At 41.1% G+C, this 144,179-nt stretch overlaps 2 protein-coding genes across 18 annotated transcripts; one reads left to right on the top strand and one right to left on the bottom strand.

The window, feature by feature from the left end:
• The first annotated feature begins 6,117 nt into the window (after positions 1 to 6,117).
• Positions 6,118 to 15,393, top strand: SHH (sonic hedgehog signaling molecule). Its single transcript, XM_035570205.1, has 3 exons — positions 6,118 to 6,426; positions 11,069 to 11,330; positions 14,687 to 15,393. Exons 1-3 carry the CDS (start codon positions 6,118 to 6,120, stop codon positions 15,391 to 15,393), a joined length of 1,278 nt encoding a protein of 425 aa, XP_035426098.1.
• Positions 15,394 to 38,965: 23,572 nt separating this feature from the next.
• Positions 38,966 to 141,582, bottom strand: RBM33 (RNA binding motif protein 33). 17 transcript variants are annotated; one of them, XM_035570187.2, is made up of 19 exons: positions 141,248 to 141,516; positions 131,692 to 131,770; positions 126,713 to 126,761; positions 124,596 to 124,672; positions 122,228 to 122,528; positions 121,008 to 121,115; positions 114,493 to 114,664; positions 107,563 to 107,771; positions 105,385 to 105,700; positions 100,115 to 100,173; positions 84,265 to 84,424; positions 83,064 to 83,395; positions 81,940 to 82,188; positions 80,851 to 81,138; positions 72,890 to 73,528; positions 59,177 to 59,386; positions 57,597 to 57,785; positions 45,924 to 46,012; positions 38,966 to 39,280 (listed from the first exon to the last, which is right to left on the bottom strand). In XM_035570187.2, the coding sequence occupies exons 1-19, from the start codon at positions 141,273 to 141,275 to the stop codon at positions 39,034 to 39,036; spliced, it is 3,801 nt and encodes a 1,266-aa protein (XP_035426080.1). In that variant the 5' UTR covers positions 141,276 to 141,516; the 3' UTR covers positions 38,966 to 39,033. The 17 variants fall into 17 exon arrangements, with proteins under 17 accessions (XP_035426080.1, XP_035426081.1, XP_035426083.1 ...); XM_035570188.2 differs by having other exon boundaries at positions 105,385 to 105,541; XM_035570189.2 differs by lacking the exon at positions 38,966 to 39,280 and adding an exon at positions 42,455 to 45,737.
• Between the last annotated feature and the right edge of the window lie 2,597 nt (positions 141,583 to 144,179).

Below are 144,179 nucleotides of genomic sequence, written 5' to 3'. Positions count from 1 at the left end.
AGCAAGTTAAGTTTGAATTTATCTCATGCCTTCAGGTTTCTCTTAGCATCCCCTGTCTGGCTGTCATATCACACGAACCGGGAGATGTATTATCATTTGATATTCCAAAATATGACTCGGCACTTTTTCCCTAAATTGCAGTAGCAGTACAAGGCAGACAGCTAGCATTACTTGCATTTTGCAATGCTATTCATGTATCAGCCTTTTTTTTTCCCTAAACAGAAATCAATATCTTAAGATGTAGGTCTTACTAAAAAAGTATTTCTTCCATTAGCCATTTGTGAATAATAATTATATATATCAAGCATAGACTCTTTTTTATGTTAAACTTACACAATTTATTAGCTGATAGTATCCTCAGAAGAGAAAGCAAAGACAGCAAACCTGCTATATATAAAATAAGTAGCTTATTCAAACTCAGAGATACATTAGAGAATAGGTGGGACCCCAAGACAGCCAAGTAAGAACCTGCTAGTATTGATCTGCATGGAAAAAAATCTATTTTGGCTCTTCATACACCCACATCCTCTAATGATCATTGACTCAGTTGCCCAGATAAATTCCACAGATAAACAGCCAACACCCAAATTAACATACTAACCATTAATACTCCAGTTAACAATTTTTATAACAACAAATATATATAGAGAGATAATTTCTTTTGAAGGTTTATTCTTAGCAATATTTATACGATGCAAACATTGGATCTAAGTAACTTGCCAATGACCAAGAAAGCAAGTCAACATAACAAGTGGGACTAAAAATTAAATATTGTTGTATTCATGGAAGTTGTTTAAGAATCTATATTTCAATATCTCTTATTTATATGGGTCACCAGGAACTTAAGAAGTATGTTAACTTCATGATAACGTCTCACCTCAGTGCACTTCAGTATGTTCACACCCACACATATATGCACACACACCAATCCAAGGTATAGAGAGGGACAAGAAGAAAAAAGGCTTTCAAATACTTGGTTATAAAATTGTCTGCTATTAAAATAATAATAAATAATAATAATAATAATAATAATAATAATAAAGCTCCAAAACTTGTCCGTTTGCTTTGTTGCTTTTTTTTTTTTTTTTTTTTAACTTAACACCTGCTTTCCAGCTGCCTCTGCTGGGGACTGCAGAAAGCTGTGCAAGCCGTGAGGAAGATGCTCGGAGGTTGCTCCCAACGTCGAGCTCCCCTAGCGGCTGCTTCCCTCCCACCGGTACTGCATGGATTAAAATGCCCTGTTTGGGGTTTTCCCCCACTCATGACCAGAAGGAAGTGGCTGAAACGTGATGTGGATAACAAACCAGGAAGGGAAAAAGAAATGATAATAATTCCTACCTGGGGCTTTTGTATGGAAAAAAGGCTGAGTTATTTAACAAAAAAAGACCCGGAAGAGAAATCTAAGGATTTCACTGTAAATGTATAATTAGACACCACGTATTGCCCTGACAAGTGCATAAGAAATTCTGTGGGAAACTCTGCTTCAAGAATTAGGTTAACAGAAAATATACACAAAAAACATATAGAGCAATTCTTACGAATAATGCTGCCTATGCTCTTTTTGGAAGGCTTTATTGACCAAATTCAAGCCTATGATTAGCATTAATATACAAGCAGATGGATATAAAAACTGCAAAGTCAATGTCTGTAGATAGAGTTATTCTGAAAAGCAACTGGTTTTTGTCTCTCTGTACACATAATATTTTCTCCTGTGGCAGAAATGCCTACAGACTATTGCCAGACTAAGGGTGTATCGGAGTAGATACCAGGCTTCAGCTGTCTGACTCCCTGACTTTTGCTGACAAACAAAAATAGGTGGTAAAATATGAGCTTAATTTTTCTCTCCCTTTGGTGCCAGGGTTTTGGTTTTGTTGGGGTTTTGTTGTTGTTCTTGTTGGGTTTGGGTTTTGTGGATTTTTTTTTTTTGGAGGGAAATTCCTAGGAATAAGACCTGATCTACTTGTCACTATAAAGGAATAGTTGCCAGCTAGCCTGTAACTCTAAGGTGAAATTTTTAAGTTGATTTTAAAGAGAGATATTGCAATACCACCAGGATAGGCAAACAGAGATGAACTACTCCTTTAAATAAACTAGTTTAGCATCTTTATGAAGGAGGGTGGGGTATATAAAAGAAACAAACAAAGTTTAAGATGAAAAGCCTGCCTGATTCTCCTGCTACTTACACCAGTTTTACTCTATTGTAATCTCTGCTTTCACTGAAGTTATTCAGATTTTCTTCCCTGTAGATGGGCATTCAGGTCCCATATTTCTTGGGAAGCATCACAGGTGCAAAAAAGGCTACGAGAATGAAGCTTTAACACTCTAATAAGTGGTAATTGATTTCAAAAGTCATATATTAAAGGTGACCTCTAAAGATGGCTGTTAAGGGTGATAAATAATTGAGACCTATTTAAAATCTACAAAGATCTGCCTCTCCAGTTTTCTGAAGGGAACTTCCTGTACTTTGGAATTCATCAAGAAAAAGTACATAAGTGCAAGAAAACTCAGGGAGTCTGGCCAACGAGCAACATCACTTGTGAGGTCTGAACCCTTCCCTGTTTTCATGCAAAGTGAACAGCAGACAAGTCCAGATTTCAAAATAAATAACTAACTAAATAAATAATAACTGAGATTCTCAAATGGAGATATTGCTGGATGGCAGCAAGGGATAATGAAGTGAAGTGGGGCACTTGAGTAGACATATCCCCAGGCCAGCACAATCCCATGGCCCTGTGTATGGCCCCATGGGCAGAGGGAAACCTCGGAGATGTGGTGGGTTGGGCAGAGCCACTGCAAGAGTCCAGAAGGAAGTGAGGAAAGCTGGGCCATGTGGTTGTGGCACACAAGAGCAAGAAAAAGAGGACTCTGTGGGGTCAAGGCTGGATGTGCCCATGGCACCAGTGCCTGCTGTACTTAGGAGAACCAGGGGTCAAGATGACTCATGGGGCTCCCCACCACCCACCAGGGTTTTGGAGGCCCCACGGGGACCCCAGTGGCACCTCCAAGAGAGACCCAGCCAGGAGCATCCTCGACCTGGGCAGCCCCAGTGAGGCCCTGAGGGCCTCTTTGGGAGGGCTTTGGTGTGGGAGGGCATGGGAAAAGGTTGCGGAGCATCTGACTGCCCCCCTAAGGGCTTGGACAGGCCCCGACCTCCCTCCTCAGGGAGCAAAAAAGCGGCCTGCAGGTTTTGGGGACAACAGGACACAGCACTGATTTTTATAATACAAACTGAGAGATTAATCCCTCTAAAGAAGGCATAGGTGCCCGACTTGGTGGCTGGTTTTGTTGCCTGGTTTGGCGTTGCTTGCCAAAAGGTGCAGGCAGGGATGTGTGCGGCGATGCTCCCTACAGCATCCCCCTGCAGCAGGGGCAGGAGGCAGGTCGGAGGGTTATGTGCCCGCTGCCTGCACGCTGCTAGGAGACCCTTGACGATTGCGAAGCCCCCCACAACCCCCTCCAGAAGCGGGGGAGCTCGTCAAAGCCGGGAGAAGGAGCGGAGGAGAAGCGGGGCGCATCCCGGGGGCCCGGCCCCGCTCCTGCTCCCGGCCCCGGCAGCCGCAGCCTGCGCTGAAACTGAGCAGAGCCACCCCCAGCTCTGCTTTCTTTCACATCTAATTTGATAGGAGGGTGATTTCGAGCTTCCCCCAGTTCCAACTTTTCCCGATTTCTCCCTTTCCCCCCCTCCCCGTGCATTTATTGCTCGCATTTAATTAATTCCTTCTTTGCGTTTCCTTCCCTGTTAATCTTTGGGTGACTGCTTTGTACATATGGCAATCTGATAATGAGGGAGTTTATCCTTATTCTCGGTACTTCTTCGCTGCAAAGCCTCTCTTTCCAGCGGCCGGCATATCGATCATCTTTCCTTGGGGAGGGGGACAAGGTAAGAGGGGTGATAAAAGATTTGCAGGATCCCACACCATTAGGAGTAGCTTTTATTCCTTGGCACTGTTTAATCAACTGTTATATCAAGTCATGCTGTTTAAGCAACCACATCAAAAGAACATACCCTCTTTTGTATAAATTATATATTCCTTGTATCTGTCTTCTCACATGCACGCAGACGGGGAGATAAAACTTCAGTTTGTTTTTTAATAGCGTGAAGCAGGTATTTAGCTGTTATACAACTTGTTTCTGCAGCTCAGCTGGTTGATAAAAACCTAGAAGACAAGCTACTGGCTTTCTAACTTTTACCCATTCCCAAGTTAAAACGCCTAAGTTTAAAGTTGGGAATGATAAATCAATGATTCACTCAAGCTCTACAAAGAAGCATAAATAACAGAAGAAAAGAATACGCTGCACAAGGGGGAAGAGCACCAGTCAGAGTCTCTTTGAGACTTTCAGACCGCTTCTTTCGGCTTTTTCCTGAAGTTTACGTAAAAAGATCACTTTGTCCCTTGAAAGTCCGTGTTGTCCTGCTCGTTGCAGTTTGCGGATATACAACTTTTTTTTTTACTTCTTAAAAACTAATTTTAAAGTCCATTTGCACGTGGTTTAAGTTGATTACGACTCAGCTCTATATCACAGACCGGAAAACTCCCATATAATTGCTTGCCACAAAGAGCTGCATTTTTTTTTCCTTAAATAAAGTTTTTGTTTTGTTTTGTTTTGTTTTGTTTTGTTTTTCTGAGACTGGACTTTGAATTACTTCATCATGTCATCTTGGTAATTTTAAGAACTCTTTAAAAACTTGAAGTTTCTAGAAATTGTATGTCCTTTGGAGCAAAAGCAAATGAGCCCTTTACAGGAGCAGAAGTGTTTGTTCATATGGGAGTCTGCTTTTCTGTCTAACCTGCTCTATCATCCCCATCTCTGCAATTTTGCTCGTCTTTCAACACCTTTGTCTGATTAGTAGCTTTTGGAGATCGGGATAAAGACATCACTTGCCACGCTGCATGAGATAACAATTAATTTAACATTAAACTTATCCCCTTTCCATTCACTTTGCTTGGATCGATCTCTGTTAATTGTGTTTGCGGATGCTTTCAACACTACGCTTTTCTTAAAAACTTAATGACACCCCGCGAGGAGGTGTAGGAGTCTAAAACGCTCCTCTTCGACTTCGAGCAAAGAAACAAAGAATACAGCCCCAGCGTGCTCAGGAGACCATCTATTTTTAATCAGCTGACTTTTCCTGCACTTCCCAAGGTACTACCTTATTTTAAAGCGGGTGGTAGCTCTGGTCTTTGAAGAAAATGTTGCTTGGGTCCCTCCACTTTGCAGTTGTGGGATACAAAGTGAGACACGCCAACTTCACAAAGCTGCCGTCTCCTGTCAGACTTGCCTTTTTCTTCCCCCAAAGTAGCCATTTATCAGCTAAAAGGGGAGTGTGTTTTCAAAATGCGTGGTTTTATGAGGGAGAGCAGTATCTCTTTGCAGGGGGCAGAAACCTGTTACAAAGCCACTTAGGTGGGATCACCCCTAAATGACATTATGCCTCCCCTGGGCTTTATTAATTCCCCAATATGTTTCTATTTGCACTGTTCCCCGATAATTCGGCATTTTATTTCCCTGCAGCTGCCCTTAGAAACTTGCCTTGCACCGAGGCAGCTTGCTAATCTTATTTATTTATTTATTATTTTTTTATTTCACAGAGGCATCTGTTCCTCTTGCTGACAAATGTACCATTCTGCCAAGAAAGTTTTTTTTTTTTTTAAGAAAAAAAAAAAAAAAACAGCGTGTAATTGATGTTATCCCAAGAAAGCTCAATCTCCACCCCTTTCAGCTCCAAGCCCTTCAGGTAAAAGGAAAAAAAAAATCTTTCAAGAATTTGTTGCCTTTTTGAGGGTTAAAACATCAGAAGACAAGCTTGTCTCGCCTTGGCCAATCAGCTCTCGGCCCTGGCAGCTATAATATAGAACTAAAGGCAGACTCCTCTCACAAGCGTCTTGCTTTGCTACCATTAAAATCAGACCCTTTTTGTCTCTCGCTTGCTGTCTCCCGACCAAACTCCGATGTGTTCCGTTATCAGCGACCTAAAGCCTGCCATTCCAGCACCTGTCTTGCTAGGGATCGGTGGATAGTATACGATTCAGAAAGCAGACAAGGACATAGGAGGAGAGAGAGCTCTAGAGAGACAGCCAGGGATAGGCACAGAGAGCTTTGAAGTAATTGGATTCAATGGACGAAATGCTGCTGTTGACAAGAATTCTCTTGGTGGGCTTCATCTGCGCTCTTTTAGTCTCCTCTGGGCTGACTTGTGGACCAGGCAGGGGCATTGGAAAAAGGAGACACCCCAAAAAGCTGACCCCTTTAGCCTATAAGCAGTTTATTCCCAATGTGGCAGAGAAGACCCTAGGGGCCAGTGGAAGATATGAAGGGAAGATCACAAGAAACTCCGAGAGATTTAAAGAACTAACCCCAAATTACAACCCTGACATTATTTTTAAGGATGAAGAGAACACGGGAGCTGACAGACTGATGACTCAGGTAGAGCCACAGAGATACCTGTATTTGTGTTTGTTAACCTCTCTGAGCAATCCTAAAGGACGCATCTGTCTTAGTATTTTTGAAAGCCCCCCCTTTTCCTCTCCCCCTCCTCCCCCCGCCCCTCCAAACTCGGCTAGTTTCCCCCATTGAATGTAAACCCCATCTATCCAGGACAAGTTAGCAGGGGCTGGAGCTGGAGCTGGCTAGATATTTGGTGGGGGATCTGTGTGATACTTACAGTCATTACCGTGCCATGGCGTTCCCTGTAACTTGGTTTAGCGATTGCTGTTTGCATTTGTCCCCAAGGATGCACTTTGATCAAACGAATTGCATACAGCTCAGAGGACCCCAAGTGTATAGTGACCGCCAGGCCACTCACTCATTATTACAAGCGTAGTCCTCGGTTGGTGCGCCTGCTGACTTGATCTTTTTATTTGATTTCATTTCTTTTTTTTTCTTTCATTTCATTTTATCCTTCTTCTTCTTCTTTTTTTTTTCTCCTCGCGAGCATATTCTAAATTTAGTAGGCATGCAGTCGTGCACTCACAAAAGGCAGCTGAAGCCGGATCGACCATTCCTCTCCTGATTCCGTATTATATAGCTCGTATTGCAATACCATCATTTGCAATTGTGCCCATCAGAGCGTAAATATATTGATATTTCTTTAAGGATGCTCGCCGCCAATGCTCTGGTACTTCCATAGGGGAGGGACTTGCAACTTATCAGCATTGCATCACCTTCTGTTTTAAAAAATCTGATGGCACAAGGTTTACAACTGGGTAAATATTGGATCTCGGGTGGAATCGTATTGCGGAACCATTTTATGCAAAAAGAGAGAGAGAAAGAGAGAGAGAGAACCTCTCAAAGAGTCACCTCATAATTATTATTCATGCTCACCAGAGAGCTCGGTGAAGTCAATTGCTCTGCCAATCCCGGAGTTTCTGAAACTACATGCAATCTAGGCACTGGAAATGGGTTTCCTCCAAATATAGGTCAACAGCGCTTTTTTAATATTAATACATTTAAGCCCCACCTTCAGCGCTGGAACAGGACTCGCCTGGAAGGACTAGGCGGGGAGTGGACGGCGAGGGGGTGTGCGTGTGTGTGTGTGTGTGCCGGGGCGGGGGGGCGTGGGGGGGGAATTTCCCAAACTCTCCCCGCTCCTCGGGCCTGATTTTCCGCACGTTTGCCGGCTCTCCGGGGGGCGAGGGACCGGCGGCGTTGGGCACCATCTCGTGCCGACCACCTTAAATCGGCCGGTCCCCGGGAGCGCGGCGGCGCGCCTCGGCCACGGCGCCACCGCCCGCCCCGCTGCGCTGCGCGGCTGCGGAGGAGCGCGGAGCCGGGTGCGCGGTGCGCGGTGCTGGGAGCTGGGAGTGGGGGGAGAGCGGTGCTGAGGGCTCGGGGTGCGGTGCTGGGAGCTGGGAGCACGGATCTCGGTGCTCTCCGCTCGGATCTCGGTGCTCTCCGCTCGGATCTCGGTGCTCGCTGCGCGCATCGCGGTGCGCGGAGCATCCCCGCCCCGGCGCTGCGCGCCCCGCTGCGCGCTCCTCCGCCCCCCTGTGCGAGCCGTGCGGGCGCATCTCCCGCATTTTCAGCTCCACTGAACTCCTCTCGCCCATCGATCGCGCCGCCTCGGCTTTTCCCCCTTCCCTCCGCAGGGAGGCTCCGCGGGAGTCGGGCGCCCGCCGGGACACGGCGCATCCCTGCGCGGCCGCGCCGGTTCGTGTGCGGGGGGCGGCGGAGCCGGGTAGGGGGTGTAGGGCCGGAAAAGTGGGCTGTAAGGCCGGGAAAGTGGGCTGTAGGGCCGGGAAGGTGGGCTATAGGGCCGGGGGGGGGGGGGGGGGAGTTGGCAGCAGAGCTGACCCCGGCCCCGCGGCTCTCCCCGGCTCCGCGGCTGGCCGCTTTCGGCTGCATTAGCTGGCAGCGGCTGAACTCCTGACCTTCTGTCAACTTCCCTCAGACGAACGAAACGAAAACAAATACTTTTTTTTTTTTTTCCTTCAGTGCCCGTGCCTTAGACACAAAGGGGGAAGCGGGCTGGGGAGATGAGGCTGATGGGGGGGGGGGGGGGGGGGGGAGAAGGGATGGGGATACCCCGGAGGGGTCGGGGGCGCAGCCGGGCCCCGGCTCCCCAAGACGGTGCTGGCAGGGACTGGGGAGGGGTCTGGGGACAGCCCCCGAGGTGCCGTGTCCCTTTTCCTTCTCGTTAAACCCCAGCCCTGCACCGCCCGCTTGGCCAGCCCTTCAAGCATGGAGAGATCTTCCCCGAATAGAACGTTAAACTTGGAGAATAGCAGCCGAATGCATTAGCCGCTGGTTAATATTAACTCCGGAGGGCGAAAGAAAAAAAAAAGAAAAAAAAAAAAAAACGCAAACAGAGCTCGGGAAGTCAGGTTCTCAACTTTGCAGGTGACAACAGCAGTTTGCTGAAGGCTCCCCCTTCCTCCCCCCCACCCCAGCCATTGGCTGGATCCGGCCAAGAGATAAGGAGGCCGGGGCAGTATGATAAAGCTGGAATTTGTATGAAATAAACTCGCAATCTCGCGTAATGCAGGCACACAACCGGTGCGTGATGTGAGGAATTTAGAGATCAACTTGGCATTTAGGAAGCCCACCAGGTTGTTTACACTGACAGGTACCTGTTAAGTGTTTCCTTCAAGCAATTCATTTGTGAAGAGATTAGGAGCTGGCAGGAGAGGGCTTGTTGAACAACTTTGCCTCCACACAAAGCGTTAGTGGAGGCAGCCCTGCTGAGCTTCACGGTGGCTGAACAGAATTGGGCTTGATTTGTGGCACACGACCCAATGAATTAATAAATAGTCTGGGCTTCACGGCTTTTGACTCCGACAATCCAGCTCAGGCGGTATGAAAGGGGGGAAAAGTCCTTTAGGAGCTCCTTTCTGCCTCTTTATCCCTCCCGGAGCCGGGTCCTTCGCCCCTAAATAACTCATCGGAGGAGCCCAGCCATCCTCCAGGTGTGCGAGGGAGGGGGTAAAAAAAAAAATAGGGGGGTAAAAAAAGAAAGTCCAACTCAACTTCCTCGTCCTGCTGGGCTTTGCTGCCGGGAATTGGGTTGAAAATCCCCAAACGCCCGGCTCTTTGCGTCAAGAGCCAGGCCGGAGAGTCCAAAGTGAAGCCGCGATTGCGCTCGGTATCTCGGCGGGAGACGCGTATTGCTGGCATGGCTTTTTTTTTTTTTTTTTTTTTTTTTTTTTTATGGCCGTGATATATACACACGGCAACTTTCTTGTTGAGCAACCTTGTCACGTCCCTAAAAGCAGTGTCGCCGGAATAATGGCCGGGCCCGGCCTCCTTTGTGGTGCTCGGCGGGCCGGGGGGGCTGCGGGAGCCCGGGGGGAGCTGCTGAGGCCACGCCGGGGACACCCGTGGGTTGTTTTCCTCTCAAATAAAAAAGGGGAAGGAGTTGGGGGCAGTTGGCCACGCGTGATTTTTTTGCTGATGTTGTACCTGTAGCCGAGCGCTTTTCAGAGCTTTGGGTGCTGATTTCCCGTGTCTTGGGGCTGCCAGCCCCCTCCCCTGCAGAGAGCTGCCCTGTCCCCGCTCTTGGCCAAGACACGAATCCCCCTAACTTTTAGGGTCTCATTTAGAGCTCACCCCCTCCACCTCCGCATCACTTCCCTCCCTTTCCCCTCCTCATCTCCCCCCACCCCTTTGCACCCGCAAACCTCCCGGCCCCTCAGGACCCCCAGCGCACCGTGCAGCCCCAGGGGAGGCAGGGGCCTCAGGAGGGGCGAAGGAAAAACCCTGCGGTGCTTCCCAACGGGGCCCGAAACCTTTCCCTTCCACACAAAGGCTCTCGCAGCCCTCATAGCATCCCTGCCTCGCCTAACTTCTCTGCTTGGCCCTCCCTTGCTTTCCATCTTCCCTCTAAGAGCTGTAATCTTTCTGCCGTGGGTTTGTTCGTATTTCGAGGTGAGCTCAGATGTGTGTTGAAGAGGGGTGAAGGCTCCCAGCCCATACTGCTTTGAGGGCTCTAATGAGCGATGGGCAAAGGGAGAGAAAGAAAAAAAATAATAAAATATATATGTATATATATATATATATAAATAAAAACACCCCTCCCTCCAGCGCATGAAGGCAGTTAACATGTACTGAGACCCCTTTCAACACAGAATTAAGCCGAAAAAACCCGGGGAGACATTCCGGGGGGACTTTGAGATAGATGGCGAGTGGTTGCTCTCGGCAGAAACTTTGCTCTTGGGAAGGGGACAGGGCACTCGGCGGCAGGAATCTGCTCCCTGCGGGTGGCTCTGAATCCACGCACCCACGGCCCGGCGCCAGTCGTGGGGTGTGGGGAGCCCCCGGCAGGTGCCGGGGAGGGGGCGGCTCCATCCCGGCCCCCGCTCCTGGCTTTTCACCCCCTCTTCCTCCCGTGCCCCCAAGTCTCATCCTGCTTCCTCCTCTTCCTCACCTGCCTCCCTGGCAGCGGGGAAGGAGATGCTCAGCCCGCCCTGCAGTTCTTTTCTGGGGGGGCTACCGCCGATTTTGGCTAGGGAGGGAGGGCAGGATGCGACCTTGGGGGTGCAAAGAGTTTTTTTTCGGGGGGGGTGGAGGGGGATCAGGGCTTGGCTGCAGCAGTGTCCCCGCAACCTTTCCCTGTGTGCCCGTGTCCCCGCAGCGCTGCAAGGACAAGCTGAACGCCCTGGCGATCTCGGTGATGAACCAGTGGCCCGGGGTGAAGCTGCGGGTGACCGAGGGCTGGGACGAGGACGGCCACCACTCCGAGGAGTCGCTGCACTACGAGGGGAGAGCCGTGGACATCACCACGTCGGATCGGGACCGCAGCAAGTACGGCATGCTGGCCCGCCTCGCCGTCGAGGCCGGCTTCGACTGGGTGTACTACGAGTCCAAGGCGCACATCCACTGCTCCGTCAAAGCAGGTAAGACGAGGGGGACACCCCCGGGCCCTTCTCTGTGCCTCCAGGTCCCCCCTACCCCCGTCCCCATCAGCCCTGCCCGCCCCGCACCTGCCTCCTCCCGCCTCCGAGCAGAGGGGGTACAAAAGAAAGGGAAAAAAAAGAAAGAAAAAAAAAGCTCAGCCAGCTGCAGCACTTTTTGACAGCGTTTTCTTTCGCTTGTTTGTTTGGCCAGCCTTCCCACGAGCAGCCACACACCCTTCTCCTCCCACCGTGGGATTTTGTGCTTTCCCCATCCAAAGAGCGTGTTCGGCACAAACACCCGGTGGCCGTCTCCAGCTGCCCCGCTGGCTGCACGCCTTCCTCGCGATCGCTAATCTCGGAGCGAGAGCCGGCCAGGAAAATAAATACATAACGTGGTCCCCTGCCTTCGCCGGTAGCCGCTAGGAAATTCCCAGATGCAGATACAAACACATCTCGTTTTTTTTCCCTCCCCTCCCCTGTGCTTACAACGCCACACGCTGTCTCAACCCGGGAACAGCTCGCAGGAAATCCCCAGCTCTTAGAGTTGCATTTTCTCCGCGCAGTTTGGCACCTTTTTATTTATTTATTTATTTATTTATTTATATTTATTTATTTGAGCGAACCGGTTGGCGAGTGCCAGCCGCCGCCACCACCTCCTGCAGCTGGAGTGCGTTGTAACAACATCCTCCAGCCTGGCAGAGCGCTGCGAGTGTCAAGAAACACTTGGGCGCAAAAGAAAATAATGGGCTTTCTCTAAATATAGCCGTTTACTTCGAAACCTGCAGTCCCCATGTCAGGGAAACCTGGCTGGCCTCACCATACCTGTCTGTAAGTGGGGTTCATCCCCTCAGTGCAGCCTGAAGCTGCCCAAACCAAAGCAGGACCTCTCCAGGCCCATAAGGGCTTTGTCCCCACAGCCTGACACTGCTTCTGTTCATCTCCCCACTCCTTTCTAGCCCAAAGGGGTCTCCGCAAAGCCGTCAGGGTTGTTGTGGTATGAAACGTCCCTTTCAATAGCGAGGATGGGCTTTATAGCTCAAGGTGTCTGATTGTGGCGCACAAAAACCTTCTTGCAGGCGGCCACCCTAATCCACCTCCATGTATATTTCATAGGAGAGGAGCAACCCCGAGCTGCTCATTGAGATTCCGCACACACGGACTTTGGGGTAACATTTAGTGCGTGTCAGGCAGGGTCGTGTGACTGTACCACGCGGGTTGCGAGGGAGCAGGCTTGAATTCCACCCGCTTGGTCTGGTTTCACACTGTGGAAACCTCGTTTCATGACAGAGCATCTTATGAGAAGATTAAACCCCCATAATGGCAGGCAGGAAGATTCTTTATCTAGATCTCTGTTTGCAAAAAGTATGATCCCAGAGACTGGAATGCAAAGAAGAGTTCCCCCAAGGCCTGAATTATTGTCACCAGGACAGAGGAGGGATAGGCAGGGGTGGTAAAAGGGACATTGATAATGCACCACAGCGAGTATTCAGAGCAAGCTTCTACATTTAAAATTCAAATACACATCTTGAGTGCCTTGGAAAAGTGGCTCTGCTGTGCAAATAGTGCTTGGAAGGTCTTGGGTTTTTTGGAGAGTATGTGTGTGAATTGGCACATAGGGTTTCTGCACCTGAACAAATAGGGAGGGGGAGAAAGGGGGGGAAGAAGCTGGGAAAAAAATGGAAGTGTCCTCTCTTCCAAGAGTGTCTGCATTTATTACATGAATCAGAATGACAATGCTGATCCTTTATTGGATTTTAATTAGAGAACCCAAACAAGCGCTGCTCAAAGAGGCAGATTTTCACACCTCTGCCAATTCACTGGCATGTTTGTAGAGCTGCTACTCTACTAGATCTATTCATCAAGTCCCTGAATATGCAAACAAAGCTCAAGCCAGACCTTTGCTGCGGGCTTGTATGAAGGTGTAGTTTGCTAGTGGAGGACTCCACATAAAGCACATAGCTTGTTTGTTGCCATGTCGTCCCTGAAGAGGCCTTGGAGATCTTGCTGCTTCATTTCTGAAGGAGAAGTGATAAAGTCGTTAGCAAATCAATAACATTCTAATTTTCGCCCTTCCTGTCCTTCCTGAGAAAGTCATTAGGAGACACTCCAAGTGTTTATTTAAATCATAATAGCTCCAGCACCAGCCACAGAAGCAAAATATAAAATCCGACTGCCTTTAGGAGATAAATTACCAGGACTCTGAATTGGCATAGTGAGTAACTGGGAGAAACCAAGTGAAGGCAAGGGAAGGATCAGGAATGTTGATGACTGTAGCAAAGGCACTTGCTGCAGTGACATACCATGGGCTACAGCCCAATGAAGAAAAAATGAGACCCCGCAGTCCCTAGGCTAAGTTTGGAAAATGGAAATGGTCCTTTCCAACCATACCACGCAAGGCTAAACTTTCATAAGGGAATTAGCAGGAGACACTTTAAAACCATGTTGCTATTTCTGTTTTGTTTAAACCTACAGTTATTTTTCCTGCTAGCGCTCAAAAGCAGCATTGGTGGCTACAGCATTTAGGGTCAAACCTCTGAGTAGTTCCAGCAGCAAATGAGCACGTGAAGGAGGTGCTTGTATTGGGCGTAGGCATGGGGATGCCCTGGAACCACCGTTCCAGGACAGAACCTTGCTTTTGGTGGGGTGGGAAGGTGAGGGAGAGGCTTTTGTTTGGGCAGAGGAGTGAACAGAAGTCCTGGGGACTGCAGGGCAAGTGTGTTACCAGGGATGGGGTGCGAACCCCAAAAGATGCTGTGCTGAGTGGGAAGGCAGAGAGAGCTGGGGCAGTGTTGGTATAATGGCAGAACGGTGAGGTGTGCCAGCCATAGTAGGAGGGCTCGGCAAATCTGGAGGGTCTCTCCCTGCTGTTTTCCATGGGAATAAAGCACAAACCAGACAAAGACACCCTCCTTCCCCATGGTGTTCACTGCCTAGGAGATGGGCTCCTTTACTATGAGCTCCCCGAGGGCACTGAGCACGGGGAACAGCCCCCCAGAGGAGGAGCGACCTCCTTCCAGCAGAGCTGCTCTGCTTTGCAGGCCCATGAGTTACCTGGCAGCAGCTGTCAGGCACAGGGCAAACAGCACCCACGTGAAAAGCTCCTCCTGGAAAAATATTTATTCCGGAACAGCTTTTTCAGCCAAGGTGTTTTGGCCAGTTTGCCCAAGGAGGCGAACGCGACTGACAGGCTCCAAAGGGAGGCCCACCCGGATGGCCATGGCATTGTGTTGGTGGAAGGGGACTTTTGGGGCTGGCTGAGGTTCTGGAGATGTTTGGGGTGGGTGGGACCTATGGGTGGGACCCACGGGTGGGATCAGTGCCCACTCTAACCCTGCTGTGCCTCTCTCCTTGTGCAGAAAACTCGGTGGCGGCCAAATCCGGGGGCTGCTTCCCCGGCTCAGCCACAGTGCACCTGGAGCACGGCGGCACCAAGCTGGTGAAGGACCTGAGCCCCGGGGACCGCGTGCTGGCAGCCGACGCCGAGGGCCGGCTGCTCTACAGCGACTTCCTCGCCTTCCTCGACCGCGAGGACAGTTCCCGCAAGCTCTTCTACGTCATCGAGACGCGGCAGCCCCGGGCCCGGCTGCTGCTGACGGCGGCCCACCTGCTCTTCGTGGCCCCCCAGCACAACCAGTCGCAGGTTTTGGGGCCCGCCGGAGGCCGTGCCCTCTACGCCAGCCGCGTGAGGCCGGGCCAGCGCGTCTATGTGCTGGGCGAGGGCGGGCGGCAGCTGCTGCCGGCGGCCGTGCACCGCGTCACGCTGAGGGAGGAGGCGTCGGGGGCCTACGCCCCGCTTACCGCCCAGGGCACCATCCTCATCAACCGGGTGCTGGCCTCCTGCTACGCCGTCATCGAGGAGCACGGCTGGGCCCACTGGGCCTTCGCGCCTTTCCGCTTGCTCCAGGGGCTGCTGGCCGCCATCTGCCCTGGCGGGGACGCCCCCGTCACCGCCACCACCACCACCGGCGTGCACTGGTACTCGCGGCTCCTCTACCGCATCGGCAGCTGGGTGCTGGATGGCGACGCGCTGCACCCGCTGGGCATGGTGGCGCCGGCCAGCTGAGAGCGGCCGGAGAGGGACAGAGACGGAGCGGGAGGAAGAGAGAGAGAAAATGGGGCTGGGGTGTTTTGGGGGAGGGTGGGAGGGGAAGGAGGAAAAAAAAAGGAAGAAGAAGAAAAAAAAAAAGGAAATAACCCAAATGAAATGGAAAAGGAAAAAAAAAAAAGGAGAAAAAATTGCATATTTTTAAAAAAGAGCACGGATTAAGACTTAAAAATAATAATAATAAAATAATAATAATTAAGTAGAACAGTCCAAAGTAGACTTTAAGGGAAACAAAGACCCCGGGAAGTTCTGTTCCGTTTAGTTTATAAATATATATATATTTTTATTTGTGTTTTTTGTTGTTGTTTTTGTTTTGTTCATTGTTTTGTTGTTGTTGTTTTTTTTTCTTCCTCTCCTGGATATTTATTTCTTTGGTATGTTAAATAGATGTTTTAAATGATATGAACCGGACCTTCAAGAGCCTTAAATAGTTTCTTTGATAATTTATTATCATGTGAACTGTACTCACAGGGGAAAAAATTATTTTGTGAGGCCGAGCAAAACTGCGCAGAGTCTATTTTTCTACATGTCACGTGTGTCCTGACTTTCAGAAAGCAAAATTCTGTACTTTCCCATCTCTCCATTACATTGCTCCTTCATTTCAGTGAGTCTAGAGTAACAAGCAAGCAAACAAAAACAAAAAGAAAAAAAAAAGAAAAAAAAAGAGAAAAACTTCATGGGGGTCCGTAAATTATATTTTTATACACAGAATTGTAAATTAGATTTTTTTGAGAGATCAATACTTAACTGAATCACATTTCATTTTTTGAAATAGTGTAAAATATGAGAATATATTATTTTAATTTAAATAGTTTCAAATGTAACGTCATTTCCTGTATTGTTTTCCATGTCTCTTAAATATTTTGCTTTGTAAAAAAAAACACCATTTGGCCACGTTCATGGAAGTCAAGACTGTTACACAAACTTTTTATTTGCAAAAACCGTAAGAAACTTTGTTATTTTTAACTTCAAGAAAAGTTTATTAGAAAATAATATTTTTTAAAAAGCGCACATGGCGGCAATTCTGTGACGATGGAGACGGTAGTTTGTACAGAGGGGAGAAAAGGATGTTTTGCATTAATAAATTGAGAAATAACTGCTGTAAATTTACTAAAATGTATTTTTGAATATTTTGTAATAGTTTTAATAGTTTTATAGAAATAAAATGTGCCATGCACAGTCTGGTTAGTATATAATAACTAAGAGTTCCTGGTGCATCCCATTTTTTTCTTTTTTTTATTTTTTCTTTTCTTTTCTTTTCTTTTCTCTTTTTTTTGGCTTATTGGTTTAGGAAACACAATGCCTACAGGGGTGCCCATTATTTTATTTATATATGTTGCTTATAACTTTTAATTTTGGTACTTTGAATAAGGAAAGAGATTCATCACATCGGCTCATAACCTGGAACCTGTTGTACTAACAGTAGAACCTCACTCATTCGCACTAACAACTGGGCAGATTTTTCCCTTTTCCCTCACCAGCACCCAGTCTCCCCGTCCTTGCTCAGGCAACGTTTCCCCTCTTCCAATTTCAGCACCGGGTCCTCATCCTCCTCCCGGTCTGATCTGGATGCTGCGGGCAACTCTTGATGGATTCCCAAGGGCGCTAAACCCTTTGAAGCAAACTAACCTGAAGGCAGGCAGCTGCATTCACATTGCAGCACCTCCATGGGTTTGATTAGCTTTAATTTGCATCCCCTGAAGATGCCTACCTGGGGACCTGGCACTGGTTTTGATGGATTAACTGGGATTCATATTGCTGATGCTGAAAGAAGGATCTGGCCACCGGATTTCAGTGGCCACCTTGCCTGAGTAAAGATGTAGGGCTTGGGGCCACCAGGAGAAGAGCAAAATGCCCTTGGTCAAAAAAAAAAGGGAATAAAAATTGCTCATTTATACTGAGAGCCATGCCTTAGTTGTAATGCATCCCTGTCCACCCTCAGCCATGGATTAGCGAATGCATTGGAGACATATTTTAGGAGGAGGGCGAGGAGGCTACCCCCATGCCCTCCCACTGGAGCACAGCTCCAAGCCCCCCAGGAGCTCGGTTTGGGGGTGCTGATCAGTGAGGTTCTGCTGCGCTGTGTGTGACCCTCTCTCCTCCACGGAGGCTTTTCATGATCCCTTGAAAAATTTTGCAAAACATTTTGTGTGTGCGTCTGAGACAAGACCATGCTGGAAGGGAGCTTTCCTTGAATGTCTTCTCACCATTTCTTCAGTTTCCATTACTCGCTGGTTTAGGATGTTCACCCTTCGGGCAGCACTGTGCTCCAGAGATGTGGCCGTGTCCTCCACCGGGATGGAAGGCAGCTCCATGGTGTCCAGATGTCCTCCTGGGATGATGCATGGAGGAGTAGTGTGCTCTTCTGTGCTCAAAGCCTGGGAGTTTCTGGAGCAGTGATGGGAGGCGGTAGCCAAGCCTGGACATGCATACAGCCTCCAACAGATGGATGAAAAGAGGTGGTCTCTCTCGTTCCTGGCAGCCTATAGATGAGGTCCATGTCCTCCCGTGGAGCTTCTGGAATGGTTCTTGGTGGTGGCCAAGGTGGCCAGATGTCGGTGAGCCTGCCGGTGACGCTCACAGCACAGCAGTGCCCATGTGGACTGCCGGGATGAGAGCAGAGCCGTGGCCTCGGGCAGGGGACAGAAGCTTTGCACTGGAATGGGGCAGCCAGCTCCTGCTGAAGGTCAGAGGAACCTCTTCTCCAACCTTAGAGGGAACTGGATTTGTCCCTTGGGCAGGCATGCTTGCAAGCGAGAAGTGATTTGGGAGCCTGAAGACCCTCTGACCGCAGACTGCAGCTGCAATCAGCTACTCCATCTCAGTAAATGTCATCCTCTGCAGCACTCCAGCCATCCCTGGGGTCACCACCACAGTGGTGGCAGCGGTGTCACCTCTCAGTGGCATGGGGACTGTGCACTGCAGGTACCAGGGCTGGGACTCTGCCACTTCTGGGTCTTTAGGGGCTGCTGGTGCATTGAGGGCTGCAAGCACGGATGTGAAAATACAGACATGGAACAAATGAGTCTCTGCTTTTTTAAGGGTTCGTTCCTCCTATGGCAGTGTCAGGGCTTCTCGGCTCTCTGAACCCTGTCTCTGAACAGTGGCTGCCATTTTGTAAGGTCTTTGCTCTCAGAAAATGACAACGTGGAAGCCTACCTCCTCTAGGGGTTGTGCAGTGGAAGCATTCAGGGATGTCAGTGACAGAACGCAAGCCATTGGTGTGGGGGCTGCAGTCCAACCAAGATGAAAAAGACCTGCCAGAGCAGACCCCATGCTTTGACAGAGTAGGGTACGTGCCCCAGTAGAGACCATATCAGATCCCACCACCTTTAATCTCCACCAAAAGGCAGAGCTTTGCAGTGTGAGAGCAGCTCAGATGCCGCCGGGATCAACCCATTGCGCCGAGTAACGAAACGCAGTGCTGTGCTCCATCACACGTGTTTCTGGTGACTGTACGCCTCCCTCTCACCGTGTATTTATTACATCTCTTCCCAAAACCTTCGGCACATCACGTCTGGATCACCTCTCCGTGGCACGCGGTAGAAGTGCTTTGTTAGATGGACCAATGCAACCTCTAGCTACAGCTCTCGTATGAAGGATGTACTGTCGTAACCTTGTGCAAAACATCTAGGAGATGTCACCGTCCATTTTCAGGGTCCGAGTATGGCAATAGTTTGTATAAAATGTACACATAGTGGTGGCTACAGAATAGTTTATGACTAAATACATATCTATTACTGTTAAAAATAATGTATCAGAATGTACTTGAAGCTATTATCCTTGTGCTCTGTTGTCTGAATAATTAAAGAAATTACAGAGACTTCCTGAAAAGTCTGTTATGTGACATTCAGCTCTCCAGCTTTTCCCCTGGTGACACCGAGATGGGAGCTGGGGCATGGGGTGCCGGTCCCATGGGGCTGCAGGGCTTGGCATGGGAGGAGCTTCCACGACAGGAATTCTGCTAGGGCTGGTCTGTGTGATGGTCTGCTATTTACCTGCCAAATACCTGGTGGGTGTGCAAAGACAGCTCATTTGTCAGGGTTTTGGGGGGAGAAAGGGAATCCCCCATTGCTAGCCCTGAGAGGCTGCGTGAGCTTCCCAGCCTTCCCTGTGAAACCAGCATGAGATATGACCTTAAAGAGACTGGGGCTATTTTATGTTTATTTTAATGTGGTCAGTCTTTCATACAGTGCCACATGCTCATATGCCGGGTAAACCAACTGAGGGGACGCAGGGATGTGGCAGTAAAGGAGGATCATGGCAACACTGCAATTAAAATCCAAGCCATGCACAAAAGTGAGCCAGCTCTTGCATGGCCAGGTAGCTCTGTGTCATCACACACAAGAGTTTGCTTAGCTCTATCTATCTATCTATCTATCTATCTATCTATCTATGAACACACACACACACTCATATATATAACATTATTACGCACATATTAAGAGCTCAGCATATCCTACTGGGCTATAAATATGTTTACATTGGCCCTCCTGAGCATTTCACATCGAGCTGAAGTTGGACAGGCGATGTGAATCAGCTGAGTTTGGTGATAATTGGGCAGCAGCTTTGCAGCTCCAGTACAACATATATTTCAATTACAGGGGGAAGGAAATCAGAATGAGCATTTGGTTTTACTCATTACTGCGAGCCATCAGGGACCACTAGATTTCCTGAGCTTTTGAAATTCTCTCTTCAGCAGTTTCTGCTTTAAAACTAGTGCAAACTTCACCATAAAAAAAAAAAAAAGGTCAATTTTCCGTATACAGAACACTTCATAGCTTTCAGTAGAGCTGTGTTAATGTGATCCTTGGCCCATGCAGGTTGAAATGGAAAAAAATAAATAAAAAAAAAGAAATCATTTTTTAAAAGTGCCTCTTTACAGAAGACGGGATTTTCTCATATTTTGGTGGGAGCAGGCACTGTTTGAGCCAAGAAAATTTAATGCAATTTCTAATGCTTTGCTTTTGAGGTGTTTAGTCTTTCTTTGCATTTAAAAATTTTGGTTTTCAGGACTGTGAACAAACAGTCACAAAAAGTGAGCAAACGCAGGAAATGTGGTTTTAATAATACTGTCCCGGTCGCAGAAGAATCAAGCGTGGCGTTCAGAACAGGTCTGGGAGCACAGGGAGATGTGCTGTCACCTTAAAGCCCAGCACAGGGTACTGTGCAACTTTTTTGTTCCCATTTTTTGCAAGCCAACTCTCTGGCCGGATATTGCTGCAAACCAGGAGTGAAACCACAAGGTCAAGAAATCTGTTTGGGGCAAAAAAAAAAAACCATTTGTTTTGATGGACCGTGACCTAAATGTGAAATAAATATTAGATTTGCTCAGTTTGGTGTAAAGAAATGTCTGTTCGTATTACCGAGGAGAAGAGGTGACAAGGGATGCTCTGTCTGGCGTGACCGCGGAGGGTTCCCTGGCCGCCAAACTTGTGCCTGGCTTTCAGGCAAAATATCACTGCGCTGTTCCAAGTCTGGAGTCTTTTGATGGCATTCGCTGCAAGGGAGCGGATGATAAATCTGCATGCAATTACAGCAACATCCTTTCGGTATCATCCACACACAGGCACTATGTCACAGACCTGTCACAGGGTTTCGCTGCGTGCAGGAAGCTTATTTTACAAGCAGGGTACAGGTCAAGCTTTGGCCAGTTCAGAGCATTAAAATATTTCATGAGTTTTTTTGGAACTGTTTAGGCTGGAAGGGGCCTCTGGTGGTCCCATGTCCAAAACCATCCTGTATGGGGCCAGCTTAGAGCAGGGTGCTGGGGGCCATCTCCTGGTGGATCTCCAAGGATGGCGAGCCACCACCCCTCTGGGTAGCAGATGTTGTTCTCTATGATAACATTTTGCCTAAATACTGTGTACCATGTTCTATCTACCAAGAATATCCCTTTATATTCTCTTCTGGGGGTAAGAAACCCAAGAGTTAAAACAATATCATGTCTAAGAAATGCCAGGTTTAAAATCTGGGACATTCAGAGGTCTGCTGAGCTGTACTGCTCCCACAGCCTGAACCTAGCAGAGAGAGCAGAAGCATTTGCTGGGGAGAGCACGGCTTGCCCAGCCAGACTCCTCTCTGTAAGTCAGTCCTGCTTTCTACAGCAGTAAGCACTGCTTTTAATTATTAGGCTGTGATGAATGCAAATAAATATTAGTCTCGGGATTGCTAATGAACAGTTCTCTTGGAATAGTCACTGGTTTGGTGCAAGCTTTGTTAGCTCTGCCAAATGATGCCCTTTCTACTCTGTAAAGCTTCGAGAAACAGGAGCATAATAAATGTGCAGTATCAAACAAGTCTGTTCTGGCATAGTATTTGTATGAATAACTATTTTGTGCGAACACCGATGGAAGCTACGGGGTTCACAGGCATCAGAAAGTCCAACTGACATTCAAATATTTGCAAATAATGAATCATGTGATCCCACAAATAACAACAAACCAGCCTGCTTGCTTTCATTGAGGAAAATGATTATGAATCACTGTGTACCGTGGGACCAATCCAACAACCACCAGCGTCAAAAGGAGTCTTTCCACAACTTCAAACAGGCAGGGAGCTGAGCCGTGTTTGCTCAGCTTTGCTCAGTGGATCCCCTGCTTTCATATCGCACAATTAAATAATAGAATTTATCAGGCAAGTCGGAATTTCCTAGAGCAGCCAAGAGTGGGCAAATGTCATCTCCTGACTGCATATGTGCAGCTCCCACTGATGTCAGTAGGGTTATGTATAGGCAAAATGAGGTCAGGCTGTGTTGTCCTACTTTACGTGCCCTGTGGTATTACACTCAATTAAGTTTGTCTCCCAGGACGCAGCTTCCCTCCCACTTAAGTCACCAGGAACTTTGTCACTACACAGCAGCGCAGGAGAAGGCATGAAATACTGGTCTTTCATCCAGAGTGCAATGAGGTTTAACTTGTGGAGCTGGTCTTTGAAAAAGGGGGGTTACATTCTGTAGAAAAAAAAATAGAAAGATCCATGAAATCACAGCATGGGGCATTTTCTAGAGAACCTAGCAGCATTGCAAGGTCCCCCACAGTTTTGCAGAGTGTGGTGTCCTCAGCAAGACCTTCTTCCCAAGGCGTCTTCCCTGCCCAACAGCTGCCCAGAGTCCCTTGCAGAAAGAGCCTGAATATCGTGGCCAACACCTTCTAGGCAGTGCTGGAGAGTCAGCCACATCTTTTGTGTGGGTGACCACATGCTAGGCTACTTTGAGGATATTAACCACTGGTTATGAAGTGAAACTATAAATAGCCATAGGAACGTCAGCTGAAGGAGAAAGCAGGAAAAATCCCTTGGTGCAGAAAAACGTGTTGCCAAAATGATGTCGTGCTTGGAGGGAGCTGGGCTTAGTCCTTGCCTCCTTGGTGGGGTTCCTTCTGATTTTGATCAAGTGGGTTGTTCTCTCTCTGTCTTCAACAGAGATGTGCAGAAAAAAACACCTCCAAGGATAATTTTCTATGGTCTGTATGATGAGAAACACAGTCATTCAGGTATCATCTGGTGACTTTGTGTCATTCTGAGGGATGTCCATAGGTACTGTGAAACCCAAGATTTACTTCTGCCATACACAGACACATACATTTGTGTAGCAGCCTATTTGAAAGCCCTGCTATTTATATATTGGTTAGAAAATTGTGTTTGACTTTTAAATCTCTCACAACTGCTGTCTTTAAGTCCCTTCTAAATACTTTTGTAAAAAAAAAAAAAAAAAAAAAGGATAGCTGGCTTATTTAGAGATGTTCAACTTTGCACAGCACATGTAATCACGAGGAGGCTGCAGAAGGCAGCAGTCAGCTCAGGGCTAAGACACAATTTTGGCTTCCGGTTGTGTCAGTGGGGTCAAAGAGAACAATTCAGCTCCCCCCCAAAGCAGGTACCCTCTGGCTGGCAGGAAGGGTTTGGGTTGTCCGAGTCTCCAAGAACTTCAAAGGGATCCAAGACACCAAGAGCTCACCTGCAGTTATGTCAAAACACAGTTGTCCTAACTCGGAGCTGAACCCTGCCCCAGCTGCTCTCCCTTTTCCACGAAGGCTCTCCTGTGGGGTGCTGGATTGTGTTTAGGGCCTCCTCGGCTCACCCAGTGCTCCTGGCACAGGGCACGCACTGGATTTTCCATAGCTCCATGGGGTGGCCGGGCGTTGACAAAGCCACCCCTCCAGCTGCACCCACAGCCGGGGTAGGCCCAAACCTGAGCTTTCTCAGGGGCCAGCCCTGCGCTGTGGGATGGGCTCAGGACTTCAGAGCGGCCACAAACCTCAGCACCTCTCTTTCCAAGAGCGCGGCACGCTTGTTCAGCCTTGCCTGCGTTGGTATAAACACTGCGCACGTACTGTGTAGTTAATTAAAACTATTCCCACTCAGTTTTCCCTGGGGGGGGGAAGGAAGGGAGAGGAGATGGAACCACTTGGGAGAGGTGCTCGTCGCACTGCTTAATGCGATCTTCAGGGGGAGGCATGCAGCACCGCAGAGAAATAAAGCTGCTGAGGCCTGAGAGAGCACTGTGGAGCACGAGGAGGCCTGTCTGTGGGAAGGAATGTCCCTCAGGCCCTGTGCTGCCCAAGGGAAGAGGTGGTGTGAGCTTGGGAGAGAAAACAGAGACCATCCTCTCTGCAAGGCTGGGTAGCACGCATGGAGGCCTACCCTGACACCACCTAACTTCATGCTCAGGACCTTCTGGGATCTTGGGAGGCTCCCGTCCTCCAAAAACCCAGCTTTTGGGCAACTTGTGTAAATGGCAGAAGAAGTCACAGGCTGCTGGGCAGGTCCATGACATAACCGGCGCTTGGCCTGGGTGACTCACCCCCGTACCCAGAGCCTTCCCAGGCTTCAGACGGAGAACAAAGGCAGCCTGTAGCTCCCCGCGTGCCTGCAGAGCCGGGTTACTCACCCAGATACCAGGAAGTTGCTCGGGCTTTTGTTTTGTGGTGTGGATGTGCAAGGGCTCATTCGGGGAAAGCAGCCGCCCCGATCAGTGTTTCCAGAGCTGTGAATTGCTTTTTCCAACACTGAGCAACCTGGCACTAAGGCAGCAGTGCTGCCATGGGACAGACACAGCTGGTGCCACCCCACTGCTCCATCAGGTCCCCCGCGGCCCTCCAGCAGATGCTGAACAAGATCAGGTGCAGGAGAAAAGGTGAAGCCTCGTGGGCAAAGCAAAACACGCATAAACCAACTGCACCTAGCAGTGGGCAGGGTGCTGCTGCAGGTGATGATGTCTTGGGCTCTGCTGGGGACCGAGTGAGCATGGGATTCAGGTACTTCCACTGCATGCCCCAACAAGAGAGCTTGCAGGTTAGGGCCCAAAGCAGCCCAGATGTCCAACATGAAATAAATGTCACATTTCATGCTGTAGGTTCATCCATTTCCAACAAGGCAAGTTATTGCTTCACAAAATTAAAAGAAGTCAAGCCTGGGCTCCCATTGGACTTGATCACAGCAATAATGTATCACAGGGAAATGTTCTGCATGATCAGGAGAAGGTTTTTTTTTTTTTTTTTTTTTTCCTTTCACAAAGGAAATAACTGCACTTCAGTTATCAACTGTGTCTGAGAAAGAAACACAGAAATACTATCACACCTTTGAGTGCAACAGAATAGGCAGCAAAATTAGAATATTTTCTTGCAGATTTATACATCAGAGCTATTCTTTTCCTATTTATAGGGATCCTGACAGGACAGAACTATTTACTGAGAGTTAAATAATGACATCTGTTGTGATGAATATCAAATCCAGTGGAAGCTGTTTCATATTAAAAAAGAAACTCGGGGCCAATTTTCCTCTTGATGAATATAGGCACAGCTTTATAAACTTCTTTAAAGTTTCACCCTTTACACCAGAATAAAACTCAGCCCAAGTAGCTTATATAAACAAGCACCATACACATGTGCAAAGAGAGTTCCCTTTTAAGCAATGTCTCGCTGAAAAACAGAAGAAAGCAGAAACCAAGCCCCAAACCTTTTAGGATTCCCTCGTTTAGATGGAATCAAAGTGACCTCTAGTGATTCGCTGCTAACCGTGCAGCCGTGAAGCACCGAGCAGGAGTGGTGTGATGCTGTGGTGGCACTCCTGTGGTCTAAACGCCATCAAGACCTGATTAAAGATAAATTATAGCAGTTAGTGGCTGTTACAATGACCATCACGACTATTCAAGTATAAAGTGTTTTCCAAAACCCTACTGCTTCTTTTCATGCAACTCTCACACTGTTAAAAGAAGAGGATTGTTTTTATTAGGCCATTAAAAATAAGCAACACAATGAATTTATTAGTAACTTATCATCCATGTGTCTTCTGGCACTGCTGACGTGCTGTTCTTTGGGAATAGGCAGGATAGGAAGTGCACTAGATTTGTGATTTAACTCGTTTGTTCCTACTTTTTGGAACAGTCACAGGCTGATGGCAAAATTATTACCAGTTGTTGTGCAGCGAGTGTGGGGTGCAAGGCTGGGCAACAGAAGGCAGATTTTTACCTTGGCAAGGTCATCCTTCTTCTCCCAAACAATAATTTTTTATTATTTTTATTTTTATTAAATAAAATCGTAGAGAAAGGATGTTTCAGTTAATCAGCAGTGCGGGAACTATATCAGCCACATTGTGTTGGTTTACCGTGAAAATCAATATAAAAGGGGGTAGAAATGGGATATCGCTGGGGTCACTCCCCGGTAAGAATTCTTCCAGGGACAATGCAGGGAACTCAGCCAGTAGTGAGACAATGTTAGAGTGCTCTAATATCCCCCAGGGATGTGTCAGGGCTGGAGTGGGCAGCAGATGCAATCGATTCCTTTGGCATGGGAGGTAGGGATGGGCACGAAGGAGATGCTGAGCTGTGCTGTGACTCAGAATGCAGATTTTTGATAAAATATGTCTTTCACAGGTCGAATGCATCAATCTCAGCACCAGAAATGGGTAAAAACCAGGACACTGTTTTTTCTAGGAAATATTGCCTGACTGCTTTAGTTTCATATGTGATTGGAAGTTCATCTCCAGCCTCCATGTTATATTACCATCTACAGAATACATCGCTCTGCATCTGCAGGAAGATGCACAAGAACACTTCTTCCCCTGTTGGCAGCTCTCCGTGACGGTCATGCATGGAGCAAATTGCATTTTGACTCCTTTCCAGGGCTGCTCTAGCACTCCCTGTAATTTTTGTGGAGGATCCGCCGCAGCCATCATAATGAAACTCGTTCCCTTGTTGTGGTCAGCACTATTTTCATCACGCATTTGCAATAAAGCTCCTTCTTCTTCTTCCTTTTTTTTTTTTTTGGCCTGTATTTGTCAGCGCCTTCCTCTCCTACCAGCAAGTGTTAGTTAAGACATTCCTAGAATAGGCTTCAGAAGGACTTCTCATGGAAATGAGGCATTTCACAAGGGGTGCCGTTGGACCTGCCAATACCACTAGGGATGCTGAGGACCCTCCTGCCATTCTGGGGTGCCCACGGTGTAAAACTTTCCCTGTTTTGGATAAATGCTGCTGGGATAAATGGCCAGACCTAGATGTTAGGCTGCTATTAATGGTCAACCTACAACATCATTTGCTTAGGAACATCTTCTGAGTAAAGCCTCCTCCATCTGGGGACAAGAAGCAACTTGAATGAGTAAAATTACATGTGTGTTTGTCCAGGCCTTGGAAACTAGGCAGAGAGCAAGGATTTGTCATCAAATAATGAATCCAGCTACCAAAGAGACCCAGCCCAGGCTCTTCTCTGCCCCAGGAACCTCTCCTCAGAGCCATGGCTCAGGTGGCAAGTACCAGGTCTACTCACAGGTCTGTGTTAAATAAAATATGGCTTGACATGTGTTTGCTTTTAAGGTTCACAGATGGAAATATTATTATTGCTATTATCATTATTATTATTATTGTCAGGAGGAGCAAATCCAATAAAAACAGATAGGTAAGAAGAAGCAAGGTGCTCATTGCAGGATGATCTGGTACTAACTCTAGATTGTCTAGATGTCTTTACTGATGTTATAATCAAAACAACATCTTTCTGTATTTTGTTTCATTTCTTTCACAAAGAAAGACACTTGCACACTTTATTAAACTCCTTCTACATTTTATTTTCATTGTGTATAAAATGATATCATTTTAATGAAAGGCAATAGCTAGAAAACCACATTTTGTCTCGAAACAGCCCCTTTCTGGTAAAGAACCATTTCCTTATTTTTAGAGCCAGAACTGTGCTAATCTGAAGTACTTGCACAGCCTTTGAGTCCCAAACCTGAAAGCTGTAAAAATATAATTTATTTTATACATGCTGCGGTTTTATTTTTCCAGCTAAGGAATGAGAATACAGAAGCTGGTTTCACTTTTGTGGTCTAATAGGTCAGTGCAGATTTACCATTTTAAACATGTGCAGCCATAAATACACAACAAAACAAATTGCTGCTGTTGCTGTGATCCAAACCCCAAATTAAAAACAAATACAAATTAGAAATCCCCTTTAGAAATCTCATCTGTCTCAAGCTGCTGAAATATCATCTTGATGACAGAACTTCTCAGATAACAATGGCATAATATTTGGACTTTTCAGAGTATTTTAACTAAATCTCTTTGTTGTTTGTTTTGAATATCCAAATACTTCCAGGTATTTTTAAATTTCTGACTCTGTGAACCATGTGATTGCATGAGAATTTCAGATTATAATGTTATTTTTTTTCCCAGTTAGCTTCCAGCTTTCAGCATTTGCAGAAATAATATTAAGAAGAACCCGAAATCTAGAAGACCAGGAGGCAAAAATAAAAAAATCCTTGAGCTTAAAATGGTCCTGTATTTATTTCCTGGTAAAGTTTGCACAGTTGAAGTTGGCATCGGGAGACGAACAAGAAGTAGCACAGTGGAACATTTACATTCTGCGATGCTGGGAGCTACAGCGAAGTATGAAGCAGCCGCCTGGAAACCAGCCAGCCCAGTTTAGTCTATCTACGGGATGGTAGGTCACTCTGGTCCTCTTTTGAAGGAAGTAAAACCCAATGATATTTCACATTTTAAAAAATATTCACAGTTTTCTGAAGGAAAGTTTTCCTAAGGAAAGTAGGCTTGACGACCTGTTCCTTAAAAAAGGTCCCACCAGATTTATTGGGAATGAAAGCGACCGTGGAATACAGGAAAAGAAACAACTCAAAGAGCCTGGAGAAATGAGCAGAGAGCCATGTGCTCCCACTGACCTGGCTGAAACGTTATGCAGAGCTTAATTTTCCCTGCTCTGAGAGGAGATTTTGAAACATGGGAACAGGGAGGATGGGTGCCAGAGGAAGGGCTGGTAAAGGTCCTCCCCAGCTTGCCAGGCAGGGGATTCCACATGGATCAGGTCACAAACCGGTACCAGCACACAGCTCCCTGTCTCCAGCGGGGCCATGCAAGCTCCAAACAGATTTGGGGAGCCAAAACCAAAAAAAAATAAATAAATAAAAAGTCTGCAAACAACCCCCTGTACTCTTTGGAATGATGATGTCCTCATGTGTTGCCCAAACACATCTTGAAGCCCTGTGGAGGTGTTGAAACTGTGGGTTATACCTTCCCGAGCTGTGTCTGTGTTTTAGCCAATTTTGTGATATCAATCGAGTGTTGAAAATATGTTTGTAGCCTTCTTTAGGCACTCTTGCAAAAGGCAAAACAAGACACTAAGGTAAGCTGCAGATTGCACTCCCAGAAACAAAATGGCACGAACTGAGCAGCAGAAGACCCAGTCTTTATGGAGTTTGTGAAAATCTAAAGGAAAGTTGCCACAGATCAGGTTTTGTGGCTTTGCATAGGAAAAAAAGCTAAAGGTTCTTGAAACATCCTGATAAAGGTGAAGCTGTGCAAGAATAATTTCACTTGTTCTGCAGAGAGGAGGGGTATGGCTTCAAAGTAACTGCGGCATGGCTTAAAAAGTGCCTTGCCATGGTATTTAGTAGGATGCTGATTCTGAATGTGGGAGAACAAGAAAAACGGTTAATGATAATATGGGTATGGGCTGAAAATGACTGCATCCACTATGGAAATGAAGTCTGTTCTGTAAGGCAGTGAAAACATGAAGCATTTCTGTTCTCTATCCAAGAGCAGGAGGGAACCAGCAAGTGAGATGGCACGTCCAGGAAGGAGGAATTTAAACACGTCCATCAAATTGGCTGCATTGGCATCTGACTGGCCAACCGCAAAGGTAGAAGCTCTAATTTTCAATATGGAGAAAGGGACCTGAGCTATCACAGAGGTCTCGATCTCAGTATTGCACAAGAAAATAAAACAAGTTTTAGATAAAAGAATGATCAAAGATTAAGAGCCAAAGAGAAAATGAGATATATAGTACCCGATTGATTGGGTTGGGTTAATGCAGAATAGTTCTTTGATACTGTAAGCAATTTTATTTTATTTTTAGACAGAACAATTGATCTAAGAAGTATTTGCAATGATGTCTCATTAGTATATGCTACCTAAGCCAGAGAAGATGGAAACGAGTGCGAGAGCTGCAGGCTGCGTGATGGGGGCTCATGGTGAAAATGGGAGGAGGAGACAAATGGTTTTCCTCTAGCATTGATCCTTTCATGGGTCTATTTTAATACCCCTGAAAGAAATTGAGGTGTGCCCTGTGCTGGGTGACAAGATGAGAGTTGCCATCAGCAATAAAGATGACCAAAATGTTGATCAGGAGCAAAGAGGTGACCTTGACTGAAATAATAGAAATGGTATCAAAATGAATAGCAAGAAGTGTTCCTTGTGCACTTAATGAGTAAAAACAGTTATTCCTATAACTCACTGGAGGCAAAAGAGGAGAAAGGATCCTACTTGCCTGACCCACCCCCAGGTAACAGTCGGGAACATGACATGACCACGCAAATGCTAACACGATGCTGGTGGTATCAGGTGGGGTATTTCCAACAGGGTTTTAGGGAATGCTTTGGGCAGCAGCACATACACATGGGAAGGGAAGGTTTTGAATTTCTTGGTGCTCTTGCTCAGGATTAGGATGATGTGATGATGACAGGAGGTCGGAAGGGATGCTGGGTGTTGTGAGCTCTGAAAGATGAAGGCTTTCATACACGTTAGCAGGAGTCAGCCACACCAATGGTGCAAAAATAAGCACTCGACAATAAATTATGTCTCCCCAGGAAATCCACCAGGTGTACAGCTATCTCCATAGCTAATTACTTGTTTATTTAAAGCAGAGTTAACTTACACTCTTGTGTGTGAACAGATTGTCTGACAAGCCCACCCTATGGGCATAGAAGCAGAGGTATGAGACGGACAGACACCCATCCCCTGGTGTGGCAGTGCCCAGGCAGGTTCAAGCACTGCCAAAACAGGCACCCCAAAACCATTAAAATGCCATGGGGAGAGCTGGGGGGGCTCAGCTCTGTCTGCTGGGCCCTGCTACCACCCGCTCTGCCTGCAAAATCTGGGACCAGAGCCCCCAGAACTCAGCCCCAACCCATGCTCAGGTTATCAGGATGGGCTTCTTTCACGTTAGGAATCTGCTTTTCTTTAGTATGCATACAATTATTGAATCAAAAACTTCCCCTTTCAGCTTCACTCCAGGTAAAGAAAATGACAATTAACCTGATTCAGCTGTGAGTTAATTCATTTAATCTCCAGGTGCCCTTAGCCTTGAAATTAATACCCCCTAAAACACTGCTAAATAGCGCTCAAATCTCTTCCTTTAATTAAGTGCGTAATGAAGCTAATTTAAACAGCAGCCAGCCTACCGGAGCCCACGTTGCAGGCTCCGTGCCCCTTTCCACTGACACCAGAGAACTTTTTCCAGGTTAGGCCGGCACCGCGCTGGCTGCGGGGCCGCTCACCCGGCCCCCGAGCACCACCTGCCGACATATCGCCTGCAGACAGCCCAGCAGCAGGGCCCTGGAGTCTTCAGCTCTGACAAACAGGGGGAAAAAGTGGCCTCAAAGGGCTTGTTGGGGTCTGGGGTTTGTTTTCTGTGTCTGCTGCTTTGCTTCCCACCTGGAGGAGGGCTGGGAGACGGGTGATGGGTTTTCTCGCACCCCTGCACCTCCAGCAGGCTGGAGGTTTCTCCTCCCCTCAACCAGTGCCTCTCAGGGCTCATCCAGCCTGGCTGCACCTGTGCTGCTGCTGAAACCAGTTGGAGTCCTTCCTTTCCCTCTGCCGAAATGTCAGGGCTGATGCTTGACACTGATAAAAACTTGAGATGACGTAAAAACAGGAGGGGAGGCGGGCTTTGTTTATAACGGGACTGGGTTCACACTCCATCCGTATTCATAAAACAAGGATGAGGACAGAGAGGGTGACCTGGTGGCCACACATCAGGAAGGGGAGAGCCGGACCTCCCCATGAAGGGCCTGAGCTGCCCTGGTCCCCACTGGGGGCTTCACTTGGCTCTGCGGGGCCACCCCACTGCAGAGACCTGGCCGTACGGAGGTCTTTTCTTCAGCGCCATTTGCTTCCTTGCATGTTCCTTATGCTTCTGTCAAAAGGCTTTTCGTTGGGTTACCTATGCCAGGCTGAAAATAATAATAATAAATATATATATGTATCTATATACATATATATACACACACGCAACCCCCTTGTAATTGGTTCCTGTAATGGATTTCAAGCCTGGCTACACCTCTGGCTCAGGCAGCCCGACCTAAGGATTTTACTGTCCCCTTTCCAAAGTTGCATGTTAAAACCAGTTCCCAGAGAATATTCTGGGCTGCTTGATATAAACAGCAGCAGTCTAAAGCCACTGGCAGAGCCGTGCCCGGCCGGCAGCCCCTCTGTCCCCTGTCCTTGCCATGCTCCTGGTGTCTTTTGGTCTGGTGCGCAAAGGGGGCAGAAGGCTCAGCAAGGGGTGGGTCGGGGCTGTCCCCGGGGCAGAATTTCTCCCCGCGTCGGTGGGAATTGCATCATTAGTGGCTGGCCTGGGGATGAGCAGAGGTGTGGCTGAAGGACGTACACTAGGCTTAATTATTTAACTTTATGAGGTTCAGGAAGAAGAAAAGCCCTTGTACCATCATGCCCGGCATGAGTCCTTGCAACCAAGGCCAAAGAATCACCTTTCTGAGTAGCTTTCAGAGAGCTGGCAGCAGTCATGAGCTCTGCCTCTCACGCAGGCATGTCATCCTTTAAGATACACTCACCAACGCAATGTAGACTTCTGTGAAGTTTGCCTTTCATGTTTTTTTTTTTGTTTGTTTGTTTGTTTTTTTGTCATGGGTAACTTCGCGTCTTCGCTCAGGAAGCCAAACCAAAAATCTCCTAGTGAAATATCACCTTCATGGGGAGCCCACTGGGTCAGGTTGCTGTCCCTCCTGCTGGCAGATCCACCCTTCTGAAAACCAATGAGATCTGAATATTGGCATCTTGGGATTTTATTTTATTTTTTTCATTTGCGTTCAGATTTTTGATATTTTGAAATCCTCACTTCCAAGACTTTGGCCCCATGGACAGGAGACTGTGGAAAGCTGGGGCTCATGTCGGCTTCTGGAGGGGGGATTTAAGGATGCTCTGGTGCATGGAAAGAACTGGGACCTGTGATTCCCCCCCAGATGGGTCTTTTTGGTGCATCGTGGCTCAAACCCTGACCATGTGCTCACATGGCACTGGGGATGGATGGAAGGACAAAAGTCCTTCCTTCGTGGTTGGTTGTTTTCTTCTGTTTTATTTTATTTTATTTTATTTGTGAGGGGGAGGTGTTTTTTTTTTGTGTGTGTGTGTGAGTTATTTTTTGGGAGGGGGTGTTTGTATTTGTTCTTTTGGGGTATTTTTAGGGGTGTGCCCTTTGGATAAAAAAAGTATTTCTCTGCCCAAATTACCCCACTTTGCTGAAGCGGAGGACAGGTAAAAGTGAGCATGTGACAGCTCCCAGCTCTTCCTTAACTCTTCCTTTTCCCAGCAAATAAAAATGAGCAGATCCTTTCCTAGTGAAGCCCGGAACGTGTGGCTGCTCTGAGGATGTGACCGGGCTCTGTGTGGATGTGCCCTGTGCTGAAGCCCTGGAACCTGACACTTGCTGGCTGTTGGGTTGCACTTTGGAACAAGTAGCGTGCTGTTAGTATCATCCTATTTTGCTTTTCTGCTCTATTTTCTACTTCAGTTTCACTTCACTTTGGTATAGAGATGGGGTCGGAGAGCCTGGAGGCAGGAGCAGGAGGTCTCAGCTGCTCTTCTCCATGGGTAACAGAGGACAGGGGTGTTTGCAGCAGTTACCTGCTAGAGGTGTAACAGCATTCAAGCCCCCGTCCTGTTTATTTTTGTGTCACATTTCAGGCTTATCGTATGCTCAAAACATGTAGGGTTAGATTTTTTTTTAAATCTTTATTACTATTATTATTAAAGGTATCTGGTTTCTGAGTTGTCTGCAAGGATGCAAGTTTTGCATAGGAACACTGCAAGTCCTTTCCCCCCAGATCCAAGGCATGTTATCCACCATCTCCAGCCCACAAACAAACACACAAAACTGGTATTTGTTCCTCACAATTGATCAGAAAAGAAGATCTCAGATCCTAATGCACCTCTTTGCAGTAAGAAAGATGAGGGTTCCTGCTTTGAAATAAAAGGGGCTGAGAGACACTTGCCAGTTTTAATCAATAAAGCCAGAAACATGCTGGCTCTGAGCTCACCCCTACAAGACCAGGGTTTGAACTCCCTAGGACCAGGCTGGAGATGTGCTGAGTCACTGAAGGACATCACGAACAAGAAAAGCCTCAGCGCAAGATGCTTGTTAGGGCTTTAAGCATAAAAAAACCTGCTGGAAATGATCCTGCCTTCCCCCCGGACAGCCCCCTCATCAGCAGCATTCACAGTGTGAGAACCCATTTCACCTCTCAGAGAGGAGGTAATTATTTCTTGTCAGCTAGGCTCAATCACTGAACTCTAAACAGCTGGTGGTATATCACCATTTAGCCTCATTTACCACCATGATAGCCTTTTAGCTGTTCTACATTTCATGCGTTCTCTGCCATTTTGCTCATAAATTCTCCTTAAAAAAAATCATAAAAATTTATGAGGGGGGGGGGTGAAAAAAAGAAAAAGCATAAAATGGAGGTGGCTAAGAGAAAAGGTACTAAAATTTTCAAATGAAGATGAGGTTGCATACCCCCAGCTGTGTGAAGTGCAGTGATTGAGGGTCTGGCTGATGAGGGATGATTGCCTTCCTCCTGCTCCTCGCCCCCATTAAAGGAGAAGTGCACCCTCCCTCTGGGTGCGGCTGATTAACGGCAGCACAGGGAAGACCTGGGAACAACTGTGTCTTCTAAGTTTCAATGTGATCCGTGGATTTTCCTGACCCCAGTGGATGAAAACAAGCCCCTTCCAATAAACTAGCACCCTTAAACAGCCTGAAAGGTTTATAGCAATAGAAGCTGGGTGGCATCACTTTGCAGAGGGACCAGCTTGTGGCAGTGTTTAAGATGGGGAATATACCAACAAATTATCACCTTATTCAGTTAAATGGGATTTGTCTTCCACGACAGCTTTTGTGACACAAAGATCCAGGCTGAAATTGCATTTGGTGGTGGCAGTGAAATAGCAAAAACCTGTTTTTATGGTCCAAGGGTTCCTGGGCTCCACTGACGAAGTCCCTGCCACTTCACTGGAGCTAAGGTTTTGAATCCAGCCACTGTTTGCAGAAGGCCCATTTTCAATGTTAATAGTAATAATAAGGAAAAGCAAATGATAGGCAGTGACAAAGAATAGGCTGACTTAAGGGCCACCAAATACCTGCAAGGGAACATTAGACCCATCGTAGAGCAAATTCAAAGCAGACCCTCTGTTTTATTAAAGACCTACCTAAGCACACAGTGGTAAGAATCCGAATGGTGGTCACACAGAAGAAGTGTTATTTCTGATCTCATTTTCTATCAACTTTTCTTAAGAAATGAGATTTCAGAAAGATGTAAAAACAAACAAACAAAACAAACAAACAAAAAAAACAACCAAAAACAATTAGATAAGAAATAAGTAAACTTAATTTTGCCTGTGTGCAGAATACTTGATGCCAGCCACCGCTACTAATATATATTACCCAAATTGTATCATATGCTTATAAGTACCTGAGCTGGAACCACTTTTCTCTGCGCAGTGCTAAACAGACACTGCATACTTGAGAGTGCCCACGCTCCCTGTAATCTATCTTCCATTAGACAAATAAGCTACATAAAGCCCCCAGCCTCCTCTGGGATGACGGCTATCAGGGCAGAGAGGAATTCCAACCCCCTGAATACCTTTTGGCCACTATTAAAACACATGGAAGAACTTTCTTTTACATTTTTATTTTAAGCTCTTAGCTATTTCCACTGCCCTCAATCCCTGCAGGGTGGGATCCCCATTAACTGGGGATGTGCAAGGCACTGAGCGTGGTGTTGTGCACCTGATTCACCACATAGGTGCATGTAGGAGGGGAAAAAAAATGCAAAAATGCTCTCCTTCCTTTCTTGTTAACTTTTCTCCAAGTAAAGATTGTGCGATGTTGTAAGGGAATACCAAAGTTTCCCTTTTTGGAAGACAGCCTAATTTGTTTGCAACCCAAGGAAACAGGATTGGAAAAGGCTGATGGGCAACTCTCGCTCTGTTGTCATAAAATCCTTCTCATGGGAGTACAGTCCTTTTATCAGTAATTTCATGAAAACTGGTTGTTAATTAGCAACTAACAATTATTGGAATAGAGCACTAGAATAAGAAGAATTGGAAATGTTCACCTCGTGTGTCCTCTCCAGAGCCTCCACAATGCAGAGCACATCTCCATAGAATGACTTTCCCAGGCCATCACCTCTACTTTTTTTTGCCAGCTGAAGACATACCTTCCTCAGTGATCATTGCAAAACAGTGAACATGGGTGGGTGAAAATATGTAATAAACATCCCACAGTTACCAGGACTGATACTTGAAACCAAGGAGCAGTGGTGCTGTGTGACCAGTCAATTCTCATTGAAGCAATGTGAGGATGTTTTCTGTAGTTTAAGCCCTAGTATTTGAAAGGCAGAACATGTAGAGAAAAGCAGAGAAAATCTTTGACAGCTGAACCATTCAAAAAATAAATAAAATTAAAAAAAAAATCCCCTTAAAAGCAATATTCACAGGGGGGTTCTACTTGGGGCAGTGGGGAGGGAGTTGCTTTGTATTTTGAAGTCCAGCACTAATTCCTCATAATATACATACACATACTTCTACTTCAGTTCTGGAAGTGCCTGACACATTGATCCCGAAAAGGCTTTTTTTTTTTTTTTTTTTTTCCCCCCCCTCCATGGCTCACCACATCTGTAGATCAGCTATCTGCAATTAATTCACTGCTCTCCCTCTTCCTTTTTCTTGGCAACTCTCAGCTTACAGCTAAAACCCTTACTTATTAATACCAGAGTGCATGCTCTTGCACTTTGCAAGATTTAATTTAATCTCATCTTTATTATTCTAATTCTCTAGCTCATCCAATTCCTGTAAGATGCTCCAGTCCTCCTCCTCCTCCTCACTCAAGCCCTCCCTCACGCGTCTCCCAGCACGCTTGGTGAACGCGCTCCCAACTCTTCATGCCCGAATCATTACAAATTAATCAAGGTCAATCAAGACCAATTTTTGAAGCACTCCACTCAGCATCTCAAAATTTGATTTTAAAGGCTTACTTATTCCTCCCTTGGTCACTCCCTTTCCATCCCTTCAATAGCTAGTTTTTAGTCCCATTGATTTCCTCTATAACTTTGCATTTGCCAGCCTCCAGCTGAAGGTTTAGTCTTCCAATCCTCAAAACACACTACTGCATGAATACTGCTTACAGTTTCATAAAAAATAACAAGTTAATTGGTGGGAAATTTTAAATTTGTATTGGGTTTACGTGGCAAGGTTCTGGTAGTAGGGTGGCTGCAGGGGTGGCCTCTGTGAGCAGAGCCCAGCAGCTGCCCCATGTCAGATCAGAGCCAGCTCCGGCCAGCTCCAAAGGGACCTGCCACTGGCCAGAGCTGAGCCAGTGAGTGATGCTGGTTGGGCCTCTGGGAGAGCAGATTTAAGAAAGCAAGAAAAATGAAAGAGAGCAAGGAGTGAGAAGCAGCCCTGCAGCCCCCCAGGTGAGCGCAGCAGGAGGTGCTCCAGGCACACAGCACAAGTTCCCCTGCGGCCTGTGGAGAGGCCCCTGGTGGAGCAGGCTGTCCCCCTGCAGCCCATGGGTCCCACACGGAGCAGATCTCCACGCTGCAGCCCGTGGAGGAGCCCCCGGTGGAGCAGGTGGATGTGGCCTGGAGGAGGCTGCGGCCCATGGAGAGCCCCCGCAGGAGCAGGCCCCGGGCCGGAGCTGCAGCCCATGGAGAGGAGCCCACGCAGGAGCAGGGGGTCTGGGGGGAGCTGCCGCCCGTGGGGGACCCGTGCTGGAGCAGTTTGCTCCTGGGGGATGGACCCCGTGGTACGGAGCCGTGTGGGAGCAGTTCTTGAAGAGCTGCTGCCTGTGGGCAGCCCCCGCAGGCTCAGTTCGGGAAGGACGGCATCCCGTGGGAGGGAACCCCTGTGGAGCAGGGGCAGAGGGACGGTGAGGGAGCGGCGGGGACAAAGCCTCACGGACTGACCGCAGGCCCCAGTCCCCATTCCCCTGTGTCACTTGGGGAGAGGATGTAGAAGAGGGTAGATGGGGGAAGGTGTTTTTTGCTTTTAGTTTCTCATGGCTCTAGCTTGTTAATAGGCAATAAATTATACTGTTGGCTGCTTTGCCCATGACAGTAACTGTTGAGGGATCTCCCTGTCTTTATCTCAACCCTTGAGCCCTTTCTATTGTATTTTCTCCCCCTCCTCCTTTGAGGAGGGGAGTGAGAGAATGGCTGCGGTGGAGTTCAGCTGCCCAGCTGGGTGAAACCACCAGAAACTTCTAGAAATCACAAGGACTGCTATGGCTGATCCTAAGTATGTTATTAGAAAGGAAGATTATTTTTCAGGTCATGATGTTCCCTTGAGATCTACCCCCAGTAACAACGTGACATGCTATTCTTCAATTCTTCAGTGAAAATGTATATGCTGGATGACCAGTAGCCACTTAAGTGATACCAGGGTGATAGTGTGATTTACTACATTTTCCTCTGTGAATAATTTTAACAAATTATAAAACTATTACTAAGTGGAAAAAGGCAGATTCTGACCTCTTATCTGAATACACAGTATGCCGGTGGAATTAGCCTCTACTTATGTTGACAGAATTGTGTTCATAATATAACTGATGGTGACCATATTGAATTTGTTGAGAGCTCCTTTAACTAGCTTATAGTTATGACATAAAAGCAGAGGAGATCTTTTATTGGGTATGTCAGTACAGCTGAAAAAAACAGAAAGGCTTTTAAACTCACGTGTTTCTCCTATACTCATGTTATGAGGTACTTGTTAGCCTCAAGATCCTTTCAGCTATTCACGCAAGCACAAGCCCCATGTACAATCACCTGTCCTCAGTCATTTGTTTTTCTGTTCAGGACACCTTTGTACAGCTCTGAAAGAACCCTACACTACAGCACTGATGTAAAAGCAGGGGCCCAGGGATGCTACCACAGTAAAATATGGTATGTACAGCTTTTCATGGCAAGTTTGAAGTTCAAGTTGCACATCAAAAGACAACAAAGCAATCTTGAGGAAAATAAAGTTTTATTCACATATTTTAGGTACAATAAATATATTTGCATGTTGACATTGTAAACATGGAATTACACGTAAAAAAACTTGCATGAGATAATTTTTGTGTTGCCATTTTTACATTCACTTAAATAGGTATGACAAAGATCTCTTATGCAAGTGGAGGATTTGGTATAGTTCAGTGTTACATTCAAGAAATGAAGTAAACAGCTTGTGCAGATGATGCTGTAGAAAACATGAGGCAGATGAACCCCCAGTGGAGTCAGAATGATACAGTCGGCTGTTGAATTTATATTCTGAACTGCTAATAAACAAACTCTGTCATCCAGATTAGAGCAATACATTTTAAATGATTCTCAAAACACCTAAATATATACAGCATTTAAGACTTTATAGGTTAGGAAGGATCACATTCAGTAATAGTAATAGGAGGTAGAATTGTGTCGACAGTGCTTGTATTTCTAAGTGACAATAAAAAAAGTGCTATTACTATCACTGAATTCAAGTACAGAACTCCTGAAAAAGTAAAAAGGATAAAAGAGTTGTTAATCCTGTTTCCTCCTGGCTTGCCACAAACGCTAGAACATGTATAAAAATGCTGTAATTCTCCAACACAGGTAAAACTGCAAAGCAAAACTGTTAGGTGGTATTTCTCCAGTGCTCTGGTATGGGCTGCATCTCCTAAGGTGTGACACCTGTAAATGTAACTTCAGGTATACAAAGTCTGCAAAGAAAAATACAGTATGCTAATGCTTCCAGTGTGGAAGATTTAGTCTTCAGATATCAGAAGAGCGGTAAGTGAGAAGAGAACAGAAAATACAGCAAAAGATTGCATGCTATGCACTCAGATAGGATGAAGTCTGGAGGGATGAACGTAGAGTCAAAAGATCAAGAACATAACAAGGATACAAATATCCTTGTGGGAATGGAAAAATAGGGGCAAATGAGATGGAAATGAGGTAAAGCACAGGGTAGAAGAAAAGGGCACCACAAGAGAAAAGAAAGTTGACTTATTCTAAGGGCAATTTGTGTCAATAAAAATTATACACAGTGGCATAGAAGATCAGCTGTGAATAAATTAGAGTTAGCATCTCATCTTTGGTGTGTCTGTAAGTGAAAATGTGTATAAGTTAGAAATTAAACAGTTGAAGAGTTTCACTGCCTGAAAAAGAAATCCTGCAAAAGAAAATATTATTTAAATGGAAATAAAACTATTCAGAAGTCAGCCTGACAGACACTAGGAAAAAAAATACAGCGTATATTAAAAACCATTAGATGTACATAGAGAAAATTTCGAACATAGATTTTGAACGTAAAATTTTGAATGAATGCAACATTAACACAGCAGTGCTGTTTAAACTGTGATCTTCCAACTAACTACACACAACATCACAATACAGCTCCATTTAACCATACACCTTTACAAAAACATTCCTAATGATTAAAATTATTCAGATGGTAAAAAATGGCTTAACCTGAGCACTGTTACATGAAACAAGGAATGCAACGTGTTGAAAAGCTGTGTATATACAAGGCCCATTTCCAGTTAGTTAGAAAAACATGTATCCAACCAAGAAGTGAGAAAGCAACACAGGCACCTAAAAGACCCAGTGAGATTAACTTTCCCCTTGAGGTTTTGTCTAGTGCAATAGGGACCATACTTTCCACCAAAATAAGCATAGAAATAGAAAAAGAAAAATAAAAAATATAAAATATAAATTAAAAAAGAAAAAGCAAAAAACCAACCCTGCAAAAAGTAGTGTTATAAAGAACAAAATGATCCTTCCCAACCATATTGTACCAGAAGATGGTATACGTAAGGATCCAATATGAATCAGATTTTGTATACAAGGCCCTGTGCTCATGTAGACAATAAGTCATCTTCGTGATTAAAAATTAGGTTACAAAAAAACCTTACATAAAATCCTTAGGATTTAATACTAATTGAAGATAGAATACTTCCAGGATTATGTTTATGAATTAATGTTTAGGGCATGATTTAAGGTAACATTGAAACAAAACCCCTATGTTACCCTAAATGACCCATACATACCCTTTATAATATAGCTAACTTTCTGCAACCTGTTCAGTTTATTTCCTTCAAATTTATTTCTCATCCAACATGCTGCTAAAAATTAAAAAGCACAAAAAATAATTTAAAAAAGTTTCATGTCTCGACGAACAAAAATGCTTTTTTTTAACAGTGAGCACGTGAAACTAGATTTCTACCTTCGAGCATCACAACCCACGTAACAAACACGGCACCAGGCGAAGGACAGAACAACACAGTACTATGCCAGAGAACAAATCCAGGAAATCTCCCCAGTACGACAAACAGGCAAAAAAAACAGCAAATGAAAACCCACACCCTCCCTCCCGCCCTCTCACCCGAAGTATAAGGGCAGCACACCCACGCACACATACATACACACAGTTACTTTCTGTAACCATAGAAAATGCATACAGCAGTTTCTCAGGTAACTGCACAATATGAAGCTAAACAGAGGATACTATATCTAAAAAATATATTAAAAAAATCTGAAAAGTAAAAATTTTTTCTTATCCCAAGTAGCTAGATTATGTTGAGAAAAAAAAAACTACGAAGACCCTCAAGGCACATGTTCTCAAATAACCTAGTTTTATAAAAAATCTTGTCTAAACACTTGCAGTGGAAACCTAACATCAAAAAACTAAAATGCTCAGTCTACTTGGCATTTCAGTGGCCTTATTTTTATTTTTTTAAACAGAAATTTGGAAATCTGAAGTTAATTTTCAGAATTAAACTGGGGAATAAGCTACGTATCTTGAAGATACTTTACAGATGGGATGCCAATATTCTTCTTGAAGTCATACTGGTGATATATAGGTGGACCAAGAACAATCACCCTGTCTAAATTTACTCTTACCACTACTTAGAGGAAAAACATTTGCATGGCAGCTCCTTCAGCTGTGAAAATGCTACAGACCCATCTTCCTCCTACCTAGCAACAATTGTACTGAGCTTTTCAAACACTCCAAATTGTTTCATCGTACATTATGTGCCACGTCAATTGCTAACACTGTGATGAAAGCAAGTTTTACAAGACCAACTTGAATTATGTGTAAAACGAAAATAGCCCAAACTTTTGAGAACAGTATTACAAAGCAGACCTATCTGTACTTGTACAGCAGAACCGAACAGACCTAGAAACCCATGCCTTAGTCTGACAGTGTACTCTGTTTTCCCTTTAACGTTGAGCTTTTTAAAAACCTTTCCTTTTTTATGTAGAACATTTTACTTATATACCACAGATCATATGGCCAATCCAATCTTTCAGTCAAAGCAAAATATGATTAGTTATGAAGTGAATTCTCCAGTGCTACAGATGAAAACAAAATAATTCCAAAAAAAAAGATGGCTCAATATAATCACCTACTGGAGTTGCCTATTAAAATCATTATAAAATTATGCTGATAAAAATTGTGAACAAATAATACACAGATCAGGATGTATGTATTGACTTACTAGCATCTTTATAAAAATTTGAAGATATACACAAAAACACATCAACATTTATGGAACTGTATCCATTAAACTTAGATAAGACAACACAAAAAACTAACAAGTAGCTAAGATGTGTTTGACTGTAAGCACTTTGAGTAACATTTTAATTTTAAAAGTTCAATATTTACATACTACATTAAATGCTCCTTTTTTTTTTTTGCATTGTATTTTGAATGCATGATCAAGAAAGAACAAGATAATGGTTGCAACAGATCTTCCAAGAAAGTTAACTTAAGATGTTCAGATTTAACTACGTGCTGAAAGAGAACATGGATATAACACGTTCATCTAGCTTTACCTCTACTTCCTTTTTTTTTTTTTTTTTTTGGGGGGGGGGGGGGGGCGGGGAGGAGACAACAAATAGAACTAGAAGAGATGTATCACTCAAACTGATCATTGCCAACAGATCCAGTTTTAAGTTAGAATTTGAGAACTAACAAAACACAAGCATTTTCACAAGTGACTCACCTAATTGCTACTTTTGCTACTGAGTTTAAGGTATTAGAAAGATATGGTGACAATACAGGGTGTGCGTATGTATGTATGTGTATAATAAAATGCATATAGACATACATACATATAGTACACGTGGTTCTGATATCCAGCTACTGCAATAAGCAGCTAAAATAACCAGCAATGCGCTGTACATTGTCTATGCACAAGCAACAATCTACTGCAACCACCTTTAAAGAGGATCCATCTAGTCATTAAACAGGCATTGTTTACGTTGCCTCCTACATTTAAATAGATCTGAGGCAATTTCACTTCTTTGTTTCAAAGTCACCCATTTTTGTCATTTATTTTTTTTTTAAAAACCCCAACTGAATAAAAATTCTTAAAACTTGTTTAAGTTGACTGAACCTCAGCCTCTTTGGGATAGATTCAAAACCCAAAGCAGGAGCGTTTCTACAAACTTCTTTGACTTTTGAATCAAACCCATATTATCAGGCTCCAAGAAACCCTCCAACCCCAATAACACATGCTTATGACAGGACAGCTGATCAACTGCAGATGTTCCTACTGCTGAACTCAGCTGCTGGCCTGTCTGGCATTCACATCTAGCCCAGATTTCCAGACACACACTATTAGTGCTCCATTCCTAGATGTCTTCCCATCCTTCTCAGCACAGAGAAGCTGCTTCCTAACAGTGGGGTGGATAACTGTTTAATGACTCATTTTAAAGATAAGAATTTATTTTTAAAAATAAAAATGACATAACCTGAGGAGGTAGCACAGCAGTCCTAGTGCTCATGGAAGTGAGGAACTACACCGCCCTTGGCAGAGCCAGTCACCGCCATCACCTGGCATTGGTCTTCAGAGTCAGCTTCCACCGGGCACTTCCTACCTGAGACTCGTTCTTTGTCCTGGGCTTAGGCCTATCTGAAGCACTAACAGCACTGTATGTGCTGAATGTAATTAAGAAATATGCTTAAATGGGGAACTACACAGACAGGTATAAAACTCACTTCCACATTAATAGTCTCATGATGTTATTGCATCTTGTCACTATGTTTGTTGTAAATGGGCTCACAGCACTCTTTATAATTTTTTCCCAGTGCAATTATTTCCAAAGTACCACATTACTCTGTATTATTTCAGTGAACAAAAGCAGTTTTACCTAGAAGACTCAACAGTATTTATTAATCATTATTATTTTTTAAGCAACTTTTACTTAATTGAAAGCCTGGACCAATCTTTCTGTAAGAAAGCCAGATGGGTCTCTATGACTTAGTTACCATTAAACCTTTAAAAAAAATCTATGCTACTATAAACTTAAACTTGCTTAGTTCATCCTTCTGTTTTGGCCCCCATTCACAGCTGTTCCATTACATACCAATGGTGGTGTTCTGTGGTTGCTCAGGTAACAAATCTACAAACTTTAAGTCCCCCCATTCAATAGTAGGTGGAAGGCTTAATAGTATTCCTAAAATAAAGGATGAAGCAAAAGCTCACAGTCTAAAAACTAAGGAAATGTTCATAAAAACTTCAATCCAATATAAAGATGACATTTTAATAAGTTTATTCAGAAGTAACTGAAAAAAATTGTTCCTTTGGCAATACCATCTAAATGGTTCTAACCAAAAGGAAATATTATGAATTTTACTTTGAATAAAATATAAGCTCCTTAATGTTTGCACATAATTTTGGGGAACTGCCACGTTCACCAGCAGATTCACAACGTCCTTATAGTCCTGTATGTATTGGGAACAACACATCAAACTAAATCCTTTCAGTTATGGGTTTCTTATGGTTCAGCATTAGTCAAAGTAAATCTCAAAGGAAAAAAAAACTAATCAAAATAAAGCATAAGGCGATTATGAAACACTAGCCCAAAAGAACTATTAGGAATGCACCGCTCTTCCTGTGTAACTTTTTTTTAAGTGAGCCACTAAATACTTCTTTTTCCTTGTATCTGGTAACATCATTTAAAACAACTTAGTTACAACTTGGATTTAACTACCCCAGGATGCTACTGAAGGGCAAAGATCCTTGTTTTTAAAATCCAAGGGAAAATACAGCAATGTTATTCCTACACAGTGTTTTATGGAACAAGTGGAGTTGGAAGGAGAAGATGGAAGTCTGTGTTGGAATAGAAAATGCAAAGACAGACTTAACGTATTTACAAAGATAGAAACTACAGTTTTCCAGTGTCACCTCCGAAGCTTCTCAGCTTACTGCTGCTATTCAGTGAAGTAGACCACGTTTAAATCTATGCAAGAATACTTTCTATGCTCTCAGATATACAACGTAACTAACGTGTTTTGTTTAGAAAAGTCAGTTCTCATTCAAATACCTTGCACTGAAGATAAGAGCAACCATTATCAAATATTCTTTGCTATGAAGAAAGTTTTTAGATCTTTCGGTGTAAACGTTCTCTGTCAAGTCACTGTGGTCACACAGTAGTATCTTGAAGAACAGTGTCTGCATGCACTGTAAGCATTTTGAAAAAATCTGTAGTTCCATGTGGTTACAACAGAACATGAACAAACTGAACAGAAATTCCACCTTTGCAGATCCCTCTCAAGTTCAGCTCTTCTTGAGGACATCTCGCTGCTTTCTGTAGTTCAACATGGCAATTAAAGACTGTAAGCTGAAAGGTTTCAGAACCCGATGGTTGTGCCACCGTGTCTCGTGTCGCTCCACAATAGGCTTCTGTTAGTGTATGTATTTCTCAGCAGACATCACTCAACTATCAGTGCCACATTTATGTGGGACAGATCTATCATGTGCCTGTTAAAAGAAACGTAAAACTCGTACTCAAGCTTATTCTAGGGATAGAGATCAGACAAGAAGGTTCTATGAAGGTCACCAATAAACTGATGCTTGAATGGATTAAGAGAAACATTGATCAGAGGAGACTAATTTCATCTTTTGAAGGGAGGGAGTGAACCAAAGGTTGCAGCAGTGCGTGCTTACCTGTGGAATTTCTGTTGAAATGCTAAAGCATGTGCTGGCTCCTTAAATTTTGCTATGGCTTTCCGTTGTTGAGGAAGCATCTGTAAACTCTGTAGAGACAAAAAGTCAAAACATATTTTTATTACTCAACTAAAATTCCGCTTAAAAGAAATCTCATTTTGCATCAAACCTATCAAAATTTTGTTATATTTCTTTTCTCAGAAACACTTACTGGTGTTTATGGAATAGAAACAGACTTCTGAGATTGCAGTCAGGGACCTAGCTGAAAGCTGGTGCATTAAGCAACTGTGCCAAAGGGAAAACCTAGACTATCGCTGGTTAAGCAAAGACCACAATTCTTCAATCTGATCCATACAGATGAACCAAACCCTGCAGCCAGACTTCCACCAACTGACTGAGAAGCATTCAAATGGGCACAGTTTCACTTTGCACACAAGCACCTGGATTCGCTCACCTAACCTACATCAATGGATCACAGCATTTCAAGGGTCAAAAAAGAGCAGAAACGGGAAAAAAAAGCGGTTGCAAAAAGTTGTAAGTTTTGATCTCTAGAATGTATATCCTCATGTTATTTCAATACAAATGGCTAGCTTTTGACAGACACTAATAATCCTGTGACCTTGATAAAATTATTTAGGACACAAATTTAAATTTCCAAGTCCCAGTAATGGGAAACGATGCAACACATTCACCTGCAAAAGTCCATGAGACATACGCTTCTCTTACTGAGAAAGCAGTATTTCACAATGCTGTAACAATCAACAAAACGTATGTAGTATTGAGGCCTCCAGAACTAGAAAACGCCTCAGCCAGGGAGCTGGAAAACTCATGTCCCTGTTCCCTGTCGCAGCAGGAAATGCCAAGGTGGTCCTGTGGTCTTTGTAGTCATAGAATCAAAGAATATCCTGAGTTTGAAGGACCCACCAGGGTCATCGTATCCAACTCCTGGCTCCACAAAGAACCACCAAAAACCAGACCCTATGTCTGAGAGCGCTGTCCAAACGCTCCTTGAACTCCTGCAGCTCGGTGCCATGCCCACTGCCCTGGGCAGCCTGTCCCAGTGCCCGACCACCTCTGGGTGCAGAACCTTTCCCTAACCCCCAGCCTGACCCTCCCCTGTCCCAGCTCCATGCCGTTCCCTCGGGTCCTGTCGCTGTCCCCAGAGAGCAGAGCTCAGCGCCTGCCCCTCCGCTCCCCTCGTGAGGGAGCTGCAGGCCGCCATGAGGCCTCCCCTCAGACTCACAAACCAAGCGATGAGAAGTTACCAGCCTTACTAAGGTTAAAGTTGATGCTTTGGGTTAGAACAGCCTTTTTATTCTTTTTTTTTCCTCCCAAAAAGACACTTCAGAAATACAAGAAAACGAAGTTTTACAAATTAAATATGTGCACTCCCAACAATCAGTGAGAGCATGCAAGAGGTATTTTCATCATGACAGAACATTCAGCTGTTTGAACACAGGCCACAGGGATTTTACAGTAACTAGGTTAAAACACATCTTCTGAAAGTTTCAATCATAATTTTGAAGCTCAATGTCACAGTGATTCCAGTATCTCACGATAAGTTTCTGAAGTTTAATCGCCTATGCTGCAGAACATTGAAGGCAATTGTCCTCATTCAGCTTCTAGCTCCCCATCATTCTCATGGCTTTGCATACAAAGTTATATACCTAACATTCCTGCTTTCTATGCCTAAGTTTCTACATAAAGTCAATCCAATTTTGTACTGAGCTTAATTTATATTAAGTCACCTCAAAAGTTTTTATAGATTTCCTTATAATTTCCTGGTGGTCAAGTATAAATTTAATTTTCTGTTCCTGCGTATTGCCTGCACTTAGCAGCATCCCCACACTCTTCAGTGACTCTAGCCTTCTCTAGGTCAGTCTCCAAGATTTTAAATTTCACCTGCAAAAACTCCGTATCATCTATTGAAGAAATACCAAACATCTTTAGACAAGCAACTATTCCTTGGGAAACCACAAACAACCACACTCGATTCAGCGGCAGAATTTTTATCCAACTACTGTGTGTACTGCTCGCTCAATCTCATGCACCATTTTAAGCAAGATGTCAAATGTCAGGATGAAATTTGCTATTAAAATTGCCTACTTACATCTTTTTCGGAGCAGGTAAGACTCTAGTTGAGAACGCATTTATTTAACAAGAGCTGTGGTACCTGATAGTCGTATTTCTTCATTTTTAAGCCTGACAATTCAGCTTTAGGCTCTTTCTGTAGCTTATCCATCTGTGGATTTTGAAGTCATTAATTTTGGCACTGGCTACCTTGCACTACCTTGTAATTGACAGGAAACTCCCCTTTCACTATGAAAATCACAGAAGTTTAATATTTCCATTACTCTGACAATTTTAAAGTGAAAGCGGAGGAAAAGATGAGGAAATTATCAGCTTCGAATTTGAAATAACTGAGAAAAGGGTGAGCAAAGTAACCAGCAGAAAAGTTCCAGCTAGTTAATTTGCACTGTACAGTTTTTGGAAATCTTGCTATAAGGGAAAGATTTAGCTAAGTAACTACAATTTGTTCTTTTCTGAGCTAGTAGCAATAGGATTTATCTAAAAAAAAAAACACTAAACCAACAAACTAGGAGGATGTCTATTTTTTAATCAGAAAGATCTTTACAAGGTTAAGCACAGTTTACCAACATGAATACTATCTAGTTGCACAACGCACCAAAGAATGAACTTGGAAAAAAGCTCAGTTCTCCTGTATGTATATAAATCTGCTGGATTGGATGAGGGAGGTACTGAAGTTTGTGTTCTCCTTTACAGATAGCCCTTCATTATAACTTACAGAACTGTATTCTCTTGATACCACTTTTTCAGTCTACACTAAAGAATAAGTTTTAAAGACTAAAAACTAATTACAGCCATTAAGTAAAATGTTTAAAAAAAAGACACTTGTAAGAGTTAAGAAGAAGAAATGTGATTTAAAAAAAAAAATCAAGAGAAGTAAATCTGGTTCCTTTGTCACAACCCAAAGAACCTGAAACAATTAATGTAAGAAATATTAAATATTAATATTTCTTATAATATTGAATTATAAGAAATATAAGAAAAACCTATCTGAATCACTGAAAGGACAAATATTTCAGAGAGCAGTTGGACAACAGCAAGTACCCTGCAAGTCCTACTGTCACCTCTTTCTCTCCCCCCTTTCCTGAGCTGTCTTTAGTTCTCCTGCTAACAACTGATACTCACATTAGGTCTCTCCCAGCTATCACAGGATGTTTTATAAAAGAGAAACTGTGCATTGTTTTTCCCAATACTTGATGAATTATGACTTCAGTATGCTTGAGATGCAGAAAAGCAAAATTTGATTTTGCAGCTCATACACTTGTAGTGATAAATTTTTAAGAAGCTGCTCAGTAATTAGCATACAAGATTGACTAAAGACAGACATTCTGGCATAGTGGAGGCTTATTAGTGAAATTAAAAAGGCAAAGTATCTAAATCTTACTGTAGACAACATATTTGTGATTTCACATAAATTAATAAAGCTTACTGACTAGTTTGGATATATCACTGCCCGCTCATCTTTATGTCGTATTATTGTCATATTTTCCAAACCAAAAAAATGCAATCAGAACATTTCTGATATACATTTTATTTTTAATACTCAGTTGTTTTGGCAACAAAGCATCTATTCTTGGATAAGTCTATTGAAAAGCACCTTCATATTCAATTTCATTTATCAATATGGTGAAAAAAAGTAAAATGTTTTCGAATGATTTTCAAAGGAAGCAGCAACCATTTATACTCGGTCTGAACTTACTTGAAAACTCTCAGTTTATTCAGTTTCCCCAACAATATTTTATATTTCAAAGCCTCAACATCAATTCTAACAATCAAAATTTTCCCACAGTCATCTGGCTAATGCATCCAGATAGGAGCCACCGTAGCAGCATAGATCGGCATGCCACACTGGATCTCCACTGGCTGCAATAAGTCAATCCATCTGATCTTTTGCTGAACAGACTCCATGTAACTCACTCACAGAGCCCAGCAGTAGGACAATCACTTCTAGCATCAATCTCCTCAACTACTGCAGTTACATGCTCCCGTGATTTAGCAAGAGAGAATTAAGGACCGTACAACAAAAGGATAAAGTAACGCTACACAAATGATACTCCTCCAACTGAAAACTGTCCAAAAGTTCCAATTAAACAGCTTTAATACAATTTCTCAACCTTCACTACACTCAAACCAATGGTCATGAAAATGGTGCAGAATCATGCTTGCCTTGTTTAAATATAAAAAAAAATGTTTTTGGTCTTGTTTTAACAAGAGATAAGACAATTACTAAGCTAATTTACTTTAACTATATGAACACCATAGCCTGAAATGCCACCACAAATACCTTTGCTGACAAACACTTACAATATCACAACATGAGACATGATCTACATTGCGTTTTCAAACAAATCATTATTGATAACTTGTGAATATGAGCATTTAGCTTGCTATCAGAAGTCTCTTGAAAATGTCTACTGTTATTTTGAGACAATATACGTTTACCTGCACTACTATATAAACCCTGAACTTCATGCTTACACTGTTAAGAGAACAACAAGGCTGACTGTCAGGCACAGAACAAGTCAGTACATTTTTGCTGGAGTGTGTAGGTCCTGACCTGCTGCTATCCTGAGCCTGAACAGATGGGCTATCAGCTGGGAATACAAACAAGTGTTCCACTTCAGTGGAAACCTGAAATAAAATAACTGCATATTCATCCTACTGGATTATTTCTGTCTCCTTGAATTCCAGATGATATGTAGTTAAGAGTTGATCCTGCACTTAGGTGATGTTAACAGCAATATTCTGCAGAAACAGACTGGGCATGCAACCTGTGGAATTTTATCATTTCAACATTATTTTCAAGGCATTATCTTATGTACTTTACCAGTTTTTCCTACATGCTAGGAAACTACACACAAAATTAATTAATTCTGCATAACTTAATCACACTACCTTGTTATTTTAAGACCCCTATTTTTGTCACCTTTTTAGAATAATTGGGCAGTCATTATTTTTAGTGATAAAATTCAGTATTCTAGCATCTGTAACATTCTCAGTATAGTCCAAGTTCCTGCACATTCACCACAAGGTCATTTAGAAATAACCTCCTAGAAAGCTGTTACATTTAATCAGCTGGACCAACTGCAAGTCTCTGCAAAAATACCAGTCCTTTGTAAGAAGTGCTAGCCCTCCAGGAACACCACATTTCCAAAAACATCACAGTGATCACGACTATGCCAGTGACCTACTCCAGGTTCAAGTCCGTAACAGCCAGCGCTATAGCTGATACCAGGCTGCCATAAGATAAATGTGTTGCATGCTATTAGTGGTAAGACTTTTTCTTCTTAGAAACTCTACATGAGTTTTGGTTTATACTCTAAATTGTGAGTAACATGCTAATAAATGCATAGCTGTATGTTGCTTAGACACATTCAAATCTATATTAAATGCTTCTTTCAATAATATTCAGACACCACACGAGTACCACAGATGAATGACATTTATGGAAGAAAAATGGTTTTAGCGCTGAGGTAGTATCAAAAAGAAGCCAAGCCCATCAGACAGGCAGGCCTTCATGTGCTACCAGTGACAGCTGTTCTCTCATTTTCAAAGAATAAATAGCATAAAATAATCCTTAGCTTTATGGTCTCCATTACAACAATAAAAATGAGTCTATCTTTGACAAAATAGCATGCCTCCCTATGAATTTGATCTGAATTTAGTATTATTCCAGCAGGTACTGATTTTGCAGGATGCCAAAGGAGAGTCAAGGGAGGCTGGGTAAGGACCAGGCACCCAGCATTGCTTTTGGAGATGCGCTGGTTCTACCAAGAGTTACTTGACTTCTCATGTAACGCAGGGACACTGAAGTTTCCTCAACAGGAGATTTCTGCCACACTGCACTCCACAAGAGTCGTCTTCTATCAGCAATTCCTAAACTGAAATATCACAATCCTTCCAACTGTCACAGCTCTGAAAAAACAACTTCATTCACATTTCCTCTTTAAGTTGACCTAGTCAGACGTTCACCAGAGGATGAAAACCCCCTCCCGGACCCGCTCAGGTGTAGAGGATTGACAATGCAATAACTTCCAGGGGATTTCATTGACTTGTTACTTTACAGATTAGGGCCTACAGATCTACCATACAGTTCTTCCTGGAGATCAGCCTGAGATCAGAGGTATTCTATGCATTTTCCCAATCGACTCTGGAGTAACAGAAGAGAGATTACATCCTGATACAGTCTCAGCATTAAAAAAAATAAAAAGAATAATTGTTTTATGCTGGGGAGGAGTATTTTATACGAAGGTGATTTTGGAAGCATAGGGCTCATACTGATCTTAGTTCCTTTTTCTGCTTCTTTACGTGCTGCCATGGGAAGATTTGTACCTTTTGTAGAATGGAAAATGCAACAGTTGCAAAAAAAAAAACAAACAGGATTTCATGAACACTCATGCTTTTGGTTAAGAGCTAGCCTACAACTGTTTTAAAACACTATTAAATTCAACGTCTTTAAAAAAAAATCAGAAGGTCTGACATTTTCTGCAACTGAACTATTACCAGTGACTAAAGAACGAACATCGTAAAAAGACCATTCCCTCTGCAGACAATGAGACCTACACTGGGCTCAAATTTCTCCTTTACACATGCTTTGTCCTTACATCTACACTTTTCCAATATCAACAAAAGATAATGTTGAAATAACCTGTATGATAACAGCAGCACAATATCTAGTTAAGCGTCACTGAAAAACACTACCTTGACACAAGCAACAGGACAACCAAGAGTAGAAAGCAAGAGATCTCTTGCAGAAACCAAGCATATTTGACACCAAAGCTCTCAGAGGTTACACAGAGAGAAGGAAGTTAAAAGGGAGGTAATGAGAGTACTGAGAGATGGAAACCAAGCAGGCAGGGTGTGAGACTGGAGCAAGCACTCATTTCAATTATAACAGACACATGGGAAATAAAAGTTTCCTCCTTCCTAAATAATAGGCTGTACGTTCAGTTCATTGGTGAATTTAGGATTAGGGGGTGACAGTCCATACACAGCGGCTAAAAAGTGTCTGTGCAATAACAAACTGTAAATTGTCATATATAATAACATTACTAGTGTGTGATTCAATCTGCTCTCCAGCAGTATGAAGAGCAGCACGGCAGGTACTTTCTAAAAAGAAAGATCAGATTCTATTTGTTCTTCCATCCCATCAATACATGCAGATACATTTTTTATTGTTCTCACAGTTCCCTGACACCTGAAGCATCTTTTCTGTAGGTGACACTTCATAGCCATTGCTGACAGGCACAGAGGCTGGAACAGAATGTATTTATTGTACCTTCAGCTTTTGCATATGACTTCGCCCCTCCTGCCCTTCCTTCCAGCTTTTATGCTTTAAAAGTGCTCAACTTTCAGCTTCCATATGCAAGATGAGATGAGAAAAAGGGATAATTTCCTATCATTGAGATGAGCTTCTCTAGCTCACACACTGCTCTGTAGCACAGCTGAACTGGACAGGCTCATTATAGAGTTGCTCTCCTCTCCCCCAGCCCAAGGACAGGGCAGGACTGACCATGCTTTCTTCCACAGTCAATGGAGATACTCTCAGCTGCGAGAGCTGAAAATGTTTTTACAGGCAGGAAGAACAAACAGGTCACCAAACCGGCGCTGCGCACCCCGTGTGCCATGTCACAAGGAGAAGAACCCTGCTGATCCTGGAAGAGCGCTCTTGTTCTGGGCGTGCTCATCTACATGTGCTTGTCATTTCCACTGATAAGCCTTTACGCTAAAAATAAAATCATCAACTTTAGGTTTGGTGTTAGTGCAGACACTGTCTTTACCCTAAGTGGGCACTAGGTAGCACTATCACTCTAAGAAAGCAAAGAGAAGCACATCGACAAGGCAATTGTTTTCCCTTTCCGAGACTGGAAAGGGAACGACTCTTCTCAGAGTATAACTCATATTCATAAATGCACTCAAAATACAGTTGCAGCATTTTAATCACCTCTAATATATAACAGTGGCTCCCTGCCCCCCTCCTTTTTTAACATCAGAATTCATGATCTTAAATCTTTTAAAGCAACGCTGGGAATTTGCACTGTTATTTTATGTTTGGAAACATCTAAAATATGGTTTAAGACAATTATGGAACAACTCCACAGGATGATCACATAGTAGTCACATCACCTGAAGACCTAGAAAACGATCCTCTATACCTGCCACCAACCTTAAGAAAATATATAAAGGTGGTAATAACTTAGCTGCACACAAACCTCTGCAGACAGTACAAGACAGCATGAACATTAAACCCAGATTCAAGAGCACACAAAAAAAAGAGCTGAGTTTTTAATGACTTTTGTAAATTATTATGAAAGACAAAATTATTAGAGTGTCCAAAGGAGGGCTATAAAGACAGTGAAGGGTCTAGAGGGGAAGAAGTGTGAGGAGCAGCTTAAGTCCCTTGGTTTGTTCAGCCCAGAGCAGAGCAGGCCGCAGGGAGGCCTCATGGCGGCCTGCAGCTCCCTCACGAGGGGAGCGGAGGGGCAGGCGCTGAGCTCTGCTCTCTGGGGACAGCGACAGGACCCGAGGGAACGGCATGGAGCTGGGACAGGGGAGGGTCAGGCTGGGTGTTAGGGAAAGGTTCTGCACCCAGAGGTGGTCGGGCACTGGGACAGGCTGCCCAGGGCAGTGGGCATGGCACCGAGCTGCAGGAGTTCAAGGAGCGTTTGGACAGCGCTCTCAGACACAGGGTCTGGTTTTTGGTGGTTCTTTGTGGAGCCAGGAGTTGGATACGATGATCCCTGTGGGTCCCTCCCAGCTTGGGATATTCTATGATTATTAGTAATCTCCTTCAGGAAGTGGTTCTGGACAGATGTGTACTGAATGTCACTGCTCCAGTGCAGTCCCCAGGAGGCTGTATTTCAGTGGTGTGCTCAGAAAGCTCCTGTACTTCCAAATGCATTTTGGAATGCATTATTTTATTTATAGTATATAATTATTTTAGATTCATCACTCAGATTTTACTTCATGGACGTTATTTGTATCTGTATCTTCTCCAGAAGGAGGACAACAGCAGGCCATATGCTGAAAGGAAGTGGTTTTCCTGGTAATTTAATTTAATCATGTTTGAGTTGGAAGATGCAGCTATGACTAATGGGCTGTTCCTGAAGCCTGGAAAATCTTCTTCAGTATCTTGAGAATCTTAATAGTATTTTTTGTCTTGTTCTAGTAATAAAGGAGCTTTAATGAATCAAGGATTAGAAGTAAGGAGTCTACAGTGATAGTCAGAGTATACTTTTCGAAGTTCATACAAGGAAAAGACAATTTTCTCCATTTCTAGGGGATGGAAAGGAACGGAAAAATTGTGGATTTCCCACTTCTCAACTGTAAAAAAAAATCTCCCTCATCTTTTGAGTGTCCAGCTGTTCCCACATTACGACTTACAGAACCATCACCTCAATGCAAATTGATTGCAAAGCTAGGAGCACTGAACATCATGAATTGAGGGAATTTTTGAACTTCCCTTCCCAAGACAGTTTTGTGCAAGGTAATGATACTTCAATGATACAAGAAAAAGGCAAAAGTAAAAATCCAAACCTTTTGCATCCAGAAAAAGTGTAACCTCCTTTATCCCCAGTGCATCTTTCTGTTCTCCTACTGCTTCTGGACTTCCGCCTGAGTAAGCTAAAAACCTGAGCTTTCTTAAAGTCATTTTTGAAAAAGCAGCTAGAATTTCTGACTCCGCCCTTTTCTTGGAGGTAAGAGATTTTTTTTTTCTTTCTGCATTCCCTCTTTTCCAGTTCATCAAGTTTCAACACTTTGATTTCATCTTAAAAGATCAGAACTGCACTACCCAAAGGTGCTCTCTGCTCAGGTCATTACTATTACCTGATGCATGAAATCTGCCAACCCCACCTGGCAAGGAACCCTTCCTTTCACTACTCAGATCTCTTCCAGTGGCTCACTTCTGTACTCCTCATTGCAAATTACTTACGTGAAGTGCATTTTAAAGGAAGAATGAGAAAATGATGTATAAAAGACCATTATAAGCAGACTACTTCTCCCCTGTACATGCCACTATCCACACTTCCGAAACATTGTTTAGTCTCAAACAAGCCAAGAAATTTATAGCCTTCTACAAGCCCGATTTGAAATTCAAGGGTAAAATTAGCACAAAAGCCTTCTGCATCATTAGCTAAATTCAACCATCTCTTTCAAGTACTACTTCTAGTAGTAATAGCTGGTGAGGTGAAAGCAGGTGATTTACAACTTTCCAAGGGTACAGCTGACACTGTTGAGCTGCAAGAACACAAGGGACAGGCATATATCAAATCCCACTGGAAAATTAGTCACAAGTTTCTTCCTATAAACATACTTTCTAAACTGGTCTGTGACGCTACATTAAGATACTACCGTTTGGAGTCTGCTAAGAAACAGCAAGTACTGAATAAATTTTTTAACACATTCTCAATAACTTCTCCCAATCATGAATATTTCCTAGCAGGATTTCTATTAATCTCCTCCTAATATTCTCATGCAAGATTTAACAAGTAAACACTGCCTAAATGTGCTCTGGAACTGTATGAATAATTTCCTCGAGTACTACAGAACATGAAGGGACAAAGTATTTTGTGAGAGTATTTTTGCCTTCACAAACAAATTAAACCTCTCTGAATTGACGACATAAATAATTCAGCATTATTCCATTTACTAAATTGGGAAAAAGTGAGGCAGAGCGCACATCTTTAGGAAAGCACTGTGTTCGACAACAGAGAGATAATCCTATTCATAAACAAGTCTCCAAGCCACAAAATAGCTCCAATTAATGCATTGCATTTCTCTGAAAATATTGATCCTGTCAAAATCAGCGCACCAAACTGAAAAATTCAAGGAAAAAAAATCATCATAATCTGTGTGTTTCATTATCCGTTGACTGATACTTTCAAATGTACTAACAATAATTCAGACATGGCCTCCTAAGCCTTTTGGTGCTTTGAAAGCCTCCTGTTTTGCTTAAAGCCAGTTTAACTGATACACCAATTCCAGGAGGCAGTTTTAGAACAGAAGCTTTGCAGCAGATATACCAGCACATATGTCATAACCTTGCTCACAGGCCCCTCCTAAAGAGAACCTTCTAAAAAATAAATTAAAAATCCTTTAAAGCAGAATATGTTTTCATTTGAAAAAGCAGATAGTGCTATATGGTATAAAACCTCAAATGAATACTGTTCATTAAATACCCCAGGACTGCAACGACAGGAATCAAAAAAGAGTGTAGGTGCAAGCCAACAATAAAAACAGCAACAAAAACACATTTGCTTTGATATGATAATTTGGCTTTAACAAAACCTCACAGAATGGACGTGCTTGTATTCTATATGGAAATAATAGAGATCGTACAAGAACTCCAAAATGAAGGAGACTCTTTTGCAGCACGAATGTGACAGTTAGCAAAATTCTACTGCATCTCCTGTGCCGCAATGTAATCGTGCTTGTCTTTGCTATCAGGTGTGGTGCGTGTGGGTGGGGGTGCCTTCAAACATAAATTACCAATAAACACACATTGTATTTAGTGTCAGGGAATTAATTGAGCTTTCCAGAATGAAAGACTTTTGGCACAAAAATTATAAACCAAGGTTGACCTACCTGAATGGGTCCCACTGACATCAGCAGGTTTTTCAGTTGGACATCAGTAGTTGATGAAGAAAGCCCTTCAACTGACACAATACAGGGCTGAGGTTTGCACTCCACCACTCGCAGGTTCTGTTTATTTGGCATCAAGCGTCCTCGGCCCATCTGGCCTGCTACTCCTCTGCCTCTCCCATGCATAATGACCTGCCAACAACAAAAGTAACAGTATTTTGATTTACTTACCTAGTGTTTCTGCTAACTGCATCTGACAGATGATACAAAAGTTAGCAATTTACTTAAAGATTTGATTAAAGTACATGTTGATTTAAAACAGCTTGTTGCTGTTAGCTTATTTGAAAGGCCACACATTAACATATCTCTCTACTGCTTATATAAACCTATTTTAAAGGGACAGCAAGTTACGAGATGGTATTGAGGCTAAAACCTCAGCCTTAGGACAGATCAGCCAAGCAACGGAAGGTCCCAGATCAAAATGTATAAGCTAGTTTTCAACACTGATCACATTATCAGGCATGTATTTAGCTCCCACATTTTGAGACCAGTTAAAAAAAATCCAAAGTGATCTTTCCCTTTTTTCTTCTTAACCCACAGATAAATTTGATGTGTGCATATGATCAGCAAACTGCTCCAAGTGCCTCCAGTCGCTGCTGCTTGCAACCATTAGCCTGTTATCAGGATGGAGTATTTGTGTATAGTAGAAAAAAAATTGTCTTAAAGTTCCTTTCCCCCAAATCCTGTAGGATCTGGAACCACAATACTCTCCGGTGCAGGCAATACGTAGTCATTCTTGCAAATTAAAGGTTGAACAGTTGGGGAGAGAAAAATCAACAATGAAACAGTAACAAACATTGAACAATTGACACTTAACATTGAGATAACACTCAACACTTTCTCTTCTTCAGTAGGATTCCTACTTGGGAAGCCTTTTCCTATCTGCATCAGCAAGGAAATCTTAGCTTGCCATGAAGCTGGAAGGTTACTGCTAACAGTTCACAACCAACCATTAACTTAAAAGCCAAAATCCCAGTTATTTTCAGGGAGCCTCTCAGTTTGAAGATGAACAGAAAGCACACACCAGTGCAACCTGAACGCTTTCCCTGCCTCCTCCCAGTGAACGATCAGTGAGAAAGCCTCATTCTGAGCTCACCGACTGTTCAGAGCAACACCGACTTTGAGAACCAACCAAAGAGCATCCTGAAACAGCTGCTGCGTGCTCCTACGTGTGCAGGAAACAGCCTGAATACAAGCATAAGCACAACTTCAGAATAACTCTTGGGTTTTAAGCCAGAAAGCACGTTGGATGCCGTTCCTCTAGTAGCTATCTTGAGACGCACGCATTTCCCATCGGGAATACTGTGCTGGCCAGAAAGTCATCAGATGAAACAACTTGCAGGCATCACCACTCTGTGCTGGATACAAACAGGCCTCTATAGATTAAATGCTTTATATGCAATTATGCATCTCCTGGGTCATGCAGCCCTGTGCTAGTAATTGACAAACAGAATGCTAGTTACTAATATAGCAACACAGCTAGACAGTGAAACTTCTAGCAGCGATATGCATCTAAAAATCACCTTTTTAGGTTGATGGATTCCCTGGATGTTTTTGACTCCTTGAGGAGCTGGTGAATGGATCTGTGCCTGCTGCTGCTGTTGGTGCTGCTGCTGTTGCATTCCCTTTGTCAATGTGACCTTCCGCACTGGCTGCTGTTTCGGCTCCAGAGGTTGTTGAGGCCGCTGGGGCTGGCCCTCTGGGTGAAAAAAGCCAGCATCCTCTCCCCCCTGCTGAAATCAACAACACAACACGCGGCTCAATGTCTACGCAGTGCAAACACTCGCCCTGAGAAACCTCCTGTGACATCCAGCTCGGTTAGAGCACAGCAAACACTCATCGATTTGCCTATTAAAACAAACCAGTGGCTGTTACAGAAGTGTGTAAGGGCTCAGCCTGGAAATTACGCTTTAGTCTAAAACAAACCCACAGTATCTAAGTCCAGCTTATTTTGTTTGAACTTTATTATCAATTACTATGTTCAGTAACATCTTTTCAAATCCAAATCAGCGAGGTATTTTCACTTCTTTCCAAATTATTCTTCCTTCCAGGGTTACACATGAACTATGTTTATTGCTTTTTGGTGGTGGTGGATTTTTTTTTCCCCCGGAGAGACGTACACGTTACAGAGAACTGTGAAGGCTGGAAGAACCACACAAGTGCTCTGCTCATCTTTCAAAGTTGAATCTCTCTTTAATTAGAAATTAGTATTTATTTTGAAGTGCATATTTACGCTGCCTGCTTCCATACCAACAACCTTTTAAGCTATCTTCATCCCCAAGCACTGTCCATGTTTGGAACAGTTAGAACAGTTCTTCCCCGAGGTTTTTTTTTTTTTGTTTGGTTTAGTTTATAATGCTCTTATTGTAAATATTTATACTCGCAAGCACAAATAAACAATGTCCTCTCTGATCCAACGACCCCTAACTCTCTCCACTACATCTCTCACTGAGCATACAGCATAAATGTGAGGTGAAGGCACCAGGAGATGGATGAGTGATTCACTTCCATTGCCTCTACGCAAGCAGTTTGGCTTTGTGCAAACAGAGGAGAGATTCTCGAATTTGTGTCTAGCTTTCCAGATCAGATACTGAAAACCAGCATCTATAAAGGGCTTCAAATCATCGCATGCTTTCTGCATGGTTTTGACAGCAAAATTTATATCATTAGCTGGACTCCAACTTTACAACTCCGATCTGCTAATATTAGTCAACATTGTTTGTTTGTATTTTTTTACATGCTCAAAAAATACCGATGCTCACTGCCTGGGCACCCACCAGTGACCTGACCACACAGCTGCAGGACCAGAGGGAAGCCCCCCAGCACCTACTGCCACTGGGGAGCCAGGCAGTGGAAGAAGTTCATTAATCCCCAGTCACAGCGGTGCAACACCTGAGAGTCAGGCTGAATAAACAAAGACAGGACTGCAGGCTTTATTTAAGCCCATGACAAACCTCAGGAAACCTTGCAAAAGCCCTCGAATAGAAGGTGTGTCTGAATAAAAAGTAATAATTGTGAAAGCATCTCTATTTATGTAGTTTATTTCCTTTTGCTTAAATATTGACAAGTCAAAAGTCCTTCTGCATCCATACCAGATGTCACTAACCAGAGAGGTTCATATTAACTGGCACATTTCTTGGGGGGAAGACGACAAAACACAAGGCTGCAGAAGGAACACGTTTACGGTCCAAGAGTGAGATTATCTCGATTGAGAAAACAAATCACTACACCCCTACCAAGATTACACAAAAGCAAAAGGAACACCTACTGAAGACTGCTTGTTACTAAACCTCTTCACTATTATTTGAAGAAAAGTAGTCCAGTACAGGCAGTATCTATGATATTCTCACATTTTCAAGTCCACTAGTGCACAGTTCAAATCCCTAAACCACACTCTCTTTTATCAAGTAGATGCAGGCAACAATTTCTCAAGAACTCAACTACTTAAATCCCAGACAAGTTAACCCCCCCCCAAAATTGGCTTCATCACTGCCTTGCACCATCTACATTTCAAAAGCACAATCTGTCACAGGGAAAACCTTGAAGCTCTTCCTACCTAAGGGCTTTCTGCCACAGAACCCACAGTGAGAAAGCAAGAGAAAACTGCATCTGTTTTTTCTACTTCTAAACAAATTCTCTTTTTCTGTGCTAAACTGAACGGCTCCATGCTGAATGAGGCTTCACAGAAAATTTCGTACACAAACCTTTGAGATCAGTAACCAGAAAGAAAGACTAAACTTTCCTCTTCAACTGCTGCTCAAAATGGAAAAAAAAAATAAAAAGCAGCAGCTCTCCTCTTCTGAAAAAAAAAAAACAAGCAAACATATGCACACAAACAAAACCTTATCAAGAACCCAATAGTAAATCCTCTCCATTTTAGTATTAATTCCACCATGAGCATCAGCATAAGCCTTATGCTCTGGTCAGATAATTTCCTTTATTCAACCTTACAGCAGCCGGGAGGTTATGAAACAAAAACGAACAAAAACTCCTAGGAGGAATTTAAATGGAAGAATGGGGAGTTAAAATCTGAACTACGCAACAAGCCTGCTGTGAAAAACAGCCATAAGTATTTGCAACCATTTGTTTCTAAACCAAAAAACGATTCCAGCCCATTCAAAGAGCACGAGAGCGAGGCCCTCAAGTACAAAACGTTGAACATGCTCATTACTGAAACTTCAGAAGCAAATAATCATTTGCCGTAAGAGGTGAGGACAGTCAACAACCACGCAGTATTTGACTTGCGAGCCCAATTATCACCAAATAAAACTGTAAAAATTAACGCAGGAAACACACAATCACACAAAACTCGAACAGAGCCAAATGCAAACACACAATATTGGTTCAAATTCATGGAAAATCTAATGGGACATTTTCCCTGCTGGGGTCTATAGTGGGTTGAGACTCAGTCTGTGGATTTCAAGCACTAGCATGATGTTCCTGACAATTCCCTGGGATGCTGATCCAGTCTGAAAAGGTGGAAGCATCCCTGGACTTTTTATGAGTTAATACGTTTTAGAAATATGAAAACCTGTACAGAACAACAAAGGAAGTCCACGGGGTAAGAAATGGAGGGAGCAAAGCCTGCTGGCTCCTGTAACAAGAAAGGAAAACGGGACAACTGGATCAAAACTTTGTAATGCCTCTCTGAACACCTCCTGCCACTGGAGATGACCGGAGCTGGCAAGGACAGAGGGCTCCCTGCTCACGGACCGTCAGCAAGACGTTGCAGCACTGTACAGCTAGTCCTGCCTTCAACTGAAGGCAATGTTGGTGTTTTTCTTAAGGAAATGAAAAACAAGCACAGCTCCTAGGTCAATATGCACTTAACAAGCAAAACAACAAAGTCTCAGGTAACAAATTTTAACCAGCTGAAAAAAGAATTGGTGCCGAAGACATGTCAGTGCAAGGACCAGCACTGCTGGAGCCAAAAGGAACTAAATCTGCATAGTGCTATTTAGTGGCAAATTAAAACACGGCTCTCACCATCAATATCATCCTTTAAACTGCTTACATGCAAGGTAATTGCTGGCTTCTTCAGGAATGCAAATAAAGAACTAAGTCTCAAGCAAAAATAAAGTATAAAGAGCTTTAATGCCTGGTCTTAAAGCTACAAAACCTCACAATGTTGCTTACGGGCCACACGTTCATATGAGAATATTAACACCTTAGAGGAAGAGATGCATGACTGTAAATACCGCTGTTTGTATGTTCACTCCCGACTTTCGCTCCTGAGGCAAACACCAGGCCGGCACCCATTAGGCTGATTAAACACATGGCAAAGCTACAGGGAGGGAGGCAAGCAGAGCAAACTGGTAGTGCAGAAGCTACCCAGTATGACATCTAAGTGATAGGAACTGAACCGCTAGCATCTCCTCTACTTCAAACATCCCACTCCTACCTCATTCGAAATCCACTTTTTCTTAAGGACTTGATTTATCTAACGATAATTTTTCATTAGCTTACATCCCCTCTTCCCCCCAGATTTAAACGTGTAGAAATAGAATGAGATATTCTAAGTCTTGATAAAGCACATTTTTCTTTCTTTTTTTTTTCTCTACCCTTTTGGGATGTACTGGGCAACCCTAAATCCTTCAGCAATGAATCTGTTCGTCATCATGGCCTGCTTCATACGACCTGATGCACTGGAAGTGCTGAAACAAGGTAGAACAATTCTCAGCCTACCACAGCCCTATGCTAAGACCTGAGACCAATTGTTACAATTTCTGATTTTATAATGCAGATTTCCTCTGAAATCCTCTACAGATAGGTGAATTTCATCCTGTGTCTCCAAACCAATACAGGGAAAATGTTTTTCAGTTATTGCCTACTGCTTAATTCCTGCATTACAAACCATTTTGACCTGCAAGCTCTGAATTCCCAACTTCCATAAAAGGTCTACCTTCCTAAATTAACATGAAGCTAGGAAAGAGTTTTCTTGAATGAAACTTCATAGTTACTAGCCTAATTCAGGACTAATAAAAATACCTTTAGTAAGGGAGAGGAGTACTGTTCAGGGGAAATCACAAAAACTGTCTTTCAAATTTAAAATATCACAAGATTGCTAGCAGTGCCAAAACTACAAGTTAATTTCAAATACCGCAGATAATTAAACACTATTCAAAAGATCTAGGTAAAAGGATTCGATCTATACGGTGAACATTTGTTGAACTTTACTGTGTAAGAATCTGCGCCCTTTGATGAAACCACAGACTAACGAAAAAGAGAAGTTACGCCATTTGAAGGCCATGAATTTTAGAACCAGTTCCCCGATAGTAATCGGGGCTGTTTTCCAATATTGACACGCGCTCTCTCGCTTGTCAGTGCTGTGCATTCAAAAACATAAAGACCATTCTGCCAAATATGAGATCACGAATCCTAACCCCAGAATCTTCTGATCCTGCCCAAATTTAGCAAGCTGAAGCCCTGCACTCCATCATAATCATTATGACAGTTTTGTAATGAAGACGAAGTTTATTTGCCACCAACATTAGCAGGACAAATTTATTTATAACAAACGCCTTAAAATGTACTGATAAAACCGCCTATTGATAGTGTCAGAGCTTCCTGCAATTTGACAGATCAAATCTTATTTTCATTCTTAAACCCCACGAAGGAATGGTATCACCAACCTGCATTCTGTAGTGAGCAAATTGATTAATCCCCCTCTATAGAAATCTCAACTCTTGATTACACCTATCAGACGTTAAGCAGCATTATTCTAGAGTGACAACACTTGACAAATTCCCAAACCATTTTTCTCAGCCTTTGTGGCCCTGCTAGCTTGTATTAACCCTGATGAAAAATTAATTTTCCTTATCTTCTGCTAAACCCCAAAATCCAAATCCGCCAAACTGGCAACTCTTTCTGTAAAGGTATTATGAAAACCTCGAAAAGATTAATTGCATGTCTTCAGGTGACATTAAATTAATTTCTGTACTCGTGACAGACATTTGATACTCCGTACTGAGAGGACAGATAACATTGTCAGGATACACAGAAGGACAGTGGCGCGGTGTCCCAGGGCAGCCTCTTATGAATTCTCCTCTCGATAAGGCCACACTTCACTGTCATCGGCACTGTTAGGGATCTTGCAGCCCATAGACCTCACTGCACAGGTTTCTATTAACTACGACAATGCCGCGTCTATCCGTGTAATCTTTATAAAGCTAATTCAAAAAATCACCCAATCGGAAAAGGGATGTGCACGCCGGATAAAGCACTTAAAGGAAATAAACTCCGGGTGATTTGTGTAAAAATAACCCTGAGAAGGAAAATATTTTCATCTTTTCCCAGACGTACTATAAATCACTTTCTCTGTAACACGATGAAGGCATGAATCTTGCAGGAAAATCTCAATCCAGAAATGTCTTGTAATTGACTTCCTCTATGAAAAACCCCTCATCTGCTACCAGTTTGAGTCAATATTTCTAGAAATGAGTACTTCTACAGTATCGCAGTAGTTAAGAGGAAAAAGCACCTACTAGGTTACTAAACTCATCTTCACTTCAAGGACATGAACAAATCACTGTTTTCTTTCATCAGCTATATAGATTTTTATATGTAAACTCTTTTTTTTCCTGTACTGCAATTGATTATCATCAAATAGACATCTACACAGACAGCTGTGATCACCACATAACAGATAAAAGTAGTACAGCTAAAAACCACGGAAAGCAAGAAAGACTATCATGAAATATATGTGAATAATTTCTCATTACAATAATCAGAAGTGTATATTAAAGGAAAATTCCTAATAATTAGCTGTTTCTCTTCAACTAGTGTTCCAAATATTTTACCACTGTGATACTGCCAATTGACAGACCGGGGACCAGAAAGCCTAACCATTTGTCTAATACCCCACAAACCAGTAACATGGACAAGCACTGATTCTGAACAGATGAAAAATCTATTTTGTCTGTCAAATGCCAATAAGAAACACCTGGAAACCCTTTACTGAAAGGTCTTAGAAGGCTTTTAAAGTCTTTTTTTAAATTCAAGAACTGCAGTACTAAAAAAAAACCATCCTGCTCTCCAGCCAGGCTGCAATATGCTCCTCAATTAATAGACTCATTATTAATGACTGATTTAAGACACACTAATGGTATGGGTTTTGACTTATGAGTACCTGCATCAGCCTACAGAACTGGCAGAACTACCAAAGCCTTCCCATTCACACCAGAAAAATGCCACTTTTGGTGCTGACCAGTGAGCTGTGGTTTATTTTTCCCAGCCAAAAACTTTGGCATGAGGCAAACTTACCTCAAACAAGAGCACTCAGACTAAGCAGTAAATAAAATCCAGAAGTGGTTCAGTTCCCCTCCCATCAAAAAAAAGAATGAGACACCGTTAAGCTGCTTCAGTGAACCATGATTTGATGACAATCTTCTCTTCTAATGGTGCCTAATGGTGTACGGAGAGTCAGAACAGCAGAAGAAAACGCCTCAAAAAAAAAAAGCAGCTAATTCCATTTAATCCCATGTACTAACAGACTTCTTACCTTTAAGTATTTCCTCCTGTGTCTGAGAGAACTAAGATATGGAGAAGGACTGGCCAAAAGGCAGAGAAACCCAGCTGTGCTACGCTGGTTTCGCCAGCAGTAACAGAAACACAACCGATAAGATGCTGAATCATGATGTGTTTTTCTAGTACAAACATCCACCAGCCCATTACAAAAATATAAATGCTGTTCCAAAGCTGCAGCAAAGACAATAGAGGTCGTGGATGCCCCGTCCCTGGAGGTGTTCAAGACCAAGCTGGACGGGGCCCTGGGCAACCTGGTCTAGAGTGTGGCTCCCTGCCCATGGCAGTGGGGTTGGAGTTCATAAGGTCCTTTCCAACCCAAGCCATTCTAGGATTCTGGGCTGGTCATGTATTTTACCCTAAGCACCACCTTCATTTTTACATTTCTGTCCACAAAATATAGCACCATAATGTAGATATCAAAAATATGTTTTTGAACTAAGCTTACTGTGCCCCCATGCAGTTGTCACTACTTGTGTCCAGACTATTACACTGAAAACTGGACAGGCAGAGAAATTACCAAGTGAAACCACTTCTGTTTGAAAATACCAGCGATTCCGAAGCTGCCCATAGCTCCTCAATGAGCACTTTCGAGCTGGACACCAAGTATGTTAGAGAACACCAGTACTGGCTATCAGAAATCAGTACAAAGGGAGCTTCCCTCATTTCCAGGTTCCTTTCTAGGTTCCCTACTTCATGCTCCCTGAAGCTTAAACCTACTGGCAATCCTTCCTGCGTGTTGCCCTAGGCTTCCTGCAGTCTTGGCAGGGGCAAACTCTACATTCCCTCCATCTCCAACCACCGACAGCATCAGGATCCTCCCGACTCAGAGCCATCTCTGTATTAAAGGTCTATTCCAAACTGTCAAACCTGAAATGCCATTTAAAAGACATTTGTGACTTCTTGAACTATTAAACTGGACAAACCTGCATTTCTCCCCACCAAATTCATAGATTGCATTCAAGTAATTTTCATTTGAAAGCTAGCTCTTTGTTACGTACTTCAACGGTGTTACAGTTGCCTTTAGTCATTTCCCATCAGGAAAGGAGATGCTCCGTAACACCCAACATCGTATCAATATGAATTTCACACTATATAACACTTACAGTGGCAGAAAAACTCTCCTTTGAGACTTAACAACAGTGACAAGCAATACCAAATGCCTTGCTTTCAGGGTATTCAGGAGGATGCCGCTCTTCTTCAACATACAATTTAAAAGTCTCCTGAGGAAAAGGACAAACTTGTTCTCCAGCCTTCAATAGGAAATATTTTATCGCACTTCGGTTCCAAGTTAACCACAGCAAAGCTAAATTCAATTTAGTTAGGTATCTTTCCCCCTTCTGAGGATTTTATTACAAATCCATAAAAAGTACTGGCTGCATCTGGTTTGGCTGTCACCTCAAGTCCCTCTAGTTGCTGAGGGTGTCCACACGTGCCCTTACATTTCACTTGCCCGGTAGCTGAGAACGTCCCAAACAGCACAGGGACTTGCTTCTAAGTAAAGAACTGCCCCCGAGCCACCAAGTATTCTGTCTCTGTAGGGACCATCCTCATTGGAGGTCTGGGAGGACAGCTTGTTTTGAAGTATTTCATAAAAATACTATGCCTTTTTCATAACAGGAATACTACCTGACTTCCTTTTTTTTTTTTTTCCCCTGATATTTGGAGGTGGAAATAAGAAATCCATGTCCATTTGTGAAATATTTCTAGAGAGCTATCTCGCAGGCTGCGGCAGGCAGAGTCCTTTTTCAATGACACTTGAATTAGTACTGCTGCAGAGGTCTCGCCCATTCTGACACACTCTAAGTGCTATCTGGACGTTCAGATATGATGGCTTCTACAGCTCCTTCTGTCTGCTTCCAATATGGACATTATCCACAGCTCCTTCAAATAGTGGGATGCGAATGAACTGCAATGCCATTATCTAGTTTCTTGACAATTCATTGCACTGTGTGTGGTGCCAGTTCCTGTGTTCTGTTTCTCACAGCTGGTAGGAAGGGCAGAGATCTCTCCAGAACTTGTCATGCAAACATAAAAAAAATCTTGATGTTTGTAATTCCTGACATATTTAGAGGAAAGGCGCTATAGAGCTTTCAAGTCAAATATTTTTAATTGAACTTGAAACATACACATGCATGCAAACACAGGTACAAACATTAAGTGAAGGTGGTTGATACGGTTACATTATTAAACAAGAATCATCTAAATCAGTGTCTTTGTCCATATTTAGAACTCCACATTGATCTATTTCACTTCTCAGTTACTTGAAATAAGAATGAAGTTGTCTATCTTCCATTCCCATTTTTCTTTTTACAATCCAAGGACAATTTTGTAACAGACTTTTCAAACAAGACTTGCCAATACTTTCTTCAAGCTTTTCAGATGAAGCATCTCAGGTTTTCATGATTAAGATCACTAATAAGATAATGTTGCTTTTAATCCGATAGGCAACACTGAGATTTTTATGTAGTTTACAGATATATGAAACAAGCTCATTGTGCGGCTTTCCACAGAGACAAAGATTGGTGTGTTCTTGTTGCAGCGTAAGAAATCAGCATTTTCAGGCCTTTGGGACAGACATATATCACTTTAACCATGGCAGACCATTTTCTGGCTAGAGAAAAATCATCCAACAACAACATAAGATGGCTGTAAGATACAGAGATTTTAAGACTTTATTACCGTTTCCCAAAGAACCTCAAAGAAAATGAAAAGTATGTTCAGCACCCACTCCATAAAACCTTTAGATATTTAAGGTCGTATTTGGTACAAACCTGTTCTTCCGGGACTAAAGACACTCCTAATATACTGACTTTGGGAATTCAGCTGCGCTTCGTACTGGAGCTATTTGCCAACGGACTGGTTGCAAAGCCCAGGAGACCACCACGACAGCCAAGGTGTCAGAAAACCTGACCTATCCACAGGTAGTGATGGGTATGACTGCTCAAAAACAGTTAGGAGATCTTCAAAATGAGAAACAGCCACAAAGAGAAATATTTTTTCCCCATGTCTCTTGAGGTAAAATACTAACAGTCATAAATTCAAATTGCAGCAAAAAACACGGCTTGGTCACTAAGAAAAATCTCCTAACCGTACACATTAACCACTGAAGTAGATGGCCCAAGAAATCTCCATAAACGAGGTCTCAGAAAAAAAGGTTGGACAGATCCATCAGGAGTGCTATGAAGTTCGCGCCCCTTCAAGGCGGAACAAATTATTTCTCTGGTCCTTTCATCCCTATTTTCTGTAAAAAGATTTATTAGGGTGTCTCTTCCTGATGAAAAACATCCTACAACCTCATTTAGTTTATTCTTATGCAGATTCTTAGGACTGAGTTCAGGCTCCTTTCCAAGGAGCCAAGCACGTCTCAGACTTTCTTAGTAAAACATGCTAGTATCAATACTCAGCATGTATACTGAACGATTTCTGGAAAGGATGAATTGGAAGACAGGCTACACAGCAACCGTAAAGCAGATCGGATCTATCAAAAGACTTTGGGGCTTCCATGAAAAAACAAAATCAGAATTCACCTGCTAAACTCTTTTTTCCAGGAGTATAACATTTAAAGGAGTAATTAATACGGTAAACTATTCACTGTACTGCCATTCCTGCATAAATTAAAGAAGTACTAGAAAGGGATGGGCATATCTAGTGGTTGGTTTGTTTTTCCTGGAGAAAAAAAAGGCAATTTGTTAAAAAAAATCATTAAGTATGGTACCTAACATGTATCACCTTGATATGCGGATTTAGTCTGACATAAAGGAAATTCTGAATCATTTTCTACCTCCCTTTTCTTTAAGTACAAGCCGCCATAAATGAAGGTATCTTATGCATCAGATAAACTGGAGAAATTAACATATTTCTTAGGATTTAATTAGTAATTCTTACAATTAAGTAAAAATAGTTAAAAAGTAAAATCCTCTCAAGAGAGGATATCATAGGAAGAGATTAGAAGCTCTTTTACCTTAAGTAACAAGAATTATTTTTATCTGGAGGTCAGAGATCCTCAATAGTACTGCAATGTCCAGCAATACAAGTATGTATAATTAAAAGCTTAGACTGGGAAAGATACTGCCTTCAAGAAAATAAACCATTTTGCCACATAATAAACCCTTCTCTTCTGGTGTACAGAATTTGTACACTGTAAATGTCACCAGTGCACTCAGTACATCTCCCTACCTGTTAAATAACAAGGCGCCAGCAACAAATCATCATTTGATCCTGTTCTACTGATGGTCCTACTGCACCCTGGGGAAACCTCCTTGCCACCAGCTCCTGTTTTAGGTTAATTTGGCCTAGGACAGTTTGTATGGGTCTGGCATCAAACCGACCAGCTCCTCTGCTGCCAGCTCTACTATCGTGCTGTACCACGGCTGGCAGGCTGAAAAAGAAGGGACCTTCTAAGTCTGTACCAGCCTGAATGAAGAGCTTCAGAAAAGGACCCGCATTGTGTCTAATCACAAACCATCTCACTTGGACATGGCTCTTAAAAACTGTGCTGCACAAAAGAGCTCTAGAAAGGAAAAAGGGTACAAGTGATTAGAGCAACAGCAGGGCTGCTTAACTGCAGGATCAAGTCAATGCATATAGATAAGAGATACCCAAGCATCCCTTTGGCCAAAGGAAGGGAATTACAGGAAACACGAACTAATGCTAAGGAAAATAGCTAGGAAAAAAGAGATTTGGCTTTTCCTTTACATTTAGGGTTGAGGGAAAAGGAAGCAGGTGGCAAAGCTAAACAGGAGAGCACAAAACTAAACGCGATGTGATCTTCATGGCAGAGTCCACAGCTTTTAATCCTTCTTTAAAATCCTGTCAAAATAGACAAGATTGCACACCCTCCCTGTTTTTTTCCTCGTGTGGTTCAGAAATGAAGTCATATAGATTCGGCCTGTCACTAAATGATTAAAAATTAACTAACTATCTTGATCAATGTTAACCAGCTAATTGCAACGCTTGCTCTTATTCTTCCATAGTTGGAAGGAAAATTTCCATGACTTTATGAAAAAAAGCAGAAAAGGCTACATGTAAAGAACCTGCTTTACCTTGGTAGTAACACCTCAGTAGCTGAAAGTTAAGGACAGAACAAATCTGCTTGAATATACACCAAAAGAGAGGTTCCACGTGCATTTAGCGAAGCTAATTGCTCTTGCTTCCCAAGAAACTCAGCTGAAACAAATCATTTATGGTTTCCTGACACACAGCGTTATAATAAAAACTATTGCATTACAAATGCCAGTTTGGGCACCGATAACCTTTGTTATGAAGAGCTGTATACAGCGGTGACTGGCATTGTTTTATTTCACCACATAATAAAAGAAGTTGTGCATGATTGCTTTATTTAATTGGAATAACAAACCTGCTGTACCTCTCACAGAGCACTGGGATTCCTGCAGACATATCTATGCGTAACTATTTTCAGCCCAAGAGAAAAATTCTTTTTAAACCTTTTGAACTTTCTTCTGCACTTGTTACCATGTCAGAGGAATTACACATCCTAAGGTTGTTGTCAACTCTACTTAGTCAACAAGGTCCTTTATGTTAGTATTTTGAAAGATCACATGGTCGTTATGCAATTCAAAATTTCAAGCATATTTGTTTTATGAGCTGTAGAAAAATATTTATAAAAAGTAATCCAGGCTTTGGCATTTTGATTTCCTCCATATTTCTATAGATTAAAGCTTACCAATGAGGCTTTCTTGAGCCCATTAACACAGTATGTTCACTTCATTACAGACTTATAGCAGTTCTGCAAGTTCCCTTAATTAATGTTCTTAATTATTTAAGAAACTTTCTCCCCCCACACACACACCTCCAATGTATCACAGCATTAAACATATCACACCCTTCTTTCCTCCTCAGGATAGAACCCAAGGACAGATTGCACACTGGCAACCATCACCTCACTGCATCCCTTTGCATCAGTTTCTTCAGAGCCCTACCAAATTAACCTGTCTTTTCCATTAAGACAGAAGAAATCTGGTCTAGATGCTTTCTAACCAACCCCCCAGATCTTAAGTATGCACGCTGCCATCAAGACCAGCATTGAGAGTCATCCACAACACCGGTGCTCAGGGGACACTCTACAAATAATAGACCCCTCATCAAAAGATAAGGAAATCTCATTTAGATGCAGAAGTGAAATGGTGATGTTTTAAACCCAGCCTCTCACAGAAAACATCCCTCTCCAACATACTGCTTAAGTTAGTTTCACAACACGCTTGCCAAGAAAATAAAGCCAGTCTTCCCTTGGGTACAGAAACCACACCAATGCCAGTGCTGGCACACAACTAAATTGTGTGGCTTCAACTAACGAATAAGCAGCGCTTAGCTTTTTAACCGAACCTAGAAAGCAGGTCCACAAGTCCTTTCTGCTAACCCGTTATTAGACTTACCAACCTGAAGCAAAATGAACTGAGTTGAGGAGTCCCTGAGACTCAAGTTACAAAGAATTTAAAAGAAAGAAGTGTTATTTTAGATAACAATGTGATAGTGATAACCGCCTGGCAGTAAAGCATTAAAGAAAACATACACTTCTGAATAGCTAATAACTTACAGTTCTGAAAATCTAAAATACGGATTGTGAAGTCTGCTAAAGCTGCTACTTCCCTCTTCATTTTGGGCCCATTTTTTATTTTGGGATTACACAGAATGAAACACACAAAAACAAACCATGACGACAGACACACACAAGACGAGCCTTGGAAACTTACCCCTCCTGACAACTTAATCACCCTGACTTTGCTGCCGACATGGGGCCCATCTCCACTACCACTGTTTGTCCGCTGCATGACAGTCCTTTTCACGCCAGGTTTCAGTTCCTGGGGCCTTGCTTGTACCGAAGCCACTCTAGCAGTCTGTGGTGAGGGCAGCGGTGCTGCAGCAGGTTTTGTCTGCGATATTTTCTGCGCTGCCTGAGGCTGACTTGGAGGTACTGTTCTGGTCTGCCTCAGCTGTTTCACTGGTTTCAGCTGCTGTCCTTGATACTGCATATTGCTCCCAACCTGTGGGTAATCTGTGTGTTTGGGCTGGACATTTGGAACTACCATATCTTGCTTTTTAACAAGGAGTCTGTTTTTCACATTTTGCCTGGTCTGTAAGCCAGAGTGGGGTATGTAAGGGCTGCCGTTGGTGGGGAACTCAGAAGAGTCGTCCTCCTGCTGCATGTAGGATTGCTGCGTAGAAGGTTGCTGCTGCTGCTGCTGCGCCAGTCTTTCAAGCAGTTCTCTCTTCCTAGCACCAGCCTGCTGCTGCCGTCTCAACTCCTTTTGTTTCAGAATTTCTTCTCTTAAACGTTTCTGCTCTTCTATCTTCAAACGGTACAATCTAGTTTCTTCATCTTCATCTGGATACTACAAAGGGAAACACAGATTAATTCATAAAATTCTCAATATATGCCCAGTTTGGTCAAAATAACATTATTTTGTTGTTTTAGAAGATGTGATAATGGCCTAACTTTCTGTAGAGCTTCTGAAATTATCCCTGACACCAAGCAAAGGCTATCAGTAGAGCATATCCACAAATATGATTTATTTGCTATTCATTAGAGACAAACAACTCAAATCAGGTTTAGATATACTTAGATATACTACTTCCTAGACAGTTAAAAAAAAAAATAAAAGCTATAATACCAGTTAGGAAATCTTATCATAATACTAAAAATGAAGTCTTACAAATTGGAACTCATTTAGAAGTTTCTAAAACCAATTAAACTATTAATATAATTTGAGATATCAAAATATGTTTCAAATGGAAAGTAACAATACGAAGGCAACCCACTGTCACACAGGTTTTATCTTGCTCTTTTCTGACAAACTAACAAAAGGTAGGGTGGTAAATGACCTGAAAGGCCCTGATTAGAACTATTGATTTTTCTCACAGAATTTTCAGCCTGATCTCAAACTCATTTGTCACACAATAATTGGTTATAATGAACAGCACAAGTCAATCTCTCTGACCTTGAACTCATGCACTCTCTTCAGAATCAAAATGTTGCCAAAAGCAGTGTTGGAATATTAATGGTATATAGAGAATGCCTTTAATATTCCATCCCTAGACCCTTCTGAAAGTCTTATACATTGTTAAATAACCTTTCTAAAGATTATTCAACTTTGGCGCAACGGGTTCTTACGAAAAGCTATAAAAAAATAGACAAGAGCCAGGAAAATGTAAATTATCATCATCCTGGAAAAGAAATCAAGCTGCTTATGATACAAATATATGCATTTTTTAAAGTTACAAAGCATACCTTTTCATTAGATGCATTTTATTTTCAACAGTTTAAGATATTAAGTTAGAGACTTATAGAGACCACTTACAAATGCTAATGAGCACAGAATTCTCTAGATAAGATCCATTAATCACCCCTAACAGGCGCTCAGAGTAATAATACTTTGCATTTTGGTAAGTTACAGCATAAACAACATTAGAACACTTCTCAAAAACTGAATCTGTGATTTACAGTAATTTACGCTGCAGTAACTGGGGTGCAATATCTTGTCAGTACAAATGGCTTTTTTTGTCTTCCTTTTTAAACACATGCATACCCAAGTGTACAATAATAAATTTTGGTGTTTGAGGGCTTTTATCTCCGGTACATCACAGAATCTCCAATGCAAAGGAACAAACAGCAGAACAGATCCAACCATAAAGTTGATCCGCAGATATAAAAGCCCGGTAGCGTTTGTATTCATAGAATCCAGGTGCACAAATCCTGAACGCTTGTCTCCTCCAGATATAACTGCTTCTTTTCTAAGTAGCTGCATGTCTCAGACTACAAGTCTAGCCTAAACAATGACTAAAATAAGACTTCAACAAAAACAGATTTATTTATAAATATGGGCTATAGTTTTGGGAGGAGTCCGAACACCATCCTTTTTAGGACAATGCTTCATAAACCACAAGGTTCTGATCTTCCTCAATACTTTTCAGAGTATGATTGCAGTAATAAATGACTGATCACTGTAACGACTAGATTACAGGTCTTTGTTGATAGACGGCAACAGGAACACACTTCTACAAATTAAAACGTGGAGGGAAGTCAAGTAGTTAATCTTGTACTGAAAGCTGGAGGTGCTGGATTATAGTCTTAAACACCAAAAACAACAACAAAAAATCCACGTGACCCTTAAGAGACAGAGAAAAAAGATAAGACTAAGTATATCTTGCATAGGATGAGAAAAATAAGATAAGCTCCAGATAGGAGGACGATGTGCTGTTATGCAGAACCTGATGTTACGAAGTTTTCAGTCGGTTTCAGAGACAGTAAACATGCTGTTCAAATTGTCCAAACAGAAAATCTGTTCCACTTAATGAATTATTTTATTCACTCGCTTTGCTTTAGATCAGAGTATTCTGTATTTTATCTAAATGGGTCTGACAGATGCCAGTGAGCCAGTACCAAGTGTACCTCTGGAGGTAGCACTGCATTTTTTTTTCTCTTTATGATCAACTGAGGGTGTCAATACTAGCAAAAGCCTGCAGAAGACAGGGCTTTTCTATCAGCTGTCCTTTATCATCAGGGAACTATCTGCTTGTATTATCATCTAACAAGTTCTGAAAGCCTTGGAAGATACAGATCCCGATCTGGTAAGTACAAAACACCAACTCAAAGGCTACACGTAAGCAGCGCAGAGATGTGTGTTTTATGGTGCATTTAAATGGGTCTTACCAGCAGACAAGAACGGCTATCCTGAGGGACTCCGATCAACATGTCCGTGCAGAACCCCGTGGGCAGATTTCAACTGCACTAGCATTAAACACAGAAGACAAGTGGCAAACTCTATTACCAACACATAAGAAGTTCGATGAATGCTCAGTAGAATCTTCAGGCTACTCTATCTCAAACAATCTGAAATTTTCCTTTCAGAAGCTTAATATTTGGTAAGTTAGTAAGGTTCCTACAAAGTCAATACGAAGTCATTCTCTTCTTAAAAGGTGAGCTTTGAAATGAAGGGCCAAGAGCTCTGAGGTTTTATGACAATTGCAAATCAGATGCTTAATAGGCTACAGACAGGCCTAAATCCTTCATCTCCACAAATGAGTTGCTATTACTGTTAAGTTCTCAGTAAAATACCCTTGCAGCTAGAGGGAGACTATATGATATAAAGACCCTGTGATCATTAGCAAAGTATTTGCACTGGGAGTCAGTTCTAATTGTTATTAGTTGGGGAATGATCCAACAGCACGGATTCAGAATGGGTAGCAAACTCCTCCCCAGGATGAAAATAGGGGTAGTTAAATCCTCTGCCTCTTGGCTCTGAAAGCATCTCTCCCCCTACATTGTACGTAGCTTCATCAGACAGAACAAGTAAGACAGTACACTGAATCAAGATGGAAATGGTATGCAATGACTGCTGCTAATGATTTTCATCCTATTAGTTTAATAACCCCAGCACAGACTTCTTCACAAGCAGTTGCACTGCCAAAAGAAAAAATATAAATATTTTGCCAAAAAAATAGCAACTGGGAGAAAGTAGACATCCGTCAAAGATATCATGAATTTCACAGCTCGTATTTGGAGGTTTAATACGAAAAGCAACATTATCTGTAGGAGAAGAAGCAGAAAAACTTGGAGTAGCCTTTTCTCTAGATAAACCAGATGTGTCACCCTTTTCCTGTAGAAAATTCTACAGCATGAAGAAATGGTGTACATAAAAGGAGGAGCCAGGTGGAATACAAAGTAAAAGAACAAAAAGTACAAGCACAAAGCCAGAGAAGCAAAGCAGTTCCCTTAGTGTTATTTTTATTGTCTTTTTTTTTCCTGTTCGTTTGTTTTTGCTGTTGTTAAATGCAGATTCTCATCTGTCTGAAAAGTTCTTGAGCACAATATATTTAATTGTGGTTTGGAGGGAAAACCAAGCCTTAGCTACAGGTTTTTCTTCTGCCTTAAAGGTTCATAGGTTTTAATGGAAAGTGCCAAAATAAGAAGTTATAGGCTGCCATTCTGAGTCTAGCTCAAGAGCAGCAGTAAGAAAAGCAGCAGACTTTTGTAGGATAACTCAGAATGGCACTGTTGAGGAAAAGACAGCAAAGACATGCTCTAAAACAAATTACAATAGAAAGTATAACGTCTCGAGTCCTCGTACCAGTAGCTTGCTTCTCATATAGTGAATTCAAAACAATCACTTTTGTGGTTGTGGGTTGGTGTTTTTTTGTTTTTTAGTTGTTAAGAGTTAAATGCAGAGCCGTAAGAGCTGGATATTGAAGTTCTCTGGCTTGCAATGAAGGATGAAAGAACAAAAAAAATCATGCAGCCAGGCTCACTTGTTTCCCTCAGTAAAACGGGCACAATCAAAATTGTTTGAACTGCAGCATATACACAAATCTGTTAATTCAAGAGGTTATTTTTTCCCCATCAGTTATAATATTAGAAACAAAATAGGCTAGAAGCACTTGTCCAAAAATTCGTAACAATTCTTCATAAAAGGTAAGGACAGATCCAAATTACATCATTTGGCTGCTGGGGTTCAATAGACAGTTAAATAAACGTCACACATTACTAATGACAGGGGCTCCTAAACCCTATGAAGGTATGAATCATCCTACAAAACACAGGCAGAGTACATCTCAGAAAAACAGAAAATTAAGAATGAGATTATATATAACTTTGAAAAGCACACTGCCCTCTTATGATCTTCTATCTGGAAAAATACCACTGGAAAGAATCACAAAGCACAAAGACAAGAGGCATTATTTTTAATATTTGGAAGTCAAACCTACTCAAGCTGGAGAAAACAAATTAAAACGTCCATTTTTTTTCAGGTAATTAACTTCCAAAAAAGCAGATTTAGAAACATTTTCTTAATAATCACCTGAATTTGCCCGATATTGAATATTTTCTATACTCCAAGTCTTATAAAAAAACAACAACATAAGACCCAACAAAAATCCAACTCCAAAGTTGACTGGATTTGGAAGAACAGAAGGGTTGCCTTTAAGGATACCAGGGATGTTATCTGCAATATAAGTGGTGATATCAGTAAACCTCTGATTGTGCAATGGATTACGAATATCTCTCCTGTTCTGAGATCCAATATCTCATTTCTTCTAAAAAGCTTCACATCACCTTTCTACATTTTTCCTGCCCTTTTTTTAAACTTAAAAATGCTTAATGTTGCCTTAATTCCTCTCATCCTAAACTGACCTCAACACGAGCAGAATGAGACCCGCAGTCACTACCCATTTCTCTCAATTTCATTGTCTCTTTGTTATTCTCCCAGACAAACTTACATGTCCTCGGTCTGAAAAATCATTCTGACAGAGGCACTTAAAAGGTCGATATTTTCCAGCTGCATAGGAACAAGCATACTATTCAGAAAGTTCACACAGTTTTCAGTCTTCTAGTCACTCAGGTTGCAATCCTTTATATATCTATTTGGAAGATGAGGGAAAACCTTTAACTGCCAATATTGCTATTTTTTGTGCTTCCTGAATGATAGGGCATTCATAAACGTGGCCATTAAGGAAGACGGATGCAGAAAAAAAGTCTTAATTTTCCAGTTGAAGACACTTGCAAAATAACCTGCCCAATTCAGTTATGAGCCAGACAGCTAGAAAAAATGGCAGAATTTAACTCTTTCACCTTCACAGAAAGCCTAAAACAGCACAAAGTTTGGTAATTAGAAGAAAAATACACAAAAGACTGGAAAACATTACAATTTGCCTTAAGGAGGGGATGTAATAACCTACATTACAAAAATAGAGAAAATAATTAAGTGCTTGGAAATGAGAGCTACTAGTACAGCAATCCTCAGTTTGTAAACTGAGGATGAGTGTCACCAGTGAACACGACCACCACAGTGGCACAGCTGAAAAGGGACAATGTTACTGCACTGTAGCACAAGGCTCTCTTTTGGGTCCACTTTGAAAATAGAAGTGTTTCTAATCTGTGCGTGCACATTCACGTAAGTACTTGCCAAGTGTACCTACAAAGGCTTTACTTTTATGGTTATCAATAGGAAACACTACAGAGACGCCTCAGTTTTTCAAGGGCAACTTTTTTTTTCCTCCTGTTTTACAAAAAAGCAACTTGTGTGAAATAGGTATCACAAACTCCTTTCAAAGACAGCAGTTTTACCATGGAAATGAAAAGAAAGCTTGACTTGTAGAACCAAGAAATCACATGAGTTGGATTAGATGGTCTTAAAGTTACAGGTTTGTTAGGATATGTGTAATATTTAAAATGGAAAGAACAAGATAACTGCACTGGTTATTTTATTCCATTTGATTAACAGGAGTGAAAAATAGTTCATTTTTCCAGACACTGACAGAGATATTTCAGGACTAATGTCTTAAGTTCCAAATGGCTGAAACATGAAAAAACTATAAAGTGCTTTAGATGGGGAGGCCTGTAACTGCTTTGCATAGGCCTTCAAAACTTACCTTTACTGTTGGCCTGAAAGACAGATTGACTTGGATTATTCCAAGAGACTGAACCAAGGTGAAGGAGATTACTTAAGCAATTTTTTTTTTTTAGAAAAGATCACAATTAAAAGTTTTTTTTTTTTTTTATATTCCCACTGAGAAGCAAGTCCAGAAGAGATCAAGCACTGCCAGCTACGGGCTTCTTTTGTGCCACATTTGCGAAAATTAGGGATGGTCATAATAATTCAAGAACGAGATGAGAAGCTAATCGCCAGCAGCTTAAGGGGAAGAAAGTATTACCACAATTAAAGCTTTCAAAAGTTGTTGAAGGAAACCTGGTCCTTGAGACAAGTTTCATGGGCAACTGAACTATAAAGATTTACAGTTTTGTTCCGAACAACCTCACATTCAGGAATTGTACAGGGTGCATTTAACCATCACATTCCTCTGGCACTTCCTGACATTCAGTATTAACAATATCATCAGTGCAACCCTACCTACTCTCTCACACAGTGCTCATGTCAAGTCTTCTCTAACTTCCAGGAGAATCTGTGCAGCAAAATGTCCCCTGTTCACCATGCATGACCCAGTGGAGACTAAAAACCTGTATCTCATTTTCTGATTGTGCAGAGTACTAGCAGAGCAAACAGCATCTTTTTGTCCAAAATGGAAAATCTGAGAGCACCTCCTATTTTCCTTCATGCAAAAAGGGTATATGAAAAAGATTTTCTTCTTCTTCAAGAAGAAATTCCATGGGCTTCAATTTCCTTCAGGAATGCTCAAGACCCTAGAGTAGAGTGGGCAGTCTAAGGGAAAACAGCATGAGGAAGAAAAAATGGCTATTTAGGGAGGTATAAGGCATATAGTAACACAGAAAATGGAAGAGAAGAGGTTTTCTAACCCAGAAAGAAGTACTTACCTGGAAGGGGAAGAAAAAAAACAAACAGACAAAAAAAACAACACAAGCCAACCGACCGTAAACCTGCAAGATACAAAATGGGCACAATGGGTATCTCAGAGACTTGTATCATTGATGAAGTTCATGCAACCTCTGCTTTGTCACAGTAGGAATGACTCCTCCACCTGCAAAACAGGATCACCAGGGCCCTGACAACCTTTCAGAGTTCTTTTTTTTTTTTTTATTTTGGTCAATGGAAACTGTCTGAGAGCACAACTCAGAAGGGAGGCCTCTAGTGGCAGCAAAAAATGTTGGGTGAATAGTACGTTAGATATGCTTACAGTTTACAAGTCAGATAAGAAAAGTTTAAAATGGGTTTTCTTTTAAAAAATGGCAAAAAAAGAGCCTTACCTCTGGTTCAGATTTGACTTCTGGTTTTGCTTGGGCCACTGGTGTGATCGCTTTAGCTTTCATCTCAGTCCGTCCCTGTGAGTTTCCAACACCAGCTACAGTCTTGGTGGCAGACACTGTGCTGGTAATGGGTTTGACCTGAGCAGCTGGGGTAGAGGTTCGCCTGTTGTTGCTCACTTCCAGAGCATGTGACGGTGCTATTGGCAGCTCCCGCAAGTTACTATTTCTTGGAGCAGTCGGCTGTAGCTGCTGATTTGGACGCTTGACAATATTTTGTGAGGGTGTGTTCTGAAAAGCAGAAAGGAAAAAAATGCAGATATTTCTACCCCAAACCAGACTGAAGTGTTCCCTGTTTTAGATTTTCATGACTTGTTTGCCAACAAAAAAAACACTTTTCAAAGAGGTGCTGTGTCTTCAATGTAAGTATAAAAATAAAAACATTAACTTTTTTTTTTTAATTTACAGCAAAACTGAATCTCATTCATTTAACATCTTTCTCAGAAATTGGCTTCACTGTGATTTATTTTCCTAATTAAAATGATTCTTCTGAACTACAGTCACATTGACTTGAGCACTGCCATGGACTGTTGTGCCACCCCAACCTGCCTAGTGGCAGAACGTGCTGGACTGGAGCAAATTCACAAGACGTGAGTGATACCATCTTAACCAGAATGCTTATTCACAGTGCTACTGAGAGGCCTTCAGATTGAAGGATGGTGTCAGAGAACTGGGCTCCTACACAGTCACAGGCTACCAGCAGTTTTAAATATGATCATGCAACCGCTCTCCCCTCCCTCCCAAACCCTTTACTGTCAATTCTTGGGCAACTATGTCATCTCTTACTGGAGTCGGATCACAAAAAAATACAATGAGAATTGGACTAGGAAAAAAATATAAATGTCCTATTTATTGATATAGTTATAAAATGAGCAAAGTAGAAAAAGAAGCAAAAATGATGAAAGAAAGGGACAAAGCAGAAAAGGCATAATGAGACCGAAAAACTATGGTGGTAAGTTTTGAAACACGTGTTTACATGCTTATTACCCATGCGGAGCTAAGAGAGAGAACGCTGATGGAGGTAGTACTCACATGTCTTGGCTTCATCGGACCCTGCCGCTGCTGACACTGCATCCTGTTGTTATTTGGCTGCTGCTGCGTGGCCTGCATGTGAGGCCTGAACTGTGGCTGGTTCATGGGCATCAAGGGCTGTGGTGGTCCTTGGAGATGATGGTGGTGTTGCTGCTGCTGCTGCTGGTGATGGTGCTGTTGCTGCTGCTGGTGATGGTGCTGCTGAGGCTGAGGCTGTGGCTGAGGTTGCAAGGGTGGATGCAAAGGACCCTTTGTATCAAGAAAGATTATTTGTTTTTAGTTTCAAGGTAGTAATCTCTGCAAAAGTAGCTCCAGTCTCACAAGTCCTCAAAACATTTGTGAGCAGCTAGCAATCAGGCTAAACCAAAAACACACTGATTAAAAAACAGATTAATAGAAGCTGCACGAGGTAGTTCTATGCTTACGCCTGAGTAAGACAACAGCTGAATTGGGAAAACGGCAAACGGAAGGCCTTCTGCTCTCTTTCTTTTCTGTTTAATGACTTAAACACTGTTCTTTCTCTTCCTCCACAAAACACAGAAGTACATAGAAGTCTTCATGGCTTCCCTACATTCAAAACCCAGACACCATGAAAAGACCCCGAACACCCAATCATGCAGGGCCCTCTCCATCACTCGGCACAACCCCAGAACATTTACCCACTTCAAGCAAGCAGCTCAGCTTCCCCTCGGGCAGCAGGAGGCCCCAGCTCCGCGCTGAGCTCTGCGGCTGAGCAGCAGAGGGCGCTCCGGCCCTGCCGGTGGTCCCGACCAGCTGGGCAGCGGGACAGCTCCCTGCCTCCGAGGAGCTAAAGCAACTTAAGCAGTTACGTGACATTGAAACTTCTGATTCCATTAACTGTGAAGTGTTTTTTGTAACTCTATTGTAGAGACATGGCTGGGGTACAGACTGCTATTGGAAATGAGTTAGTGCTGGCCACCGAAGAAAAAAAAATCACTTTTTCCAACAGGGTAATAAGCACTATATATAAATCTGCCTCATACCTGTAATCTCGAATAACTCCATTTTATTCACATTACTCCTATAAGTCAACAGGGCTACAGTGCATTCCTGGTCCACTGCAAACACCTCTTGTATGACTGCTCCCTGTTGTAGATCTGTACCTGCATGTTAGGCTGTGTATGTGCGGCGAGGAAGGGCTGTCCTGGGGCTTGTAGGAACTGCTGTCTCGGAGGAATGAAGGGCCGTGGATTTGCTGCACCCGGCTGGTTGAAGTGGAGAATTCCCACCGGGCCTTGAGGCTGTATGTTTGGCCTCACCGGCCTCTCCCTGGGAAACACCGGCTGTTGCCCCTGCTGGCTGAAGGCTGGCCCGGGCTGACTGAAGGGCATGGGGCTTTGCGTAGGGACAGGATGCGCGCTGTTAAGAAGCGGAGGAGGTGGTGGTGGCGGGGGGCTCCGCTGCTCAAACAAGTGATGGCTTGGAAATCTCGGATCTGTGGGAATCAGAAAGTCATTAAATGTCAGACTCCTTGGGAAACAAACATGCTTTTCAAATGGAAAGCTCTGTTTTGATTTAGAAAAGTAACTTGAAATTTGTAGAAAGCAAAACTATGAGGTGTTTTAATTTTAAGAGCTATCCTCAACGTTACATTTCTCTTGCTTGTGCCACCTGTGTTTAAAAGGAATTGATACTTGACAGACCAACAGAACTGAACATTACCTAGAATTAGGAATATCTTTTAGAAATTCTACTCTACTGAAATCAGTGAAGGATTACAGGGATTAGTGCTTAAAGTACACAACAATTCACAAAACTTTGACACCATTTGCTAACCAGATACTCAGCAACTTTACATACACATTTTACCTGTACTCACGAATAACATATGCATCATATATATATTTCATACATTTGGTATAAACATATCTATATATACACACAAACTAACTTTTGTTTGCTATGCTGTAGCATTTCAGCTAACGTTAACAGATTTCTTATAGTCCAAACAGTTTATGGTGTTACTAACAGAAACCAAAATGGATGGGGAGTGCATTACATAAAAGGTAACAAATTACAACAATTTTATTGCAGCAATTACTTACATACTAATTTTATTTTGCATTTGTATAAATTCACAGATTTATGGTAGCTAAACGTGTAGACAGAAGACTACATCAGAACAGGAGAAAAGATACCAGACCACTGGAATTTCTGGCATTGTAACTCGTCAGGTTACATCAAATACTACCTTCTGGCCTCCACGTTCTTCTGAACATATCACGTTACATGATACATACTTAAACTCCATATTCACTTTACAAAAAATACATTTGGTACGTTAATTGAAATGAAAATGCTTACCTCCTATAAAAAAGGGATCTCTTTCCTGAGGAGGTGGAGGAGGGAGGGGTGGTGGCGGTGGTGGTGGCCCCCTCCACTGGTCCTGGATTGGCAGCCGTGGGGCCTGTGAGAAGTTTGTAGGAACTGGTCCAGGCGCATGCTGCTGAAAGTCTGGAGGAACCTATTTAATAAGACAAAACTAAGATTAAGACTACCAGCCAGAAAATTATCTATTGTCTGCTATAACTTTTTTCTCTTAAAAATGTAATTGATTTATGGAGTTACCTCCTATAATCTCTACAAATTGGCAGCTCTTACTGAGTCATCCTTTCAAAATGGAAGGGGTATTAAACCTGAGCACAGCATTTTGAAGTGAATTCACAATGTTTTAATAATCACTAGCACTACAGGAATGCCATTTATTCTCAAGCTTATTGAAATCCATGCAATTATTGACCTTCTTTCCCATTAATCCCACCAAAATCTGAATGTCTACTTTAGAAGATATTCCTGACATTTATCTTCTTAAACCATGCTATTCTGTGCCATCAATTCAGTACAGCATAGCACACTGAAGTGAAGCAGCTCTGCTTGGGGGAGGGATGTGGGACACAGGACACGACGACATGACAATTTATGGCATTTGAAAATTAAAGAAATCATATTTCAAAAAATAAAAAAGGAGAGTAACGTTTCTGTCTATTCAGAACACAAACATCTGAAGCATTATAAGGCAGACTACAAAATTATCTTTTCCCCATTAAGTTCTTTTAAAATGTAAACTGAGCCCTTACGTGTTGCAGAAAGTGGAATATTAATCCAAAAGCAGAAATTTGCAGAAGACGCACTTAAGTCAGTAATTCACACTACTACCATTTCTTTTATAACAGAAGTTGACAAAGTATGTTGGCAACCTCTGATAACTAACCAAGAGAAACTATGCCTAAAATAAATCATTATATTCGCAAACATTTCCTTATTATATATGAGTAGATCAAATAAGTAATGAAAATAATCTAGGAATATTCTTGTTTTCCACTTTATAGAAATTTTGAAATTAGTGGTGGTACCTTTTTCATCTACATCTGGTGTTCACCTAAATGCTTACACTTGCCATCGCTGAAGACAAGCTTTTCAAAACAGATTTCAGAACACATACTCCCTGCTAAACTGAACTATGGCCATCAACAAAAGATTATCGTTTATCCATGGGGCTACCCTAACGCCAACAACATATGTAGTGTCACCCTATCCTACTTGCATTGCAAAAATCTTAGTATTTTCATAAAAAAAGAATTTCTCACACAGCAAAACCAGGTATTTGCTCTGGCAACTGATGTGTGCTCACTATCAAAGCAGCACAAGACAAAGCTGCTTCACACCTTTCTACTACCAAGCTACAGATGGGATTTGCAAGAACCAAAAAGGTAGATGAGAGCAAGCCACTGAGGCTCAAAGCCATTACTAAATCTGTGGCCTTCTCGGACGCACTTAAATGGGCTATCTGAGAAACGAAGACCTCTCATTTGGAAGCGAGACTGTGACTATGTATTTCATGTCATTATACAGCCATCAACTGCAAATACTTTATCGCTCAGAGATTAAAGGTTCTATATCCTGTCGCCAGTGCTCCTTCCTAGTCAGCCAGTATCCTGTGGGTATTTCATTTAGAGAAAAGACATCATTTTACACACAAGCATGACAGTCTTCGTAACGTACATACTATTTACAGGAGGAGCTGCTATACTTCTCTAAGCTAACAGCTACCAACACAAAATATTCTTGCCACCTCAGAAGACGCCAAGACCTTTGAATTTCAATGCTGTCTGCAACCAGTGGCACTTAAGAGGAAGCAGGAGATATTTGGGGTGGAGAAAATGACATTGATTCGTCCCATCAAAATCCGTTCAGGCTTAGCTGAACTAGGCTGTTCAACCGCATTGCCCTTCCCCGGTGCGGAACAGGACAGCGCTGGCTGCCTGCCAAAGCAGAACTGAACACAAACCTTGAGGATCCTGACCCTTCGTTCCCCAAATGCACCTGTACCATCACCCCACGTAGGAGCTGCCAGAGGTACTTTCAAACTAAGGTTAAAAACATCCCTCCATCCTGGAAGCCTGGGTGATAAAAGCATATTAAAGAGCAGCTCTTACAGCCATCGGTCACCCTGGGGAACACACAGGGCTTCCGCAAGCCACGCAGCCTCAAGGGATGCACCCAGCAAACCGCCCCATGTTTAGCTACTTAACTATTTAGGTAGTCGTTTGTCACTGTATAATGCATGAGGTCACTGCCAATGGAGGCAGGGGAAAAAACAGTTCATCAGGGCAGTTTTCAAACAAGGTGGTTATCTTATTTACAGCACATCGTCACATGAGCATATGTCACCTGGGGAGAGAAGGAAGTCCAGGCAGGCAAGCTTTTAATTTATTTTTATTTTTTTTTTTTTTTTTTGGAGTGTTTAACCTTGAAACTCTGAAGTTCTCCTAGTTCTCACAATTAATATATGTCTACATAAAGCTTACTTATTTCTAAAGTGGCCAGTGAAAAAGATGACATGGAAACATACTGACACACAGGTAGAAAAATGGTGAGTACCACATATTTGCCGCCTGAGCTGAAGAACTGGCAGCAGTAATAACCTGGCTGGGCTTGTTTCCAAGCACCAAATGGTGTCACAGTGATGATGATCTGTACTTCCTTCTTCCAAACTCAACATATTCTGCCCTAGTGAAGGTCACAGATCCTTTTCAGTCTCTCCTCGTCACTCCCAAGCTCTAGTTAGACACAGGTTACAAAACGAGCAGGTGTCTCCACTCGTACTCCTGACATCTGCAACCAAATCTCAAGCATCTTCCTCAATATTAATTCATTTTTCAGTTAGTCTTAGTTTTCTCCTGAAGGAGAAGCAACTGAGAGAAAAAATGGTGTTTCTATAATTGTATTTTAAATAAAGTTTTCCCTCTCCTGCCACCCCATACCCTCATTATTACACCCAGATCTACCTCATCCCAAAGCTTCAACCAAACTGATTTAAATTGAGGCAGGCAACCAGCAGAATATATTCACTCAAATCATCTGGTTTGAGACCACACACACTGAGAGCAGACTTATATTTGCTGTCATAGGGAAACTTTAAACCTTTATGAAATAAGCTTTGGTAAAATAACTTCAGTCAGTTCTGGAACTTAAGTCCCACTTTCCGAAACAAAACAACAACAACAAAAAATCAGCACCACCACCCCCCAAAAAATCAGCAATTTATTTTACTGCATTTTTTGTTTAGATTCTAGTTAAACTTTGAAGCTATTAAGTTTTCAAAGACAAGAAACATTTCTCACTCCTAAATCCAACTCCTTCTCCTTTTTACATTTAAAAAATAACATGAGGAGCCTTTTTATTTTCTTCAGTGAATAGGAGTTGTCTCTGTCAGAATTCATTAGCGCTGAATTGTCACATATATGGTTACTAAAACAATGACCCTTCCTTGCCTGAGCACTTATCCCATGCACAATGGGACTGAGGGTTGGGGTTTTTTGTTTTGTATTAAATCTGGAAGTTTTGAAAGTGGGAAAGTTACAGAAGTATGGCTGATATAAAACCTACCACAGTAAAGCAACATACTATACAGACAACTGAGTGTCATTAACAAATATCCACTTACTTGATCACTAACAGATCTTAACTTATGTATATGGCATTTTGAAGAGCTAGTAAAATATTATGACTAATCACATTTCTTGGCTGATAACCAAAGGCCAATCATGCAAAGTTAATTGCAAAGTCATGTGCTATTTGCAGAAAAATGAATTACCAATATTTGCTTCTAAAAAAACAAATGAGTTTGATTCTCTTCCTTCTCACATCGGTGAAAAAGACTGACCTCTAGTTTTTTTCTAAACCAGCTTTGCTTCTGCTTCCCCCAAAAGTGAAATAAAACTCTACCCATAAATTACTGTAATATGGATGGGGAGAAGCTCATATATCCAGGTTTTACATTGCTGAAACTTTCCTTCTGAAAAAGCTTTCAGGAAAGCTCCAACATGGATTTGATTATTTTATTAATGATTTAATAATCAAAATGATTAATTTAACATAGTACATGTGAAACTAAGTTTCAACCAGAGTTATTACTTCTAGGCACAAATGAACATGCTTTTAAATAAAACATGCACAATACGGTGGATGTTTTTCTGAATTACGAGATATTCATCTATTATTCTGAAATACACCCACCCCATCCCCAGGAATACACTAATACCACAGCTTTGACTTTTTCTTATGCCAAATTCTAATTGTCCTAAAAATAGTACAAAGTAATGTAACAGTTTTCTATTACTTAAGGTTTAATTCCCCCCTCTCCCCCTTCTTCACTGCAGTCAAACTGTAATTCCAGGAGTGGATTATTTTATCATTACTGCTAAACTCTACATTCAGCAAGTATTTGCTACTGATAACTGCCAAGCGCCTTCTGGTATTTAGTAGAAAAGACCACGCAGAGCTATTTAACTTCAAAAATTAATGAAGAGCAGGTGCAGAAGCCAGTTCTCATAATGGTCTATTTTGATAAAATAAGCATACTGTAACATAGATGCATAATAAATCTTTATATGCACAGTGGTTACTTCCATTTTTCATGGTTTTGCTAACCGGACAGTTTCAAATTACAACCAACTATTCAGTTCACACATCAACAGAGACTCCCTACAAAAAGACATTTTAACTATTCCTTCACCATTGTTACACCTCTTAGGAAACTTCTCTACTTAATAAATCTCATGCTCTCCAAAACACCTATTTTCAAGTTAACGAGTTTCAAGTGAACAAAAAGGAGAACTGCAAATTCATAGTCAGCCAAGGCTGTAAGATTCTAACTTTTAGTCCCAGACTGGGGCCAATTGTGACACTGGGGGGAAGGGACAAAATTATTTATGTGCCTTTCCAGCAAGACCCCGCAAGGCCGGCTCAGATTCATACAGACAGTGGTTCGGAAGATTGAGTTACCAAGCATCTGTATGAGAAAGACCCAGAAGAGCACATAACGCAACTTTCTGGAAGAGTCTTCTCCCTTTTTCACCATTATCAGATTCTTTATCATTGATTTAGCATCATTATCATTGATAATTTAGCGTCATTTACTAAATAATCAATTTGATAAAGCGCACCAAACTGCAAGGAAAGACTCCTGAGATGGATCTTTTAGCTATACTTAAGACTAGTTGCAAAAAGAGGTTGGAATCAGAAAACAGCACCTGACCTGGAGCAGACTTACCCATCACATCACACTACGTATGGCCTGGAAGCCATAAACCGACCTACACTTACCCCTTACAAAACTGCTCCCAATACTCAGTGCTGTGCAGTTCCTTCTAAACCACGAGCTGCAGCCCTGGCATTAATGAGTATTTCAAAGACCTGAGAGAGAAATTGTTATTTTTGAAAACTTGAGGGCTCACATCCAGTGCAGGAAGGGCTTTGAGCCTCTCAGTAGGACTCTGCAGGCTGTGGAAACTCAACTCAGGCCATTCTTTCTTATCTTAACAAGGTACTGAACATCAAGATTTTTCTCCAACTACCTAAGATGTGCTGTACTTTTTCCTGTATTTTTAAGGAATACGAATGTTGATTTCTATCAATTTATCCTAGTGTAATTTTACTTTGAAAATTTTGATATATCATCTTTCTGAATACACTTAGGTCTACACAGAAATTACACTGGAAGTGGGGTTCTGGGTGGATTTCCAAAGAGACCACAACCACAGACATTCTAGAAATACTTCAAAGGAGATGATAAACACACACTGAAGTGCTACTGACAGATATTTCACTCTTGAATATTCATTTTTAACAAGTTTACCCTGACAAAAAAAAGTCTATCCACACTTTCTCCCCCACATGCTATAGTTTACAGCACCACGGACTGACATTTCTATACAATTCCACATGTATGCAGCTTACACAATGTCCCCTTTTGCTAACTTCCATTATTCAATTAACTTACATGTTATCAATCACTTTTGCAAAAAAAAAACACATTGCAAACTTGTGTCTACAATTCATTAGAGTTGTGAATAGCTCATTGAACACGACTTTCACACACTCAGGCAATCCTACCTTCTGAAAGAACATGAGATAAGGTTACTTTAATCCTTTCAAAGAACTGCACTATTTTGCCTTCCTTTTATCCCTTTAAATATCCTTCCTAGTTAAGAAATTAACATTCTCTCATACAATTCTTACACAAATTGTACTTTTACTTTTCTGCATCTCTTGTTAATTACATGATGTTATCTCCAATAATCTATTCATGAAGCATAGATAACTTTGGTTACCAATAAAAGGGAAAACTTAGCATAAATTGCTTAGCACACAGTTAATCTTATAAAGCAAGGAATAAAGAGGATCTAACAGCTATTATATGACTTATCAGCTTCTCTAAAAGGGTCACTCTACTTTTTTTTTTCCACGAGACTAATTAAATACCTTAACAATGTCATTGAAACTTCATGAATCTTTCAATAAATTACACCCTGCCTCCACAACATGTTTTCATTTATTAATCTCACTTAAAATGCAAAGAGCGAGGAGAACCCCATTGACAGTTAAGCAGGGCCACTCAGTTAATTCTTCTTATATGGTTTAAATGCAAAGAATAATGACCACTATAACCTATGACAATTAAAACTATAGCCATCTGTCACAAGATGTTAATCCTCTTATTTCACTAGCTACTAGACTTTTCGAAAAGCTTTCCTAAAATGCCAACCTTCCAGTGCAAGGAAGTGACTTTTCATCCTTTTGTGTAAGAAGCCCTTTTTCACATAACTTAAATATGGTTTAAAATTTTTCAAGTAGAAATGTATACATCTCACAAAACATGGGTCCTTACATGCCAGTTTCACAGTATTCTCATTTATTGCACACAGCATACAGAAAGCAAATGGTTCTCTGAAATTTTGGAATAAAACAGCCTTGGTATTTTCTCAAATACAGTCTGAATGAACCTGTAGGCTCCCTGCGATGTCTCTTGACAACCATAATTCCATCAAGGTCAGCTAAAACCTAACAGGTACCAAAATATTCCCAATGGATTCAATGTTATAAAAAGGCCTTATATAAAAGTTTATGCCTTTAATACATTTCAGTCAAGAGAGACAAAAAATAAAGTTCAGAGAGATCATGAAACTCGAGAGAACTAATGTATTCTACCCATACACGTCTTCAACATTTCTGGAATGCATTTTCTAAGGGGAAAATGCAAGGAAAAGGAATGTAAGGAAATGTAAGGAAAACGCCAGTAACTGCTAGTTCGTGCATGTAGACCCTAGCATTAAGACAGATTCAGTTTGAGAAAGAACAGGTTGCTATTTCCCTAAACCAAGCCAAAAATAATTTGTAATATTGAAATGTACCATGTAACTTGGACAAGCTTCTCTTTGCCACTGCACAGCTCCAGGAGGTAAACCGCACTGGAATGTTTAAATACAAGTCCTGTGATCTGACCAGATCTTGTACATAAAAGATTTGCATGAAAAATAACTAGTGTCCAATGACACTGTTTCAGATCCTAAAATGGAATTCAACCTTCACAGAAAACCAGTACAAGCAAGGAGGGAGACACGAATCCCTGGTTACTTAAGCTAACCAATGCTACTCTGAAGGATAACGTTACAGATTGGTTTCTTGGACTCCCACCTGCTCTACCATTGAGGTCTGCAAGTTAGAAGATGGAATCTGCAGGACCAGTGGTCCCATTCATAAACAATTCTCAGAAAATGCGCTGAACATGGACAAAGAGTGTAACAGACATTAGTGCCAGAACAAGGAACTCTTGTGAAAGAAGAAAAATTTTTTATTTTTTTTTAATTTCAAACACTAAAAATCCTCCTGCGTATTTCTGTGTTCAAAGCTAATAGTTTACTAGGAATAGGTATATTACTAGGGACCCAAAAGAACGGCACATTTTGTATCTCTTCTGCTTTCACAACTATTGACATAAAACACCTATAAAAATATATTATAAAAATAGTCTCACCTTATCCTGAGGCTAGAGACCATTATATGGAAATATTATTAGAATGTTTATTGACCTAGCATACTTTGGTGACCTGCATGTCACCTACGATTAGAATCAAAACTCAAATGAATATCAAATAGAATATCAAATTCAGGATTTCTACATTACGCTCCAAGTTCGACAGTGAACTTTCAGTTAATTTCAAAACAATGTGAAAACCTCAAAGATGTGACTTGGGGACAATGCTTCTCCCTTCAACTAAAAATGCTCAGATGGCCACAAAAAAAAAGGGGGGAAAGAAAAGACATCTTTACAGAAGACAAATACTACAATTGCTGTTAAACTGGACTTTGATCTGTGACATTTCAGATCTATTTAGTAGTTAAATTACAAGATTCCTTATTTATAATTCTGTACAGAAATTTCATTTTGGAGATGTTCTGTACCTCCGACCTTGCAAACACTTTGATGCAAGAACTTTACACACCCAGGGCTACCAATGTACTTGCAAGTTCTACTCGCATGTTGATTATGAAGGCCTGAATATACTTGTCTTTTGGAGTATTCCATATTCAACACTTAATATTACTGTAATTCAGTTTACTGTAATCAGTAGTACAATTTAGTATTTTATACTGAAGCGTGGTTTTTTCATTTCACATACTGAACAGCAAGAACTCAAGGTACAGAAGGTGAATAAATACCAGTTTATTGATAAGATTTTTTTTTTTTTTTTTAACTGTGATGACAAATATACTGTTTTCGAGAAGGATGTTTCACAGCTCAGTGAAAACAGCTTGAGAACTATACTATCATCTAGGACTATGTTATAACAAGTATATTTTAGCTCTGCATTCAGTATTTAAGCACTAGATTAGTCTTACTGTATTGTAGTAAGAAGTCAATTGTACACTGTAATTGGATTTCTTTGTAAGAGGAGTCTTGACATCTGCAAAATATCTTTAACTGCCTAATTAATGGCTATGCAGCCATACACTTAATACTTGTGCGTGCTTAATAAAAATTTATCGTTTGCTCATGTAGTTTAAAAAGTTCAAATTTCATTCATACAAATATATCAGAATCAATCTATTTTATATCTAATCATTTATATATACATATACACATAGATCATTACATGTAATATATAATAGATATAATAGAAATATGATTACATGTAGAAATCTGTAAATACAGTATTTTTATGTGTGTATATATAGGTGCATGTGTGCCTGCATATAAAATATACACACATAAAAATATACCCAAACCAAAACTTTGTAGCTGTGCAGGTGATGGAGCACTGACACAAGTTGCTTAGAGAGGTTGTGGGGTCTCCTCCTTGGAGATCTTCAAAAGCCATCTGCACATGTTCCTGGACACGCAGCTCGAGGTGGTCCTGCTTCAGCAGGAGGGTTGAAAGACAACCTCCAGCGGTGCCTTCCAACCTCTCACCGTTCTGTGACTCTGCACTTAGCAGGTACTAAACCAGATACTGAACTGTAGAAATTTTAATGTCAACAAGACACACACAAAAAAAAAAATCTTCAACTCTGTTTTTTTATTAGCAGTCCTAAATAGCAATTACTTAAACTATGGAATATAAGCGCACACATTTTCTGTTTGATTTTAATTTCTACAGAGCATGCGCACACTGGAGCTAGCAGGACAAGTTAAAGGGTTACTACATTTAGAAGCCATCTATTTCTCTCTTATTTAATAGCTGTTACCATCATGTTTAGCTGCTGCTGCTCCTCCTGCAAATGGGAATTCATTGATATGATTAAATTTGATGGTATGATAATGTATGGTAATCGTGATTAATCAGAAGCCCACTAGCAAATGGAGGATGTTGGGTATTATGTCACCTGCATTTTAAACTGCATTCCCTCTATGCCAGCCTGACAATATTTGACAGCTGGAGGGATCTCATGCTGCATCTGCTTGCAACTACTTATAGATCTGATAAGAGAAAGTGCCCATCATTCCTTCACTACCTTAAGTGCTGTAATTACAGGGCTTTGCAGTCAAGTTGTGAAAACAGTAAGTGTTCAAAACGAAAGCTTTTTGCTAGCTGCTGAACAAGCTCCGTCTCACATCTGCAAGGGCTATAATCTGAAAGAAATGTAATTTGATGCAGCAGTCTCGTTCAAACATGATTTGCATGAAATGCTGTATAAAGCACTATCCAAGAAATGTCAATCAACACCACCTGATACCATGCATCCTGTTAAATGAAAACAAAATGCTTTCTACACTACCTGTGATCTGCTACCACGACACAGTAATAGAGTGAAAATTTCATTTACTGTTACTCATTATAGTAAAGCCATAGCTAAAGCAGAGTAATTGTGAGGAAGTAGGAGAATCATTTTCACAAGTGACTTTCTATTTCCATTAACAGTTTATCTCCTACATAAACATTGCTGCAAGCATGTACTAGTTACTATCTCATTATTTGCTAAATATCAGTTTAAAAGAACTGAATATTCTCAGATGCAGAACTGCTTAAAATTGTCCTTACTGTAGGCACTGGAAAACATGAGCCAAGACCTTAGAAAGGGTTGCTGAAACCCTTACTTACTCATAGCAATTCCTAATGGAATTAGGAATTTTGGAAAAAAACCTCCTTATTTACATTTTCCACAATGATCAGGAAACAGTATTGTAACGAGTTTTATTTACAAAAGCACTGCAAACTTCTGCTTTCACAGACCGCAAGAGGTGTTTATGCAAAGACACACCCCCAGGCCCAAGTACATTGTAAAATCTATTAAACTGATCCAAGTTTGCAGAAGTGGTGTTATAGGTCTATCCAAGTCAGCCCAAGGACCACTTCAGGAAAAAAAAATAAAAGTAGATTATATTGAAATATACCTTTTACAATTTAATATAGCATTAATACTTTTTTTTTTTGTGTGTGTGTAAAGGAAATGTTTCAAGCCAGGGGCAAAAATGAAGGACAGTAACCTATGATCTGAGCAACAACTGGGCACTTACTCAAAAACCTCTCACAGGCTAAAACATAAAGCAGTGCTTTTAAAGTGTCTGAATTTCAAACAATACTTCAAAGCTCAAGGTTTGTCAAACTAGAGATTTCAGAAATGATTGAAAAACAGAATCAAAATTAATCAATTCATTCTCACAGCATCCATTTACAACAACAGCTGATATCCTGGAGATGAAGTTGAAGAATGTTGAATGAGATTCTAAAGAAAGTTCAGTAAGGTTTTGCAGTTTAAGAAAAAAATCTTCAAGTATTCTTTTGGGATAAGGACCATTTTGAGAAGAAATTTTAAGGTAAATTCCAAACCCAAATTATGTTAAAAAACCACTCCTGAGAATTGAAAAGACAAGATGTAGAATATTCACAAGAATATTCTCAGTTGCCTGAGGACAAGTTGCTCGACTAAGGTCTTATTTTTATACTGAATAAAACAATTTATACATCATGCAATTCAACTTTTTTAGATTTGAATTCAACAGTGACCTGAAAGGCACCCAGTGCACTAACAGGTGTCCTATCAAAGGAGGAAAGCTTTGTGCATCTCAAAGCCTTCCTGGCACAAGCTGGTCAGACACTAGCGCTGCTTCCTTTTTTGCTTCATGCCACTTCAGACTATTCTTAGTTTCAGCTCTGAAACTCAAAAGGACCAAAATTAAGAAAATTTGTCTGTGGGACACCAACGGTGTTAGGTTAAGGACAACAGATAAACAGGTTTTCATCCAACTTCCCTGAAAATTCTCCTGGCAAAAGGAATACAGATACACTGCCAGCCTCCGCTCTCTCTGCAGCAGTTTCAGAGGACAAACCATAACAGAGATAGAAGGGGAATGAAGAGCCCCGAGCCAGGGGAAGCTATTCCTCTCTTCTGCCTCAAGCAGTGTAAGGAAGGTTCTCTGCAACTCCCTCTTCACACAAAACATCTTGTTCCAGACTTAGACTGGGATATGCCAAGGATCCCCTATTTCTGTCTGAAGAGTTTTGACAAGGAAAACGCTGTGGCACTCTGTCTCAAAACAGGCATAACAACAACTTGCTCCACTTTCACATGTCCTTAAAAAATCCCACACAATTGTGCCGCTTGTGAAAATTTCCTTGGTGTTAAATAAAATTAAGTAATGTTTGAAGTAAAAGGTCTTCACCTTTCCTTCAGGCAAATGCTGAAATATTTCAAACACAAAACATGCTGGTGAAACCACATAAGGGATGAAAAGATTTGGACCATCAACTCAGCTCACGAAAATTGCCATTTGAAAGCAAATGGTTTTGTTTCACATTAAAAGTCTGGCCTCTACAGTAGTCAGTTAGTAGCAACCTAAATATAGAGTGTTTAGAAACACCTCTTCTGTTTCCCTTTTAAAGGAGAAGCTAGCCTAGATAAACACCACAAGACAGGAAGCACAACTGTCCCTCTTGTAAAAATTCAGGAGATCCATACAACCAGCCCGTAAATAAACCTCCAATCACTTTCCTTCAAACAGATTAGTCCCCCCAAAAAATCTTGTTTGTGAAACACTGTGACACTGAGACAGTAACTCAGAGAAAGGCATTTTAACCACTTTACATTGAATGCAGGTGATACGTAAAGCTAGACCTCCAGAAGGACCCAAAGATGTTAGCCTATCTCCTCTTTAAATAACTTAGTTTTTTCTAAAGACTCAGTTGGCACTTGAACAGTTCCCGGTAAATTCCAGTACCTGGAAAAACACTAGCATCAACTACAGTTGAAGACTGAATTATTATTAAATGCAACCACCTGAAGAATACTCACTTGGATGAGCCTTCGCACAACTTGAGGCTTTAACTTCCAGTTAGCACAAGTTTATCATGTTTCTCAGCTACTAACAACCCTCAGATCCACCATTAATTCAGTCCTAATTAGCTGACCACACCTCTCAAATATTATTCCCACTAAGTCACCTCAAATGATTACAGAGTAAGAAATAGACAACTTCCTTTCTGCTTCAAAATTCCTCTACATGTTCAAATAACTTCAAATAGGGAATACAAATGGATAAATTCTGCTAGATCCTTTCTAGTACTTCTTCTCTAAACACTTAAGGGGTTAAGCTTTAAGTAAGAAATAATTCAGAAATAAGCCCTACCCTGAAACATTAACATTTACATCCAGGGCTGTTAAGTGAATTTAATCAGTCCCAAATCCAAGCAGACTGGATCGTGATCAACATTACCCTGATTTAATACTACATTATTTCTTATAATTTAGAACTGAAACCAATATGCTAACATGCTCATTACAACTTTGTTCAACTCTTCAATTACATCCTTCTGCAAAAGGTTGTAAGAATTAACCATTACATGGTTACAAGTCACTTCATTAGCCCTAAATTAATAACACCTGGTTTCCAATGGATTTATGACTTGCAATTGATTAGCTCTGATTGAAGCTCTTCTCACAATTGTAACACACAGGGGCTCTCTGTGCTGATAAGCCTCTGCTAGATGAGACAGTTACTCAGAGGCAGTTTTTCTTTTAGCTAGGTCACTAGCCACATGTGGGTCTCTCCCTCATGAGAACGTCATTACCTTTAATGTTTGTGCACCTCTGCCACATTCAAGCAAAATAAGCCATCCAGTTCAAAGTCACAGGGGAAAGCAACCTAGAAGTATTTTTAACCCCAGAGTTTTTAAGAAACAAAGCAAACAGAAGACTGATTGACTCTTATGCTAAGATCAGGTGATCCTAAAAACAGAAGTCAAGTTTTCACATATCCACAGATTCCTTTTATAATGAGAAAAAGGAAGAATGTACCATGGTCGGGAATACTTCTTTGACCTTTTTCAAATGGCTTGTCAGCAAAGTTGTCCAACCATTGCTATGCTGCTATAAGTCAACATTTATACATAAACAAGTGAATTCTAACAGCACAGAGGCATTTGACATGTAACAAAGCAAGAAAAGGTAGCTCTGCAAGATAAAACGTTCAAGTCAGAAAGTAAATTTGTCTTCAGCTCAAGAGCTAACATACTACATTTAATAAAACAAACACGCGATATGTACACAGTGACACTTAATTCCTAATCCTAATATATCTGATAACCTATGCAAAATTTATAAAGTGCTTCATAAGGGAAGACCATATTATACCCATTTTACAAATTATTGAGTCAGGGAAAGATTAAGCACCTTTCTCAGGGTCACAGAGCAGGTAACTAGCTGAAGTGGAAAAAAACACTCAAGGCAGGCAAATCACAGTACTGCATCCTCTTAGTTAAGACAGCCTTCCTTCTCTTAATGAAAAAAAATGACTCTTTGCTAGTACATTGCTTACATAAAAAGGCAACAAGCACTCAGTGTTTTCCTTCAGGCAAAAGGAGCAGTCCTAACAAAAATGTTCAATCCATTTTATTCCATTTAAAAAACTGTTGCATACAGGATTAGCTAGGTTTGCAGTACTTCTTGACTTGTAAAAACAAAAGTGAACAGAATTAAAATCTAATTTCACAGTCAATTTAAAAAAAATAATTTCCAATTTTTCTACACTGATGTAAACACACTTCAAAGATGTCAATTACAATGCCTTTACAGATATTACTTGTCCTTCTATGTCTTTTCAATCCTAAATTGTGTTTATTGGCACAAGCAAGTTCACATCACAAGTATCTCATGTATGGTTTCCTTTGCTTTTTAAATAGTTACTTTTAAGATGTTAATAAGGTTTCTACTTAATACTAAAGGCTGTTGAAGAGAACTCTTGCCCTTAAACCCACAATAATTTTAAACAAGAAAATATCTCCTGTTTAAATGTTGGCATAAATTACATAAATTTAGTTGATGAAACTGCAGTTATATTGTTTAACCTTTTCATACTTCACAGAAGAAATGTGGCAATTTAAGAACTCAGCTACTGTACCAAACACGGACATTAATTGCTTAGCTAGATATCTTGAACAAATATTCTGCATCAAAACCAGCCAGGTATGCACATGGCAATCAAAAGTCACAGCAGGTTTCCAAAATCTGTTTTTTCCAAACACATCTGACCTCTATGCAAATAATTTACTGTGTGATACCACACAGATGTTCACAAACACCTACTTTCCCCCTTCAACACTGTAAGCATTAACAGAGGATAATTTTTGTGGTTTATGTATTTGGGAAATAATATACAAGTTGTTACTTGAAAGTACCTCAGGCAATATTGCACAAATATATGTATTTTTTGCTTATTTTGATTATTTGCAAACCATCTGAATTAAAAATTCACGACAACAGAATTGTGAAATATTGAAAAATTATCTAGAAAGGTACTTCTCTACATTATTAGAATTAAAAAAACGAGTAAAATAATTCTTGTGAAACAGTTCGATGCTCTTGTTTGTTTTACAAGTTAGAAACATACAAAAAACAAGGTCATACAATGCCATTCTCATTTCTTGATACAAAAATATGAAGGCATTTAAATGCCTGAAGTAATGATAAAAATACAATTTTGCTGATTTTTACAATAAAAATATATGCTACTTTTTAAGCTTAGGGATTTTTTTCCAAATAGCCTTTATTATATCAAATAAAGTAAGGATTCTATTTATACAGAAAGACCCAAGTAATAAAATGGAGCCCATATTCCTTAAGACAAGATGCATTCACGCCTCTCCCACTGGAGAGATTGGTTCAACAATTTTACAGTTAAACAGAATTAATTCTACTCTCAAAAATCCATTGACCTTAAGCTTTTAACAAACATTTTCAACTGCAGAGTGTACTGTCAATATTTACAAATTCTTAAAATTATATTTCACTAGAACAGCCTTTATTTGCTGTATTAATATTTCCTTGCAAATGTATGCTTATCCATATCAAAGAAGAAGAAACAGCTGCTACTCACAGGAAATCTCTGGGGTCCTACGGCAGGTCTTGGCTGGGCTGGAACTGGCAGCAAGGGCACTGAAACAAGAAGCACCTTTTAACACCATTTGTTTTACCTAACAGTTGTTGCTGTTATTTCCAAAAGTGGTTGCAATAAGAAGCCATGATTAAAATCTGCTACATTTACCCTCGCACGTCACAGCTCCTACAATTAACTTTAAGCAACCATTCCCTCCCCCACAACATGCAACAGGGCAATTAGGATTCTCCTCGTTCATTTACATAATTTGATTCTGCATTCTCCAGAATGAGATTGCTTCTTGCTTCATGAAGGAAAAAAAAACAGTATGTATTCAGCCAGAGGTATGTCTCAGACAAAGCTGACACGGACTCTTAACAATAATCTCATGTTTCAAACAGAAGGACACGTAATTAACTCACCTTCTCAACTTAGTGCCCCTCGTTTCCTACGTATCTCCCAGTCTCACCACCCGCTTCCCATAGCAAACACTGGCATCAGAAAAGCTAGCTGGCATAAATCACTGTTCATGGAAGGGTAAAATGAGGCAGGTAGCAGCAATTAAGAGCAAGCAAGAACTTCTTAATGTGGCTTTGTCACTATAATGGAACATGCAACCATAGTCATAGTTTGTGTAATCACAACTGCTGATCTCGGAAGACAGACTCATATTTCATAGAGTCACCAAAAAAAATAAAAAATAATACGACCCTCTTCCTGAAAAATAACTTCTCCAAAATTAGGAGTTCGGGGACTAACACGGATGACTTCTTCATGTAACTTTTTTCTATCTGTTTTCTTGAAATTCAATGTCCCAAAACAACCACTTAAAATGATTGCAAAATGCATAAAGTAACTACAGCCGGACCGCCTCGGGAACTCGATCTTTATGTGAATGCCCAGCACAAAGTCTAATAACTGATTTCCCATTTTTCCTTGTTTTGTTTTTTTTTCTCCTCTTTGGATCGTCTAAATGGTTAAAAGTACAAATATGTCAGTATTAGACAAAAGGTCTAGAGAAGTTAAATAAAGCATTTCAATTAAACAGCACCAAATGCGTTTGCTCATTTACCAAAAACTTGTAAGTAAGGCTATTTTCCTTCAATTTGTGCTTAGCATTTGAAAATGATAGGGAAAATGTTTCCCACACAGGGTTAAACAATGACTTTGTAGCCAACTGTGTAACACTTGAGAGCAGGAAAGGTGTTAAGAAATGCACCCTTCTCCCTTAAACCGGCTCCATTTCACAACACAGTTTTCTAACATGCCTCAAAAAATTCCTTTTTCTTCAGTAATACAGGCACAAGAGCTAATGCGTTAGCAACTATTTTTAGTTCATGTCCACGTCTGCCTTCCATCCACTGTTAATTACTTGCAGTTTACTGCTTCGTGGGCTGAATAGGTAAACTACGTGCACCAATCTTTCAGCTCTGAAGGACTGTGTGCAAACTTATGATCAGGTTACATGAGAAAATGAGTCAGTCTCATCGTGGCTTCTAAAAAACATCTGTCAGTATTGCACAGCCATGACCACTTAAAAAAAATTGACAGCATGCTCTTGACAGACCAAGGACTAAAATAGCTCAGGTCAGAGAGGCAAGTCTGAGAAAAATCACATAAGGTGGGAAATGCAGAGAAACTTCATCTGTAGGGCGCTCTCGCGTCTATTTCAGTATCCTGCCTCTGGCAGGAACATATACAGAGTTATATATATTTTTAAACAAATTAATTTAATACTCATGAAAGATAGTTCAAACTCAGCATCATTTCAGTCCTTGGACACCTGCTGAAGCAGCAAAGAATTCTCAAATAAGCATTCATTTCCTCAACATGAAATCTTCCACAGATTTGAAAGGTACGTTTCAAACACAACATGTTGTTAGATGCTATTTTAAGAGGATTAATTTGCTTTTAGCTGTAAATTTCAAGGCTATACCTGAAAAGATGAAGCAGCAATTCCCATATTAATGATTTAGAAGAATTATAATTTTTCCCAGGACACCAGTTTTTAAAAAGGTAAATGGCACACTAATCCACTGAGCTGCCACAAACTGCTCATCAGTAGTTCCTGTCAATGTTGGCAGCACCACAGTACCCATGAAATAGTTATTTGTGGTGTAAACATCAAGGGGAAAAAAACATTGAATACCTAAATCACAGGCTGAACTAGTAGTTCATAGTGTGTCTACTTGCACTTTGTAGTCCTCCGGTATTTGTAAATTGATCCGACTCAAATTTGGACAAGCATTCAGCCAAAAATCTCCTCTTACAACTCAAAACTAATTTACAAAATGGGACACAAAAAAGAGAAAATTATGACAGGTAATCAACAGAAAGACATGGGATTCAAATGCCACAAAAGGCACAACTGAACACTAACTGAACACTATCCGCAGCAGGTGTGAACAGACGCTCACATAACCATTAAGGCTTCTGACAGACTGAGTCCTTCTTAATCATTTATGAAGCTTCAAAGACTAAAAAATATTAGAAATTTGTTTGAAAAAACTGACTTGACAGAAGCAACTGCTGGATTTTTTATTTATTTATTTTTTAACCTAGACACATGATTTGCCATTGAGACAAAAATAAGCCAATGAAAGGATTCTTCAAGAGTGCTTCAACTCACTTTCAGGCTGAAGTAGCTGGCTACAGAAGACCTTATATATGCTGTTGTATTCAAATGAAAATTTCATGACGATTTACATGTTTTAGTCTATTTTAGAAAATACTGATATACTGAATGCATTTCAAGATGAACTCAGGCCAAAAGGATGTTGAGAACGAATATTTCTATGATTTGCAAGTTAGAACAAATGCCCTTGGTGCAGACAATTGAAAGTATGTGGGCTTATTCCTTCCACAAAACTACAGAGGTAAAAAATGTCAGTCTACATGAAAACATGATAGCACACCATTAAAAATACGGGAATCTACGTGTGTGTATCATGCACTTCCAGACATGGCATTCTGACTTCCAGGCATCGCGTTTTAAACAGAATCAAAATAAACTTTGTGCCTGACTATTCTCTGATATGTAAAAAAGCCTCGTATCTGGAAATAGATTCAGTTGAGAAGGGGCAGGACATCATCAAGAACATGAAATTACTCTCATCTCTTTCATAGTTCCTGTTACCCTTAAATAATTGCTGCTGCGTGACAAACATGCTAGTGTTGTCAGCTACCAGGCTCTCCCTGCTGGAACCCCAAGCAGAGGCATTAAACTGAGCAAGATTTTTTAAAAGGAAGTTTAGAACGGTTATCCCTACACTGGAATTTCTGTCTACCATTTGCATGCCTACACTGAAAATGCTTGAAGATTCATCTGACTATGATGATTTTAGAATTATGCTCATCTTCCCTGAAGAATATACCTGATGCCTTACATATTTTCCTTAGGTGTGTAAATGTATATTTTCATTTATCGTAAGTCTACTACTGTATGCTGAGACGGCCACTTCTAACAGCCACTGCAGATGACTGACTGCTCACTAATTAAGAGGCTCGATTTAAATCACTAGAATTTTAACAATTGCACTTAACAGTATGCTGCACACCTAGCAGCAGAAATATTCGGTAGTCTTGCAGAGAATCCTTTCAGTAAAACAGATGGCACTAAGTTATTTCATATGAACCCGTTGCCATTAACAGAGCAAAGATCTTTCTCGCTGCCATACAGGTCTTCTACCACTGAAAAACAGATCACTCTGGGGCTGCTCATTCTGAGAGGATGGCTACCAGTCAACTAAAGTATGTGCACAAAAAGTCAGCAAGTGTAAGTTTTAAAAAGACGAAAAAAGCCACACAACGGACTACAAATCCAGTACTGAAGATCTCCTAACATGCACGTATGCAACTTGGTTAAAATTAGGAGCAACAAATTAAGAGAGGAAGAAAAGATTATGCTCAAGATAAAGCAAGGTCCCTAGAATGCCAAAGGTACCACGGACACTGTGGTAAGGCTGAGACAAGCCTGAAGCACCTTAATTACATGAAAAAGCAGCTCATACAAAAGAAAGAAGATACACTGCCGTACTTCTGACACCAGGCAAAACCAAAAATCCCAGTAGCCATTACTAGCATGAGGAGGAAATCTGCTCACATAGATGCAGACATTAACTGTTTCACAGGGACAGAGGAGGGGCATCTAGAATAGTCTAAAAAAGCTATTTTTGCTTTTCACAAACCAAGAACTGTTGCTTTGGAAATGTTAGTCAAATGCACAGAAGGCATACATCCAAGACTAAAGGATCTTTTGGACTGCTTCCAGATAATCTGTCCTGATGCATAATTTGATGGGAAGCACTGATTTTATTAGACATGAAAAAGTGAAATAATCTCTACAAAGCAGCTACTGTGAACCCATCTGTGAGAAGCCTAACAGATTTCTATCAACTGGCAATATCCTACCCTGCCAAATTCCTACCTTTCAGCGGGCAAATAAATGAAGCAAAGATAACACTGGCTTGGAGTTCTGCTGATTCAAAGGAGGGAAAAAATACAGAAAATGTAATGGTAAATACATATACGTTTGTTTTGCTTTGTCTAGTTCCAACTGAATCACGAGTCAGAGATATATAGGTGCTTTTTCTTTATCCTCTTGGGGATTAAAGATTTCCCAAATAAGGAGTAATATTAACAGCTCTGTTTGCTGAGAGCTGCTCTAAGAACTGTAGCCCAAAGGGTGCTTGTATTGAGTTACAGAAAGAGCGTGTACTTGCAGGCTCTGAATCAAATAATCATACATGTGGAACTGAAAGGAGAACTGAAAGCATGTATCTTGTCAAGTGAGGACTGCAGCTTGTACCTTTCACACAGCATTTACAGTTCAAGGACTGCCTTTGTGTATTCTCACTGAAATAGGTGGGCGGTCATTCTGTGACTGCTTGGCTGAACCTAGAATGATGTGGGAAATTCTAAACTGCAGTATTGATTCTAAACCTACTATTAAAAACCAATATCCGCTACTTTTAAAAACATTCTCTTTCCAGTTTTATTGCTCTTTGAAGGCTTTCAAACAGTAAACATGATAAAAAAGTGGAAAAGACTTTACTACTTCAGCTGGCCACAATCCAACAACAGAAGTGTATCACTGTCTTTTTTTTATATGAGTTTCTTTTTCACATCTTACTTCAGGAAAAGTATTTAAGGAAAAAAAAATATCAGCCCGAAGCACATTTCCATGAAGAGACAAACAAGTAAACTGTTGCTTCCCTGACAAAGGGCAAGATGCCTCATATGCTAACGACTGGGAAGCTCAGAAAGCTCACCTTGTACAGGCGTCACTACCGTCCCCTTGAAATGTGGATTTATGTGTATGTTCTTCGGTTGCTGAGGTGTCACTGGTGGTGGAGTCATCATTATTCTAGGTGTTTCTATCTGAGGGGGCATATGTAGCCCTGGAGGAGGAGAAGAATGATGCTGATGCTGTAAAGGAAGCAGAGATTGTAACTGTTGCTGTTGCTGCTGCTGCTGCTGTTGTTGTTGCTGCTGTTGCTGCTGCTGTTGTTGCTGCTGTTGCTGCTGGTGCTGGAACAGACTCCTAACAGGTTGCTGGTGTGTTGGAATTAACCTCTGTGAATGAGTCTAAAGTCAGACAAAAGAATAAAGTCAATAGGCTTTAAAGTTCATATAACCTGACACAAACCAGAACAAAATTAAGACACCTTTGGAGAACTAAGGCCAAGTATGAATGGAAAAAAAAACCTTTTCCTATAGCATCAAATTGAGTGGAACTGTTAAGATCCATCAGCACAGGAAAGCAAAGGAACAATCAATCAGGGACATTAATGTGAAGAGGGTGGCAAAGGGCAAGAAAAAGACAAAATTTGCAACTGAGCATCAGTAGTGCCTAGGATGCACACAGAGAACGTTACCAGAACACATTCATTTGTTCACGTATTTTTAACAGTGAAACTTCCTAATCTCATAGGTTAGAGTTCTGCATACGCTGCTGAAACTGCCATCGGCTGCAATACGATGCACTGAAATATAAGGCCCAACATCAAAGCAAATCCCCTAACTTTCGCCTCACGTATAGGAGAGCCTCTCTCTTCTTCTCTGCCTTAGAGAGAAGACAGACCTAACAGTAGGAAGAAAAGTCAAAGTACAAGTTAAGCTATATTAAGATATCAGTGCTGCCCATCTATCCATACTGCTTGAAAGAGAAAAACATTAAGCTGCTTTACAGACACCTTGAAAGATTCTTTTCATAACAAAAAGACAGTCTCTTGTTCAGCACTCTCAAACATGAGTAGCCAAAATCTTTTATAATAAAATAAATCAAGTTTTTCTTCAGACACATTCATTTTTCTACTTCTGAACTCACTGATACTATGGGTCAGCCCTAGGCCAGTAACTTTCAAATCATAGTGCACGAAGAGTCCCAAGCACACAACCTTTTAGTAACAAAGATGTGACATCTGTTTTTTTTTTTTCCCAGCAGCCACATACATCAAGCAAAGCAGCTACAAAGCATGCACAAGATATTATGATGAGCACAGAAGTGTTTACAACATTTAAGATCAAAATAAGTAGCAAAGACTGCAGCAATATAGAAAAAACAATTCCACCTTCACTGTTTTAAAACATTCCACTGCAGGGCTCTCAATCACTGAGCCAGCCACCAACTCCTGCTAGCGATCAGCACCTAGAGTTACTGCTGTTGGAAAAAGTCCCCTTTGTTTAATACGGATGACCTTGTCCTGCAAAGGCATTCACAAGCTTTGTTCTATAATCTCAGCTTCCAGTACACTGTAAAACAGTTAAAAAAAAAAAAAGTGAATCTGGGATACCTCTGGATCCTAAACCTACTGTGTTTTGGGATGGAAAAAGTAAAGTCTTCTATTCTGTCATACAAAGCACAGGCAGGAAAAAAAAATAGTAACAAAGTTAAATTTCATCTGAAAGCCTAAGAAACTGATTTATCTAGTGGTGATTACTTTCCTTCATATCTATTTGCCTCCACAGTAGTACGGTAGGAATAAACAGATTTTTTTAAAAATTAAAAAATTAAAGAAGTGTCAACAAAAAAAAATCAGTTTCAAAAAACTCAAAAATTATTTCACAGATTCTTTTTTTTTTTAAACTCATTTAGTAATGTGGGACTGAACATGTTCCCATGTTGCATGTAGAGGACTTCTCAAAGGAATTATCTTACTCCTCCACGCATATACAAGGCAGTAGAAAGCCTGATTATATGAGTCAAAATCTGCTTTTGATTTAGAGGCCTTGAGATTCCTCAGGTTGAGGCTGGTAGCAGGACTAATCCCATACTTTTATGATCACCACCTTATGCAGAGCCCACCTTGCCTAACAGCGCCCTGAAAGAGTAAAATGTGTGTGTAGGAATACCTATATTCCACCTTCATAAAGATTCACAATTTAGAATGCCTTTCATCATAATTCCTTGCAAGTACATTCAAAGAATACTAAGGGTTAAAAGGTACCATTGTCGATGGCTGGTTTGGCAGCAGTGCAGGCCTATGATCCTTCATTCTTCCCCTATCGTTATTGTCTCTCCTTTGTTCTCCCATTCCATGGCACATGACTGAGCCTCCTCTTCGCCCTCCTCTCCTTGAGCCATACCGTCCTTGTTTAAGCTGCCTTTCCCTTTCTTCAAATTCAAGTAATGCTGCTTTGGCTTCTGCAGAAAGTTCTGTTAAAAAAAAAAAAAGAGAAATATTTTAGCTTCAAGCTGAAAACACACAAAATACCATGAAAAACACTAGAACTACAGAAGCATCCCCGCAACTTAACAAAATTTGCAGGCACTTTGATCTCCTTTAGGTGGCATGTTAACATTTCATTAAAGACACCTTCAACAGCAAAAACCACACAGACACTTGTGTCTGGTGCACAGGCAAAAACTGGCAGGTGAATGAAACAAACATGAACAAAAAGGTTTGTTTTTCCTCTCACTTAGCCGCAGAAATGTCAGGCAGCAAAATGAAAGCCCAAGCAAACTCTACTATCAAGGATATGTTGAGTCTTCCATAAAAACAGATTTTACCCACCAGAATGTTTTGCACATGGGCGTATTCCATTTCTGGTCGATGAGGTGTTTTTTTTGCAGTATGTAACTGCTTATTTTATTTCTTGTACATGGCTGAAGAACCAACTGTGCTTCACAAGTGATAATGCCACGTGGAGCAGACTTTAAATTGTGTGCTCAGCTCAAGTCAAATACATAACCACTGCTAACACCCACCCAATCCACCCGACAGGCAGACACCAGAGAACAGATGGCACTCAACAAAAACTGCCAAGTTTGTTGGAAATCTGGGACAATGCTGATAAAACTAAGAGAAAACTATACAGTTACAGACCCGGGTAATCAAGTTATTTAGAAAGAAAATCCAAAACAGAATTCAGCAAGCACACTGTGACACTAGCAGCAGTGCCACTCACCAGGTTTTGGTTATTTAAGAGGAATAAAGTTGAACCCAGACTTGCAGCTGAGCATTTTGCCATGTGCCAGTCACATCTCTCGTTACCTCTGAAACTGACTTTTGCAGTTAAGAGCGAAAAATTAAACTAGTCTACAAGAAACACATTCCTGACCTATAAAAACATATTTTGAATTCATATGAATAACAATTAGTGCAAGAATTCCATTTTTCTATTAAAATGAAGTCTGCTCTTAAAGGAATCCGGGTATAGAGACCAATTTTTCAGGAGAAATTTGTTACTTGCTAATACTACAAGTAAAAGCTGCAGTATCTCAAGATCAGAATAGAAATATTTCTCATTTCACAGCACTCTTAAAGCAGCTATAAGACACTATAATAAAACCTCCTCTGCACAGCTACATATCCTCCATCAGGAATATATCATTAAGGACCTAGAGAACTATTAACGTTTCTTGCCAGTGCAATAGCCAAAGCTACTGAATCACCACCTTAAACATCTTCATAAGTAATCTCAGTCAGTTTTTGAAGTTGAGGATTGACAAAAGGGCATGGAAGGGTAAGAACAGCATAGTCCTGCTGCCGCAGTTGTCCTTACCTGGCTACCTGCAAGTACTACCTGCACAATGGAGCTGCAAAGGCTGTCAATTTGCATGTCCCAATTTTCAGAGGTATTCAACACCTGCAGAAAACTGGTGCTTCTCGGTTCTTAAAAGAAAAGCTTAGAACTTGCTGACAGTCCAAGAATACAGCAAACATGACAGACTGCCTAAAATCCCAGAATCTGCCCTATAGTTTGCTATTCCATTTCTGCACGTTGGTGGTACGTTTGTCTGCCTCCTTTCATTTCCCCTCTCTGACACTGGAATTAAGTGACATAAAAGCTCAAGTTACAACTGCATCAGATGTTCTTACAAGATGCTGCTTCTGCCCTAGTACCACCTCAGGAGATCAGCAGAGCCCCAGACGATCAGCAAAATCTCTTAGCATGCTTAGACAAGGGGCAGAGAATCACACTCCCAAAGTCTTTGTATGGTATTAAATGTGCACACTGTGTATTAGCAAGGAAAATTAAGATAACCATCCTCTCATCCAATGCAATCTAAAGCATTAGATGTGCCTAAAACAGTCACCCTATCCATCCTCTGCTGTCAAGGATGGAAAAAGCTGGTTTAATGGAAAGAACAGCTCTCATTCCAAACCTCCTTTCTGTCCATGCCTGAAGCAACTTCACAGGTTTCCGAGTGTGAAAGGGCTGACACTGGCTTTTAGTTGGTCTGCAGGAAGGAACTCAGCAAGTTAGTTTGGAAAGCAATGCTCAGTCATTGCAGCAAGTACCTATCACAGATATTCATTCAAAACACTGTTTCCTGTTAAACAGCTTAAAAGTCACACATGAGGAAAGCAAAAACCCAGGAAGACAGCTAGGCTTCCTACAAGACTATGTCTGAGTCTCTCAACCTCTTTAGCCCACGCTGGAGGACACTGAGTAGAAACAATGTTAGAAGGAAGAATGGGTTTCCCCAAACAAAATGACTTCAGAGAGCTATGCTGATTATGCTCTGGGAAGGGATGAGAGCATCCTGGTCAAAGTCAGTCTTGATGACCTTAAACATGTATGTGCATTTCACTCTCTTCAAGATGAAGACTAATAAATTATTTCCCTTCTCATTTTACACAAAAGTTCTCAAACTTTTACAGGCAGTGTCTTTAAATCAGAGCCACTGTATCCAGTTTTGCACACAGTTTCAGTTTTGCACACAATTTCACTTTCACTGATGAAACTGTGAACCTGAAAAAAAACATCCAACCCAGAACATAATCCCCATGAATTCATTACAGCAAGCACCATTACATACACACCACATCTCTGACCACAAAAGTACATTATAACCACTTGATTGGAAGACAAAGGAATATAAAATTACATTAACACATCAAGAATACATCCTCCACAATGTGCTGCGGAAGAAAACAGTGTACCTGTCAAGAATTTTGTTCACACACAAAACTGCAGGTTTAGAGCCTCAGAGACAGCCTACAAAAGAGAAGACTCCTGCAGTAAACTAAACTCATTCCCCATGAACACCCTGAGCTCTTTACATTGCTATCAATCACCATACAGCAAAGCACAGACCGCTCAGTTGCGAGGTGGGCTGTTTATCCCATTGCAGAGCACTGTGCCACACATGCAAAGACCTAGGAGAAAAAAATAGCATGGAAGAGGATTTTGCGGGGAGGGGAGCAGGGAAATGTCTTCCTTGAAAAACATCAGACGTTTGCCTCGAAAGGAAGTCAGACGCAGAGGAAGAGAAGATCATCGTTCCCTCCCTAGTCTCTTCTAAAGCACACCCAGGGATTCCTGTGAAAAGGCCACTGCTTCTCCCTGGTTGTGAGCTTGTGTGCGTCGTCACCAACATATGCTGGGCCAGGCTGGACGCAGCCCTGTCCCCCGCAAGCCACCAGCTCCTGCCTGCACCAGCCCTGAACAGAGGTCTCTGCTGCTACACCTGCCTTGGGCAGCTCTCAATTCAGATGCCCAGGCTTCAGTACCCCAGAATCCCTGTTGTTCTGGGTAACGTACAGATTTACAGCATGAATCCCATTCCACAATGTAAAGAAATACACGTGTTTATATATATATATATATATATATATATGCACATGTACCATCTGAATCGAGAGGGATTCAGAGAGAGAGGGACTCTTCTCCCATTTTATTTATTTTTCTCCCCATCATGCAGACTTGTAATGTGATCACATCTTGTTCTTCTGCACACAGTGCAACAGAGTGACAGTGAAACCACTCATCTTAATTTCCTAGTCTTGCCTGAAATCTCAGCCAGTAGGTATCAGCAAACAAAAACTAAGTAGAACATAACAGGAAGTAATTCCACATATATAAACCATTGTTATCAGCTTGCAAGGGAGTCTGCATAAGTGTAGGGGTTTGTTTGCTTTTTTGTTTTTAATTAGCTATACAGAGAACAATTCACTTTGGCAATGCCAAAGTCTCTTCTTTTTCTTCATATTTCTTTATGAGTAGATCCACAGCATAATTACAACACCAACTCGACAACAATTCAATCACATCCACTGAAAGTTATTTGATTCTCGTCAAAAATGATAAACTCAGCACCTCTAGAAAAATCAATTTAACAGTTGTCCAACAAAACCTCTCCTTTAAACTTTTTATAGCACTACTGTATCTTGGATAACAAAATATTTTGGAAAAATCTCAGCTACATTTATGCGAATACACTGTATTTTTGCATGGTTTTACTAGCACACGCTCTAATCTTGACTGTACAGTTCTCTCACATGCACATATTTAATGCAGTGAATCAGCAATTATTCTTCTAGTGTCTCTAAGTGTCAAGATTAATTTCACTATCCCTGGTAATAAAATGGTTTCAAATGACATCTTTAATCAGCAAGTAAGAATGCACTCCTCCAATAGAGACAAGCTGTCACAAAAGGTCACCAAAAAGTGACAGGATGGAAATTACGTTTGTAACTTCAACTGAAATGTTAATTTCTCTATAAGTGTTTTCTCAACTATGTTCAGATTTTAAAGTAAGGAGATGTAGCTCTCCAATGAAGTTTCATTTTTAAACCAGTAGTGTCTAAAAACCTGTTCTATAATCTCAAAAGCTGATATTTATATGCAAGGCATTTTTGCTGTTTAACTTTCCACCAGGCATTTGGTCTCTTATCAAGAGAATAACACAAAAAAATAGACTAAATAGAAATCTTTTCACAACAGCAAGATTATATTTTTTGCAAGGACCAGTTAAAAAAAGCTGTTTACAGATTCACGTACATTTGCATCACCTTTTACACCAGAGCAACATCCCTGATCACCCGCAGAAGTCGGTCTTGTTCTGATCACTGTTCTTTTAACAGCTGAGCTCTACTATAGTTTCTTCTCCTTGGCTAGTCTTGTTTTTACGTTACACTACTGAGTAAACCCATAGATATATAAAAATGCATGGAACTGTCATTTACCTTGTAATTACACACTGAGATTTAGCTATTCCAATGTATTCTTACCTTGAGATGATCCTGTTTTGTAAGGCTACCAGCACCTTTTGTATAAATGGGATACAGCCTGTACCGTTTTATGGTTGAAAATGCATTTTGAACACACCTCAGCTAAAATATCCCTTGCCCCTATAGATTACTTTTGTGTCTGAACCCTTCTAGATGGTTCCCTTCAGGCTTATTTTAGTCAATATCAACACCTGCTTATACGAAAATGTTAAATAAAGGCCTACAATACACACTTTGCCTGAAACTGCAAGAACTATACAATAAATACAAACAAAAGACCTTGATTCAAAGTCACGCGCTGATGTCTCTCAGAGCACAACAGGAATACTACTGTGAAAGGCCGGTTCAGCCTTTGCAGCTGACTCCTTGTTGCTCATGAATAAGTCCTCATAGCCACAACACTTTTACTCTAGAGGTAAGGCTTCTCATTTTTCACGTGCACAGTAAAAGCCCAAACTGCGCAAGCATATTATAGGAGGAGGAGGAGAAGCAACTCAGAGAAAAATCCTTAGAACTGACTCCCATTTTAAGGCAGGCCTTTTAAGGGAAAAGGAAAATTTAACCAGGACAGGTCCTGGCAATCTAAGTAGGTGCTCCAGAAATGAAATTTCAAAATGCCATGTTGCCCCAAAGACACTGTCTCACCTGGAAAGAAAGCAGAAGCACCCAGCTACCAAGTTTGGGCTGTGTGGGACCCATCTTACAGCAATCCTGCGTGAGGAATTCATACCTACAGCCTGGCAAAACTTAGAAATACCATCAAAATATATCTTCTCCCAGTGATATCTGGCAATTAGCCAAAACGAAGTGACAATTTGCCTTCATTACCAGTTCAACTCTCTCTCTTGCATACCTTGATTCTCTTCAAAAGATCTGACCTTTTAAATTGATACTTTGGTTCAACACCGAAACTATGAGAATAGCATACCCCTCCAAAAGCAAAACTTAACTTCTACCCATCTCACTATCACCATTTTAACTTTTTTTTTTTTGAGCATTACCACCACTGTAAGCACATCACGAAGGGCAGGACGGGTATCCCCAGTAGGACAGGTACATGTCAGAGTTTTAAAAACTCCAGGATCAAATACTCAAGTACCCAAGACACACAGCCGGTCTTGAACTCTCGGAAAGTCTTGAGCTCTCAAAAAACAAACCAGTATCATTCTATTTACAAACTAAACTGGCAGTTGTAAGACAGTTGCATATCTACTGCTTCTTCTGGAAATAACAGTGTCAAATTCATTAGCCACATGGAGCTTATGTTACAACACTCCCTATGAAGAAAAACTACTCTTTTAGATGCTGCCTAATAGAATAAAGTCAGTAGGAGACACTCCCATAGTTCCACCTTAGAAAACCTGAAAAGATAAGATGGAGGTTCTATATTTTTCTAACACCGTAAGTACATTTGCAGATCAGCAAGTTAGAACTTCTCTAGGCCAAACTAACAGGGGGAACACGATAGGTTCGTAACACACTCACATTCCTAAGGGGAAAAATTGCAAAAATACAGGTATTTGACAGCGGAACAGAAGTAACAAGATCTGTGTTATAAAGTGTAAATCTTCCAGGCAATAAAGTCTAAAGGAATTCCTTAAATTGCATCGCACCACAATAAGCAGTGAAACAAAGATCAGACAGCTGCAGCTTGAAAACATGAAAGCTTTTAAAGACACCACAAAAGTGTCAGGGAACAAGCATTGTGCTAGTTTTCAAAATATTGTAAGCTTAAACATTACCACCAAGGAGACAGACACTAGAAATGACTTTGGACAATTTGGATTTATGCCAGTCTAAGTTAGAAAAGGGCTGTTCTATCTTTTGCCAAACTCATTCCTAAAAGTTCTAGAAAGCCTCTTTTAGTTTATTTTGTATTATAGCTCTTCAAAATAGTCCATTGCCACAGAATCTCACCTAGAGTTTCTGGAATGTTTCTCCTTTCTCTTGTCACATCTGAGAGCCTAATTATCGTTCCTTCTTTCCGTTCAGTTTTGAAACGTAATCGTCCAGATTCTTCATCATCATCCTCCTCTTCATCAGATTCCTCTTTTGTCTCGTCTTGAAGTTCCAGAGATTCAATAGCTGCCTGAATCACAAAATACAGAGGATATGCAAACTGAAAAATCTACTTTCTTGTGATCAGTGAGATTCAGAAGACAATGCATTTTTTTTAAAAGTCCCTTTGTACAAATTTTACTGGCATTATATATTATAGAAACTCAATGAATATTAAAGCTTTAGCAATATATATATATATATATACACACACACAATTTATTATATGTTCTGCATCTGTGTAACATCTACCAAGAAAACTTACTTTGATACAATACTCTAGGGCAGGTGGAATCTCCAATTAGAACCGCCACCTGATTAGTAAGTAGCTGCTTTCGCACACAGAGTGACATTCCATCACTGAATTGACTAAGATGCAAGCCTGGGACACAACCAGATTCACATAATCCAAACACTAATTTTTATTTATTTTTTTTTTAATTCGCTAACAACTGCCAGTAGCATGTTGAAGAAAAATACAGGTAACCTCACATTTCTCAATTTTATTCCTCCAGGTACACATAATTGTACTTGTCTTTACTTTTTCCACTCCTTGACTATTTCCCAGTTTTAATTCAGCAAATGATGAAGAGAATGGAGAAAAGGATTGCATAAAATTTGAATATACTAAACTTGTATATTGGAATGCTATTCCCTTGTCCTCATTTACTTTCCAATTCTCTCTGTAACGGAGAACATTTATTCAGATGAAAATTCCCAAATGAAAATGGATTCCTCACCTTCAAATTAAAATATATAAATAAATGTCATTGCCCTGTGCTGGCAAGATAAAATAAACGCTCCGAATGTTACACAAGTTATATTTGATTTCTAGAATTGAAAATTAGAAATGTTCTAATACAGTATGATTTTCCATAAAATATTTGGTTACTGTAGATCTGGCTTTTTTTTTTTTTTGTAGAAGCCTACTTGCTCATTTCTTAGAGCCTGCACGTGCAATCTAATTCTTTGTAAAGCTGCTAAACAGATCACAACTTCCATGCTGCTTGAAGACAGTTAAAAAGTGAGTGAAATGTAACACGCAAGAAATGGTTTAATCTTCTAATTAACCAGATCAGTGCAGTAATTTATACGGAAAAGGCAAAGCGTGTCAGCCACGTAGACAGATACTAAGTCAAACACCAAGGAAGAGAGTAAATAGCATAATAGTAGAAGAGACTGCAAATTTCCTCACAAAAACACAGGAAACAAGATACAAGAAGAGACAGGATCTGGCAAGACAGTCTCAACTATAAAAGGCAGCACACTAAGAACTCAAGCTCAAAGCTTCAGCAGCTTCCACCTGGTGAAGACACGATCTGTATGCTCAGTTACCGGGCTTCAATGGGCTACTGATCCCACCTTGTTTTCAACCTGCTGTCTCTTTATCTCAGATTGTATTTTATCCATTCTAAGCACATATTCAAGCATTGTACTCCCTGACTAAAAACGTTTAAAGATATAGCTAACATAACAGTCTACGTTTACACAAAGCTTTAATTCTTATATCTGTTAGAGATATTTTATAAACACAATTTATCATCAAATAGCACAGTTAAAAACAACAGATAGGATCGCAGGCAAAGAAAATCCTTCAAGACTGAAAGAAATGCAAGCCCCAAAAGCAAACCCAAATTGAGAACAACTGGTCTGATTAACATATCCATGGAAAATCAAAGCACCTCAGAGGAAAGGCAGTTGAAACTTGTGGAACAAGGGAGTCATGTTAGAAAGGGAAGAGATGTTAACATTGTTTAATAAAAACAAACAACAATTAAAAGAGGGGGAGAGAGAGAGTTAGAATTTTACTTTCAAAACAGGGACTCCCAGAAGGGAAAGGAGTAGCAAAACCTCCATCAAATCTATGTTTTAAACTATCATAAAACCTGTAATTTCACTGTTCCAATGCTCGTCTTTAGGGTTTCTCCCTTCAGGATCTCAATTTGGGAGTCTGAATCGAAGCAGCTGTTTTATGAAACAAGCTCTCGCTGCTCTGAGCCTCCTGCTTTTATTTTAGAACATAAACCCCAGACACATCCATTTTCTACCTTCGTGCCTCTTTAAGGCTGTGCTGGGATTACACTTTTCACTCATCAAAGCCAGGTCTCAGTTACATAATTTCCTCTATGAGTGCAAAACTTACTCGTGCAAGGCTCTATGTGTAGCTCAGACTACAGAATGATTAATGTGGTCTGCACTGTCCTGAGAAATCTTGACGTGCTCTAATGAAATGCTACAGAGAATACCTGTGGAAACTGCTGCCTTTCACTATTTATTTATTCTGGAGGGAAAAAAAAACATTCTGAAAAAAAAAATGCAAGTTGTAACAGAGTACAAAATAACTTCTTCCCTGTGCAACATTTAGAAAATATTTATTCAACTTTCCTTCACCAGTATAACTTTATTCTTCTTAGCCATTTATACCAATTCTGTAGTCTTTCGGGTAGTACCTCACATTATTCACCACCTATTACCAAACAACAGCCACACAGGCGTTAAATATCAAAGACAAAAAAATCAAAGGAGCTAATGAAAAAACAAGCACCAAGGAAAGGCAACACTGAGAATGCTAACTGACCCATGTCCACGTCTGATTATACGTATTATTGAGGGATTTATATTAGCTGCGATGGAGACACAAACATGCCTGACAGCCAACCATATGTTCTCTACATATAGCTACAGGAAAGGTTATCTGAGCTGTGTAGGAGCATACACCCCTTCCCCTGCGATTTGTACAATAGTTGTAGCATGCAAGACTTCTTCTGATCATCTTTTCTATCATTCAGCATAATAGGAGTTATTTTCCCCAATATTACAGTATATAGACATATAGAATTTCAGAAGAAATTCATTCAGGAAAGGACACAAGCACAGGCACAGAATTAATAGCACTTGAAGGATTCTATTTAATACTAGCTAATCATGAATATCTCTGCATATACATCAACAGTCCTTGAACAGCCACTTGAGGTCACTTGACTGGACTAGTCAGCCAAGGCTTCTTAGCAGCTCTCCTCAAAGGGAGCTTAACATTTCCCATTATGACACCTTGTACTAAGCTATCGAAGAGCTTTACTGATTTTTCATTATGAGGAAAAAACAGTGACCTTTCCCCTATCACAAGGTCAAAGTTTTCTGCCACACTCATTAGACAATTATGCCATAAATCCCAGTCATTCACCAGAACTCCCCACGCTGGGTTACGATCTGCTACACAGCAAGAATGAGTGTTCCCGCCCAGTTTACCGTGCAGCTGCAGGACTGATAACAGACGTAGAAAGCCCAAGGAAAGCAGGAGAAAACGCTAATCAGTGTGATAAATGCTCATCTTAGCACAGGATCCTAAGCACGGGATTGGCAAGTTTTTGCCAGTGCTAAGATGCATAAACCAGGCTGAGTGTCATAAGGTTAAACCAGATCCCTTCCACACGGAACATTACAAATCAGAAACAAAAACTTTTATGAAATCGCTGGCCTATGGTAGTCCCCGGTTGTTTGCTAACACTGAGGCAGCAGCAGTTGTTCAATCCTAAGGGATCGAGAGAGAAACAGAGCAGATAAGATGTTACATCTATTCCAAGGAAAAGTCCATTTCACAGATGCAAAATGGGAATAAAAAACAAACCGAAGAGTTTCTAAATATTTTTCTGAACATTTAAAATTTGACTGTTCTGATTTGCACTTTTTCATCATTTACTTCCAGGCTGAAAGATTTTATCTTCAAACTTCAACAAAAGAACCAAAATGCATGAGTTTTGGTTAAACACAGATGGAACAATCTTATAACAAACATAGACATTGGCTTTTTTTGGTCTACATTTTATCAAAAGAAAACAAGTATGCAGCATTTCTTCATGAAATATGTTCCTGATCAAAGTCCTCGTCATTTCTTATCAGCACAAGCCAAGACATGGTTTAAATTTATACAATGAGAAACCCCCATCATAGACTTCACAGGAGATTAGTTCCAATACTAAAATGACAAAGAAAATATGAATTTGATTTTAGGTGGTCACATTTTTATGAATATTTCGTAGACGTCATTAGCGATATCATTCTTCTAAGAAGTATTTAGGACATAACTCATGTAACTGATAGTTTTACGAAATCTATCTGCTGCTGAAACATCTTGGCGTTGAGATTTCCTTTGTACCTTATAAAGGTAAAAAAATTTTATGAAGCACTGCTAGGGTTTTCAAGGAAGCTCCATGAAGACTCTTATTAATTCAAAATCCAAGTTCTGAGCACCTTTTCAAATGAAATATCAAGTGAAAAACCATGCCCTGAAACCGATCTAGACAAAGATAAATTTTTCCTGCCCCTCCCTCCCACCTGAGTGCCCCTAACAGGTCTCTCTCCCTTTCCTGCTTCATCAGTTTCCCCCAGCAAGTTCCAATCCTATGGCCAGCCAGCTTTTCTCTTGACTTAAAAAAAATTCTTCATGAAGCATAATAGGATTGTCTATTTCTGTAATGTGGAACTGCTTAAAATACAACACTGCAGAACACTTTTCTCTATCAGCTCTCTCTCCATTATTCAGATGCCAAATCTCAATCAAAAAAGTAACAATGCTATTTGTACCTCACCTACTACAGCTTTGTTCTTGCCCTGTATTTTCTACAGGAGAATGCCAACGACTACCCTTGTTTACAAGCTGTGAATGTTATGAGATTTAATGAAGAGTGCCCGTTATGTAACATTCAAATAAAAAAATTGGCGTTGGAGCCCTAAGTGTCACCTACAAGAGTGCATACTTTGCAAAGGTTCTCTTTGTGGTATCCTCATCGGAAGATTCCAACTGATAGCCTAAAAACAAGGCTAAATACGATACATCTGGAATAATAAAGGAATTAAAAGGTAGTACTGTTTTGGAAATAAAACTGTGGAAACCTGCAAGGTGTAAGAATGAAGTCAGAATGGAGATCAACGGAATAAAGATGAAGCCAGCACATTGACATGATATGACAAACAAGTTCTCTAAAAGTTCTATTAACAAAGTCAATTAAAAACACATTAACGGTGCCTTTCAAATGAAAGGAATTTAACTCTGAATTAGACAAATTTAGACAACATTTATTACAGAACTGACTAGTTTATAGTCTAAAAATGAAGCTGTGCTTTTTTAAAGCAGTCAGTTTGACAGCGAAGAACAGCTATGTACTTAATTTTACATAATGTACCATGCTCTCAGCCTGTGGCTGCAGACAGAACAAGTGCATCAGACTGCTTATAAAAACACCAGGAGGAAACCATTTATCCAGTGAACGGACAAAAAAATAGATCTCTAAATGCTGTAAAGGTTTTTGGAAGAGTAGATTTAATTTTTAGGAAATAAACTATGTTTAATATATATTTGTTATAGACTGTCACGACTGCACAGAAAAAGAGTGAACAACATAGGTGGGTTCCTTTCAATGTGTCTCTGTTCCTCTACCAAAGAATGCTGGTTTATTATCATTTTGATGCAACTAAAGAATATCACAGCACACCCATTTGTTAGAACCTTACAGAAGAATGCTGCTTTGTCTTTGAGGAATTAATTTTCTGATGAGCTCAGGCTCCAAAGAGGGAACACACTCTGACTACACTTCTCAGCAGGTATTACACTCAATCCTATTTAATTAAGAACTGGATAAAAGTAATATGAAAACGGATTCCTGGTGGGGAAAGGAAAAAAAATCCCTTTGCAATCCACACCAAAAGCTTGCTGCAAATTATTAACAGGTATGATACCACTGTTTCAGGCTATAACAAGTGAACATATACTTGACAGCTTTTGACATAAGCTTTCTTCTCACAAATGATGGAACTCATTTTCTTTCCCAAACAAAGAATTAAAATAAACTTCATAAAAAATTCTGTCCCAATACAACTTCTTTCAAAACAACGATCTGGTCTTTGCGTTTCTGACTACGGAACTGCCGTTCTGACATACAGAACGTTTCATGTTCATACTCCTCAAAATGGGTTACGTGAGAGCTATACACTCTCAACAGCAGTGAATTATCTGTCTGGAAAACAACGCACCGTAACTACCTGAGATTTTAACAGACAACCTAAATATGACATAGTGTTACTATCATTCTCCTACTGAAAAGCATCCCTGAAGTTTCTAGTGCTGAAGCCAAGATGAAACATTGTCACTTTGAACTCTCCCTTATGATTTTCAGCCCAAGGGGCAGACTTTAAAATTTTTTTTTAATACCTGACAATACAGATGCTATCGCAACTCATCCTACATAAACAGTAATGCCACTAATAATCCAACATTGGCAAAGCTGCATCAGCTCTTACCCACCAATATTCACAATTCCAGAAATTCAAATTCTGAAAAATCATTAATTTGATTGTCCATTGAATTCACCACATACCTCTTCTGATTCATTTGTTATTGTCTGGGGTTCTTCCAGCTCCTCATCAGCTGTATATTCTTGTTCTTCCATTGCTTGCTCATTGTATGACTGCATGTAATCTTCGTCCTAACGGAATAATGCAAGAAGATGAAAAGACAGGCAAACTTTACAGAAACACAAACCTGTCAAGAAAAGGTGTCTGTATGCATTGTTATTGTTACCAGAACTGGAAGAGAGGTATTGTATCTATCAGAATTCTCAATTATAAGTGACAGATTATATACCATTACCACGGCTTTTAACTAGACAATTTCAGTATTACCAAAATTATAACCAAAACATTTTTATATCCCAGCAATGGCATCACAAAGATCCTGTCTATTACTGCTTAGCCCATCTACTTCTGTATTTCATTTTGATTACAAATTCAAGAACCAAAAACTGCAGTAATTTCTTTCTAAAGGAAGTATGCACCTATAGCACGTATATGTTAATATCAGGTTTCAGCTCATCAAAAATGTAAATATTCTTACAAGATTCTGCAATTATTTGAGTTACATTCTGCACAATCCTGAGCAACTCTCTACAATTCTCAACAATAAAGTAGAGAAAAAGTTTGCTGAGATTTTAAGGCATCTCACTGATCAGATACAGTTTTAATTAAAATTGAATCATTTAACTAGCAATTAAATGTACCATGTGTTCTCTAATACACAGTTTAAATTATACCAAATTATGCAGGTGACATTTTCTGAACTAACCTCCAATCTCTTTATTCAGGTTTAGACAGTTCTCACTTACAAAAAGGATGAACAAGCAGGACATCAATCACTTTGGGATATTAGCACCTTAAAGATGTCTTTAGCAGGTCAATAATCTTTTCACCTTCGAAGGACTTTATCAGATCTTGTCTAAAGCCTGGATAAAAGCTTTTGCATTAAGTACTTCTAACAATTGGCAGTGTATCTCCACCACACAAAGCTGTTTTCTTCCTTAAGGATACAATCCTCAAGGTCATGATTCTCAACTGCCTTCCAGCACGACAAAGGAGCATTACCTACTGCCAAACAAGCTGTCAACACAAACTTTGTCACAGCCTAGATAAAGAAACCGGCAGACAGTGATAATAGGTCTAATTTCCCCTACTCCCTAGGGAGGTAAACAGATTTCAAATCAGTCTGAAACCCTATGCACATGAAGCAACGTTATCTTTGAAGATACAATAGAAAGAAACTCACTGGAAATTCATCTAGGGGTTCATTGATTTCAAGGTCTAGCACTTCATCATCTTCTCCAGGCTCTTCCCCATATTCTATTTGGTCTTCTGTCAGTTCAGGATCATTGCCTTCATAATGTCCTTCCTCTGCATACTCTGAAGCATACTCTTCAGGTGCTTCAGATTTGTCGTAACCAATTTCATCTTCCCCTTGGTCGTACTCAGACTCATGTTCTATTGATTCATCATTGATGGTCTCAGAGAGTTCGTAGGATGTAAGCAAGCCAGATGTAGCATCGAGGCTAACTGTGACACCTTGGGAACTATAGCATAGGGGAAAAAGATTCAAAGGTTGAAATATAACAGTCAAGCGTACTCACAAAGACTTAGCAAAACAAAGCCAACAGACACATATTCTCTAAGTTGGTAGACAAAATGATACCTCACACACTATTTGACTCCATGCCATACTTTCATAATGCATACTGTCTTGCAGCTTATCACGAACTGCAGGCTATTTGACCAGGGGAATCAAACCAACCAGATGGTTTAACAGGTCAAACTGGCAAAAGTCCTGCTCAGTAACCAAAGCAGGCTGGATTTAATTTTAATTCCAAGACTAACAAAAAAATCCACAAAATTACTATAATTGCATCTGTTTTCCCAATCTCTCAAAATAAACTGGTGAATTGGTTTTTTATTAAATGCATTAATATTGCTCCTTCTTCATTACCTTGAATCCGAACTTACATTTTATGACAGATTTCATGTTCTACTTTATGTAAAATATATAGTCAAATTTACAAATATATATGTATGCCTAAGGCTTAAAATTAGTGCACAGACAATGAAAAAAGCAATCGAAATGAAAAACAGAAAGATTATTATCTGGAGAAAAAGCAAAACTCAGAATTTACTGTTTACAATAGCTACTGTCATCAACACATAAAAGAGTGACTCACCAGCTGCAGACTACTTATAAAAGCAGGGAGAAAAAGCTCTTATTGATTTGAGAGTTCTGGGTACAAGGAAAACAAAGATTGTTTTTTGTTGTTTTTTAGATTACATTCCTATTATTTACTATTTTCATAAGTCTGGGGGCACAAGTTCCAGGCAGCTTTGAGCAATTTGCATCTATCAGACGGAGAAGATGTAATACAATAAGCAAAACATTATGCAGGATTATCATTATCCTCCCAACTATAGAGGCATAGATGAGTTTCAATGGAAACAAAGGGAGAGGAGTGGACCAAGGCTTTCATATCCTGGCAATAAAGCTGCTAAAAATGCAGAGATCTGCTTCCACTGCGTAATACTATCACACCCCTGGTACTTCCTCAGCACTAGTGCAGTCATATGGCTATCCCTGCTGCCCATGGCCCACAAAGAGGAAATCCAGAGCAGAAACAGGGAGGACTAACTGGGACTACCCACGTTGAAGGGAACACTCAAACTCTCACTCCTCCAGGGAGAACAGCAGCCAGTAGAGAGATTGATGGTCTCAATGGTGAGGTATTTCACCCCGCCTTCATCAATCCAATACAGGGAGACGTCCCTCGTCCTAATCCACGCCAAGGATAGAAAGGAGATCTCGGAGCAACATGAATATACCCCTTCAGAACATACACATATACAGCACGACATCAAGGAAAAGCAGCCAGGAAAGACAGAGAGCATTAAATGCAGCAGTGATACTACATCACTTCTCCATCACAAGCATCTTGTAATCCCTTCTAGTCCAGCTTGAAAAGTGGAACTATCAGGACTTTTGTTTTGATTTGTAGCACCCATAATTAAGCACTGGATCCGTATCAACACGGAGTATTCACAGGGCAGGTTCCTCACCGAACTCCCATGGAAGTAAAACCCTGCTCAACCCTACAGACCCCATACAAATTTCCTGCTGTGTACTGTACACAAATATTTAAGCCACATTTCATGCTTTAGAAACTATGGAGATCCCCTCCTTAAGGTCTCAGGAGGTAAGATACATTTTTAAAAGCAGGATGGCAGCAAAAAAACGAGATGAAAGCCTACAACAATAGAAAAAGCACAGAACAAGAGCTCTGTAAGTACTTACAAACAGTTCTAAATAGCATAGGAAATGATACGGTTTCTTCTTTAAGCTTTCTGGATATTTTTTATAGTTTTGGGTTATGTTCATTTTATTAGATTCAAATAAATAAGCATTGTTTTACTGACACATTAACAACGCCACTGAACACATATATACATATAGTTAAGTAGTTGACTGAATAATAAGCAAAACTACTTAACGTATGTAACTAGTAACTACTAAACTGAGTTATTATCAGTAGTAGTAGTCAAAAACTTACAGGTTATACATATAGCATAATAGTTATTCAAAACACAGGATTTAGAAAAGATACCCAAATTCTTGTTCCTCTTCATTGTCACTTTGCAGAAGATCGTCGTTCAGCTCCTCATCTGACAAGTCTGACTGATTCTAGGTTTCGGAAAAAGTCAATCATGAGCATAAAATATGGATACAAACTATAGAAACTACTTAGTGTTCAGAATTTTTTTTTTAAATGAGGATCTTCAACGAAATTGCCCAATGCAACAAGAAAAAAATATATCACTCGAGATAACAAATCTGTAAATAAATGTTTGATGGTTGAACAGAAGTTTCCAAAACTCGAATCTGCCCAGCTATCAAGACTATTCACTGAAGTATTTCCAAATATAGCCAAAGATGACAATTCACTTAAAGAAATACCAGGATGAGAGAAAGGTTAGCATTATTTAACTGCCCTGTGACCCTGATACATTAGGCAAGTCAAAAAAAACACTGAATTGCTCTTTTTTTTTTTTAAATGAGCAGATACTTAGGAGCCTGGAGAAATGATATAATGATATTAAGAACATTGACAAAGTGTTTATATAATGATATTAAGAACTCTGACAAAGTAGTTTTCAAGTGAATTAAAAACAATATTGTGCCTTTTCTGAACTCCTCCTAATCTGTCGATCATATTTTCAGTTGCTTCATACATTTATTCTGTTTTATTTTGTTTTAAATAATTACACTGCAGAAGAGATAACTACAGTTTTGCTCGGCAACATTATTTCCATCCCCCTGAAGTAATGGGGGCAGAAAGGTTACACAAGGGTAGACTTATCTAAAAGTACTTGGATGAGATTAAGTAGAAGCAAGTTTAGCCTAAATAGCTCAGGGAAAACTTCCTGAGAAACCTATTATTACTCCACCATGTAAGTCCATACCCAGAGATACTGCTGAGAGCTCTGGAAAACTGAAAATAAGACTAAGAAAAGCAAAAGAACACGTAATACATTGGAGAAATCTAGTATCACTTTATATTCATACAGACAAATTTTAGTAAATAGCTTTATCAACTTTGTTTCAACTACAAAGATTTAATGTTAAGTGCTTACATTTTTGATAACCAGCAAACTAGTCACAGGATTTCCTATCTTTAACGGGGATTACTTACAGAACAATTTCATGAAGCTAGCTTCTAACATTTAGAGTGTGAAGCTACATCAATTAAAACTCAACTTCCACCAGATCCGTGCTTCTTAAACCTACTCATCTCCAGCTACAACTTTAAGAACTATTTTCTAATTGAACTCATTTAGCAAATAAAGAGGAGAAAGAAGTGACCAGCCAGTTTTGATTTCCCAAACAGAAGCCCTGCCTCTTCTTGCAGGTATCAGGCAAATCCAAACAGGCAATCCAATCTTCCGTGCAGTTCCATTTTGGAAACACATACCACAGAGTGAAGAGTCTAGAGCAGTCATAAGGAAGCTCATTTATGTTCTCCAACACTAGCTCTTCCCACATCCTTCCTTTACTGTAGAAAGGAAAATCCTCTGCCTACTTGTTATGCAAAGTAGTAGCAAACGAAGTGCAGTGGGTGGATCTTTAATAGACACCACTGACTGCTTTTTTTTTTTTTTTTTAATCACTCACCACCCAGAATGTACCAGAGCACCTCAAACAGATCTCTGTATAACACTGCTGGGAGTGAGCAGCAGAACACTATTGGTATTTTGACAAATAGCTTTTAATAGCCAGGAAACTGACAGTTGAAATGAATTCTCAGGAATCCTGACCAGCTGCAGAAAGCATATATATATATATATGTGTATATATATATATATATATATATATATATATGTATTTATTTTAATTCCGTCAATCTGAGCTTCAGATAAGTTGATTTTGAGAGACATCTTTTTTTTTTGAACTGTGTGTTACAAGGAGAAATGCTACCTCAGGAAAAAATGTACTCAAATTTTATTAAAATCACCACAGTTGGAGGTATTTCACAAAAGCAGCAAAGCTTTGGGTTGAAAGTGCTCTGGCAAGACAGCAGATCAGATACCTGAGTAATGTGGCTCTCAGGCTTCAGGGAGGTGACCGTACGATACATAAAAGGCCGTATCAAATAACTGGAGTGGATGAGCTGAACAAGATTCACATTTCAGTATCTGTAACAATTCACTTTAATGCATCTCTTACCTTTTTGCCAGCGAGCAAATCCTCTCCAAGCAAATCATCATCAAGTTCACTGGAAAATATTAACAAATTTTAAAAAGTTGAACCTTAGAAAACAGAAATAAGCACCATGTGTGACTTAAAAAACTAACTTGAGACTTGTCACAGACTCCACACAAAGCTTTCCTTTTAAAAAAGCATTTAGCAAGCTGAAAAAGATGTTACATGCATCAGACAAAACACATAAATACTGCTGTTGTGCAAACACTTCATTTTCAGACCATCTCCTTTCCCTATCCCTCCAGTTATGATACAGTACACAGACCTAGACAAAGTGCAGACATATAAGACACAGCTAGATCCTCCTCTTCAAGGCCATTTGAACATACTGTCCAAATTATTGTTTCCCACTTCCCTACAGAAGCAGCAGGTAGGACAGTCACATGCTGTAGGCACAACTCAGCCTACAGGCCACCACGTGGTCCCAGCTGCATTTCAGGAAGGAGGCACATGGAGGCCACCTGGCTTGGGAGGTGGTAAGGCTTAGATCTTTCATAAATGCCCCCAACTTCAGGAACAGGAAAAGTCAGGTCAGTCAAACAGACATTTGCTGGACTACAGAAATCAAATATATGGCTCACTACCTCTTTGAGAGTGACTAAGAATTCAGGAAACAAAAATACCTGGCATACTATTACTAAACTTCTTCCATCACATACAGTCTCTTCTGTAAAGAAGATGCCAACACAAAGAACTACAGTCTCACTATTTAAGATCTTAATTACTTAATTTCATTCTGCCTTCAGCCTGGTGCCAGGAATAAAGAGATTCCCCCTTCTATAGAAAATATTTATTACTGACAACTGCTCATATCAGAACACACACATCCCAATACTAAAATAAGATGGCAGTGATTTGAAATATGAGCTGTAATTCAAAAATGGGAACCTATTTTAACCTGCATGTCTTGGCAGACCTTAAAAAAGAAAAACAACACAGGCCTTGGATGTTACATAAAAATAAATACCCCAAAGTGAGAATGGGAACTAAAGTAAGCTTTCATCATACTTGAACCTACAAGAAAAGGCATATTTGCTACTCTTTTATAGCAGCTGAGAGGAAATTCATACTGCAGTAATTATGTGTAAGAGTTCTTTAGGATGACACTGGCATACCTGGAATGACAGAGGAATAACTGAGGTAGTCAATCCCAAGACATAAATCAGTGCTAGACATTGATAAGTACATGTCTTTAAGACCTAGCTAATGTACAGATAATGCATGAAAAAAATTGTCTGAGAAAACTGATTGTATTCCACATCATCACTAAACAGGATGTTATCAGCAGCACACAGTATTTCTCCATGCTGATCTCAAACAGTTCCAGGAATGTCTGAACATTAACAACCAGCAACTGCTCTGTGTTCACTGCAATATTAAACAAAAATTGGGACATAAGACATATATATCCCAAAGAGTAAAATGGCTAGCATTTAAGCCCTTTATTTCAGAGACAGAAAATTCTACGTAACAGAACTGGTTCTGGAAGAGGTTTTAGCCACACCTGAGGTAGGAAAAAGGCACTAATCTCTTCAGCACGGAATCAGTAATCTGACAAAAGCACAAAGATTTGAGATTTCCCAGCACCATGATCCACCACTGACAGCTTTTAGTAAAGCTGCACGAAAGAAATTCAAATAGACAGCAAGAGCATGTGTTGTAGCAACATTCAAAGACAAAATGCAAGTTCAGCTAGGAAGAAGATCAAGTCATAAGGAATGATAAAGATAATGAAAAATTAAATTCATTATCTAAATATAATTAGGGCTATTCAGGATATAACTAAAAAAATCCTTGATGCAATTTTTTTCTTTTTTTTTTTTTTTTTTTTAAGACATTTGGTCCATAGAAGTAACTGCATACACATTCTAGTTTTTTTGTTTGTTTTTAAATCTTTGGCCTATTACATGACAGACCAAAAAACGTGTATGAGCACATATATGAAGCCCATGACAACAGAAACAAAGGTTTTTCATACAATATGGTATTCACCATTTGCACTGATAATTTAAAAGAAAAATCAATGTTGGTAACTGTTTGAACCAAAGTAACAGTGAAAAGCCTGAACAGTAAAGCAGACATCATCTCAAGCTTCTTCTAACATAGCTTAATCTGAAGTTATATATCAGAAAAGAGGGACCAGAACTACCAGATCTATTTAAAGAAACAAACAAAAAAGCACACACAAATATTAGATCTTCAGTTAGCAGAGAAAAACAGATGGTTGGGAGCCAATACCACACAAAGCCATACAATACAAATTAAACTGGAATAAAAGTACACATCTGTGACAGTTTCAAAGGCAACCAATCCTCACTATCATCAAGACACAAAGGTCTTTCCAACACTGCAGTTCTAGGAAAACAGGGCTAAAATAATCTAGTTCACTGCTCTCAGAAAAGATAGACCCATTGCCTGCCCTTCCTCACCTCCCAATATTCAATGTTCCCCTCACTGAATAAACTCAGCTTATCAAATCAGGATGAGAAAATAACATGAAGAAAGAAACAACAAAAAGGGAAAAGTTTTCTGCCAGTATAGAGAAATGAACTGTCTCAGAGAAGAGTCAGAACAAAGAAATTTCTACAAAAATCAACTATTAAATCACTCCTGTCATCTCACAGAATAGCACCAGAACAGCACGTTTTTCCCAAACCCAAGCTTTGAGCTACTTAGAGATAAATGTTTAAGTTAACAGCCCATGATAAACACATCAGACTATATGGCCCTTTCTGGCCCCCGATTTCATGAGCATGCCTCATTAAACATGAGCATAGCAAGAACAAGTGTTTTGGAAAAGAATTTGTAATAAAAAAGGGCAATGGGAAAAATTCTCCAAGAACAATGTTACATTTGTACTCCAAAATAACAGGGGCCTTCCAACTCTCAGCTATCACCCTCCAGCGTTTGGGAACAGAAAGAGATCTGGAAATCCACAATGGTTTAAATGTCTGGGAGACAGGACTCAGTTAAAAAGCAACATATCAGCGATCAACTCTTTTCTAACTGTGTAACTCCCTCACCCTCATCTCAAAAAAAAAAAAAAAAAAAAAAACAATTTAGGTTGCAAAACAAAGCATGAGGGACCAAAAAGTCTACTGTGTTCGTTCAGCTTCTTTTCCCCTGCCATATTCAATAACCTGTGCCCTATACTGAACTAGGCCAGTAGTTAGAAAAACTCAATTACATTAGGCAACAACATACGCAGGGGTAAGGCATTTACAGCTGCCCAGGCAACCACAAAACTTAACACGTCCAAAAGACAGCTTTGCAATCTAGCAAGAACCATCCCTAAAACAATAATTCCAACACATTTGCAAATGAAATAATATTCCATCAGATAAAGTTGTAAAAAAAATATTCTCTCCAATGATCAGCAAGATGAAACTCTGGAATCTCTATCGCTGCACCTAAAACCACTTCCCTTACAGTTGCACTCAAGAACAAACAACACATGATTATTCATTGTTTCTAATTACACGTAGCTAATAATAGCAAGAAAAACAAGCACATAAATGAAAGAACTTTCTTCCAAAACTGTGTGCTTCAAAGTCTCAACTTAGTGAAAATGCCCTACAGCCTTCAAGTCCTATAAGAAGAGCTTTGTCACAGGGCATTCACCTCCAGCAGTAAGTTTACAACTTCTTCCCTGCAGAACTGTTCCCCAAGAACAGTTGTTTGACTCTTCCACGTTTTCCATGGTAATAAGAGTAGGGCAGCTAAAAATAATGGGACCAACCAACATTTAAAAGCTCACCTATTCACACCATGAAGTCAGTTGTACAGGCAAAAAGTTCAGAAAATCGTATTTTAATACAAAAGCATTTGCCTGTGATACAGGCTTTAGTATTCTGGGGTGTATTGTGCTACCTCAAGCATGACACCCCAGTTCTGGGGCTGGGAGGCAGCACAGTGCAGTGACCTAGCTTGAACAAATTATTTTAATTGCATTCTCAAAGCAGATCAGTTCCTTGATGCAGTTTTCACCATCCAACTTAACAACACAACTGTGCTGGCATCACAAAGCAGCAGAACAAACTGTACATTCAAGATATAGTCTGAGTTCCTTATTCATTCTTCCTCACCTCCTACAGCAGTGAAAACTACTTAACCTAGCAGGAAAGCATGGAAGAGGAAACTAATCCCTTTGGAATGACAATAAGTGTACAGTAGCTGGTTCACTCCCAGGGCTCAGCTCAGTGGAAAACTACTTACAGTACAATTTGTTTACCAGAGTCACAGGAGCGATTGTTAGGTAAGACAAGTTCTATTCCATTTTTTTTTCCCTTTTTACAGTGAAACACATTGACCTCTGGCAAAGTTTGAACAAGCTTCTCTGCTACTAAAAAGGACTAATAATAAAGCAGTTTAACAAGTGAAAAGTTTCCTGCCAGAAAGAACAGACAAGTTTAGCCAGCAGCTAGACTCATCTTTTGCAGTTAGAGCGCCTTCACATAAAAGGATACGCATTTATTCTCCCCAAAAATAACCAAGTTCGTGCATACTTCTAAATCTTTATAGCAGTCGTATTTTCAATAGCAGCCCGTATGTAAGCTCAATTACCCTTATATTTTGAGAATAAGAATTTAAACATTAAAACCTTTCAAATTCAAGTACCAGAAAAAAAAAATCTATTTAAGCCAATCATTAAGACCTTGCTAAAGACTTAGAGGAAAAACAGGGCTTTTTTTGTAAATTTAATTACATACCACAAATGCTTTATATTTATCTAATTTTAAATGGCATCTCTTCATAGAGCACTCTAAATTCCTCAAGACAAACACACATTTGGCACAGTCGAGCAGCTGCTGACACATGCATAACAACCAACATCTTCATTAGTATCTGGAAGTGCACTACTGTAAATATTAGAATACAAAATGCCAGAACAGCAAAACACAGCAATGTCATACAGAAGCTAAACATGAAAATATTCTACCCACCTGTCCCAGTCATCATCTCCAGCTCTTCTTCTCCAAGACCTTTCTGCACCAGGCTTATCAAATTGATCAAAGTCGTCATCTGTAGGGGAAAAAAAAAAAATAAAGGCAACTACATGAAATAATCCTTATTGAAATTCAAGGAGGTTTCTGAAGCAACCACTTCAGTCTGGTTTTGTTTGATTTTTAAGACGATGCAACGATAATTTTTTCACTTTCTATTTTAACGAGAGAACCAGATAAATACCGACTTGTTTCAATAATTTAAAAAAAAAAGGTGTAAAAAAGCTCATAAAGCTCAAGTATATTGGAGATGGAGGGAATTATGTCTGCCAGTCCTCTGCTCACCTTAGGTGCAACAAGCCTATCTGTCCACACTAAGCTCTTGCAAGAGTACTTTGAAAATGGCAGCAGACAGGGAAATGGCACAAGGCAGGGAGGTACCAGAACCGTCCCCCAAAAGAAGAGGGAAGTCAGGTGTAAAACACCACCAATACCTCAGTTGGGGCTTTAAAAAACCTGGAAGCAGGTCACCCTGTATACCTAAGTTTGTGTGTGCCTTCCAAAACGAGACTACTGCTCCACATATTTCTCTCATCAAGTAACCTCAGATTACTCTGCCAGGTCACTAATTATTCTTACGCAGCTTAGTTTTTAAATGACGATTTCGCTATTTAAAAAGATGAAATCTTCCATTTATCTGCAAAAGAAATTCAAAGTTCATCTGCTCTGTGCAGACATCCAGATGACACATCATCTGCACGCTGGCAACAAAACGTTCAGAACCTCAACCCTCGCTCCCCCATCCTCTGACTACAGCCCAACCGAGAAAGCAGACTAGAAATAGTGTTTTTTCACCGATTAATGACTTGTTAAAGTCAAATAAATGGACAAATAAAAGTTATGCTTAAGACAAAGGGAAACTGTCTGCAGTTTAATGATCTCCAAATACAGGAAGCCAAACTACCCAGCCCTTCCAGCCATCCAGTCTGAATTGATGAACTCTTAGATGCCATATATCCAGTCAATCTCCTGGCTCAATATGCACTTAAATCTTTGACCAAATACAATGCCAATGACAAACTGCTTTTTTTGTGTTTTTAAGAGCTTTCAAAAAAAAAAAGCCTTCAGTTCTTTAAGCTCAGCTGCAACATCCTTTAATGAATATTCCTCGCATGCAATGACAAACCTATTCACTTCATATAAGCAAAATACAGGTGTTAGTGAGCAACTGAAAATTAAAAGGAGAAAAAGACATTAAAATTAAAATTTCTGTTTTGAAAGCTGTTGGTTTACTGATGTTACCAGAGCTGATTTTTTTTTTTTAATCATACATAGATATGAAAATAAGACTGCTCAATATGAATTATAATGCCATACAAGTCGTGTATGGCAACTCGCTTCTTCTGGAACAGTAGATAAAAACAATTGCCCTCGATCAGGTTCCCCTCTTACTCCCTGTAGATAATTCTGTATTTTAACAAAGCTGCTATACGTTCGCTAATTTACATGGACTAACACCACTGAAACAAACAGTAATCTTACATTTCTCTGCGCAAACATCTACATATCCCAACCTCCCTCAATTGCTATTCCTTTTCTAACCATAGGGAGAAGCCAGTCAGATACCCAAGCACTTACTATCTTCACTTGAACACCAAATTATCCAGTCTTGTGGTCTGTAAAAAATGCCACATTGCTCTCCTTACACTCAAAAACATGCTGCAGGGATTGTATTAGTGTATTGCTGTTTTAAGGGCACAAATATCCTGCGGTGTCGTTGTTCTTACAGCTGAATTGCAGTAACCACTGACTTGATGTAACCACCTCTAAAGGTGGTTTAAGGTAACGTGACTGGGTTTGCAGCAACCCAAAGCAGGAGTGTTTGCACACTAACACACCTCAAGACAACAATCACCACCTGCAAGGCGGTAACTTCTGAAGCTTTGCCTGCTCCTTGGCAAGAAATTGCGATTTTGCATCCCAGGTACCACTACTAGGAGTGCAGAGCAGTGTATTATAAATCAGTACAACTTGAGGATGGTATCTTAGCTCTGCCGTGACTCAATTCAGCACTAAACTCTTACACAGATGGACCTTCAGCCAGGTTTAAATCTAGACAAAGCTACAAGCCAAAATCTCATTCTCTGTTGACATTTCTCTACAGCAAAAGAAACACTCTTCAATACAATTCACACAACTTTTCCAGGCCCAATAGTTAAGTTTCACTGCCGTAAAAGTGCTTCAACTTATTACGACCAGTTAAAGAACAATACCAAAAGAGGGACCAAGTTCCTGGTGTAGATCTGGACTCCTACTCAGCCAGCAACACACACCTCCACCCTCCCTCCATCTCTTCCAACTTGTTCAAAATTCTCCCATTCTGCTCTTTATTTAAGAGCAACTCCTAACAAAATCTGAAGCTGCATTACATCCCCTCGAAGCCTTTCTTACAAGCCCCCTCAGGCAGGATGCATACAAAGGCTTCCGAAATGACTGACTGGCCTGCGTGCAGTGAGTGGGGCTCTTAAGAACCACTTCACATACGTCCCCCCCACCTCCTTGCTGCCGTCTGTCTCATCGCCCACTTACAACACAAGGATGTTTGGGTCAAAGGGAGAAAGCTTTTCTTTTGGGGCTTTATATATGTTTGTTCTGTGACAGCTGACGCTGACAACAAGCATTACAAATTATGCCATTAAGCCCTTGCGCACTGAGAGAGCCCAAAGCAGGCCGTACCTGTCCTTTAGAAAAGCAGGTTACAATAGTCATGCGTCTACAAAGAGCATTCAGTTCCAGCTTCGTGGTTTGTGAGATAGCAAGCACTAAAACAGCACCGCAGGTGTAAGGCCTTGGTGTCCATGTGATACCTATAAAAACCTCATGGAGGCACAGGGTTTTTTTTTCATTTCTGAAGCTACATTTTTCTTCTGTGTAGGAAATAACACTGGAAAATACCAGCGATCGACAATCAGCATAACATGTATGGATGTTTCTCCTTGAAGGAGTCAATGTTTGTGTCACTTGTGGTTTTGTGCTCAGAAAACTCATCAGTCAGAGCACAAAACCACTGAGAGCAAAAGCCAAACACTTTTCTTTTTTTTTAATTCTCAGTTCTACTGTGTTGGAGGTGAGAAAAGGGAAGGGGGGAAATCCATGCACATAAGCCTTTTAAGCAGGAAAATGTCCATCTTTGGATGTGAAATGTTTTGTACTTCTTCCAGTAGTACCACTGCAGCCAAGGAAGGTAGTTGTACATCACAGCTGTTGCTGAGACTTGCAGTACAATGCCTATGGCTCCTTGTTTCAATTCAACATGGTCACCAAGATGTGCATGGATTAGCTGAGTATCACCAGGAAGATCCGAACAGGCGAGCACTAAATACACTGATCCACCCCCCCCACACACAACTTCCAGGCAACATTGTAAGGAAAAAACCAAGGCCTATCACATACCAAAAAAGCACTAGATGAACGAGGAAGCAGGAAAAACCAGTTATGCAGGAAAACAAAAGAAATAATCCAACACTTGGTTCTCCCTCACTGCAGTACTAAGAAAAACACTGGTTTAGGAGCTTCAGAAAAGTTGGAACTGAGACTGACCAATGCTGCCTGCTTTGTTAGACCCGCCTGACTCCCCAGGCTCCGGACAGCTGCAAACCTAAGTACAAAGAGTGCCAAACACACTCGGTTCCCCACACTAAGAAGGTTTCTGTTTGCTTTGTACTTACCCTGCTGCAGCAACAGCAGTGCTGTAAGCTGTTCTGCAGCTTATTTTCTGCTTTTATGATGTATGACCAGAACTGCTTTTTGTTGGTTCTGTTTTATTTTTTTCCCCCGCTTAATAAGAACAGCTCATCCACACTAGAAATCCACAGAATTGTTTCTTCTTTGGCTATACTGATGGCAGTTTCCTGCTCTCTGGTCTCCCTTTCAATAAAATTTACGCTAATAATTTTCCATGTAAAATGGAAGCCTTAGCTACACAGTCAAGTCTCACAAGCGTAGGAGGTGAATCAGCAAGAACACTGCAGAGCAGAGCTCTTACACATCTTAAAATGGTACCAGCGTAGCCTAAAAAGGTAGTCCCACATAGCAACTGTTGCTAAGATGGAGTATTTTACTGCAATGAGATTGCCAAAACTTCTCGACTAGGAAAAACAGTTGATGACTGCACTGCTCTTGCTACAAATACACCTGCACGCTTTCTGGAACACTAACTACACCTCGTAAACCTCCTTAGCAGCTCAAGATTTTGTATCTTGGTCCACTTCAGTATTTCACTACCATGAATATGGAATTTACCATTACTTTTAGGCATTGAGAAAGCATCAAAGATGTCTCCTTAACCTAAACAAGATGGAGAAAAGCTGTTTCTTGCAACGATGATCCAATAGTTCAATGGAAAAAAAAAAGCATCACGCGCTGCTTACCCAACAGGTCTTTTAGAGTAACTATGCTGTACTGCTTCTGGGAAGAACAGAAGGGGACTATTGAAAAAAAGGGGGGAAAAGAAATGAAAAAAGGAAAAGTCATTTACCACATGGCAAAACACTTCTCTATGCCTAGATATAACACTGAATGCAGTAATTTCATCTTGATCTATCCCATTCCCCAACATCTTATTTAAAACACTCGACAGCATTACAAGCACGAGTCCCCAGATTAAGAACAGCTTTCCTTTATGCAACAGTTTTTGTACGAAGCATTTTTCTTCATATTGCACTGCAAGATGTTACCCAATACAGAGGTATTGTAAAGCCCAGATTTCCAGGAACCGAGTACACTACTCAAATGCAGAGCCTAACAGCCAACGTCAGTATCTCACCATGTCATACAGAGAAATGTCGACAACCAGGGACAGAGATGCAACTGTTCTATTAACACCGGTACAACAAAAACTCTGGTCACTAATCACAACAACATCTAGCAGTAAAAACTGAAGATAACACGAACTCCTGAACTGAAGCCTGTGATGGAAGCCAAACGTTTTGAAGCAAGCTATGAATCCAGCTCACTACCCCATCATAAAAATCATATTCACTTGGACCGCCTCGTGCACAAGAAAACACGTGCAGAAATACACCAGACAAACACCAACACTTTGGTTTGTGTGTTCCGGGACAGCCATCGTGCAGTCTTTATATTGGTAAACAATTACTCATTCAAGCCTTAAGTATTCAGTGACTAAGTGTTTGTAACAATACAGCAATTGCACAACACGGCCCTCCACTACTGTATTTCAGGGGTTCTTTCCAAATTATTCATATAGAATAGTGTTTTGGTTTCTCAAAGAAATAAAGTAGAAAAATGAATTTCTACAGGAGACAAGTTGTTTTTACCTTCTTAAAAATATTTTTCAGAGTTTGTAATGATGGAAAACAAGTCACTAACTATAAGCAAGAACAGAACTAATAACGACGTGCCACCAGGAATTGAAGTTCTCTTTGTCATCAGTGCTTGCAAAAAATATCTTAAAGGGAAAGTAAGAAATAAAAAAGGACTTCATCTAAACACAAAAAAACATTTCCAAAGCCCTCTTGGATTTGAAAATACATTTGCTTTGGAAATACGTTTTAAAAGTGTTATGGTTCCTTGCCTCACAAGCACACTGAACATCGAATGAAGGCCAAGAGTTTAAATGAAATCCACATGAGCTCGATTCCCAAATGGCTTTGGACACTGATGAGAAACATCTACTCTCCAGCATCTTTCATAGCCACCAAATGTTACAGTTGGAACTGAGGCTGCATAACAGCAGAGCATAATAAATGCAACACAGGACCAAACCCACTACTTATCTGGAGGTTTTTGGGGTTCAGCCTGTGACAATCACCACTTTCAGTATTCTAGACAATAAGTTGCACAAGACCTAAAATCTGAGGTTTAGTATTTGATGCAATAAAGCATGGTTCAGCTTCGGCTTTCATTAAAAACAAGCGATGCTATGGTTATGTTTAATTTAAATGACCTTTGGTGAGATAATATTCAGAAAAAAATGTAGCTCTTCGTGAAAGCTTTTCAAGGAAGCACTAAAATGTTTTAAATTGCTGTGTTTAAAAGCAAATCTGCCTGCCACAAGCTCACTCAAGTAGTTTTTTTTTTTTTTTTTTGGCACTAGCCCTCAGCTGATACAGAAGTCCATGTATTTGTATCTCACAAACTGCGAACTGTGTAGGCCTTTGTCACTTTGGAGTCTGTGTACATTCGAATACAAATTTAAGTTATACCGGCCAGTTGCATCAGTCCACCTAGTGAGCGCAATATCCAGAAACTCAACCATGGCCAACGCTCTACCCACTTTCATCCAGGCATATATGTAGAATTTGTTTCCAGTCCCTGGGTGCTGCTGTCAAGTAGCCTGAAGTACAACAAATTCAATTTCATTCAGACTGCAGAATATTTACTGTCTTTAAATTGGATAGTGACCCCACGACGCAGGGGAAGGTGCTTGCCATGCTAGCAATATTAGCTTTTTAACAATTTTTGTTAACAGCAGCACAAGAGGCTTTTAACGCCATTACTTTGCTAAGAATACAATGGCCCTCAGATTAGTTGAATGAAATTAAAACAATGACAGCTTGAGTTCAAACTGGAGAAATAACAGGCCCAGAGGTAGAGAAGCACCTATTCAGCTACTCTTGGTATAGGACTTCTGAGGAAAATGGGATAGTCACATATGGATGGGACCCTCTTCAGCTGTTTCTCTGTCTCCCACACTATCCCAGCCCGTCAGGATTCACTCCAAAGATATCTGCACTCAAAGTTTTCTAGAGGAAAGTTCATCAGAAGCAAATTAACCAGAAAAGAAGTTACAATAACTTTCCCTTACCTCAGTAAGGGAGGGTTCATGCTTCCCCTGGTTCATGCTGGATGGGTTCCAGTGCTATCAGATGGCAGACAACCAAGAAGTGTTCCTTGCTTTGAGGGTTTGCTGTTTAGTCCTGCTGTAACCACCTCTCACTGAGTAAGATTACTACCGTCAATTTCCAGCTACATTTCAAACATCAAGAAAGAAATTCAGCAGCTATACGACACAGCTAGTGTATTATAAGCAGATGATGTTGGACTCAACACTCAACATGTTTGCTCTGGTCCTGGTTTTACACGCAAGTTTGCATCAAGCTTGGGAATCACTGCCTTAACCGTATCAACTGATGATTGCAACTATGAGCAACTACCAGCCCTCGGAGTCCCGCATCATCACTAGCAGAGGCATCCTGAACGTACGTGTTTCGATACGGACACTCCAGAATAAGCAGCAAGTTGAATCAGGCCGCATGGCAAAGGAACTTGCGAGTTAATATGAAGTTGTGAATCACTCCCAGAGACCTCACAGGCCACCACGTGAAAACTTTCCAGTTTATGTTTGTGAAATCTATCACTGCAATAGTCTTAATCATCGTTCTTAGTATCTGGTTACAGATACAGAGGTACATATGAGTACTCTGTTATTAAGAATCAAGACAGTACTTCCCAAGAACTTAAAAAAAAAAAAATTATAAATGACCAGTGAGCCTACACACTGTCCTACAGACAAATCACCTTCCACCCCATCAAATGTACTTAAAGTATTCAGCAAACAAAGCCATTTCATTTTTCAGCCCTGCACCATCTCTTTACAGAAGACTTAAAATTTAATCTGTATCTTCAACAATAAAACTCTCTTACTTTGCCAACTATTACCTTGAAATTATGTCAAATTAACATTCCATTTATTCTGCACTTCTTTACCAATTGTTTGTAAGCCCATTTTTTAAAAGAAAGCTCTGTATTGCTATTATGTCGATAATTTAAAGTCTTCACCCATTCCAAACCAAAAAAAAAAATAAAAAACAGAAACAAGAAACCCTGAGAACTAAATTGAAAACATTAGCTCCTAAAGCTAGAACTTCAACTGACCAGAAACATTTAAGCCCAGTAATCACATATTCCTGGATTCCTTTTTTCCCCCATTTATTACCACTATTGACTTTAGATAGCAGCCTCTTTCCAAGTAGAGCCGTATGTACCGTTGTACTGTAACTGCCACTTTTTTTAGTGGGTTTTTGAAGTGTATTTAGCAACTTCCACCAGGAATTTTACTTGACTAGTCAGATTAACATAAAGTGACACCTCTGTTTTCTTCATTTAGAAAAGTGTTGCACAGTGATCACCCAGATTAAAACCACCACTATTTATATGGGGCAAGGATCATATTTAATTGACTGTTATTTTATTGATGAGCTCAGCATTAACTCTGAACAAACAACTGCTTGCACCCATTTAGTGCAAAAGGATCCTAATTCAGTTACATATAAGCAGTATTCCATCACAAAAAAACAAACTAGGAACTGCAATCGCACCCCTTGGTTCAAGGCTGTCTGCTGCATACACATTTACAGAATCATCTAGGTTGGAAGAGACCTCCGAGATCACCTAGTCCAACCTCTGACCTAACACAAGTCCTTCACTATGAAAACATGCTCACTCAACTTGCAGCAGTTATAAACAAAAGAATTCAAGTGCTTAGAAAAAGACGTTTCCTCTAAAATACCCTTTCCTCATAGTACTAGCAAAAAACTTTCAGATATAGCACATATATGCAAAGTTTACTTCCACATCAAAAGTAACCGAACCACAGTTAACAGCACAAATACTTTTGTAAAATAACTTTAACACTACAATGTAATTAACACCATTAAGCCAACGCTCAACATCCTCAGAATATTACCAATTAGCGCTGTCTTTTCTAGCCTTCTTCCCAAAGTTTTCGATTTTGAAATTTGGGAATTTCCTTGCAACATTTACCTTTAGCAGTTGTATTTACATGCTTTGTTCACCACTGTTTGCTTAACTGGTAGCAGATTGACCACTCTGGCAAGTGATCCTGAGGATCAGCCACGCTCTTCTCTGTAACAGCTGCTGACAAGAAAAACTAACTAAAATCATTAGAAACTTTAGTACAGACAAGGAGAGATACTGTTAACCCTGACAAGCGTTTAACTAACCTGTTAGTCCTGTGAAAGGAGGACCCAGCGCACCAGAAATAGATACGTTCTCTGAACTACATCTCTCTTGAAGACGGGTCACATGGGGGATCTAAGTCTCCTTTTCTTTAAAATCACTCAATCAAGTGTTTTAATTTTAAACTCTGCCCATTGCACCAACCAGAACAGCCCTGGTTTTTGCCTGTCACTCAAATAGTGCAAGTAGGAGCCAAACGGAAGAGCAGTGGCGCACCCAAGAACCCTAAGACCACGCACTGATTTCACCTTATGCGTTCCAACCGAGACGCTCTGCTTCAGGATCGTCTGCGAAATAAAATTTTAGTTACTCCTTAGGTCAGAAATCAATTATTCGATCGGGACACCCACACGGTGAGCGTAAAACCACGGTACCACGCGCCTCTAAATAAACAGGAGCCTAAAACACACCCCACCCACCCACCCGGCGGTCCCGAGCCGAAGAAGGCGGCTGAAAAGCGTTCATGAGGGGGAAAGAGGCGAGGGCCCCGCACCTCTCAGCACCCCTCACCCCTCCGAGAGGCGAGGCGAGGCCCGGGCTCGCCGCCACCCACCTGCGCCTCCTCCCAGGGCGGCAGCCATGGCTCCTCGCCTCACCCCGGCGGCTCCCGACACCTCCTCCGAGCCGCCCCCGGGAGCGCTGGGACGGGGAAAGGCCACGGGGAAGGGCCCGGCCTCAGCGCCCGGCGGCCGCCCCTCGGAGCGGCCCGGCCGCAGGAGAACAACAAACTACCACAACATGGCGGCCGCCGCCGCTGTCGCCGCCGCCGCGCTGCATGCCGGGACGGCGGCGGACCGGCCCTGCCCCCGCGGGGAAAGGGGGGAGGGCAGTGGGCGCAGCTGGTTGGTCAGCCCGGGCCTTGTGCGCATGCGCCTCGCTGCCTCCCCTCGGCTCAGCCGGCCGGGTGGAGGAGGTGGGAGTGCGCATGTGCAGATGGGAAGGGGGAGCAGAGGGGTGGGGGCGTATGGGGAGGGGAGAGGCACATCGGGGAGGGGAGGGGGCGCGCATGCGCAGCGCGGGTGGCGGGGCTGGGAGGTTGTCATGGCGGCCGCGAGGCGCGGAGGGCCCTCGGAGCTTGGGGAGGGCTGAGGGGATGCGGCTGGGCGCTGCCTTGCTCGGCTCGGTGTCCATGCAGGCCGCCCTGCTGCCCCTGTGGCCACTCCTCCGAGGTGCCTGGGCTCGGCCTCCCCCTCCTTGGCTTCTCAGCCTGCTACTGGCTACGGTGCTTGGAGCTGAGGGGGCAAGCAGTGGGGTTAGGGCAGGGAGGAGAGGTGCTGCACCTCGCTCCTCACACGCCTCTGTGGCACAAGGGCCTGTACAGGATGTGTGGGGCATTGCTGAAGTGTCCTGTTCGTGTTAGGTTACACCAGTGCTTCAGTAGGCTGTAGGTTCTTCATGACACCCCGTCTTCAGCTGCCTCTTTCACGAGAAAGAAAAATAATTAGCAACAGGATTAAAATAAACCCCAAAAGGAATAATTCCCATTATGAGTGGTCCTTCGTCTTCCAGGGTTTGAGTGTATAGGGAAGCTAGACTTGGTTAAACAAGTTGATCATTTGTGTAGATCCTGCTTGCATCTACACTCACACCTCACCTCTGTACATGTTTTTACTTTGCATGTTCAATGTCGTAACATGATACATCCAATTTCATTGCAGGTTAAACAGCCTTTTTCACCACCCTTTCTATTAAGTACTTGTTTTCCTCTTAGCTTAACCATGTGCTCCCCTTTTCTGAAGGCCTAGCGCTCCTGTGCTAACAGGGCAGATCAGTTCACCTATCCCAAAGGAAACTAACTCACCAAAAGGAGCTGTTCATTTTCTTTCCAATGGGGGAACAGAACTTGCAGCATTACCCACGCACCACGCTAAACAGTATAAAAATGAGCCTTGGTACACAACAAACTTAGTATATACTACTTGTGAAGAAGCCCAATCTGAACTAAAGCAATTTAATGGAGCCTCATGTAACAAGCCTAGTTCAAGTAACCAGCAAAACTTTCCCAGGTGGCTAAGTCCTCATGGAAATAGTTAACAATGTTAGTATTTAAATTATCGACATTATCTGATTAAACCCACGCTATGAGAATAGAGAAGTTCTCATGTCACTTTGTTCCAGGCTCCCTGCAGACTCATCTCTGCATTGCATTTGGTCTCATTTTTTAGCTTTGCTTCACAACTGTACAGCTAGAGATTTATTCATATATTATTGCAAACTCACAGCCAAATTCTGACTTTAATTTAGGAAACAGACCATCAGTAGTTGCTGGTAATTTAATACGTAGTCCATCTGTCCAGCTCTGACTGCCTTACATGGAGGTAGTAAGTGAAATGCGAACACTATTATCAGTGGTAAAAACTAGGGTGATTTCAGTGGGACTGGGATTTCAGCCATCACATCTTGGTATCCATTTTTCTTTTGGGTATCTATTTTGCAAAACAAAAGGATTTCCTGGCATGGGAGGGAGTTTTGTTATCTCTTTAAAGGCTACATGGCAAGAATCAGCCAGTCTCAGAAGTAGATTTGTTGCAATTCACAACTATCTTGTCATAATTCTCTGTATTCTTTCTGGCTGAGGATAGGAAATGAAATATTAAATGTCAGCAGTATGCACAGTGAGCATCTGAGTGACATTCAGGTATGTAAAAGTATATTTGATAGGTATTCAGTGCTGTATATTTATGCTTATTTTAATAGCTGATTTTATTTTTGTGACTATCAATCCAAATGCAAATCAAGTTACCATGTATTTCCTTGCATATGCTTAACACAGCTATTCAGTATTAAAGAGGAATAACAGGATAGTTCACTATAGCTCAGTTTGTTAGTATGTAGGTCCTTAAATCATTTTGTACATCTCTGGTACCAAAAAAAAGTGTCCATTCCCAGATGTTTGATCAGCAGATGTGGAACAGGGACCCAACCTACAATGACAAAAAGAAGTATAGTGGCTCTACTCATCTTCACTCAGGGCTTTCCTCTCTGTGAATTTTCAAATTCCAGGTGCCATAATTGCTCTGAATTCTGCTTAAAAAACTCCAACTCAGTACTATCTAACCTGTGCTATGAAATGCAAGTGTGCCAGAGTCCTTTCTGTAATGGGGGGGTTGACTTTCTTGCCACCTTCTGGAAGTTTTAAATCCACGAAAGTGACTTCATGTGAACTGATCGTCAGTTCATTAAATATTTCTGAAAGTTCTGCATAAAAGTTTTGTTTGTCAGCATGTCTTCGAAAGCAGTTCCAGCTGTGATTGGGAATCCTACAGACTGTCTTGCAACAGGATTAAGTAAACAAGTGAGCCAGAACTCAAGAAACCTGTAACCCCAGCTCTGCACTGGCATGCTGCATTACTGGGGCACGTTACCTTTCATCTGCTGCATCTCATCAGAGATTTCCCTCTGAAAAATGGGGAGAATAATGCCAAACTATTTTTTTTCTGATTGAGATCTTCCCAATTATTTTTTGTGTCCTAACTTCTCTGTAT

Source organism: Cygnus atratus, chromosome 2, assembly GCF_013377495.2.
Source record: "Cygnus atratus isolate AKBS03 ecotype Queensland, Australia chromosome 2, CAtr_DNAZoo_HiC_assembly, whole genome shotgun sequence".
NCBI lineage: Eukaryota > Metazoa > Chordata > Aves > Anseriformes > Anatidae > Cygnus > Cygnus atratus.
This window is presented reverse-complemented; position numbering and strand designations above follow the sequence as displayed.

Coding starts and splice junctions, on each gene's coding strand:
- SHH (XM_035570205.1), top strand. CDS start 6,118: ATGGACGAAATGCTGCTGTTGACAAGAATTCTCTTGGTGGGCTTCATC. Junction 6,427..11,068: donor CTGACAGACTGATGACTCAG/GTAGAGCCACAG, acceptor GTGTCCCCGCAG/CGCTGCAAGGACAAGCTGAA. Junction 11,331..14,686: donor CCACTGCTCCGTCAAAGCAG/GTAAGACGAGGG, acceptor CTCCTTGTGCAG/AAAACTCGGTGGCGGCCAAA.
- RBM33 (XM_035570187.2), bottom strand. CDS start 141,275: ATGGCTGCCGCCCTGGGAGGAGGCGCAG. Junction 121,116..122,227: donor AACCCCTAGATGAATTTCCA/GTGAGTTTCTTT, acceptor TTATTCCGTTAG/GACGAAGATTACATGCAGTC. Junction 107,772..114,492: donor AAACATTCCAGAAACTCTAG/GTGAGATTCTGT, acceptor TTTTTTTAACAG/AACTTTCTGCAGAAGCCAAA.